Source organism: Xenopus laevis, chromosome 1L, assembly GCF_017654675.1.
Source record: "Xenopus laevis strain J_2021 chromosome 1L, Xenopus_laevis_v10.1, whole genome shotgun sequence".
NCBI classification, from domain to species: domain Eukaryota; kingdom Metazoa; phylum Chordata; class Amphibia; order Anura; family Pipidae; genus Xenopus; species Xenopus laevis.
The window spans coordinates 12,672,833-12,817,011 of record NC_054371.1 but is presented as its reverse complement, the minus strand read 5'-3'; the positions used below and the strand labels follow the sequence as shown (position 1 = coordinate 12,817,011).

Below are 144,179 nucleotides of genomic sequence, written 5' to 3'. Positions count from 1 at the left end.
AGGAGTTTTTTTTTTTGGCGACTTTTTTTGTCTTGAGGACTTTTTTGTCTAAATGCATTAAAGTCAACGGGAGTTTTTTCTTTTGGCGACAATTTTGTCCAAATGCATTAAGGTCAATGGGGATTTTTCCTTATGGTGACTTTTTTAGTTTCATCGACTTTCTTGTCGCAGCAAATTATTGGCACAGTTTTGCAAAAAAATTCACAGATGGCGAAATACGGAATTTTGCCGTGAAATCAAGGCTGGCGAAAGAATTTGCTCATCACTACTCCCAAACACAAGTGCTTTGTGAATAAACATTATGCACCCCTCAGTGCTCTAGCTCTTGCATCCAGGATCATGATACACAATTACCCATAATGCCTTGCAGACTGATGGGATATGGGGGTGAGGCTGGTATACGAGGAAAGGGGACCCTGGCATTTCAAGATACATGCTGGGAGTTGCAGTTTGACGACTGTCTGCAGCAGGGCCAGAAATAGGGGTAGGCAGAAGAGGTGTTAGGGCACAATGAAAGTGGGTGCCAAGCTCATACCTCATGTGTAGCCTACCCCTGTACCGGATAGGAATAACTGTCATGTCTGTGCAAATGAATCATTTCCCTGTGTTTCTGTCTGTTGCTATCGGTGAGGGATACTGATGTATCTAACAACATGAGAGCTGATCTTTCCTCCCATATGGTTACCTTTGCTTTAGAAACTTTTTATATTTTATTGAATAAAAATAAAGATAATATTAGGGCTCTGTTCTCCGTCTCATTTCTATGCAACTCTTGAATAATTTGTTCTTTTTCAGCAAAACAGTGATTAAATCTAAATGCCACCAGGGCACGCCCAAATATTGTGACTAAGCACAGTGTGAGAAAATCTGCTCCTTCACAGGCTACTGGCTTCTAATATATATATTAGTGATGTGCAGGTCCAGCTTCGACCCGCACACAACTCTAACCTGCCCCCAGAGCCGGGCCAACCCAGCCAGGCGCCCTAGGCAACCTGGCCGGGTACGGCGCCGGCTGAGTGCGCATGCGTGAAACTGTGCTCTGGTGCGCAATGCGCAATTCCAAAAATATATGTGTGCCAGTCGGGGAGAGACGGGACCGGACAATGGGGTAGGCGTCAGAGCAGGTACGTGCCAGGCGCCCCCCTAGCTTTGCGCCCTAGGCACATGCCTACTTTGCCTACCCCTAGTTCCGGCCCTGCCTGCCCCCCCTTCCGACCCGACAAGGCCCCCTCTATTTATAGACCTGCGCCTGCCCTGTGGTGACATCACGAAAGAGGTGGGGCAGGTGTGAGTTTATAAATTCAGGGGCCGGAAGTCGGCAGTGTGAGGTCACGGGAAGGGAAAGCAGGAGATTTTTTGCGGTTCGGGCCGGAACTGTGGGTCCTGTGTAGGGTTGCCTTCTTTGCCGGTGGCTAAACACGAACAAAGGGGGTGGGGCAGATAGCATTGGGGGTGGAGCAGTGATGTTCGGGTGGGCATGATGACATCAGAGATGATGTCATGGAGTTATGATGCTGGGTCAGGGTTATTGCATCACTTTTATGCAACTGGCTGGATTTCTGTCCAGTTTTCACAATGTTTTAAATGGGGCAGAAAGTTTTGAACAGACAGCCCTTTGCCAAACTGAGATGTCCAGTTGAAACCCTACATCTTTCTATTCTGCCTGATGAGTAAGACCAATCCTTTAACTACAGGTATGGGATCTATTATACAGAAATCAGTTATCCAGAAAGCTTTGAAATACAGCAATGCTCATTTAGAAAAAAACTATTTCTTATATTTGATTGATTTGCTTATTTCTGTTTCTGAAATAACAAGAAATGAACTGCACCCGATAATAACTAAGCCATGTCAAGGTGAGTATCTTTGTATTTAATTGGTTTTCATAGATTGGCCAGATTATTGTTCGGGTCTCACAAGGCTGAAAGCCGAACAGAAAGTTGAGACCCGAACAGGCCTTAGAAAAACGGGTTTCGGGCCAGCCCACACATCACTATTATATATATATCTTAATATATATATATATATATATATATATATATATATATATATATATATATATATATATATATATATATATATATATATATATATACACATATATATATATATACATACATATATATATATATATATATATATATATATATATATATATATATATATATATATATATATATATATATATATATTGTGCTGCAGATTATAAGATACTGATATGTGGAAAGGAATAATTATACAAAAGAAACAACCATAATTGTTATAAACGTGTTTAAATGACTCAGCTGTCAATCATATATTGCTTTAGGCATATATGCGGAGGAGGAGATTACTTTTACTTTCTATTCTGCACTCTCCTAGATTTCACTGCGCTCCCCACTTTGCCCCTCCCTCCTAAACATCTATATTGTGTAGCTGGTGCCCCATTCTGGAGCATAAACAAGATGTTGGCTTGCCTTAATGACAGGGTTACCATATTGTCCTAATGACATTGTAGTTCTTCTGTAGCCTTGATGTGACTTGTGTCACACTTTTGCTCTAATGCCACTGTTTTGTCCTACTGTGCCCATCTTGTCATATTCTCTTCATCTTTTCCTACCTCTCCACCTTCTCATACTGTCACCCTTTTGTTCTTCTGTAATCTTGCCACATTTTCACTGTATTGTCCTATTGTCATGATGTTGTATTGTCATAGTGTTGTCACGTTTTCTTATTTTCATTATTACAAAGTTGAACTTCTGTAGCCATCTTGTCTTCATCTGTCTGTCTCCATCATACTCTACTGGTTCCATCTTGCTCTACTGTTTTCCCCTATCTTGCTGTGACCAACTCAATCTACAGTCACCATTCTGCCCTAATGCCACTCTTTTGTCCAGCTGTCTCCGTGTTCTCCTGGTGCCTCCATGTTATCTTTCTTGTCACCATTTTGTTCTTCTTCAGGCATCTTTCCATACTTTCATCATATTTTCCTACTGTCATAACCTTGTTGTTTTGTAATCATCATCTTTTACAGTCATCGACTTTCTCTACTGGTTCCATCTTGTCCTACTGTCTTTCTCATGCCCTTTTGTGACCAACTCTACAGTCACCATTTTGTCCTGTTACCATCATCTTGTCCTTATGTGCCCATCCTGACCTGCTTCAGTTTTCCCTCCATCTTACCATAATTTATATAATTTCCCATTCTTTCTACTTACAGCTTCAACTCTGTGGTGTGGAAGCTCTAGGGTACACCCCTTAGTGAAAGCCTCAACAGATGGCTCTAACCTGCAGCCACTGGGGCTGGCACAGAACTTAACAACTATGGAATTAAAGTTCATAGTTATTAAGTTTTTCGCATTTGCTGTTAGAAATATACTTGGCTTTAGATGGCCAGTTCAATATAACACATTCTATTCTCACCCCAAGCGCACACAATGTAGATCTATAAATCTGTCGCTCTGAGATTTGGCTGGTGGATAACGCCAAGGACTCTTTGTATAAGGGCATCTCCATGGGGATAGTACCCAGCGTTCCACATAAGTACAGGGTGATATCAGTAATCACATAACCCATTGTTCCCTCAGCACCAGACATAAGACAGGCCAAAGTTCTCCTGGAGTTGCAACACTTACTGTATACTGTGCCCGATGATCCATAACTAGTGTCCTGGAATGCTTGGGAAGAGCAAACTCAAAAATGCTTTATAACCCAAAAATGAAAGTCATTTTGTGGCCATTTCTTATTACTGTATACAGGAAGATGCTTAACACTACATTTTACAAGTAATTTTTGGGATTACATCACAAAGTAATGTTTGAAAGGTTATTGCACTGGCACAGGGCGGTGTAAATTAATTTTATATATTGAATGTTTGGTACATTCTACATTTCTGCTGAGAAATGATTTTCTGATGGAAGTATATAACAATAAGAGGAGTAAATAATTACAGCAGTGTCTCCAAGTGATGAACTAAACGTTTTCGATCCCCATTACTCAGTTCCTGCCTGGAGAAACAAAAGTGCAGCCCTTTGTGACTTCACATCAGGGGGTTCAGATAATCAGCCAATGAGCCAATAATCAGTTGGACTGGATGGAACAATGAAGCGGAGGAGAAACAGAATAGAGAAATCCATATAATAAAAACTAATCTAATGCCCACTGCAGAGAAGTGACTTCCACCTACAAGACGGCACTAAATGTTAAATTTAATATAAAGCCAAAAACTAAGATCCTGCCTAATTAGTAAAATGCCATTCTAAGCAACTTCCCTAATGACAGCAGCATGTGCCTGCCCCTCGACTGTATATTCTCTTTCCTGCTGGTTCTGACTTGCGGAGGGTTATTTACTAAAATCTCATTATCATTATTTCATTTTACCTTGTTTACTACTAAAAAATCTTGATTTAATTGGTACGGGTAAAAACAAGGGGTAAGCAGAAGAGGCAGCAGCCTAGGGTGGTGCTGGGCAGTTACCTCTAAAATTATCTTGAGCCAGCCCATAGTCCGTGTTTGCACCACTCAGTCTTACTCCCCTTGCTTCCCTCTGTCACCCACCCCTCCATCATTCTCCCCTACCTCCTGTCACCCTCCCCTCCATCGCACTCCCCTACCACCCTCCTCTCACTTCCGTAGCTCAACCCTCCATCCGTCGCTCTCCCCTCTGTTGTTCTCTCCCCTCTCTCCTCCATCACCCTCCCCTCCCTCCAGGTCCGGACTGAGAATTAAAATAGACCCTGGCATTTCAGGTACACAGAGGCCCAATCAGCCCACATAGAGGCCCAAACAGCCCCCACCAGCCCACTAAATACTGACTTTATATGGCACCTTATAGCAGCCCATCTGGCATTTGCCAGAACCCACAGATTGCCAGTCCGGGCCTACCTCCCTCCCATCCATTGCTCTCTCCCTTCCCTCCCCTCCCCTGCCTACCCTCCATCACTCTCCCCTCCCTCCCATCCATTGCTCTCTCCCCTCTGTTGATCTCCCCTCCATCCCCTCCGTCGCTATTCTCCCCTCCCTCCCTTCTGTTGCTCTCCCCTCTGTCGGTCACCCCTCTTTCCCCTCCATTGCTCTTTCCTTCCACCCTCCCCTCAGTCATTATCCCGTGTCGTGCACGGGGGGTGGCCAGCCAGGTTGCCTAGGGCGCCCAGCCAGCATGGCACAGCCCTGGGATGCTCAGGTAGTTTTTTCCCGCTGTGGCTGCATTCTAGTTGCCAGCAGGGCCTTGTGTCCAGGAGGCTAGGTGACCAATGGGTCAATAATCAGGGCCCCGCATGGGGAGGACCCTCCTATCTTAGTAGTACCATATTAGTATTGGCCCATATGATCCCTAATTGTGGACCTGCTTCTGCTACAAAAAGCTATTTGGGTGGACCCTGGCTAAATGGGGGCCATTACATTCATTGTATATCAGTTGGGAGGATGGATTGCAGAAGAATTAGCCCCAAGTGTCTGCCGGGGGCTGGGGAGAATGTATTTTATCAAGCGTTCATCTGCTGAAATCCATTGCCCTAGGCACAGACCCTCGGATGACCATACAGAATTATGACCCGGGATTGCACCCACTTTGCACCCTGTCCTGTACTTATTAAATGACCCCCAGTGTCTACAACAGACTAAAAGTTACTTTAGTAATACAGAGAAAAATACAAAATCGCAGCAATGATAAGGGATACAATTAAACATTGATTCTGGCTCAGTAGCACCGCTATCATTAGAGAATGTCCCCTCCGCCCCCCGACCTTATTCTCTGTGTATTGCTTTATTTTCAGCTTGTTTTTGTTATATTGTGTGCTTAGTATCTCCCGCTCCCCTATTAATTACTCCCTTGCCTTCCTCTCCTCCAAGGCTGTCTCTGAGCATCTGCCCCAAGGTCGCCATGAGACGCTCATTGTCTGTCTCTCTCTCCTTGTCTGATATTGTTTGGACCTTGCCTTCCCTGGTGCCAACTCCAAATCTTATTCTTTGTATTTTTTTCTCAATGAAGGAAATTAGGAAGGGACTGGCGATTTATGTGAATTCGATCGTTTGCTTTCTTTCATTGTGTGCCCCTATAAAGGTTGCCATGGAATGATAATGATCAAAGTTGCAAGCATTAGGTATTCTTAAATGATTTTCAAAGGGTTCTCATTCTTTTTTATTTTCAATGGTTTTTGCCTTGTTCTCTGTGCCTCCGTGTGTAAGTGAAGGAGGAATTGGAGGTGAGTTCTAATACTGTCACCAGTGTGTCTTCAAATATCTCTCTGGGTCTCTGGATTCATTGAAACATCACAGCTAAACTAGAAATATCATATCAACTAGTTCCTTTATTTTAACCAACTCCAACCCCAAGAAAAGGGGTGTGTTGTCTGTGCAGATCATGGCATGGCCAAAAGCATCTCAGCTAATACTGCTGTATTTAATATATAAAACTATACCAGCTTAGGTAATCACCTATATAAAGCACAATTCAGCAGGAACAGCTCCATAAGTTTGCTCATAGTTTGTACAGAGAGATCCCATAAAACTATGGCAGCATAGGTATTCCCTGTACTAAGCACAATTCAGCAGGAACAGCTCCATAAGTTTGTTCATAGTTTGTACAGAGAGATCCCATAAAACTATGGCAGCATAGGTATTCCCTGTACTAAGCACAATTCAGCAGGAACAGTCCCCTAAGTTTGCTCATAGTCTGTACAGAGAGATCCCATAAAACTATGGCAACATAGGTATTCCTCTGTACTAAGCACAATTCAGCAGGAACAGCCCTAATGTTTGCTCATAGTCTGTACAGAGAGATGCCATAAAACTATGGCAGCATAGGTATTCCTCTGTACTAAGCACAATTCATCAGGAACAGCCCCTAAGTTTGCTTATAGTCTGTACAGAGAGATACCATAAAACTATGGCAGCATAGGTATTCCCTGTACTAAGCACAATTCAGCAGGAACAGTCCCCTAAGTTTGCTCATAGTCTGTACAGAGAGATCCCATAAAACTATGGCAACATAGGTATTCCTCTGTACTAAGCACAATTCAGCAGGAACAGTCCCCTAAGTTTGCTCATAGCCTGTATAGAGAAATACCATAAAACTATGGCAGATTAGGTATTCCCTGTACTAAGTGCAATTCAGCAGGAACAGTCCCCTAAATTTGCTCATAGTCTGTACAGAGAGATCCCATAAAACTATGGCAACATAGGTATTCCCCTGTACTAAGCACAATTCAGCAGGAACAGTCCCCTAAGTTTGCTCATAGCCTGTATAGAGAAATACCATAAAACTATGGCAGATTAGGTATTCCCCTGTACTAAGTGCAATTTAGCAGGAACAGTCCTAAGTTTGCTGTAGAAGGCTGTACAATGAGAAACTATAAACTTATGCCAACATATGTGTTCCCTGTGTATATAACCAACAAATACATAATGTAAGTGTTAATGCTGTGAAATCAGGCAGAAATCCCTGTTAGAGCCATTCAGAAACCCATAAATTGCAATGAATCCATTCTCATGTCAGGAGGGAAGATTACTGTGTATTGTTGCCTAGATAAGGACTGGTTTTAATGTAGTACAACCAACCCTACATCATTTTCCTGGCAGGTTTAATACTCAACAAAACATTTTATAAAGTGAGTACGTTAAAGAGTCATTTAATGCACCGATATTCCATTACTCCGATGATTGCTTCTCATAATAGATTGTATTTCCCAGGAACATTGATGACAGAAGGATAAAGGAAAGGAAGGAACTGCGGCAACTCAAAATTTTTAATTGGATTTAAACATCGATAGGATAAAATTCTAGGAAAGATGTGTGCGTTGCAGCTTGCATGCAATTTATTATTTATTCATAAAATCTCCATTAGTAAATCCTGGCCATTTTCTGTTTTTGATAAGTGCACATCAAGTGTAATTCATCAAGTCAAGTCAGTTACATGTGGATGTTAAATAACTCCCCAATGTGGGTAACGGCATCTACCATAGGAAAATTGTTTCACACCAGAGGTGTCTCTAATATAACCCATGCTCTGAGTGGTGGAAACAATACCATTTTGCCCAAAAAATGCTCCTGTAAGGGAAAAATAGTCTCTTAGAAGGGAGTGTGGCTGTGGGATAGCAGGTATAGTAGGGAGAGATGATGCCTATAGTAACAGTGGATAATAGTCTCTGGGAAGGGAGTGTGACTGTGGGATAGCAGGTATAGTAGGCAGAGATGGTGCCTATAGTAACAGTGGATAATAGTCTCTGGGAAGGGAGTGTGACTGTGGGATAGCAGGTATAGTAGGGAGAGATGGTGCCTATAGTAACAGTGGGATAATAGTCTCTGGGAAGGGAGTGTGACTGTGGGATAGCAGGTATAGTAGGGAGAGATGGTGTCTATAGTAACAGTGGGATAATAGTCTCTGGGAAGGGAGTGTGACTGTGGGATAGCAGGTATAGTAGGGAGAGATGGTGTCTATAGTAACAGTGGGATAATAGTCTCTGGGAAGGGAGTGTGACTGTGGGATAGTAGGTATAGTAGGGAGAGATGGTGCCTATAGTAACAGTGGATAATAGTCTCTGGGAAGGGAGTGTGACTGTGGGATAGCAGGTATAGTAGGGAGAGATGGTGTCTATAGTAACAGTGGGATAATAGTCTCTGGGAAGGGAGTGTGACTGTGGGATAGCAGGTATAGTAGGGAGAGATGGTGCCTATAGTAACAGTGGATAATAGTCTCTGGGAAGGGAGTGTGACTGTGGGATAGCAGGTATAGTAGGGAGAGATGGTGTCTATAGTAACAGTGGATAATAGTCTCTGGGAAGGGAGTGTGACTGTGGGATAGCAGGTATAGTAGGGAGAGATGGTGTCTACAGTAACAGTGGGATAATAGTTTCTGGGAAGGGAGTGTGACTGTGGGATAGCAGGTATAGTAGGGAGAGATGGTGTCTATAGTAACAGTGGGATAATAGTCTCTGGGAAGGGAGTGTGACTGTGGGATAGCAGGTATAGTAGGGAGAGATGGTGCCTATAGTAACAGTGGATAATAGTCTCTGGGAAGGGAGTGTGACTGTGGGATAGCAGGTATAGTAGGGAGAGATGGTGCCTATAGTAACAGTGGATAATAGTCTCTGGGAAGGGAGTGTGACTGTGGGATAGCAGGTATAGTAGGGAGAGATGGTGTCTATAGTAACAGTGGATAATAGTCTCTGGGAAGGGAGTGTGACTGTGGGATAGCAGGTATAGTAGGAGAGATGGTGTCTATAGTAACAGTGGATAATAGTCTCTGGGAAGGGAGTGTGACTGTGGGATAGCAGGTATAGTAGGGAGAGATGGTGTCTATAGTAACAGTGGGATAATAGTCTCTGGGAAGGGAGTGTGACTGTGGGATAGCAGGTATAGTAGGGAGAGATGGTGATAGTTAAATTGATTTAGTTTGTTTTTTTAAATAAAACTCCTTGTATAAAAACAGTCATACACAGGCCAGTGCAACCAATGAGGAGGATGTGACCCAGGCATTACATTAGCAGTATTATAGGGAAGCAGATTTTTGGACACTCATTTATTATTTAGGTCCCAATACATCAGGATTACTCTTGTTTCAGTATGTGTAACTGGGTTGGATACTGTAATTTTGTTTCTTTAGTGGGATAGAACCTTCCAGCAATCACTGGATGTTTTGTTGCCTTTAAACATTATATTACAAGCGACTGTGTTAACGTTTGTGTTTTTTAAAATGTGTTAATGTGCAAAAAGCATTTAATGGTTTGGCCCAGTGTGACTTCAGATAAAAGCCTGGACAAGCCTTTCACATATGCTTAGAAGGAAGAAGAGAGATTCCTTTGTATGATAAGACCCCCAATCTCTGACTGTGACATGATGCGTGATTGCCAAGAATAAGCATTGGTGCAAGTTATCCGGCTAAATCCTATTTAATGCATTTGGGAAAGCTTTATAGCAACCTCTCCACAATGGAATCTATGGGGGTAGGGGAGGGATGACAATCCTTTTCTGATAAACCAATCAAAGCCCAACCACATCCTTTTAAAGTGGTTTGTTCACCTATGAATTAACTGTTCGTATGATGCAGAGAGTGATAATCTGAGACAATTTGCAATTGGTTTTCATTTTTTATTATTTGTGGTTTAGGAATCATTTAGCTTTTTATTCAGCAGCTCTCCAGTTTGCAATTTCAGTCATGTTGTTGCTAGGGTCCAAATTCCCCTAGCAACCATGCATTGATTTGAATAAGAGACTGGAATGTGAATAGGAGAGGCCTGAATAGAAAGATGAGTACTAAAAAGTAGCAATAAAAATAAAGTTGTAGCCTTACAGAGCGTTTTTTCTTTAGATGGGGTCAGTGGGCCCCATTTGAAACCTGGAAAGAGTCAGTAGAAGATAATAAAATCAAAATGCTCAAATAAGTCAAAAACTATATAAAAAAATAAAAATAATGAAGACCAATTGAAAAGTTGCTTCGAATTGGACATTCTATAACATATTAAAAGTTAATTTAAAGGTGAACCACCCCTTTAAAGGGATTCTGTCATGATTTTTATGATATGGTTTTTATTTCTAAATTACATTATTTACAATGCAAACAATTCACTCTATAATATCAACTTTAATTCCTAACCCAACAAGTGTATTTTTTTTAGTTGTAATATTGGTATGTTGGTGCATCTCAGGTCATTTCGCCTGGTCATGTGCTTTCAGAAAGAGCCAGCACTTTAGGATGGAACTGCTTTCTGGCAGGCTGTTGTTTCTCCTACTCAATGTAACTGAATGTGTCTCAGTGGGACCTGGATTTTACTATTGAGTGCTGTTCTTAGATCTACCAGGGAGCTGTTATCTTGTATTAGGGAGCTGCTATCTGGTTACCTTCCCATTGTTCTACTGATGGGCTGCTGGGGGTGATATCACTCCAACTCGCAGTGTAGCAGTAAAGAGTGACTGAAGTTCACAAGTCACATGACTGGAGACACATTGGAAACTGACAATATGTCTAACCCCATGTCAGATATCAAAATTAAATATAAAAAATCTGCTTGCTCTTTTGATTTCAGTGCAGAAGTTTACTGGGACAGCACTATTAACTAATGCATTTTGGAAAAAAATATGTTTTCCCATGACAGTATCTTTTTAAATAGTAAGATGCCTTAGCAACAACTCTAATATATATATATATATATATACATACTATTTTAATGCCATCATAGAGTATCTTAATTTAATACAGTGGAGATCAAACCTTGCTGCAACTGGACTCCCCCTGAAATACATGAGAAGGGTTCAGGGCCACCCTAAAAAAGTGACTGTTAAGTTCAACCCCCCCTTGGAGGTCCAACCTTTGGTCAGATTCCCTTCAGCTCATTGCAAGGTTAGCTATTTGGAAAACAGTGGTACATCAATCATTCACCCATTATATTTAGTGCAGAAAATATTCCCCACAAGTCACCCCAATTGACCTTGATTGGCCATTATGTGTATCTAGGATGTCGAATAAGTGGTCTCCCCCAAAGTTACTACGGTATATACCCGGGACCCTGCTACATGCAGTTTGCACTTGAGTATCAAGGCTTACGGCACAGGGTGTATTTCTCCAAGACAGGCTGCAAGTTTTACATTCCTACCTTACTATTTTCCATGTTGGAGGCTTCTTGGATATTTTGGAACAGTGTAAAAGTCCATGAAGGTGCCGACATAATAAATCATTGTTAATGCATGTACGTCACAAATTGTGCAAGTAGGTGACTTTGTATGGGGACATGAAATAATACACTGAAGGACAAGATAAAGGTCACACCCAGTCCATTATTACTATATGATACACAAGATTCATGAATTTCCTTTAAATTATATCCTTTATAATACACAAAAGCCATGAATATCTTGTCAAATATGGCCTTATAAACGGTGACTAGTGATGTCCTCAGTTATAAACGCTGAGTAGTGATGTCATTTTTGTCACATGACTCACTAAAACTTGTGTATTATAATAACGTATCCCCTGTTGCAAAAGATGAGGATAGAAGTCACATAGGAGTTCCATGACCTGTATAATAAAACTCTGCCTTCAGCCTCGTACTTTTATATGGTCATGGAACTCCTCTGTGACGTATAGGGGGCTATCAGGGGTTGAGTTTGTGAGGTTTTTTTTCTACCTCGAAATATTTGCTTATTTATGAAAAAACGTATAAAACTCAAATGGATGCAATGGGAGGAAAAACTTGAATACTCAAATTGAGTTTTCGAAAGCAAACCATTGAAAAAACCCATGAAGGGTCAAAACATCTTCAAATGGTCAAGGGACCTCTGCCATTGACTTCTACACAACCTCCACAGGTTTTAGATGGTGTATTTTCGGATTCGAGTTTTTTGCACCTTGAAACTACCCTCGAAAGCTCGAATTTTTCGAGAAAAACACAACTAGACCTTTGATAAATAACCTCCATAATATCCTTATATTTTACAATAGGGGGGACTTTATTCACTGTATAAAAGCCCAGTTATTCCTTTCAGTGTTTATCGGAATAACACTGTCTTCGCTGTCACCATAGAGAAAGCGCATATGAATGTTGGAAGCATTTCTCCTAATGAATTAGTCAATGGGTGTTTTTTCTTATGGTGACTTTTTTTTGTCCTAATGCATTAAAGTCAATGGGCGGTTTTTGTTATGGGCATTTTTTCTCTGGGAATTTTCCCGCAGCGAATTTTCGCCACAGTTTTGCAAAACATTTCTCACATGGCGAAATTCGGAATTTTGCCGCCAATCTATGGCTGGCGAATAAATTTACTCATCACTACTTGATTGGAAATCCAGCAATAGGTACAGATTGCAGCACCAATGGGCGCAACGGAGACCTGTACTTTGTCTTCCAGGGGGTGAGTTCTACATCTAGAGCTGGATTAGAAATCTACTCCTTGGTGCAGATCACACGTAATCTGAATGACGCACAAGTTAGAGGGAGCAAAGGGGCAGAGCAGAAAGCAAATAACACTGTATTCATGGGGCACACAGACAAACACACACACGGGTCTCTGCACCCAGTTTTAAGCACAAAGACCTGTGGCCATTTAGGAAAAACATGGCAATTTACTCCTGTTTTTGCACTTTGCATCGCTTCTATGGTTTAATTTTGAGTGTGAACCAAAGCATTTTTCCTTTTAGAAGAAGAACAACTGTAGGCACATACTGGAGGTGGGTTTAGTTTTCTGTGCACAACAGCTGACCAAATCCATCACTCTTAATTCCCGGATCAGCTGTTAGTTCCAGAGAAATGGCAAAGCCCTGGCTGCATTTCTAACTCATAAGCTTGCCCCTGCTTAGCTCATTACTCCAGTGACACCAATTACAGCAGGAGGGCCCATACTTTACGAATGCGAGATCTACTTTTAGTGATTTTGTCCCATTATGATCAGCATCCATAAAAGTATTGTTAGTATTCTGTTCCATGGAAAATATTACATAAATATTATATTGATTTATGAGAGAATTTATATTGCTATATTTAACAAACAACCATTTCTTATGTAACTTTAACAGAATATATATCTGAATGAAAAGTATGAAACAGGAGGGTGATATAGACAAGTTGTTTGTTGACAATGTCTAGAGATCTACTGATCACCAGCTAAAGGTCTACTGGTAGATCCCGATTTACCTTTTTGGGCACCCCTGAATTACAGGATGGCTACTAACAACAGAAAATAGATTATAAATGGACAATAAGCAGAGATGGGGAAGCAAACATTCCAAAACATTCCTGATTTTGATGAGATAATTCTAATATCTATGACATTTAACTGTAAAACTGCAAACCAAATGTACTTAGCTTAGCTTTTAACTATAAAAACCATACATTTGAACCTGTCAAAATGCCCCCTAAATCCACCGTGCCCCTGGTACATGCACGAAACCTGTGGCAGCAATCACACAGTCAATTGATTGATTGGGGAACCCAACAGGCTGTCCAAAAATGCACCTAGACTAGTAATAGAGCCTTTACTGATAAAAATGCCAGTAATCACATACTCAGTAAAATTGGGCCCCAGTGAAAATACCCTCCACACATGTGGTCTTGGCCCTGATTAACCATTGGCATGCATCATTGTGCCAAAACCCCACCCAGCCCTGCATGCCCCAGACCAATGTAAAAAGATGACTAATCACATTAAAGTTATATTAACATAGATTAATTAATTTAGTTGCTTTTTTATATTTTATTTTGTTTTCTGTAAATCTAGCACTTCGCCATGCAGAGTGTTCTTTCTGTTCTATTGAGTGATGGGGGTGGGACTTGCCTTTCCATCACTGCTCACAGCCAATGAAAGCAGGTCCCTCCTGCTCCAACATAACACACGGAGAAGCGCCCACTCTGTCCACGCTAGTGATATTTGTATGTCAGAAATCAATAGTGCAATTAGTATGAAAATGTCAGCATCACTTTAACCTAGTGTGAGGCTTTAATGCAGATTATGCAACATGTTTACTAACGCTTGGCACAAATGTCTTTATTCAGTGTCTCACAGTGTCGAACATGTGCAATACTGTACATGAGTGTTTCACAATCTTTGGCCCGTGGACCTCTGCCAGTCCCTAGGGGGTTTGATTGCTCCCTGGGCCAATAGGCTGGGACCTTGGGAGGGGTACCCGTCAAACTTCAGAGAATCCCTGCTGTACAGCATTCAGCCTAAAGGAAAACAGACCCTGGCAAATATGAGTGCCTCCAAAATAACAGCAGAACAGTTTAATCATTTCAGTCTGTCAACACTCGGCTTGGAACTGGTATTTGTGCTGACATAACGTTCATAAGTGAAGTGTATACATGACTCAGTTAGCCAGTCATCAGTTAGCTCTCTTATCCACTCGTGTGTTGTTGTACAAAATATTATATGTAGATCATATGGGAAATAAACAGGTGCCTGGTATCTTCAACTGACTTCTCACACTTGAGATTCTGCATTGGAGGAATATGATGTCTAGATAGAGCAATATAATGTTCATAGGCCTTCGCCAAACTGTAGGCATTTAGAACATCAGAATATTAATTGGATGGATAAACCTGTGCCAGAGCACTAGAATATGAATAGGTCTGGCCCAGTCTGTAGCCAATCAGAACAACAAATAGGTTCACAGAAAAGACAAATATTTAGCTAGAGAAGTTTAATATTTCTAGGTCTGGACCATACCATCAGAAAGATCATAGAGAAACCAATCTGAAGCTAGAGCATTAGAACATTTATTAATCCAGACTATCTGTAGTCAATCAGAAAATCTGAAGGTTCAAAGGGAAGACCCATGGCATTAGAACATATGTCTGGATCACCTGTAGCCAATCAAACATTAGAAGGTTCATAGAGAAGCCCAATCTGTAGCTGGGACATGAAAATATAATTCTTAATCAACCTGTAGTCACCCAGAACATCAGAATATTCATTGAGAAGTCCAACCTCTAGCAAGAGCATTAGAACATTTATAGGCCTGGACCAAACTGTTGGGGAAGACCAACCTCCATCAAAAGCTTAAAAATGTTTACAGCGACGGTACAGTATTGGTAGTTAGTTTAGGTATGGGTATATATAATTTATGTAAAAGTATGAAGAGGTGTGTGTAAGGATGTTGGGTTTTCATTTGTTGGGGTTGAACTTGATGAACTTTGTCTTTTTTCAACTCGATTTAACTATGTAACTAAGGACCAACCTTTAACCAATTAGAACATCAGAAAGTGAACAGGGAAGACCAACATGTAAATAGAGCATGATAATGTTTTTAGGGATAGACCATTCTCTATCCAATGAGAACAAAAGACCGTTAATGGGAAAAACCAACCTGTAACAAGAGCATTCGAATGTTTATAATGGTAGACCATGCTCTCGACCAATGTTCCCTAACCAGTGGCTTGTAAGCAACCACCTCACCAAGTCCTTGGATGTTGCTCCCAATGGCCACAAAGCTTTTTGGTTGCATAATAACCAGGTTTACTGCCAAACAGAGCCTCCTGTAACTGCCAGTCAACATAGAAGCTACCAAATAGCCAATGACAGCCCATTTTTTTGGCTGTATTTATAAAAGGAATGCCCCAGCACTTGCACCACTTGCAACCCCCCCCCCACTCCCTGCAATAAGGGCCAACATGGGATTGAGGATCAGGATGTCAGAGCAAGACGCAGAGTTGGGAGACCTCAGTGAGGACAGAACACATTTAGATGTGACAGGAGGCTTGCGATGTGGCAAGTGGATGGCATGCTTCCCCCAGCTGTTTGCTGCCCTAGGCCCGGGCCTTTGTGGCCGGCCCACAATTTGGACCTACCCATTTTTGGCACCCCCAGGAACCATTTTCATGCTTGTGTTGCTACCCAACTCTTTTTACATTTCAATGTGGCTCACTGGTAAAAAAAAGTTAGGGACCCCTGCTGTAGCCAATCAGAACAGAAATAGGGAAACTGTTGGAGAAGACCAACCTCCAGCAAATGCATAAAAATGTTTACAGCTATGGACCAATCTTTAACCAATAAGAACATCAGAAAGTGAACAGGGAAGACCAACATGTAAATAGAGCATGATAATGTTTTTAGGAATAGACCATTCTCTAGCCAATGAGAACAAAAGACAGTTAATGGGGAAAACCAACATGTAACTAGAGCATTATAATGTTTGTAGTCATGGACCAAACTGTAGCCAATGAGAACATAAGAATAGTTTTCACCACACTTCATTAAGTATCCCCATATTTACTGCAGAGCCAGGGCTCTCCTTGGGGGGCACTCACATTTCTATCTGTGATGTTAAAAACATGGAACATGTCGCTTTTAGCAGCTTTTTTAAAAGAGGGAAATGAATATTTGCTCCAATTTTAATAACTTGGCCTGATTTAAACGACAAGACCTGGAACCATTTGTACTTCTTTTTTTCTGTTCTGGCCCATTAACGAAGGTGGCCCTTGTGCTTTCGTTGGTGGGAGCATCTAGCCTGCAGGTGCTGTGGTGAATTTAATTAATCATTAGTAGCTAACGGGTTAGTCATTTACACTTGGCTCAGGGCTGTGGAATTTGCTTCATTCAATCATCATCATCATCATCATCATCATCATTTATTTATATAGCGCTGTCAAGATACGCAGTGCTTTACTGCAGTTATAGCAAACAGGGAATAAATGGTGGATAACAGACAAGGATTACAGAGTACAATAGGGTTTACAAACTAAAAGGTTAGGGTACAATTGAGACATTAGGATTGTATAAACACTTTGTCATTTTTGATACAGCAATGATTAGTTAAGGTACATCGAATAGGCCTCTTTAAACAGATGGGTCTTTAAGGAGCGCTTGAAAGTTTGGAAAGAAGGAGAAAGTCTGACAGCTTGTGGCAGAGAGTTCCAGAGAAAAGCAGAAGCCTGAGAGAAGTCTTGTAGATGAGAATGGGCAGAAGTGACCAGAGGAGAAGTAAGGCGAAGATCAGAAGCAGAGCGTAGGTTTCGTGAAGGAGAGTATTTGGAGATTAGAGATGAAATATAGGGAGGGGTTTCATTATTAAGGGCCTTGAATGTGAGTGTAAGTAATTTGAATTTGATTCTAGAAGAGATTGGGAGCCAGTGAAGGGACATACATATGGGAGCAGCTGATGTTGAGCGGCGAGCTAGATGAATTAGTCTAGCGGCCACGTTTAGAACAGATTGGAGTTGTGAAAGGTGACTTGTTGGAATACCTGTGAGGAGTAAGTTGCAGTAATCAAGGCGGGAGATGATGAGAGACTGAATCAGCGTTTTAGTTGATTCTGAACTGAGATAGGGTCGTATTCGAGCAATGTTGCGCAGTTGAATACGGCAAGATTTTGCAAGTGTTTGAATGTGTGGTGAAAAAGACAGATGAGAGTCTAAGATGACTCCTAGGCAGCCTGTGTGGTGGAATGAAAGGTGGTGTTGTTTACGGTGAGTGATATCTGAGGGACAGGGGAAGATCTTGGAGGAAATATGATGAGTTCTGTTTTAGAAAGATTCAGTTTCAGGTGGCGCTGTGACATCCAGGAGGAGACAGCAGAGAGACAGTCTGTGACTTGGGAAAGGACAGAATTAGAAAGATCAGGAGTAGACAAGTAGAGTTGGGTGTCATCAGCATAAAGGTGATACTGAAGTCCAAATGACTGAATGAGTTTTCCTAGTGAAGTTGTATAGAGCGAGAACAGCAGGGGGCCAAGAACAGAGCCTTGAGGAACTCCAACAGAGAGTGGGAAAGTAGTAGAAGTAGAGTTAGAGAAGGAAACTTTAAAGGAACGGTCAGACAGATAAGATGTAAACCATGAAAGAGCAGTGTCCCGAATGCCAGATGAGTGTAGAATGTCAAGGAGGAGTGTGTGGTCAACTGTGTCAAAGGCTGCAGAGAGATCTAGAAGGATTAGAATGGAATAATGACCTTTAGACTTTGCCAATAGAAGATCATTGGTTACTTTGGTGAGTGCAGTTTCAGTCGAGTGTGATGGGCGGAAGCCAGATTGCAAGGGGTCGAGGAGGGAGTTGTGAGTGAGATGCTGGATCAGGCGTTTGTAAACAAGCCTTTCTAGTAATTTGGATGCGAATGGAAGAAGGGAGACCGGTCGATAGTTAGTGGGAGAGCTGGGATCAAGGGAAGGTTTTTTGAGGATAGGAGTGATTAGTGCTTGTTTGTATAATGATGGAAAGGTACCAGTAGAGAGTGAAAGATTGAATAGGTGGGTAAGTGCAGGAGAGAGTGTATCAGAGATTGGGTGGAGAAGGCGAGAGGGTATGGGGTCAAGGGAACAGGTGGTGGGTTTTGAGCTGGCTAGAAGTTTGCTAACTTCATCTAGAGTTGCAGGGGTGAAGGAGTGCAAAGTAGATGTGAGTGGACTGCACGTTGGTCTGAGATTGTTGTCGGACGGTATGCTCAGCCTAATGAGATCGATTTTTTCATTAAAGAAATGAGCAAGGTCTTGGGCGGTAACATTAATAGGTGGAGGAGGTGGAGGGGGGCATAGGAGTGAGTTTAATGTGGCAAACAGCCACGCTTTAAGTTCTACAAGCGTTTATTGGTTTCTGGTTGTACATATCACAATGCATTCCAAGAGTTGCGTCGGCGCATTTCAGCAGCGGTTACACATGTCACATTCTTGCAACACAAAGTTTCACATAAATCTGCATCATTTCATTTCACAGGAAAAGTGACTCTCCTTGTGCAAAACCCTAACCTTAACCCTACCCCCCCCCCCAGTCTTACCAGACAATAGTGTTTCTAGACACTCATGTGCTACAGAGCTAGCGCTTAGATCGGCCTCTCTAAAATAAAAAAACGCTCATTATGACAAGTGAGTGAAGCGACAGGCTGAAGGGACGATACAGATGTTGGCAATTGAGAGTAAAAGAGTCAAATCACAAGAGAGCGACACAAGCGAGATACGGGCGGAACCTCCCATTACTGGAGGCCGTTCAGCACTGAGGGGAGAGCAGATTCGGTTTTTACCCATTTAGTGAATGAGCGCACACACACGCAGTGCAATGGAAGCGCAATATACAGCATGCGCAGACTCCTCTGGATTAAACACACCAGGAACAGGGAAAGAGTCTCAAACCCAAACACAGCAGCTCACAATACTCCCAATGAAACACGTGCCAATAAAACGCTTGCATTTATTCTCCCATAAACACTGCGCCGCTGCTTTAAAAAAAACAAAACAAAAACAAAAAAAAATCAGTGACGTCAAGGTGTCCCCCCAACCCCGGCAGCGTTATCCCAATGCTCCAATGCTGAGGCTCCTATTTATACGGTCAATGGCTTCTATTCAGCTTTGCGTTTCAGCCCGGGAACATTCAATCGAACAGGTTGAACCAAATAGATGTTTCACATGCACTAATTTGTGTCCCCTCGTTACCCAGCAAGTTGTGAGTGGCTCTTATACAACAGTTAGTGAGTTATTACACAATGGGTGCCATATCAGTCTCCCCTGCCCTGGACTGGCTTCTGCTGAGAGATCTCTCATTAAAACCTTTGTATGGAGCCAGCTAAGAAAACTCTATTTTTAGTTAAAATGAGTAATTTCCTGCTGCTTCGTTTCTCAGATCACATGCTAAGCACGTGCTTCTCCACATTATTTTGGGGATCAGCTATGCTATGCATACATATTTATAAAGAGAATGAGTTATTTGTGGTTCAGCCCAGAGGATAATGTTTCCTTAAACCTCCTCTTTTTCATTTGTCATACATCTTTTTCAATACAAATGGCTGCCCCCCAGCAATAAGATATATCTTTAGTATATCACTTTTGCCTCTCATGCATGAGAGCGAATTATTGAGACCAACTGTACACAATTAAAAAAATGCTTTTGCCAGGTACAGGTATGGGACCTGTAATCCAGAATGCTCAGGACCTTGGGTTTTGCTTCCAATAAGGATTAATTATATCTTAGTTTGGATCATGTACATGGTATTGTTTTATTATTACAGAGAAAAAGGAAATCATTACTAAAAATTTGGATTATTTGGATAAAATGGAGTCTAAGGGAGACAGACTTTCTGTAATTTGGAGCTTTCTGGAAAACAGATCCCATAACTGTATTATGTATCATAACCCAGGGCCCTCTATAATAATATGAGTGCAAGCAGGACAGTTCTATGATTGGTCAAACTGCCCACCATTGATCACAGCTAATTGGGGATTGGTTGCTACAGGTTACAATGTGATGCAAGGATGCATCTATGTGCATGGAAGCAATGTCCAGTCTACACAATAAGCTTTGTCCTCAAGCTCTAAGTTAGTTCCAGGGTAATTCCACAATATTGCAGCACACACCCATAAGTATAAACACAAATATACAAATAAGGAATGTTCTGGGCACACAATAAGCTATACCGTCACACTGTACTGTCTAAAGAAAACAATATGGCACCTTCCCTTCCAAATTTATAAATGCAGTACAAATATAAAGAGAAGGAATGTTCTGGGCACACAATCAGCTATACCCTCATACTGTACTGTCTAAGGGAATCAATATGGCACCTCCTCCCATATGTATAAATACAAATATACAGAGAAGGAATGTTCTGGGCACACAATAAGCTATACCCTCATACTGTACTGTCTAAGGGAATCAATATGGCACCTCCTCCCATATGTATAAATACAAATATACAGAGAAGGAATGTTCTGGGCACACAATAAGCTATACCCTCATACTGTACTGTCTAAGGGAATCAATATGGCACCTCCTCCTCCCATATGTATAAATACAAATATACAGAGAAGGAATGTTCTGGGCACACAATAAGCTATACCCTCATACTGTACTGTCTAAGGGAATCAATATGGCACCCCCTCCCATATGTATAAATACAAATATACAGAGAAGGAATGTTCTGGGCACACAATAAGCTATACCCTCATACTGTACTGTCTAAGGGAATCAATATGGCAACTCCCATATGAACAGAGAAGGAATGTTCTGGGCACACAATAAGCTATACCCTCATACTGTACTGTCTAAGGGAATCAATATGGTGCCTTCCCTCCCACATTTATAAATGCAAATACACACAGTGAAGGAATGTTCTGGGCACACATTAAGCCATACCCTCATGTTGCACTGTTTAATCGGATCAACATTGCCACCCCATGTGTATAAATATAAAGTGAGGGAATATTTTGGGCACATAAAATACCTTTATACTGTACTTGTAGGGGAAACAATACTATACCTCCCACCCATATATATGTATGAATAAAAATATACAAAAGGAAGGAATGCTGTGGGCACATACTAAGCTATACCCTCATACTGTACTAAGGAAAACTAATTTTGATGATACATAATAATAATTGTAAATATGGCATATTTTCTCTTTGCCTTCTTGCTGCCTTGAGACACAGCCATTGCAAAAGGACACGCCACGCAATAACAAAGGAACATCTTTACTAAATTAATATGGATTTTATTGCCTTCGCGCAAGAGTCAATGAAAGGTTCATTTATGCACTTCAGCTCCCATCACATGCCATAAATAAAAAGGATAATGTCAGTGGAGCTGCCGAGCGTGAGGAATTACACCGGCGGAGTACTGTAGGTGATGTAATGAAGAGAGGAGAATGTGCTGAGTTACAGGAATCAATGAGCCAAGAAACAGAAAATAATTTTTAACTTTTCCCCTGTGATGAGTCAGAGAAATACTCACGTTAACCCTACTCATGCCCTCGGAGAGAGCAGCAGTATTTCTGAAGGTGGGAGCAAAGGAATCGGATTGGAAATCCTGTTAAATGTTACAAGATTCATCAGATTACACCCCTCTTTTTTTTTTTAAACTGGGATGAAAAATAGACGAGGAGTTTTTGTGTTTCATAAATACAATAGCAAAGAACAGGGGCACAACTACAGAGGAAGCAGATCCTGTGGCTGCAGGGTGGGGGCAGAATGTATAGGGGCCCCATAAGGCCCTAATTCATATGCAGTTTCATTAAATATTGGTAAAACAGGTCAACCTCTAGACATTTTGGGGACCTGAAAAATAATTTGTGGGGTCCAGTAATAACTATTTATGCCACTGGCAAAGCATTGTGGGTTATTGTGCAGCCATGTGCAGTCACTGTACATACATACAGTACATATTACACAAAGCTGATGTGACTCTAGTTATGTACAAAGAGAATGGCATACAGGAATTTTCATTCATTGGTTATTGCTTTTCATAGCCTTAGCTAAAGGCACAGTGAAGGTGCACCGGGCCAGAACTTAGAGGCACAGACCCCTGCCTAGGGTGCAATTTCAAATAACATTGCTGTTAATAGTCCAAATTACATTAATTAACAATAATATTGCCACACACCTTTAGTAATTGTCATGTACGATAATCCACAGCCTTAAAACAGCTCTCCTGGTCGCAAATGCACTTGCACCCCACGGATTCGCATTTACCTGGACACCCCACTCTCAAGTTCCTGCCGGCTGAAAAGAGTGCCATGATATCCCAATGACACGTGATGTTGGAAACACCATTTATCTTGGCTCATCGTTAGACTTAAATATTATTAAAATATTATTATAAATTTCCTGTATCTCAAAAACTCTTTAAAAATTAGAAAACGTATTTGAAAGTTAACTTTTAGTATGTTATAGAAAGGTCAATTCTAGGCAACTTTTCAATTGTTCTTCATTATTATTATTTTTTTTTAATAGTTGTTTAAACTATTTGACTTTTTCTACTGATTCTTGCCAGCTTTCAAGTGGGGGGGTCACTGACCCCATCTAAAAACAAATGCTCTGTAAGGCTACAAATGCATTGTTATTGCTACTCCACTTTATTCAGGTCCTTTCCTATTCATATTTAAGTCTTGTATTCAAAAAAACGGTTGCTGGTGTAATTTGGACCCTAGCAACCAGACAGCTGATATTGCAAACTGCAGAGCCGCTGAATAAAAAGCTAAATAACTCAAACAATAAAAACCAATTGCAAATTTTCTCTGAATATAACCGTCTCTAAATTTATTAAAAAGTGAGTTTAGATAGCGTTTAATAAATAAAAATGCACCCACATTCTATTCATTCCTATGGGCTTTTTAGAATCGTATTTATGAAATGGTGAGTTCTAACTTTCATCCATTGATAACTACACTTCTAAAAAAGCCACAGGAATGAAAAGAACATTTGTGCAGGTTTTTATTTATTAAGCTATAAACTCACATTTTGATAAATCTGCCCCTTAGTGTATTTATTTGGTACAGAACCCAGTTAAAGATATGTAGCAATAATCCACAACCAGTGGCTCGTGAGTAATATGTTGCTCACCAACCCCAGTGGCCTCAAAACAGGTGCTTATTTTTGAATTCTAGGCTTGGAGGCAATTTTTGGTTGCATAAAAACCAGGTGTCCTGCCAAACGGAGTCTCCTGTAGGCTGTCAGTCTACATAGGGGCTACCAAATAGCCAATCACAGTCTTTATTTGTCACACCCAGGAACTTCATACTTGTGTTGGTCCCAAACTTGTTTTACATTTCATTGTGGCTCATGGGTAAAAGAAGGTTGGGGACTCCTGATATATAGGATACTTAACAAATTTAATGGTTGATATATAGTCTTCCAATTGTTCACATGTAATAAGGGGAGGGGCTTATTGCTTTTGAAATATCTGTTGGCATCATGGTGCCTCACTGCCTATGAATACATATGAAAGGCATAAAGTGGAGTACCCTGGGGTCTGTATGTATGCGTATGTGGATATTTGAATAGATCTTCCTATTTTATAAAGAATCTTTGAGTTACAAGATATTTAAAATATTTGAGTTCAGGTTTGCCCTTGGTTCTGAGGGCTGTATGCTCTTTACTTTGGCTTTTTAACTAGCCTCAATTACTCCCCGCTAAACAGCAAAGATGTTTGGCTCATCATTAGACCCAAGGAGGGGGTTATGGCATAGAGTGCCACGTTTACCTTTGGTGCCAAAGCTCATTGGTAGGAAGCCAAAGTTTAAAACATGTGGTCTTTCCAAGAAGCAGCTCCTAAATTTGCCAACAGTGCAAAGATGGCCCCACAATATAAGCCTTATGTGCTCTCATTGGTACTGGCCAAGCCACTAGCAGTGACTTGAATTATAAGATTGCTGGATCAAGGACACTGTGATAAAAAAAAAGGCCTGTGCCCCGGGCAATTGGATGTTGAAAAAGAGCTGATTAGATAGTAATCTCTGCCAATATATTTAACTTTACGAGGGTGTGCAGTGGCTTGTGGGAAATTTCACACCACTGTAAAGAGTCTGCCAGGGGAGAAAGTCCTGATCACAGGGGCATGCCAAAGCTGTCAGCCAAAAGGTCAAACAGGGACGGAGCTCTCATGTGCCCAGGAACCTCAGTATGTGCTGGCAAACCCAACTTCACACTGCTGACTCTAAGTCATTTTATGGGTCACGCACAGCAGCAACACAGGAGCCCACCAGGACATTTTCCAATGTAGGTGGGGCAAGAGCGAGATTTCTGCTGCCCATTTCCCTGCCCATTGTTCTGTTTATGTTGGTCACATGGTTTCAATAAATTAGAGAGGGTAAAACCAGTAATGTAACTAGATGTTACTGGGCCCCACAGCAGATTCATTGTAGGGCCCCCAACATATCCAGAGGTTGTTCTACTGTATATTACCAGTATATACAGTATTCATAATGCTCAGTAATTAGGGACCCCTATACCTTCTGGGCCCTCCTGCAGCCGCAGGGTCTGCGTCCTCTGTAGTTATGCCCCTGGGTAAAACACATATGTAAAACTTCTTGTTACAGGCCCCGCCCACATACCCATCAATTTGTCACATGGTATAAAAGAATCGGCGACGGTGAAGGAGCTCCCCATATAAAAGGAGCTCCCCATATAAACAGCCAGTATGTGATAAGAGAAATTCAGCCAACTGCTCAGCTTTTCCCAACAATGAGTGATAGCTGCTTCCCAAGAGGCTCTGCAGCAGCTGGCGTATCACTGTGCAGAGGGATGACTAAAGCTATTAATTTATTGTTCTGCTGTACAGTGCCTTGCCCTCAAGGATCGCTATACAAATAAAAATATACATGCATAAATACAGCGATCCAAAAAGCCTCTGGCAAGCAGCCTGTAGGAACAAGATCCGCGCATTATTATGGTGTGTTTACTAAACACTTGGCCTGACTGCTTTCCCTGCTAGCAAAGCCTTTATCTAAAGCGTCACACATTAATGCTGCTCAATTGACTCCGTCGCGTGCAGAGCAGCAGCCACACACTGACTCTAAAGCCAACACCGTCCCTTTCTCTATTAGGGGCCTGGCACATGAACTTTTGCCAAACCATATATACTTCTCCTGCCATCACTATCCCCTACCTGCATCATATCCCAGTGCAGCCTCAAAAGTACAGGTATGGGACCTGTTATGCAGAATGCTCAGGACATGGGGTTTTCGGAATAACAGATCTTTCCATAATTTTGATCTTCATACCTTAAAGGGCACCTGTTGGGTAAATCCCCAGACAAAGGTGAGGGCTAATAGAGTCTGCATTTCTGTTGGGGATAGCAGTAGTTTTTTTTAAGAAGAATGCCCCCCGCCGGTGCTACGCTACCCGCACCGTGATGGAGCTCCTGGTGTGAGCAGCCATGTCCGGTCACTCGCATGTGTATAATGAAAATCAAAGCTACTATTTTATTATTACACAGAAAAAGGGAATTGTTTTTTAAAATTTGGATTATCTGGATAAAATGGAGTCTATGGGAGAAGGCCATTCCGTAATTCAGAGTTTTTGGATAACGGGTTTTCGGATAACAGATCCTATACCTGTATAGACCGGCCTCTCCCTCCCTCTGCCCATTGTCCTGTGAGGGAAATACAGTATTTACAAAAGGATTTACAAACGGAACAACTGGACTTGTCCTTCATGGACATCTGAGAAGGGGGAACTTCATATTGTCTCCCGTTCTTGAATTTTTCGGTGACTTTCCTCAATTTCAGATAATTTTGGGGCAAAAATCTACTGGCCACCAAAATGTCTAAAGGTTGCCCTGTTTTACCAATATTTACTGAAATTGTATATGAATTAGGGCCTTATGGGGCCCCTATACCTCCAGGGTCCCGTCTGTAGTTACTTCCCTGGTGACGGGCGAATCTCTCCCATTTTGCTTAATGGAAACATGAAAAAGGCGCGTTTTCATATATATTCTTTATTTTTTAGACTTTTTTTCACTGCACATATTGTGCTATTTTTGGGCTGTTTTTCAAGTGCCTCTTGGCTAGTATTGTAGCTGACTTTGGCTGGGTTTGAAAACTTGCCCTTATAGCTCCATAAATGTCCCCTCACACTGCATATGGGGGAGGGGTGGACAGAACAGGGGCCCATCACAATATTCCCTTTAGGTGACTATGAAGTACATTAATCCCTCTCTCACAGTAGGGAGTCTATAGGAGAATATTCCCTATGGTCAGTGGAGGGAGGCAACAGTCCTTAGCAACAGCCCTACGGAGAGCAGCAGGGACCACGTCACAGTTATTTGCGCTTTGGGCCCCTCACAAACACTTGTTCCATTGCACACTATCGATCCACAAGTATTTCTGGCAGCGTGGCCCATAAAGAGACAGGACTGGACCTGATGTCAGCACCCTGCCCTGTCACTAGAGAAGTAGTTTCCCGGCAGGAGATACAAGGTGGGGCCACAGTTGGAGGAGCAGAGGTTTGTGTATTGCGGCCCCTCACACAACAAGAGGGTGAAGTTATTGAACAGAGTCGAGTCCTCAGGCCCCGCCCTTGTTTCCTGAGGCAGAAGGGGGCGGAGCCGCAGCGGGCCCCTCCCCCCACCACTCGGCTCTTACTCTCCCGATCCTCCCGCAGCACAAACTTGTAGTCCGGCAGGGACATGGGCTGAGTCCGGTACAGCCCGAGTAGCGATGGCAGCGAGACGCGTCTTCCACCTCCAACCATGCGGTGAGTTGTACAATAGAGCGGGGCCGGAGCGCGGGGGGTCGGAGCTGGGATCTCACACCCCTTTCCTTTCCAGCGAGCCCTCTCCTTGCACTTCCCCCAGTCACTTCCACCAGTCACACACGTCTCGTTATACAGCGGGACACATGGGCCCAGACTCACTACAACTCCTATACAGGACACTGAATGTCTATAATATATATACTGATCGATACTGATCTATACTGTGTGCAGCACCAGCAGTGTCCAGCCACAAGCCCTCCTGCTCTCATTCACTTCTTATATCACTTCCACTGTGTGACTTGTGCGACTTGTAGTTCAGTAGAAGTGACCAGTCCTGCAGGTGGGATGTGTCTGTTTCATTTCACTAGAGAGATCCTCTGGGCTGCACCCTGGAGCTTCTGACTGTTGCATCATACTTACACTCCAGTACAACTACATCTCTCTGCATTGTCCACAGGCTCTCACAGCATGCTGGGAGTTGTAGTGTAACAGCTGCTTAAAAAGCACAGTTGGGGCATCTGTTTGTGAAGGGTCATTCCAGGGAGACAAACATTGTATGTATGTGTCATGTATGTATGTATTGTATGTAGAGGTATGGACAACTGCGAGGCCTCCAGTGAAACTGTAGCAGCTGCTTTAGACTTTTTCTTACTGGGAATTGTAGTTCATGGCTTGTTCAATAATCAGATATAAGATGTTTGTGTCTATGCAATACATTGGGAATTTGGGGAAGGTGTCATTCATTGTAAATACAACCTGTAGTTTAGTGCAACACCGAGGAATTCCCAGCTATCTGCGCAGGTAGTTCTGGGTCAGGCTGTATATAGAGGGTTCCCCGTTTGGAGGTATATGAGGGATGTTCTGGGTCAGACTGTATATAGAGGGTTCTCAGTATGGGGGTATATGAGGGATGTTCTGGGTGAGACTGTATATAGAGGCTTCCCAGTTTGGGGGTATAGTAGGGATGTTTTGGGTCAGGCTGTATATAGAGGGTTTCCAGTATGGGGGTATATGAGGGAAGTTCTGGGTCAGGCTGTATATAGAGGCTTCCCAGTTTGGGGGTATAGTAGGGATGTTTTGGGTCAGGCTGTATATAGAGGGTTTCCAGTATGGGGGTATATGAGGGAAGTTCTGGGTCAGGCTGTATATAGAGGGTTCCCAGTTTGGGGGTATAGTAGGGATGTTTTGGGTCAGGCTGTATATAGAGGGTTTCCAGTATGGGGGTATATGAGGGAAGTTCTGGGTCAGGCTGTATATAGAGGGTTCCCAGTTTGGGGGTATATGAGGGAAGTTCTGGGTCAGGCTGTATATAGAGGGTTCTCAGTATGGGGGTATATGAGGGAAGTTCTGGGTCAGGCTGTATATAGAGGGTTCCCAGTTTGGGGGTATATGAGGGAAGTTCTGGGTCAGGCTGTATATAGAGGGTTCTCAGTATGGGGGTATATGAGGGAAGTTCTGGGTCAGGCTGTATATAGAGGCTTCCCAGTTTGGGGGTATATGAGGGAAGTTCTGGGTCAGGCTGTATATAGAGGGTTCCCAGTATGGGGGTATATGAGGGAAGTTCTGGGTCAGGCTGTATATAGAGGGTTCCCAGTATGGGGGTATATGAGGGAAGTTCTGGGTCAGGCTGTATATAGAGGTTTCCCTTATTGGGTGTATAGTGGGATTTTCTGGGTCAGGCTGTATGTAGAGGGTTCCCAGTTTGGGGGTATATGAGGGATGTTTTGGGTCAGACTGTATAAAGAGGGTTCCCAGTATGGGGGTATATGAGGGATGTTCTGGGTCAGGCTGTATATAGAGGGTTCCCTGTATGGGGGTATATGAAGGAAATTCTGGGTCAGGCTGTATATAGAGGGTTCCTGTTGGGAGTATAGTAGGGATTTTCTGGGTCAGGCTGTATAAAGAGGGTCTCCATTCTGGTTTTATAGGGGGGAGGAGAAGCTTGATCAGGCTTTAAATAAAAGGTGTATAGTCTGTGTATAGGAGGGATGTGCTGGGTAGGTGATTATATACTGTAAATGTTGCATGCTGTGCATTGTAGTGCTATACTAGCTGGAGTACTTAGGGCTTCTGACACACCTCCTTCCTAGTACAGGTATGGGTCCATTATACGGAAACCGATATCCAGAATGCTCCAAATTACGGAAAGGCTTTCTTCCGTAGACTCCATTATAGTAAAAATGATTTCCCCTTTCTCTATAATAATAAAACAGTAGCTTGTACTTGATCCCAACTAAGATATAATTAATCCTTATTGGAAGCAAAACCAGCCTATTGGGTTTATTTAATGTTTACATGATTTTCTAGTAGACTTAAGTTATGAAGATCCTAATTACGGGAAGATCCGTTATCTGGGAAAACCCCAGATCTGGAGCATTCTGGATAACCAGTCCCATGCCTGTAATGCACTTTATCTTTTATAGCCTGAAATTACCTTAGGGCAGAGATACGCGGGCAGATTCATTTTCCGAAATCGCCCGAAGTTTCCTTGTGAGGCGACTTCAGAAAACGAAGCACTCTGAGTGCCATCCCGCCAGTGATTTTCATTCTAGACTGTGGGAAGGCAGTTCGGGGAGATTATTCGGCATGAAGAAGAGGAGAAATCTCCCCCCAAATCTGCCCGTGTATCTCTGCCCTAATTGTGTGTATTTGTTGCTGTTTGTGCAAATTAGGAAGTGCAGATTTGGTGCCTTTGGCTGGGCCCCAAGGAGAGCCCAATATCCTGTTACAGATGCTGACTTCTGAAAAATCCTTCAGCGCAAGCAGAACGTAAACATGTTTGTCGTGTGCGAGGCTGTTAGAGGGCCAGCGGTGCAGGCTGCAGCAGGAGGAGGTGCGAAGTGCCCAGTGGCAGTTGCCTGTGGGTTGAATGAAAGACGTCTGTCACATAGGTACAAATCCCACAGGGACTCTCTGATTGGCCAAGCATCAGACATGTTATTATTCTCAGTTTAGATTGGGCTAAACTCTGGTATCCTGTTGGACTACATCTCCCAGCATTCACAGCACACTCTCTCCTAGGTCATTATGTGGTTACTGGGAACTTGATAAATATCTGGAGATGTCGGCAGTCACCCCATCAATAATGGGACCCCCTACGGACTGTTTCCACTGGCTCATTCTTTCTGCAGGCTCCATAAAGCTGTGGGTTGCATCACTTCTTGCATCTTTGTGGTTAGCGACTTCCGGCGGTGCATCTGTAGGGTGGCACCCGCAGCATCAGGAGCACAGAGGCCTCTCCTACGCCACCATGAATTTCTAACATAACCCTTTCATTTAGCAGCGCAATATACTGCGAGTACATCTTATACCTCCTATTCATATAGCATAGCAATTAAAGAGGAGCTCCACCCAAAAAACTGACTTTTTTTTCCTTCTTTTTATTGCATAAAAAACATTTTACTGGTGTAAACGTAATTGCTTTTGAAAGCGGAATCGGCCTACAATGCTGGTTCTGACTTCTGCAACAATGTAGCAATTACACTTACATGTAACTTTATCACTATGTTGGTAAGTTGCTAAGAAAGCTATTTTCGTTCACGCTGCGAGAAGCTCTTGGGCGTAGTTCTCCTTTAACTTTTATGTTCCTTCCTGGTAAGTACAGTGCCGTATGCAGGCACAGCTGGTTGTGGACATGGAGCATCCCTTCTTTGTAAATTTGTGTTTATACAGAGAGATGTTGTGTATACAATAGAAGTACAATATAGTAGGAAATTATAGCTTATTGTGTGTCCGGAGAATTCCTTCCCGTGTATTTTTGTAACATATGAAATGCACTTCCCCGACACTTATCTTCTGTGTTTCTTGCAGAATAGCATCAAGGTTCTTATATTCCCTCCACTGGTGGATCTGACTCCTGAAGCAATGTATCAGAAGCCAGCTACTTAACAAGACATTGAAGAGAAGTGACTTCTTCTACATTGTTTTGCTAGTTGACCGCCTTGGCCCGCTAGTCGGCGGCCTTGTGTCCCCAAAAGCCGGCGGCCTTGTGTCCCCAAAAGCCGGCGGCCTTGTCTCCCCAAAAGCCGGCGGCCTTGTCTCCCCAAAAGCCGGCGGCCTTGTCTCCCCAAAAGCCGGCGGCCTTGTCTCCCCAAAAGCCGGCGGCCTTGTCTCCCCAAAAGCCGGCGGCCTTGTCTCCCCAAAAGCCGGCGGCCTTGTCTCCCCAAAAGCCGGCGGCCTTGTCTCCCCAAAAGCCGGCGGCCTTGTCTCCCCAAAAGCCGGCGGCCTTGTCTCCCCAAATGCCGGCGGCCTTGTCTCCCCAAATGCCGGCGGCCTTGTCTCCCCAAAAGCCGGCGGCCTTGTCTCCCCAAAAGCCGGCGGCCTTGTCTCCCCAAAAGCCGGCGGCCTTGTCTCCCCAAAAGCCGGCGGCCTTGTCTCCCCAAAAGCCGGCGGCCTTGTCTCCCCAAATGCCGGCGGCCTTGTCTCCCCAAATGCCGGCGGCCTTGTCTCCCCAAAAGCCGGCCGCCCCGTTTGCCAGGCCAGAAGTGAAGCACCACATGTGTGGGATGTCGTGCTTATTATACACCTCCCCTAGGGTCGCTCATTCCCCAGTGGCTGTCTGTCCTAAAGAATAGGCGCACTCCCATTTATATCAAATCCCTATCGACTTTAGCAACTGCACGGTTGTCTCACCAGATCACCATGGAAACCGTCCCCCTGTGCAGTTGGCAGCAGCGGAGAGATGGCAATTACTTTGCCTGGAGCCTAGTGAAGTGTAGCCTGGCACACAGAATATTTCCTCTATTCTGTATATATATATATAGGTATACGTAGTAGCTGGCATGTAGTAAGTTATCTTTCAGTACAGTATAAGGATATAACTTGTTCCGTACCCAGAACATTCCTCGTATGTGTGTGTGTGTGTATATATATATATATGTGTGTGTGTGTGTGTGTGTGTTGAGATAATTCAGGGACTGGTCTGTTTCATTTGTTTCTACTTTTGACTGAAACTCTGGCCTCGCCTGAAATGGGGAAGTGGGGTGTCTGGGTGTTGAGCTCACGTCAGCTTTGATCTTTTTGCATTCGCACTCGACACTGACCGTAGCGGTCTCTCTGTCAGACACGTGTATTCTCACATCTATATATAAACAAAAGGAACACCACAAGAGCCCCAATAGTGTAATATGTATTGGTAAGGGATAATGAAATAAGAGTAGATAACATATACTCACAAACCAGGGTTACCAATAGGCAACCACTGTAAAGGCAGGTGGGGAGATTGTCCTGACCCCACTCAGGATTAAGAAGTCGCTCTCTGTAGATAGAAAAAGGGTATCAACCCTCCACCCAGGGTGGACTTAGTATTAAGAACAGAGGCGCCAAAAGAATAAAAGGATATAAACGAGTTTAAAAACCAAAACTTGGTAATCAGAGGAGGCAGTAGTGGACTTACCTCCTCCAAGCAGACACAAAACGACTGTAATTAAGCAGTCAAAATTTATTAACGGACTCCAATCAGTGCAATGCGTTTCACGGGCTCAGACCCGCTTCTTCAGGCAATAAACATAGGAGTTACAGCTGTGAATTTCAGAGACCAAAGTGACAAATAGTATGCTGTATGCTTATCCGTCAAAACAAAACCTTTTTTAGTATTACAAAAATATGTATGGTAGTCATTATTCTATGATAAAGGTATGGTGCAGGGATTGGTTAGCTATTAAAAAAATGGGGGGGGGGGGGGTTTGGGATATACCAAAGTAAAGGTTGATAGGTATTAGAGGATACAACAATTATACAGGTGAAGTGCAGTAAATAGGGTAAAAAGGAAGTGCAGTGAGCAAAAACGTAGTGGGCCTGCAAAGTTAATATAAAGTCATAGCTAACAAAACAGATAAGGCATAGAGTGGTGTGTGGTAATAAATAACAAGACTCACCATCTGGCAGTATATATGTCATATTCTCTACCTCCTCTTTGTAGAGCAATGGTTCAGACTCTCGGCCTTGGCCATAAATCATGTTTATTTGTTGCTTAGAAACAATGTAACAAAAAGTGTGCGCTGTAGTGTGGCAGTTTGCTGCTCTGCCTTCCCATTGGCTGCTTTCAAGCAGTCTATACAGGTTATGTGTCGTAATTGGTTGTGTCCGATCCCTTCTCTGTTTCGCTGAACAAATATGGCTGCCACCTTGGCCAGAGTTGATCTTATACAGACTGCAGAATAAAGGGGAAAAGGCTGGTGTTTTGGGTCTGTGACCTGTGCAGCTGTATATTAAGGCAGGGCCCCAACTTATCCTTATATATATATATATATATATATATATATATATATATATATATATATATATATATATATATATATATATATATATATATATATATATATATATATATATATATATATATATATATATATATATATATATATTTTTTTATTTTAATATCTCATTGTAAATCCTATCAAGGGATGTGTTTGGATGTGCAGAAATGAATGGCAGGTGGAGTTATTAGGAAAGGAAAAGTCAAACCTAAAATCCAGATTCAAAGCTGTGAATTCTCAATGTTGAAGCCGAGTCACAATTTCTATCACTTTTATCCCGCTGAGCATGCTGGGTACTGTGGCTGAGCGACATCTGTAGAACCACAACTTGTCCCTGATCACAGAGCACCTATTCATAAGGGCCGACCTCTTAATAAAGCTGTCTGTCTCTTCCCCCAAATGCAAAACCTCTGCGACTGTTGCTATGATGAATCGGCCATTGAGCAGTGCCCGACCCCTGCAAAACCCACATTCCATGTCTGTCTGGGCACCAATAAACTGGCAGAGGCCAGAGTCAACATGTGCACCCTGAGCTGCAGCATCTTCCTATTTGATTCAAATGAAAGTGTAGTGCCCTATATAACTGCACACTATGGATGGGAGCTGCCATGTTGCTTTATACTGTATACAGGTATTATCCATCCTGCTGCCAAACAGATGTATATTGTGAGATGGATGGTCAGTATGGAGAGTTCGGGTGAAGGCGCTGACTGTGTGCTGAGAAAATTCCTTCTGTGTGTTTGTATTTAGGTGGCACCCAACTGTAACTTCCAAACAGCTCCTTTAAAGCGGTGGTTCACCTTTTATGTTAACTTTTAGTATGTTATAGAATGGCTAATTGCAAATTTTAAATTGGTCTTCTTTTATTTATTATAGTTTTTGAATCATTTGCATCTTTCTTCTGACTCTGTCCAGCTTTCAAATGGGGGTCACTGACCCCATCTAAATACAAGTGTTCTGCAAGGCTACTTTTTTATTAGTCATTTGTTTATTCAGGCCCTCTCCTATTCATATTTCAGTCTCTTATTTAAATTGGCGCATGGTTGCTGGGGTAATTTGGACCCTAGCAACCAGATGAGCTGCTGAATGAAAAGTGAAATAACTCAAAAATCACAAATAATAAAAAAATGAAAACCAATTGCAAATTGTCTCAGAATATGACTCTACATCATACTAAAAGTGAACTGAAAGGTGAACAACCCATCTATCCCCTTAATAGAATCTGCTGATGAAGCGAGGACTGTATAAATAGCCCCGTGCTAGATGGTGGCATGAACGCTCTGGGCGCATTGCGGTGAGCTGTTGGTGGTGGGGTGACTCTGAGCACGAGAGAAGGAAACACCTGTACTGCTCTATATACCGTTTAGAAAGAGAAGATTTTCAGATGATACTGGGACATTCTTTGACTCCTATTCTATTCCACCCTGGTACTGTTTGCCCCTTGCAAAGTTAGACTGGCCCGCTGCCCACGACCTACCTGCTGGCTGTAAGGTGCCCTATTTTTTCAGGGTAAAATGATGGGATAGAATATGTTTTTGCGGAGCCCTTTGAATACAATTTATTATCTGAATAGACTTGGTATTTTCAATATTTACCCCCTAGAAATAAGAATGGGGAAAAAATCCCAGTGTGATTAGGGTTGCTGCCTGGCACAAATGTGTATTGCCCCCTACCCCCAGGTACGGCTGCACCTCTTGGGGCCCCTCCATGACACTGAGACACGTGCATGTGACCGATGAGTGGGGTTGGTAGTTAAAAAGAAAAAAAATGGGTTAGTTTCCCTTTAAATGTAATTAGTGTATGGGGTTATTATATGGGTACTATATCCGTACAAAGTTGTAGTTCAGTTTATTGTTGACCTGTAGCATCTGGGGACACAGGAATAAGAAATACTAGGTGCAGTGACCCCCAGCCCGTCCATCACAGAAGCACATCTTTTATTTAAAATATAAGGTTTACTTTCCCTTTAAGATTGTCAAAGCTCGGCTGTTACACCTCCGGCATTCATTAGGTACAGCTATGCCAGTGCTCATAGAGGGCCATTGTGCTTTGTTACTGTGCCAGGGGATATGGACAGTTTATTACATGCACCAAAATACGGTGGCACTTGAGGGCATTTAATGTGAGTATCGCTGTAATTAGTGGCAGTTTTGAGCAATGACGCATTTTAAAACAAGGTGAGCAACATGCCCATAGTCCCTAAAGAGTCACTGAGACTTGTTTATAAAAACTGGGCAAATTTGCACCTCGGCAGTAACCCATAGCAACCTATCGGTGATTAACTTTTTCCAGCCAGCTGCAGTGTTAACCAGTATAAGCAATGATCTGGTTGGTTTCCATGGGTTACTGCCCAGGTACAAATTTGCCAAGTGATTATAAATGACCCCACTGATGTAAAAGAAAAGGTTAATTTGCGTTCACATAAGAGAATGACAGGGATTTGCCTACACAAATAAGGCTGAGGAGGCTACAACACTCCCAATCATTCTAGACAACAACTCCCAGCTGAGGAGGCTACAACACTCCCTATCATACTAGACAACAACTCCCAGCTGAGCAGGCTACAACACTCCCAATCATTCTAGACAACAACTCCCAGCTGAGGAGGCTACAACACTCCCTATCATACTAGACAACAACTCCCAGCTGAGGAGGCTACAACACTCCCTATCATACTAGACAACAACTCCCAGCTGAGGAGGCTACAACACTCCCGATCATGCTAAACTCCCAGCTGGGAGGACGTCTGGCTTCCGATTGCTGCCGTACAGGAAAAAGGAAGTACTGGCGTTTTGTTCTTTCACCTGCCCATTGGCTTATGGTAAGCTGGTGTTTGGTGGACAGAGCATGCTGGGAACTGTAGTTAGTCTGAGCTGTAAAGCCTTAATTCTAGTTCATCAAATCAAATGCTGGGCTTGGATGATCTGTTTCTCCCATAATAACAAGGCGGCTCTTGGCTGGTGCTGGCAGTCGTCCCATTTTTTGTAAATTGAGCATAAACTAAAGTTTATCTTTAAATGTGTGAAGTAGCAACACTTATATGTCTGCTTGTAAAAATAGGACAATAGGGAATACCTTGCCAACTTCTTAAAGGGACACAGACTTTCTTAAAATATACATAAAACCCTTGTAATAAGAAAGCCGGGCCCCTAGTTACACCTGAATTTTCCACCATGTGCAGGAAAGGTCTCCCCAAATAGGCGGCTCTGATATAGTGCAGTTGTTTGTGCTAAAGGCATACGATCAAGTCACAATAGGAGCCTAAGCTCTCCTTGCCCAACAGGGTTTTCCAGCCATCATATTTCAATATTTCATATTTAAAGAAGCCTTAATCAGTTAGGTCCTGAGTGGCCAAGTTGAGAGCAACACAGCAACAGTTGCACCATGCTTCTACCTTAAATCTTATTTCAAGCTGCAAGGGGTAGCTTTCATTGTGTTTGCAGCAGTGCCACATTCTAAGGAATTTAGCAGAACCTTTTATTTAACAGTATGCGCCACCTACTGTTAGAATGCAGAATCTTTTATTTATAAATTATTGCTTTAGATCAGTGATCCCCAACCAGTAGCTCGTGAGCAACATGTTGCTCTCCAACCCCTTGGATGTTGCTCCCAGTGGCCTCAAAGCAGGAGCTTATTTTTGAATTTCAGGCTTGGAGGCAAGTTTTGGTTGTATAAAAACCAGATGTACTGCCAAACAGACCCTCCTAGAGGCTGCAAGTCCACATAGGGGCTACCAATAGTCAATCACAACCCTTATTTGGCACCACCCAGGAACATTTTCCGTGCTTGTGTTGCTCCCCAACTCTTTTTAAATCTGAATGTTGCTCACGGGTGAAAAAGGTTGGGGACCCCTGCTTTAGATACTAGGGCTCATTTATAAACACTCGACACATTTGCATTGGGCAGTAACCCATCGCAACCAATGAGTGATTGGCTTTTTTTTTTTTCCAGCCAGCTGCAGGTTGAACAGTGAAAGTAAAAATGTGATTGGTTACTGCTTAGAGGCAGTGTTGCCCAGTGTTTATAAATGAGCCCCAGAGTCCCTTTAACCCTTCAACTCTTCAACTGCTCTATATCCACACCATGTTTTTTTTCCCCACAGGGGTTCAATGTCAGCTTGGCTTGAAACTAGACATAGGTGACCCTGACACCCCTTTTATTTGTATAGACAAATACAAGAGGTCCTCTGCACTCAACCCATTATCGAAATATTTGATTTATTTCCATTGCCTCTCATTGATATTGATCTTATTCATCCTATGATCACTATTTTTCTCTGACTGAAGGTCATGAACTGGAATATTTATTGTTACATTTAACTAATTGATTTGAAAACTGTCACATTCTCTCGGAGTCGCAATCACAAGAAGTGTTTTGTGCTGCAGGGTGCACCGTGCTATTGTTTTGTATACAAGCGCTCGGCTCTGGAATTTCTGGCTGCAGGGTGATCCAACTTTGTCTAGTGCAACAGGTCAGAACACACACATGCGAACAGATGAGATTTTAATGTTCAAAACACTTTGGAATTAAAAGGATTTCCCGCAAACTTAGAGGTGATATTGACAGGGTGCCCCCTGTGTATAGGAGTAAGACTTCTTTCATGGATCTCTTGTGTGTTGCAGTTGTGCAATATTATAATGCTCCATTGATGTTGTAAGAGTTTGGCATTTTATTCTATGGCCCATGTTGCATGTTTTTGCATGTTTTTTGGGACCGACCCAAAGATTTTCCTTAGTTTTCCTTCTCTGAACTGTGTAGAAAATGTTGGCTGTACTGAGCTGCTGTCAGATATGGAAGGGCATGTCCTACGGGCAGGATTTTGGCTTTTTGCTAATTTGAGATCATGAGTCTTAAACTCTTAATAGTCGTTATCCAGAAAGCTCGGAATTATGGGAAGGCCATCTCTCATAGAATACATTTTATTTATCCACATAATCCAAATGTTTAAACATTATTTCCTTTTTCTCTAATAATAAAACAGTATTAGATCCCAACTAAGATGTAATTAAAGGGGTTTGTACTCCTTTCAAACGTCTTTCAGTTCAATTGTTTTCAGATTGTTCACCAGAAATAAAGACTTTTTTCCAATTACTTTCCATCTTTCATTTTTTACCGTATTTCCAGAATCTTAAAGGGGAACTATCCCGAAAATGACAATTTAAACTTCATCATGAAGTAAGAAACTTTCTAAATACAATCAATTAAAAATTCTGCATTGTTTCTGAAATAATCAAGTTTATATTCACTATCCCTCTCTCAGCAACTGTTTCTCCTCATTCTGTCTTCATTCAGGAGTTAGGTGTCAGACATTCATTGACAGTTAGATCCAATATATATTATAGGGGAGGCTCCCTTTCCTAGCAGATGTATTAGAGATCACACAAATAACTGGTTCCAGTACAAACAAAATCTTAAAAATAACTGCCTTTTGCACAAATTCTGCATGTAGAGAGACATGATGTCTGGTGATTTTAATAGAGTGAACTAATACATCTTCTAGGCAAACGGCAACCCTTATAAGATCTATAGTATCATTCATCTGACACCCAACTGCTGCATGAAGAAACAATGAAGAGAAACAGATGCTGAGAGAGGAATAGTGAATATAAACTTGATTATTTCAGAAACAATACAGAATTTTTAATTAATTGATTTAAGTTTTTTATTTCAGTATGATGAATCAACTAAATTTTTCATTTTCGCGATAGTTCCCCTTTAAGTTTAAAGTTTAAGTGTCTCTAGTTTTTCATGCTGGCAGCTCAGTAATTCAGGTGCAGATTCTAAACTGTTAAAATTTTACAACATGTAGTTGATCTATTTCTCAGCAGCATCTCTGGAGTATTAGCAACTATTGTATCAAGTCTAACAGCCTCCTTTAATGAAACCCAGAGATTCTGCTCTGCAGGGACAAAGTTAAGAAATATTTCAACTAAATGTATCCATTTAGAACAGTTTACAGGGTCGGCGACCCCCCCTCCCAGTGCTGCTTCAGAAGGTGAAAAAAAGACACTTTACACTTCAATATTAGAAAAACGGTCACACATAGAAAATAGAAAGTCATTGCAAAAAGTCATTATTTCTGGTGATCTATCTGAAAACAACTGCATTGAAAAAATTGTTGGAAGGTGAACAACCCCTTAAATCCTTATTGGAAGCAAAACCAGCCCATTGGGTCTATTTAATGTTTAAATGATTTTCTAGGAGACTTAAAGGAATTGTTCAGTATAAAAATAAAAACTTGGTAAAAAATGCAAAATAAAAAATGTTTCTAATATAGTTAGTTAGGCAATAATGTAATATATAAAGTAGGGATGCACCGAATCCACTTTTTTGGATTCGGCCGAACCCCCCGAATCCTTTGCAAAAGATTCGGCCGAATACAAACCCTAATTTGCATATGCAAATTAGGGGTGGGAAGGTGAAAACCTTTTTTACTTCCTTGTTTTGTTACAAAAAGTCACATGATTTTCCTCCTGCCCCTAATTTACATATGCAAATTAGGATTTGTATTCGGCCGAATCTTTTGCAAAGGATTCGGGGGGTTCGGCCGAATCCAAAAAAGGGAAACAACACATGCGTAAAAAATTTTCTTGGGGTGCCGAAAAAGTGCTGTGATTGGCTATTTGGTAGCCCCTATGTGGATTGTCAACCTACATTGAGAATCTGTTTGGCAGTACTCCTGTTTGTTTTTTTTGTTTTTTTATACAACTAAAACTTGCCTGGAATTCAAAAATAAACACCTGCTTTGAGGCCACTGGGAGCAACATCCAAGGGGGTTGGAGAGCAACATGTTACTCATGAGTTACTGGTTGGGGATCACTGATGTAGAGAGTGATATTCTGAGACAATTTGTGATTGGTTTTTATTTTGTATTATTTTATACCCTTATATTACCCTAGCAACCATGCATTGCTTTGAATATGAGAATGGAATATGAATAGGAGAGGGCCTCCTAGATGAGTAATGGTGACCCACCCTTTTAAGGTATGGAGATCCAACTGACGGGAAGATCTGTTATCTGTAAACCCCACAGGTCCCGAGCATTCTGTATAACAAGTCCCATACCTGTATGCGTAACCTTCCAGTCTGACGCCACACAACGTCCTATTAAAATTAACATTAATGTATTTTGATGAGAGATTCTCTATTATGTAGTCGACTCAATGGCACTCCTAGTGGCCAACATGGATCTGCTCAGTTGGTGTCAGTGCAATATGTGTCCCCTGAGAAAGTTATATGGTAGCTCCCACCCATGTATATGCAGGGAGTGGGAATGTTCTGTCCAAACAGTAAGCTATATTCTTATACTGTAATCACTAAGTGACACAATATGGCAGCTCCTACCTTGTGTGTCAATACAAATCTACAGAGAAGGAATGTCCTGTGCAATAAGGAATGTATACCCTCACACTGCAGTACGCCGGCCATATACTCCTCTAACCTCTATCCCTGCTGCCTGTCATTGGCTGTAATTGGAATGCTCAAATGATCCATTTTGAGGTTGGGGAAAAAAACAGGTTTTGATGAAAACCAATAACAGGTGGATTTGGGCATTTCTACTCTTGGCAGAATAGGAATCCTGCTCCAGCAGCCTTTAGGGGAATAAATGTCAGATAATAACGCTGATATATTTATCTTTAATATTTGCACTAAGAAAAAGCAAATATTAAAGTAGAACTTGACCCAAAAACTGCAACTTTCCAATATGAAATCATTGCACCTTTTCAGTGCTTGTGCATTTAATTTCTATTCAAAGCAGCCTTTCCCTCTTTGTTGCTTCAAATTAGGTTCTCTCTCATTATGCAAATAAATCAGTTTTTAGGTTGTTTCCCTTTAAGGCCAATTGAGAGTAAAGGGTGGCATTAATGGGGCACACTGCTGAGGGTAGATATGGGCCAGGCTCTATTTACAGGAATGTAGTCGTTTATCCTCCATTAGCTCTTTGTAGGCACAGCTCGTGCTAATGGCAGACTCTAATAATGTGTATAAATAGCATCTTCATCTAATTACACAGGGGCTGGCTCCTCTCCTCTCTCTATTTTCCCTGGCGTGCAAGGGTTAACGCCGCTGTTAAGGGGACTGTGATTTCATTAAGAGACGTCTATTGAGTGCAATGTCTTGTGTCTCCCGTCACATGGAGCTTTCCACTCCGACATCCCAGTGGTGGTTGGATCTGTATCGGCTCCGGCCCGGGTTATGGGCTTAAAGGAACAGTAACACCAAAAAAGAGTGTTTTAAAGTAATGAAAATATCATGTACTATTGCCCTGCACTATGAAAACTGATCTGTTTGCTTCAGAAACACTACTTTAGTTCATATAAACAAGCTGCTGTGTAGCAACGGGGGGAAATTGAAAAAAGACTATATGGTACAGTTTATATCGTAGATAACAGATACATCCATTGTGTTCTACAGAGCTTATCTGTTATCTACTGTGTATCCTGTGCTTGAATGGCTGCCCCCATGGCTACACAGCAGCTTGTTTATATAAACTATAGTAGTACTTATCTGTTATCTGCTTTGTATCCTGTGCATGAATGGCTGCCCCCATGGCTACACAGCAGCTTGTTTATATAAACTATAGTAGTACTTATCTGTTCTCTGCTTTGTATCCTGTGCATGAATGGCTGCCCCCATGGCTACACAGCAGCTTGTTTATATAAACTATAGTAGTACTTATCTTTTCTCTACTGTGTATCCTGTGCTTGAATGGCTACCCAGCAGCTTGTTTATATAAACTATAGTAGTATTTATCTGTTATCTACTGTGTATCCTGTGCTTGAATGGCTGCCCCCATGGCTACCCAGCAGCTTGTTTATATAAACTATAGTAGTAGTTATCTGTTATCTACTGTGTATCCTGTGCTTGAATGGCTGCCCCCATGGCTACACAGCAGCTTGTTTATATCAATTTTAGTATACAGTTTTAGGTTGCTAAGGGGCTGGGAGATAATTGGCTGAAATAGTGCTTTGGATCCCCCTATCTGGGCTTTGCAAGTCTGTTTGTGGTTGCTTGAAAATCAAGGATTGGGTGAGCGCCCTCAAGTGGTCACTTTTATATGCCCCTCTGTCAAACCAAAGCCCCCAGGCTGCATTCAATGGAAACCCCCTTGTAAAATTTGAAGAATTCCTCCATTTTTCATAACTGTTTGGCAGTCAGAGGGCACTTTTTGCAATATGGTGAATCTGGCAAGACACAGTATGGCAGCACCTATTCAAAGATGAGTTAAAGTGATAATTAAAGCCCCTTTGGCAGAATAACCCTAAATATGGTTCCCTAAATAATCATTGGAAACTGCTTGTACATGGAGTATACAGTTTTTGTACCCCCAGAACACCATCTCTCTCTTCCCTGAAGTTGCTCTGTGTGATACAATACCCAAGTGCAAATGAGACAGCAACAGTCCTATTTAAAGGGCAAGTAGCATTTATTTTCTCTCTGCATAGAATATTATTTTCTCTAGTTGTGTATGTATGTGTATTATACATACATACACCAGGAAAGTTATGTAAAATATGGGAAAATGAGTTAACTTTTAGTATGATGTAGAGAATAATATTCTGAGACCCTTTACAATTGGATTTCATTTTTTATTATTTGTGGTTTTTGAGTTATTCAGCAGCTCTCTAGTTTGCAGTGTCAGCAATTTGGTTTCTAGGGTACAAATGACCCTAGCAACTATGCATTGATTTGAACGAGAGACTGGAATATGAACAGGAGAGGGACTGAATAGAAAGATGAGTAATAAAAAGTAGCAATAACCATAAATTTGTAGCCTTACAGAGCATTTGTTTTTAGATGGGGTCAGTGACCCCTGTTTGAAAGCTGTAAAGAAACAGAAGAAAATGGCAAATCATTTAAAAACTATGAAAAATAAATAATGAAGACCAATGGAAAAGTTTCTTAGAATTTACCATTTTACAATAAACTAAAAGTTAACTTTAAGGTTAACCACCCCTTTAAGGAGTCCGCTTTATTTTGAGATATAATAGTGTGTTAATAACAACATTGCAGAGTTAATGCTACACTATACATACACACATACGCAGAGTTAATGCTACACTATACACACACACACACACACACACACACGGGCCAGACTCGTCATTATAATTGACCATTTACAGGCAGAACCAGGGCAACATATACATCTGCTTAGTATTATAAACCTCTTTATCTCACAAATAATAACATTCATAGAGGGGGAAAAACAGTTTTTGGGAACATCAGGACAAAATTTTGCTTTAAAATCAGGGAAATGCACCTATTGAAATGCATTAAAAATTGGTGGGACCACAAATAAAAAATGTAAAATGCGGGAAAACTTAAAATCAGGGGACTTAAAATCCAGGTTTCACTGTATAAGCTTTGGAGGGAGTTATCCTATTGTTGTAAACTGTACATGTGCATATTTTCCAAGTTCACCCTCTTTTTATTTAGAGAAATGCAGTGGGTCTGCTAGTGCAACAGCATGTGATTTATGTTCTTATGTTTGTACTTGATCCCTCCAGCTGGGGAATACAGTGGGTGCTGCCATGCTGCAGAAATAACTGGACAGACATTATCGCTTGGTTGAGCTGTGTAGAAATAAAGTATATGATTATTTGGAAACCCGGAAGCGCTGTTCTATTATTTCTGTGTGTTGGGATATCCCATAGAATACTGTGAGTGATACAAATGGATATAAATACCTGATATAGAAACATTGTTCCAAAGAGCGTGTGTATATCCCAGGGCTCCTCGTCTCCTCTGTTTGCTTCTTTGTATCCATACAATCCGCACTGTGCCCAGTCACTTCCATTACTCAGCTGATATACTGCTTTTTCCCTTTTCCTATTAACCCACGGTCGGCAGTTGCAGCAGCTGTTGGAATGTGGCCTTCCCTGAATTCTTGGCTCGTAGCATCTCCATTGCTAGTCCCCCCCCCCCCCTCGGCTCATTGTCTATTTACTGTCCTGGTCATTCTGGTCTGGCCGGGAGCCACCGTCCCTTTTACAGTATGACACAGTGTGACTCCACCTCTCTGCACTGCACACCAATAGCACGGCACTATAAGATCGTCAGCCTTTGCTACAGCATGACTTCTGCACATTAGGGTCCAGCCACAGCCACCTCTGTGGCCCCAAAATATCCAGGGCACCCGAATTCATGTGAGGAGCACAGGCAACCTCCCATTTCTGCCTCTATATACTTTTTATCCTTTTTTGTGCATTTATGTTTTTGGCTTTCCCCCGACTGCTGGGTGAGTAATTCTATTTATTTGCCTTATTCTTCATATTCTGTGCCGCATTGCAAATAAAATATTTAAAAAAAGAATGGAAAAAAAACTCTTAATTGGAAAAGACTTCATCAAGGGCGGAGGGGGAAATGAAGCGAGTTCTTGCTTGGATTTTGGATTATTTTGATAGTTAAAGGGATATTTGCACTTGTTGTTAAGTGTCTCACACTGTATCTTAATGAATGTGCTGAGGATTTCCTTGCTGGGCTGCAGTTGAGTGCATGGATGGATGCACAGCAGTGTGTGTGATGTCTCGGCAGTCATAAAATATTAATGCCCTGTACTGTATGTATGCATTGAGAAACCAGCTTTTATCTATGGAAACTGTAGATAGATAGATATAGATATATGAATTACGCAATGGCTGTCTCCCATAGACTCCATTTTATCCAAATAATCCAAATTTTTAAAAATTGATTTCATTTTTCTCTGTAGTAATAATAAAACAGTAGCTTGTACTTGATCCCAACTAAGATATAATTAATCCTTATTGGAAGCAAAACCAGCCTATTGGGTTTATTTAATGTTTAAATGAATTTCTAGTAGACTTAAGGCATGAAGACCCAAATTACGGAAAGATCCATTATACGGAAAACCCCAGGTCCCGAACATTCTGGATAACAGGTCCCATACCTGTGTGTGTGTGTGTGTATATATATATATGTGTATATAATATAATATGAGAAAGGTCCCTGAGTGGACCGAAACGTCATGTCGGCTTTACATGTATTTTTAATACACTTTGGAATTTTTCACCAAAGGACTTGGTGTTGCTGGTCATTTCTTTTTTCTCTCTCTCTCTCTCTCTCTCTCTCTCTCTCTCTCTCTCTCTCTCTCTCTCTCTCTCTCTCTCTCTCTCTCTCTCTCTCTCTCTCTCTCTCTCTCTCTCTCTCTCTCTCTCTCTCTCTCTCTCTCTCTCTCTCTCTCTCATCATATCAAAACAGGGGGGTTGTGGGAGCACTCTAAAGGCTTTAAAGTATATATATATATATATATATATACTATAATAAATGCTATTGCATATGTACCCAAAACAGGTGTTTTTAGTTACAAAGTTATGATCATAAAATTGATAAGCCACCATACCACGTCAAGGTAAACCCCGAATGGCGGTCCCTAACTTGTTTTATTTATTTTTTATGTGCATTCTAGCATTACCTGTAATCAATGTCCATTGAACGCTGTCAATATATATATATATATATACACATATACACACATACACAGGTATGGGACCTGTTATCCAGAATGTATATATATTCATATATTCTTGCTGGGTGCAGCCTGCTTGGATCTTTAATACGTGCTGTGCCACTGAGCCGCTTATAAATGTCATAGAAATAATAATTTTGTTGGGTTCCTGAAAGATGCTGATATAGAGAAGAGTGTGGTTTTTTGGCTGTGGATCCTTAGGATAAATGTATTTGATGTTTAGTACAATCACATCGTACCCTTTGAGCGTGGGGTTACAAAGCTGGTTAGAGTGAGAACGGGGTGTGTGAATGCAGAGTGACACATTATTAGGTGGCTGAATTATATACATTGACTGTTGCAGGTGGGGTATCGGTGAGGGGTGCAGAACTCTTGTTCCAGAAATTCTGCTGCTATTCGTGCACTCGTGTTGAACTTCCCCTTTATTCATTATGGAAGGTACATGCTGCAAATCCTAGTGCAGCAGAGAGTCCCTGGGACTCTGGCATTCGCATTGACTATCGTAACTGTGGCTCACTCTCCATCTGTCTCTGCGATGTAACACTTGAGGGAGACATTGTCTGTGGAAATTGGCCAAGTGCAGGAGCGCTGGCTCCATTAAATGGCTCTGCAAGGCTTTTTTTCATTACAGGCAGCAGCAGGAGTAACTTTATACCAGGGTTCACCAACCTGCTGCTGTGTAACAGGTGTTAACCTCCTATGCTTAGAGTTATAGTTCAGCCACACCCTGTAAACTTATGATATTTGTAAATAGTAAAGGCAACATTAATAAATACATTTTATTTGGGGGGGGGGCTCTGTGTGTGTCTGCACACCCTGCTTTATGGCAGCTGAGATTCTAGCTATCTGTATAACAGAACATTCTGTCCCAGTGGCTGCACAGATCCTATCTGATCCCCATTGTAAGCAGCAGTCCTGTCCTGCTTTATGGCAGCTGAGATTCTAGCTATCTGTATAACAGAGCATTCTGTCCCAGTGACTGCACAGATCCTATCTGATCCCCATTGTAAGCAGCAGTCCTGCCCTGCTTTATGGCAGCTGAGATTCTAGCTATCTGTATAACAGAACATTCTGTCCCTGTGGCTGCACAGATCCTATCTGATCCCCATTGTAAGCAGCAGTCCTGCCCTGCTTTATGGCAGCTGAGATTCTAGCTATCTGTATAACAGAGCATTCTGTCCCAGTGGCTGCACAGATCCTATCTGATCCCCATTGTAAGCAGCAGTCCTGTCCTGCTTTATGGCAGCTGAGATTCTAGCTATCTGTATAACAGAGCATTCTGTCCCAGTGGCTGCACAGATCCTATCTGATCCCCATTGTAAGCAGCAGTCCTGTCCTGCTTTATGGCAGCTGAGATTCTAGCTATCTGTATAACAGAGCATTCTGTCCCTGTGGCTGCACAGATCCTATCTGATCCCCATTGTAAGCAGCAGTCCTGTCCTGCTTTATGGCAGCTGAGATTCTAGCTATCTGTATAACAGAGCATTCTGTCCCTGTGGCTGCACAGATCCTATCTGATCCCCATTGTAAGCAGAAGTCCTGTCCTGCTTTATGGCAGCTGAGATTCTAGCTATCTGTATAACAGAACATTCTGTCCCTGTGGCTGCACAGATCCCACATTGTAAGCAGCAGATCTGACCCTTTATTGTTAGGTAATGTGCATAAGCATCTGAAATATTATATAATTTGTGTTACAGTCATTATTATTTATTTAGAAGGAAATAAAGTGACATTTGATGCAGCATTCAGCCAAGATGCACATGTGGGGGTGGGATTGGTGTTTGGGTGACACATAAACTGATGCAAATTCTTAGTAATAAGGGAATATAGTGGTTAAGTTGTTACACTTTGTGCTCACTCCCTGGGGAAACTATGGCCACTTAAGGGCTCTAAAGACATTTGCAGCATATTTAGGCCAATATTTAAGCCCATTCCAAAGCCCTATTTCATATTTCAGACCAACTGAGTGTTTCTTACACGGTTTCTTTGCTGTAGTAAGATTAGTTCTTTAGCCAAGGGTCTGTCCTGCAGGAACATTGCATTGCTGGGCAGTCTCTGTGCACTGGTCCGGACTGAGAATTAAAATAGGCTCTGGCATTTCAGGTACACAGAGGCCCAATCAGCCCCACCAGCCCACTAAATACTGACAAAATACTAGCACCTTATAGCAGCCCATCTTGCATTTGCCAGAACCCACAGATTGCCAGTCTGGGTCTGTCTGTGCAGGAATAATGAGAGATAATTTATATTTTTCTTGTAATACTTTGTTTTGACTGTAGTCGCAGTGGAATGGAACATGCGACCGTAGACAAAATACCGCGCTCTATAATAAAAAAATACCATACATTATGGATGCAATGGATTTCTTTCTAATGAACCGAATGCCTAGTTTGCTCCTGTTAGGGATCAGAATATGGGATATGGAAACCTGTTATGCAGAAAGCTCTGAATTACAGAAAGTCCATCTTCCATAGACTCCTATTGTATACAAATAATTTGAATATTTTAAAAGTATTTCCTTTTTTCTCTGTAATAATAAAACAGTAGCTTGTACTTGATCCCAACTAAAATATAATTAATCCTTAAGCAAAACCAGCCTATTGGGTTTATTTAATGTTTTATTTAATGACATTATTTTCTAGTAGAAGATCCAAATTACGATAAGGTCCATTATCCGGAAACCCCTAGGTCCCGAGCATTCTGGTACAGGTCCCATACCTGTACCTACAGGATACACAAGCAGGTATGCCATTAGTGAGCTAGCACACAGGCAGATTCGGGGAGAACTGCCTTCCCCCTGCTATAATGAGAAAACGCCAGTGCCAATTCACTTGCGGTGCTTCGATTTCCGAAGTCCCCCGAAGTTGCCTTCATGAGTACATTGGCGCTGGTGTTTTCTCATTATAGCAGGGGGAAGGCAGTTCGGGGAGATTCTCGCCCCGCAGAAGAGGCAATTAGTCGCCAGGCAACTAAAGGTGGCCATACACGGGCCGATAAAAGCTGCCGACAGACCGTGTCCGCAGCTTATTGGCCCGTGTATGGGGCCCCCCGACGGGCTTCACCGATCAAGATCTGGCTGAAAGTCGGCCAGATTTCGATCGGATGGGACGAAAAATCGCATCTATTCGTTGATGCGGTCCCGTGATCTGACCGCCCATTGCTATTCGTTAGGATCCGATTGTTGGGCCCTAGGGATCAGCCCGATATTGCCCACCTCAAGGTGGGCATATCGGGGAGAGATCTGCTCGTTTGCTGACATCGCCAAACGAGCAGATCTCTGTGTATGGGGAGATTCTCGCCCCGCAGAAGAGGCAATTAGTCGCCAGGCGACTAATGGTGGCCATACATGGGCCGATAAAAGCTGCCGACAGACCGTGTCCGCAGCTTATTGGCCCGTGCATGGGGCCCCCCGATGGGCTTCTTCGGCCAGATCTCGATCGGATGGGACGAAAAATCGCATCTATTCGTAGATGCGGTTCCGTGATCTGACCGCCCATTACTATTCGATAGGATCGGATCGTTGGGCCCTAGGGCCCACGATCGGATCAGCCCGATATTGCCCACCTCAAGGTTTACAGATGGTCTGGTTTATCCTTGTCTTTATTCCTTCTCATCTCTAGACATATTTCAGATTTATTGATAAGGATGAGTCCTTGTACAAACAGAGGAGCAGAATCTAATTATATATCCTATTTCCTTTCGGCAATCGCTAAGAAGAACCAATATAAACCGCGGCACAATCTGGAATCCGGTCGCTTTCTCTTTACGAGGCTTGTTATTGTGGGACAGGCTGGGTAATAGGGCTATAAGTGGTGGCACAGGTAGCGATAGGAGATGTTTAATGGCATATTAACACAGTCTTATCTGCGCTTGTTGGTTTAGGAGCAGATAAGAGGTTGAGTAAATACAATAGCCGGCTTCCTACTATGGCCGATGATAAGGGAAAGTAGACACTTTTATGGCTGCAGTCGTGTCATTTATAAGCAAGATGCCGGTTGTATAGATGTTTCAGCACTTGGAGGTAGGTTTGTGGGTTTCATTGGCCGGTAGACTGGGCAATCTAATCTCTAGAGATGAACTGGTCACCCTGTGTGTGGACATTATAGCCCATTATCTCCCTCGGATAACTTTCAGCTCTTGCCAGTAGCCTGGGTGCATGCCCCAAAGTCTGCCTGGGTATTGACTAAACTTCAGAACCAAGGGAATCAAGATATCCTATCATAGCCTTCATAATGCTGTTTTATCCAGCTGGTTGTACAGCAGCCCATGAGAGTGCCACCAGGGACAACTAGAGATGTTTCTCTCTTTTTTTTAAAAATTTATTTATTTTAAAGCTGAAATGGTTGGCTTGTGTGTAGTAAGGCAACAATGCATCAATAACTCTTTATATCAGGGCTGTCTAACACATACCTCCCAACTGTCCCGTTTTTTGTGGGACAGTAACGATTTTGACAGCTCAGTCTTCAGTCCCGTATTGTTACTGAAATGTCCCCACTTTCTCTTTGATCTCCTGCACTAAACAGCCAGAAAAAGATACAAAGTTTCTAAAACTCAATTGGCTTTTGGCAAAGAACCCAGAATACGTGGCAGGTGCACTTGGATACATTTGTTACAATTTCAGGTAAGCAAAGAAACAATTGTAACAATTTAAGATAAGCTGGTCGTTTGGTGAAACCGTGACTCGCAGCTTAAAGGAGAATTCAACCCTTTAACAAAAAAACCCTACCACCCCCACCCCACGTAGACCACCCTCCCTCCTGCCCCCTGCCTAACTGCCTCCCCCCCCCCGGGGGAAATGCCCCTAACGTTTTACTTACTCCTCTGAAGATGGCTGTGGTGAACTCCAATGCCCGAATCTGCGGCAAGGGGTAAGTGAAAAGTTAGTGGCATTTCCCCGGGGGGCAGTTAGGCTGGGAGGGAGGGTGGGCCTATGTGGGGTGGGGGGTAGGATATTTTTTGCTAAAGGGTTGAATTCTTCTTTAAAGGACAATTCACCTTCATTAGCAAAACTGTAATAACACATTAAAACCACAGAAATGTTTTCAGACTTTCATAACCTGCCAAATTTTGGAAAATGAACTTGGTAATTAGGGGGTGTGGCCACAAAGTGGGCGTGGTCAAAAAATTTCACCGCTCAACGCGGCACATCTTTTTGTCCCTCTTTCTATTTCCAAAATGTTGGCAGGTATGCTAATGTGTAGCTTACTACTATAGCATATGTTCTCTGCACCCACTACTCTTAAAGGTGGCCATACACGGGCAGATAAAGCTGCCGATATCGGTCGTTTGGACCAATTTGACAGCTTATCTGCCCATGTATTGGGGCTTCCGACGGGTCTTCCCGATCGATATCTGGCCACGATATCGTCCGGGAAGGTTTGATCTTTAACCGACCCGTCTGAGCCACTTGGCATATCGTAATTCAATCGTTCGGCCGTACGGTCGAACGTTCGAATTACCCCTGATACAGCCATACCGTTAGTGGCATATCGGGGAAAGATCCGCTCACTTGGTGATGTCGCCAAACGAGCGAATCTTTGAGTCTATGGCCAGCTTTACATCAAATATTTGCTCCCTAGTCATAGTCCCAATGTTTTCCTTCTATCCCAACTCCTGCAGTCTCTGTCTTATGTGCCGGCTGATATCCTGGCTGGGCTCATTGCAGTTGGCTGTGGGCAGTTTGATTCAGCAGTTGCTGATGGGATATTCGGACTCTGCTGCAGTGCAGACTGGCACAGGAGTGACTCCTAACCGCAGCACTTACTTTTCAGTGGTTTGGCTCTTCAGGGTTTACATCGCATTCCTCTTCTGCATGGTTGCTTTAAAGAGATGGTTCACCTTAAAGTTAACTTTTAGTATGTTATAGAATGGCTACTTCTAAGCAACTTTATTTGCCTTATTTTCTTTCCAGCTTTGAAATGTGGGTCACTGACCCCATCAAAAAAAAAAAAAAAGTTCTGTAAGGCTATAAATCTATTGTTATTGCTACTTTTTATTACTTGTTTTTCTATCCGGGCCACTTCTATTCATATTCCAGTCTCTTATTCAAATCAATGAATGGTCGCTATAATTTGGACCGTAAAATTGCAAACTGGCGAGCTGCTGAATAAAAAGCTAAATAACTCAAAAACCATAAAAAATGAAAACCAATTGCAAATTGTCTCAGAATATTACTCTGTATATTATTCTAAAAGTTAATTTAAAGGTGAACCTTTAATAGAAATGGGCAAGAGCTACCATGCTGCTTCTTCCTGTTTATTATAAAGCCTAATAAATAAAGGACTATAAACCGGTACTGTCATCATCTTCATTTAATGGACTTTATTGCAGAACGTTCTTAAGCTAAAGGACAATTAAGCACTATAATATAAAAATAATATAAATTGAAGCCTAAATGTGGCTAAAGAGTGGCTAAAAATGCTATTTTATATGCTGAACTTATTGTACTAGTCCAGAGGTTCAGCAACCCTACAGTAGTAATGGTTTAGACCTTGGATTGGATCTTGTTAGTCCATCTTCGATGTGTCCGTGGCACTGCACATGCTCAGTGTGCTCTAGGCTGCTGTTGAGAATTGTAGTTTAGGGATTGTGTATATACAGTATGTATATTTTTGACTGAGTTTATATTGCCATGGAATTTTAATTGCCCATGAACTTACACTGCAGGCCCCCAGTGTAAGAATGGGCATTAAGTAAAATGTAGATGCACAGATTGTTGTAGTTCCTCTGGATAGAAGCTACTCAGGACTCTTACTAATTAAATGCCCCCGGCCCTTCACCTGTTTCCAGGTCTCGGGCATCTGGGGAATGTGTGATTTTTGTTATGGTTTTATGGGGCTGCCGGCTCTGATCCCTAATCCTGGAATAAAGGTCGGCTGTTGAGTTTATTGTAAGCCCCCAAGCATATGAATTTAATATCTCCCTGGTAGCACGTGGAATGTAAGAAATTCACATGGCAGATTTTGGCTTTGCGTGGGTCTAATCGCTGACACAACCGTGCGCCTGTATGGAACAGGACTGTGCAAGGCCAGACAGGTATTTGGAGAAAAGATATTTATTAGGAAATACTGACAAAAGCCTCCAGCCTTGATCTAAGGGGAAATAAATTGGTCATACCTAATCTAATAAGCCTTTAATTGGGAAACTTGCCCTTTGTAAAGCATGTGAATTTGTGTAGATATTTCCTGTAGCAGCTTCCCATATTAATAGTCCATCTTTTGTGTGTCCGTGGCACTGCACATGCTCAGTGTGCTCTGGGCTGAGGAGAAGCTAAGCTTTGTATTAGTTGGTCCTTGGCTCAGGTAAGTGACAGTAGCCCACGGTCTTTTCTGTTGTAAATTGGCCAACAGAAGATGGCATCTCTGAAGGCACAAATTTTCATTGCTAAAGGGCAGTGGTTGCTGTGGGCTGGTCCAGAAACTCAAAACATAGGCTGCTTAGGCTCCTTCTTTGTTCAGTTGTAGTTATCGTTTTATTAGGGATACACCAAATCCAGTATTCGGTTTGAGATTTGGCCTTTTTCAGCAGGATTCGGCCGAATCCATCTGCCCGGCCAAGCTTAATTTGAATCCTAATTTGCATATGCAAATTAGGGGCGGGAGGGAAATTGCGGGACTTATTGTCACAAAACACGGAAGTAAAAAAAGTTTTCCCCTTCCCACCCCTGATTTGCATATGCAATTTCAGATTTGGTTCGGTATCCAGCCGAATCTTTCGCGAAGGAATCGGTGTTCGACCGAATCCAAAATAGTGGATTCTGTGAATCCCTACATTTTACAGTCTTGGTGCACTATCCCCAGACCCTCGGCAATGGGAACAAGCAAAAGTTTAGATGGACCTTGAGATCCACACAGGTCACCAAAAAGCAAGAATCTGTTTGACAATATTCCAACAGCCTTACGCGTTTCATGCTCCAAAGGCTAAAGTGGGTGAAGAACAGACCAGCAGAAAAGTAAAAGATAAAACACCTTTAGAGCATTTCCTAAAGAGGCCGTACATTACATATTTTTACAGATATGGGACCTGTTAACCAGAATGCTCAGGACTTCAGGTTTTCTTGGTAAGGGATCTCTCCTTAAACTTCATACCTTAAGTCCACTAGTAAATCACAAACAATAAACCCGATAGGCTGGTTTTGCCTCTAATAAGGATTAATTGTATCTTCGTTGGGATCAAGTACAAGCGACTGTTTTATTATTACTGAGCAAAGGGAAATCATATTTAAATATATGAATTATTTGGATAAATATGGGAGATGGCCTTCCCCTAATTTGGAGTTTTTCAGATAACGGGTTTTCCAGATAATGGTTCCATAAATGTATATAAACATAATGCGTAAGAAAAAATATCAAACATTACTGAAATAATCTGTCATAAATATCGCACTTAATCCAAGTGATGCTCTAGGATACATCACCCAAAGGAGACTCTATCAAAGTGAATGACAATAAATATCTAGAAACATTCGTCTCCTTTTGTTTTTTGTATCTTAACGTGTGAAACAAAAGTATCACCAACAACGAAGACTGTTTTTTCTCTGTTTTCTTATTGGTGGTTGTGTGAATGCCTGTCACCAATTTATCATTTGTGCTTCTGAAGCCTGAAACATGTACGGCTTTGGGGGTTTTGTCTTACATTAAGAATTCTACTTTTTATTTATTTTTTTTTACTGAGTGCCCATCTCATTTTCAGCACAAACAAGGCCACTTGCAGATACAGAAATGTAGAAATTGTGTTGAGGTTCATACCGCACGTGTGTCTGTGTGTAGATTCGCCAGGATTTGAACCCAGATCCTGTTGCTGACGCAGTTCATTTTCACATCAAACTGAAGTCGCTTACTTTGGCCCCAGATCAAATGGTCCATTATATAAAATTGCCTGTCTGTCCCTTCTGAAACCGCCCTATCAGGCAGTCTAGATATCCGTTACATTTGTCTGCAAACTCAAATATCATTCCATTATTTACTCAGCGCCCAGAATCTGATTCATCCTATTGTACTGGCACAGAGTCCATTCAATCCCATTGGCCAATCCTCATCAATATTAATAACACATTTAATTATGCAGCTCTGAATTATGTATAATAGAGCTGCACAGCTTTCTAATCGCCATTGTAAGCAGCAGCCCTGCCCTGCTTTATGGCAGCTGAGATTCTAGCTATCTGTATAACAGAGCATTCTGTCCCAGTGGCTGCACAGATCCTATCTGATCCCCATTGTAAGCAGCAGTCCTGTCCTGCTTTATGGCAGCTGAGATTCTAGCTATCTGTATAACAGAACATTCTGTCCCAGTGGCTGCACAGGTTCTATCTGATCCCCATTGTAAGCAGCAGTCCTGACCTGCTTTATGGCAGCTGAGATTCTAGCTATCTGTATAACAGAGCATTCTGTCCCAGTAGCTGCACAGATCCTATCTGATCCCCATTGTAAGCAGCAGTCCTGTCCTGCTTTATGGCAGCTGAGATTCTAGCTATCTGTATAATAGAACATTCTGTCCCAGTGGCTGCACAGATCCTATCTGATCCCCATTGTAAGCAGCAGTCCTGTCCTGCTTTATGGCAGCTGAGATTCTAGCTATCTGTATAACAGAACATTCTGTCCCAGTGGCTGCACAGATCCCATCTGATCCCCATTGTAAGCAGCAGTCCTGTCCTGCTTTATGGCAGCTGAGATTCTAGCTATCTGTATAACAGAGCATTCTGTCCCAGTGGCTGCACAGATCCTATCTGATCCCCATTGTAAGCAGCAGTCCTGCCCTGCTTTATGGCAGCTGAGATTCTAGCTATCTGTATAACAGAACATTCTGTCCCAGTGGCTGCACAGATCCTATCTGATCCCCATTGTAAGCAGCAGTCCTGTCCTGCTTTATGGCAGCTGAGATTCTAGCTACTGTATCTGAATAACAGAACATTCTGTCCCAGTGGCTGCACAGATCCTATCTGATCCCCATTGTAAGCAGCAGTCCTGTCCTGCTTTATGGCAGCTGAGATTCTAGCTATCTGTATAACAGAACATTCTGTCCCAGTGGCTGCACAGATCCTATCTGATCCCCATTGTAAGCAGCAGTCCTGTCCTGCTTTATGGCAGCTGAGATTCTAGTTATCTGTATAACAGAGCATTCTGTCCCAGTGGCTGCACAGATCCTATTTGATCCCCATTGTAAGCAGCAGTCCTGTCCTGCTTTATGGCAGCTGAGATTCTAGCTATCTGTATAACAGAACATTCTGTCCCAGTGGCTGCACAGATCCTATCTGATCCCCATTGTAAGCAGCAGTCCTGTCCTGCTTTATGGCAGCTGAGATTCTAGCTACTGTATCTGAATAACAGAACATTCTGTCCCAGTGACTGCACAGATCCTATCTGATCCCCATTGTAAGCAGCAGTCCTGTCCTGCTTTATGGCAGCTGAGATTCTAGCTATCTGTATAACAGAACATTCTGTCCCAGTGGCTGCACAGATCCTATCTGATCCCCATTGTAAGCAGCAGTCCTGTCCTGCTTTATGGCAGCTGAGATTCTAGTTATCTGTATAACAGAGCATTCTGTCCCAGTGGCTGCACAGATCCTATTTGATCCCCATTGTAAGCAGCAGTCCTGTCCTGCTTTATGGCTGGGATTCTGAGGGCCACTAGAGTATATGCAGTGGTATTCTGTGTTCAGGGACCAGACTTTTGGATTTTGTTATCTAATAAATAGTGTGTGTTTGGTAAGTACCATATTTGTTGCTGTAGCTGCTTAGTTGCTATAGTTACTCCGTTAATTACAAATATAAAAGAAAATGAATGCTCTGTACATACAATAAGCTGTACCCTCCTGCTGTATTGTCTAGTGGGCAAATCATATGACCGCTCCCACCTATAAATAAAAAGCTTCATTGGATTGAGAATTAACCATTTTCTTTGCTTTCCCAACAGAGAGTCCCCCGCCAGCGATGTCCAGGAATGGATTCTTCTTTCAGGAAGAAGCTGGTGAGTACACGGCAAATGCTGTTCCTGCACTGCTGTGTGTGGTTATGTACTAACTTTATTCTAAAGGCTTTTACCTTGGGGCACATTGTATATTGGGTGGATACCTGGGATCCACACTGTCTGTACATTACTGGAACCACTGTTAAACCAGAACAGAACATTTGTAGCTGTTTTGATGCTATCCATTGGGTTGCTGTTGAACTATATCTCCCAACTTCCTCAGCCACTTTGTAGCTAGAGTCTTGCCTGCTGCTCCAAGAACCTAACAATTACGATCTTTCCTGGAAATGATGTTTCCAGGAAAGATCGTTCATTTCAATACACACATGTACAGCTGAATCGTCAGATAGAAACAATAGAATTCTACCTGTATCTGACCATTCAGCAGTAACAATGGCCGGTGTTCGGATGCCTTCAAAGGCACCTGATCAAAATTTTCCAGATGATCGACGAGCCGACCGATATCCAAGTCTTCTGCCGATATTGGTTGGCTCGTTTTGTCTCCCACCATACACGCACTGAATTTTGTACGAAAATCAGTTTCCTACGATATTATCTGTGCGTCTATGGTCACCTTAAAGGAGAACTAAAGCCTAACTAAAGAAGTAGGTAGAAATGTTGTACATGATGTTTTGTGCTTCTGCACCAGCCCAAGGCAACCACAGCCCTTTAGCAGTAAAGATCTGTGTCTCCAAAGATGCCCCAGTAGCTCCCCATCTTCTTTTCTGCTGATTCACTGCACATGCTCTGTGCTGCTGTCACTTACTGAGCTTAGGGACCCACTCACAATATACAGTACACATAGAATAGAAATGTCACAATATAAGGCTGATTAGTAATTAATACACATAATTACTACATGGCAGCACAGAAACCAGTGCAATTAGCATCAGAATTTAATAATCAGCAAACCTGTAGCATCAGCTTATAGTACAGCCAGGGAAGCTCATTTTCTGCTGGATAATTAGTGACGAGCCCTAAGCTTAGCTTCTCAACAGCCAATCAGAGCCCACTGAGCATGTGAGTGTCACAGACACTTTCCAAGATGGTGACCCCCTGTGACCAGTTTGAAGTCCTGGATCATTGCTGCTATTGACAAGCTCAAACTTTAGCCTCGTGCCATAAGTTCAGTATATGAAATATTAAATTTTTAGCCACTTTCATTTTTATGGGTTAGTTCTCCTTTAAGGCTCAAAAAGGTTTTTACTTAGTACATGTATGGGACCTGTTATCCAGAATGCTCGGGACTTTGGGTTTTCCGGATAACAGATCTTTCTGTAATTTGGATCTTCATACCACCAGTCTACCGGGTTTCCGGATAATGTCGTTCCTGTGTCGTTCGATTCAAAGGTCGAAGTAGCCCATTCGATGGTCGAAGTAGCCAAAAAAAAACATTCGAAATTCGAACTATTTTTCCTCTATTCCTTCACTCGAGCTAAGTAAATGGGCCCCTTAAAGTAACTTGAAGTATGTTATAGAATGGCCAATTCTAAGCAACTTTTCAATTGGTTTTCACTGTGTGTTTTTTAAAGTTTTATAATTATTTGTCTTTTTTCTTCTGACTCTTGGCAGTTTTCAAATGGGCTCTCACCCCTTCTAAAAAACAAACGCTCTGTAAGGCTACAAATGTATTGTTATTGCTAATTTTTATTACTCGTCTTTATATTCCGGCCTCTCCTATTCATATCCCAGATTGCTTAACATGCATATTAAAGAGCTGCAGACTAAAACGTAAATAACTCAAAAACCTTTACTATTTAAAAATGAAAACCAATTGCAAATTGTCTCAGATTATCACTCTCTACATCATACTAACCGTTATCTCAAATGTGAACAACCCCTTTAAGCTAACTTTAAAGGGATACTGTCATGGGAAATTTTGAAATATGACATGGGGCTAGACATTTTGTAAATTTCCCAGCTGCCCCAATTCATGTGCCCATAATGCTTTGGTGCAGGAAACAGCCATAGATGGTGCAGGAAACAGCCACTGATAAACTTCAATCACTCTTTACTGCTGTACTGCAAGTTGGAGTGATATCACCCCCTCCCTTTCCCTCCCAGCAGCCAAACAAAAGAACAATGGGAAGGTAACCAGATAACAGCTCCCTAACACAAGATAACAGCTGCCTGGTAGATCTAAGAACAACACTCAATAGTAAAAACCCATGTCCCACTGAGACACATTCAGTTACATTGAGAAGGAAAAACAGCAGCCTGCCAGAAAGCATTTCTCACCTAAAGTGCAGGTACAAGTCACATGACCAGGGGCAGCTGGGAAATTGACAAAATGTCTGTCCCCATGTCATATTTCAAAAGTGAATATAAAAAAATCTGTTTGCTCATTTGAGAAATGGATTTCAGTGCAGAATTCTGCTGGGGTAGCACTATTAACTGATGTGTTTTGAAAAAAAACATGTTTTCCGATGACAGGATCCCTTTAAGTATGTTATAGGATGGCCAATTCTGAGCAACTTTTCAATTGGTCTTCATTATTTTTTATAGTTTTTTCTAATTATTTGACTTTTCCTTTTGACTTTTCAGCTTTCAAATGGGAGTCGCTGAACCCATACAAAAAAATATGCTCCACAAGGCTACAAATTTATTATTGCTACTTTGTACTGCTCATTTTTTTTTTTTTTTTTTTTTTTTTATGAACCGGCCCTCTCCTATTCATATTCTAGTCTATCACATTATCAAATCATGGTTGCTATGGTAATTTAGACCCTAGCAACCTAAATAAAAACATAACTCAAAATCCACAAAAATAAAAAATTAAACCCAATTGTGAATTGTTTTGGCATATCATTTTCTACATCATATTAAACGTTCATTTAAAGGGGAACACCAGTTGGCTCTTACTTCCTTGGGGAAAAATTTCTTGGAGGGCATCTTAACGACTCTTAGTTTAAGATACTCCCTCAGAGGCCATTAATTTAGACATAAGGAAAATTTCACGTGTAATCCGTATTTGTGATGTTTACACTCAGGTGCATACAGCACCCTATGTCCCCCCCTTGGATTCTTAATATAAGTTGTGACTTTAACCAGATGTATCCAGAGATGAAAGGCAATATGACAGTCTCTGGGGAAGAGCATTTGGAATAACTAAATCTAATTGTGACACTGTTTACGTTGATTATGTTCTTACACGCAGTGATGTTTGAGCCCATTGTGACGTCACATATATGAAAACTTAATGCAGTCGCATCTTTCATGTTAAGTCGCAAATTGAATTACATGTGTATATATATATCTAGAAGGATAATCTAATGGGCATTCCTGCCTCCCCTTCAACGAGGACTAAAATAAACGCATAAGATCTATATGTAGTTTTATAACCCTTCACACTCTGTCTTTGGGCCTATCCGTGAATTGCATTTTACAGTGCCACTTTTATTATTATTATTTTTTTTTTTTTAATTCTTCTTTGTAACGAAATAAAGCCAATAATAATAACACTCGTAGACGCCTTGAATGGGAATTAAAGGAATTCTGTCACGGGAAAACGTGTTTGTTTTGTTAATCGTGCTGCTCCAGCAGAATTATGCAATGAAATCCATTTTTCAAAAGAGCAAACTCAATTTTTTTTTTTTTCCATTTAATTTTGAAATCTGACATGGGGCTAGACATATTGTCAGTTTCCCAGGTGCCCCCAGTCATGCTCTGATGAACTCTTTTCTGCTGCACTTCAAGTTGGAGTGATATCACCCCCTCCCTTCCCCATCAGCAGCCTAATAACAGAACAATGGTTAGGTAACAAGATAACGGCTCCCTGGTAGATCTAAGAACAGCACTCCATAGTAAAAATCCAGGTTCTGCTGCTACTCCTTCAGTTAGATTGAGCAGGAGAAACAACAGCCTGCCAGAAAGCTGTTCCATCCTAAAGTGCTGGCTCTTTCTGAAAGCACATGACCAGGCAAAATGACCTGATATGGCCTACACGCCTGTATTACAACTAAAAAAATATGCACTTGTTGATTCAGGAATAAAACTTTATATGGTATGCACAGTGAATTATGTGCAGTGTAAACCATGTCATTTTAAAACTACACCATAAAAATCATGACTGAATCCCTGCAATTAAAGGGCAGCATAATCTGTACAGAGAGATCCGATAAAACTATGGCAGCATAGGTATTCCCTGTACTAAGCACAATTCAGCAGGAACAGTCCCTAAATTTGCTCATAGTCTGTACAGAGAGATCCCATAAAACTATGGCAGCATAGGTATTCCCCTGTACTAAGCACAATTCAGCAGGAACAGTCCCCTAAGTTTGCCATAGTCTGTACAGAGATCCCATAAAACTATGGCAGCAAGGTATTCCCCTGTACTAGCACAATTCAGGGCAGGGAACCAGTCCCCTAAGTTTGCTCAGAGCCCTGGCTACAGAGACCCCATAAAACTATGGCAGGCATAGGTATTCCCCTGTACTGAAGGCACAATTCAGGCAGGAACAGGTCCCTAAGTTTGCCTCTTAGTCTCTACAGAGAGATCCCATAAAACTATGGCAGGCATATGGGTATTCCCCTGTACTAAGCACAACTTCAGCAGGAACAGTCCCTAAGTTTAGCCTCATAGTCTGTACAGAGGGACCCCAAAAAACATATGGCAGCATAGGGTATCCCTGCTACTAAGCCATAATTCAGGCAGGAACATGCCCCCTAAGTATTGCTCATAGCCTGTACAGAGAGATCCCATAAACTATTGGCCAGCATAAGGTATATCCCCCTGTACTAAGCACAATTCAGCAGGAACAGTCCCCTAAGTTTGCTCATAATCTGTACAGAGACCCATAAAACTATGGCAGCATAGGTATTCCCCTGTACTAAGCACAATTCAGCCAGGAACAGTCCCCTAAGTTTGCTCATAGTCTGTACAGAGAGATCCCATAAAACTATGGCAGTATAAGTATTCCCCTGTACTAAGCACAATTCAGCAGGAACAGTCCCCTAAGTTTGCTCATAATCTGTACAGAGACCCCATAAAACTATGGCAGCATAGGTATTCCCCTGTACTAAGCACAATTCAGCAGGAACAGTCCCTAAGTTTGCTCTTAGTCTCTACAGAGAGATCCCATAAAACTATGGCAGCATAGGTATTCCCCTGTACTAAGCACAATTCAGCAGGAACAGTCCCTAAGTTTGCTCATAGTCTGTACAGAGAGACCCCATAAAACTATGGCAGCATAGGTATTCCCTGTACTAAGCATAATTCAGCAGGAACAGCCCCCTAAATTTGCTCATAGTCTGTACAGAGAGATCCCATAAAACTATGGCAGCATAGGTATTCCCCTGTACTAAGCACAATTCAGCAGGAACAGTCCCCTAAATTTGCTCATAATCTGTACAGAGACCCCATAAAACTATGGCAGCATAGGTATTCCCCTGTACTAAGCACAATTCAGCAGGAACAGTCCCCTAAGTTTGCTCATAGTCTGTACAGAGAGATCCCATAAAACTATGGCAGTATAGGTATTCCCCTGTACTAAGCACAATTCAGCAGGAACAGTCCCCAAGTTTGCTCAAAGTCTGTACAGAGAGATCCCATAAAACTATGGCAGCATAGGTATTCCCCTGTACTAAGCACAATTCAGCAGGAACAGTCCCCAAGTTTGCTCAAAGTCTGTACAGAGAGATCCCATAAAACTATGGCAGCATACGTATTACCCTGTACTAAGCACAATTCAGCAGGAACAGCCCCTAAGTTTGCTCATAGTCTGTACAGAGAGATCCCATAAAACTATGGCAGCATAGGTATTCCCCTGTACTAAGCACAATTCAGCAGGAACAGTCCCTAAGTTTGCTCATAGTCCATCAAACTATGGCAGCATAGATATTACCTGGTACTAAGCACAGTTTGTTATTCACTTAAAATGCAAAGGAAATAAATATATTTTTTATGAAAATAAAAAAAATCATTATTTTTAACGAACACTCAAATTTTCTTTAACCATATGTATCAACGATATACTGAGAATAGAATGTTTTATCCCATTTTATACGCTCGCAATACTGTCCTGTGCCTCTGCTAGATTTTCCCCTCAGCGCCTGCTCCATATCTTGGGTTGTGCTTCTTCCTCTTTTTGTTATACAAAGGATCTACATTGTCCCCTGAACAATACAGGGAGTTGTTGTTGCACCCTTGAGCGCACAGTCCGCGTTGGCACAGAGTCAGCACATAGTTGTGTTACCCAACACATTGCTTAATACACCCGGGACTTCATGTCCGAACTTGTATTTGCTCATGTAAAGGGGAACCTTCATCCCCTCATTCTCCATTGTTACATAATTATAGTTGACCAATAATGTCAGCCAGTGTTTGCTTTCATTATGCCCCATTATCAGAATAATTACGGGTTTAAGGTACTGTGGCGGTTTCTGCTTGGCATTGGGTAATTATTTATTCATTTTTTATCCTCTGACGGAACTTGGACAATACATCTAGGTTATTTATTTATTTGTACAAGTCCTACAGAGAACAGAATAAAGGCAATATTGTCCTGAAATTGTGGTCACAGTCCTGGGACCCCAACTGGAGTGATAATTATCTCAGAGAGGGGCGGAATGCTGAATTTTTATTTTGTGTTGACAAGTAAAGGGTAGTGGACAGGCCTGCGGGGAGTTGAAGGCACAGGAAGCATCATTTTGGGCAAGGTATTGTGGTGGGTTACACTTTCTGGGATTTATTTGGGTATAACAACAGTGGCACTTGGCATGTGTCCTAATATACAGGCGCTGACATCCCTAATAGCTTCCTGTTTGTTTCAGCGCGTGCTCCTAATAAACCTCCGATTCAATTTAGCTTTCCTGAACTCGCCCTACTCCTTGAGCCCTGTTACATTTTGGGCTTATTTGCTGCAGAACAAGGATTGCTGGTAAACTGGCACTCTTGATGAAGGGAGGTTGAAACCCCCCGAAACGTTGATCATTGTGGAGGGCACGTCCCCGACTGCAGATAAATAGAGTGTGTGTGCGGATCGGTGAATCTTCTACTGTTGCTAAGGGACCTTGCCGGGTCGATGGAGAGCCAACACCACCAGTGCAGGAAAGTGAAGAGGCGGGAGAGCGGTAGATATAACATTTAACTGGTAAACTGGCGCTCCCAGAATCCTCAGCCAGGAACAAGAAAGTTTTTATGATGAAACTATAATATCCTTCTTATATTTAACTGAGAAGCAAAGCAATTAATGAGCTCATTATAGAGGCATGGTATACTCTCATGAGATGCATTGAACTGTATAAGGGAACAGATCTACTGAAACATTTTTGTCATTTGTTTATTTTGAGCTTTAGTTTCCCTTTAAAAAGGGGACCTAATTCATTCTGACCATAACTCCAATGTTATTTCTGAGCAGGGTTTGGGGAGGAGTAATGTATTTTCAGACCCAAAAATCATGTTGTTCAGTTTAGGGGAAAACATGTTATTTTATCTAATAAATGAACAGTTGTATTTCACCGTTTTTTAAAGCCACATGTTTGTGTGCTTGGGTAGTACAGGAGAATGGGGCTTTCTGTTCTAGAAACTGGTGGCGCCAGGAAAACATATACCCCCTCCCTTACATTCTAAAGCAAAAAGTGCTTTGCATTAGATCATATGCTGTGTATATATAGCATGTGTGATACTATGGCACCGCCTAAGCACTTAGATACCGACATGGCGTTAAAATTTAGTGTAAACAGTAGTTGCAGCCGGACTGGTTTTTTTTCCCTTTTCGTTATTGGAAATCTTTTCAACTTTTGTTAAGCCATTGTCCAGTTTTTTTATTTAAATTGTCATCTTCTTGTTAGGGTTCAATGTACCATTACTGATTAAGGAAGGTGCAAAAATAAAGCATTCAGTCTTGGGGTGGCTTAAGTTAAAGGGGTGGTTCACCTTTAAGTTAACTTTCAGTATGTTCTAGAATGCTTAATTCTGGCCTTTATTATTTTGTTTTTTATAGTTTTTGAATTATTTGACTTCTTCTACGGACTTCTCTAGCTTTCAAATTGGAGTTACTGACCCCCATCTAAAACAAATATATTGTTAAAGCTACACATTTATTATTATAGCTTCTTTATATTACTCTCCTATTCATATTTCAATCTCTTATTTAAATCAATACATGGTTGCTAGGGTAATTGGGACCCTACCAACCAGATTGGCGAAAATGCAAACTGGAGAGCTGCTGAATTAAAATCTAAAGTCAAAAACCACACATAATAAAAAAAAATGAAAACAAATTGTAAATTGTCTCAGAATATCACTCTCTAGATTGTACTAAAAGTTAATTTAAAGGTGAACAACCCTTTTAAGCGGAGGGGAAAACACTCCAAGTGTTCATGCTGGGGGCTGCATGTTGCGCTTTCCTACTTTAGCCTTACGAGGCCGTTCCTTAATCACTCTCAGCTGTGGCTCTGTATTGGGGAAGAGGAAGGGAATTGGCAGAATGCATTTTGCAGCTAAACACAAGCCAGTCATTTTCTGGTAGACGTACTGTTAGCAGCTTATTGCAGCATGCAGCGAGGGGCTCGTCCTATGTAAAGTGAGATGCTCGCTACCTGCATCTCTGACGAGCGTCCCACCATTTATTACATAAGAGATCCGATCAGTCAATATTTATGCTTCATAAATCATTGTCAGGGCTGTCCTCGTGGTGGTATGAAATCCAGAAAGCAGAGTTTGGCCGTGGCCATTTAAAATCCTTTATACAAGTATGGGATCTGTTATTCGAAACCGTTAACCAGAAAGCTCTGGATTATGTCATGGCCATCTCCCATAGGCTCCATTTTAACCAAATCATTCAGATTTTTAAAAATGATTTCCTTTTTCTGTGTAATAATAAAACAGTAGCTTGTACTTGATCCCAGCTAAGATATAATTAATCCTTATTGGAAGCAAAATAATCCTATTGGGTTTAATTAATGACCCTTTATCCGGAAAAACCCAGATCCCAAGCATTCTGGATAACCAGTCCCATACCTGTACTACACAGTGTGGGTCGGGTTTTTCCCGACCCGCACCTGCCCAATAACCGCCCTCCTTCGACCTGCGCCCAACTTCCAGGTTCCTTTTATAGACCCGCGCCGCCTCGTCGATGACGTCACAAAAGGGGTTGGGCGCGCAGGCGTGTCTGAACCCGGAACTCGAAAGCCGGCATTGTAAGGCCAGCAACCCAGAAAGGGGGGTTTGAGGTCAGCCTGAACCCGGCTGGCCCGCACATCACTACTACACAACTGCCTAAATATCTTTGTCTGATCAAGCAAGGATGGGAAAGCTCGCCTAAGAAAGAGCAACCAAAACCATCAAGTTGTTGCCGTTCATAAATATGAACGGCCTCATCTGTGACTTATCATGTGCATGAAATGGCATCATGAAATTGGTGCAATGTATAGGGGCTAACAGATTACCTTCCTAAAATTCTTGGCAATGGTTGGGCCCTAAATATGCTGTGGTGCACATGGCAGTGTGTTGCAAACTTGTCGCATGTGTAAATACCTGCCCAACCACTAGTGCACGGCTGCTGGAAGAGACCAGACTTGGCCTGAGAGAACAGGTTGCTGGCAGTTCATAATTAATTTCCATTCTTAACTAATGGTCCTTTAAATCATCCCTTGTTGTGCTACTTGTCCCTTTGACGGCTACAATGGCCGTGTAACACAATTAGGGCTTGTAGGAAATAAACTACATCACCCTCTGACACACATAGTCCCCCAGTGGGTCAGGTAGCCATCTAAAGTCTTTCCTGGGGATAAAAGGCAAGCTGTATTGTGTATGTATCTTAATTGTAAGGTGCAGAATATACACCACTTTGTACCAAGGACAGTGTATTCCAGTTGGAGCCCTGTAGGCAGCTTTTGGGTGTTCAAGAGCTGGTTATGGCTCTCAGCCTGGCTCATGAGAACTATAGACATTGCATGATGCCATCAATTTATTATAGTTTGCTCACAAACATCGGGTGCATTAGGTAATGCAGCTCTGTGCCTACACACATGCTAGGTTATATCGCCCAATGAACGGACAGAATAATGTGTTGGATTCGCAAATTCCTTCCTCTTACGGTAAGATCCCGCCTTATTTCCTGTCATGTGATCTGACCACCTAGAACATCCCAACATGGTGGCTCAGTGCAGTAGATGTAAAAGAGCATTATTTACAGACAATAGGAAGCGATTCTGATACAGCATTGGTATACGTTATCGGTTACATACCGATCTCCTCGGGCAGTCTGACTGGTTTTGATTAAATAAAAGACAAATTATGATGGCAGCTGATGAGTGAAGCAACAGTGTGTGCTACAAGAGCAGACGGATTCTTTTATTAGTAGCGGTGGCTAAAAGTCACATGGTTACCAGGAATTACAGTTACTTGATAGAAAACACACAAATTACCACATAAATTGTATTTTACAATTTTCTCCAATGATATCTGATCCAGCACAGATTTATCATTGTGAGCGGCTCCTACAGGGACATTTAGCAATGGCAGCCTGTGTATCTTTAATCAGATTAACCTCCCTGTTCATCTACATGTAATTAGCCGGAGTGCAAAGGCAGTACAGAATGGACAATGGATCATGGCAGGCGCAAGGTAACTGGTACACCAAGGGCCCCCTTGGCCCAGGCAAGTTAGGGGGCTTTCCTAAAAGGGATACTGTCATGGGAAAAAAATTTTTTTCCAAAATGAACCAGTTAATAGTGCTACTCCAGCAGAATTCTGCACTGAAATCCATTTCTCAAAAGAGCAAACAGATTTTTTTATATTTAATTTTGAAATCTGACATGGGGCTAGACATTTTGTCAATTTCCCAGCTGCCCCTGGTCATGTGACTTGTGCCTGCACTTTAGGAGAGAAATGCTTTCTGGCAGGCTGCTGTTTTCCCATCTCAATGTAACTGAATGTGTCTCAGTGAGACATGGGTTTTTACTATTGAGTGTTGTTCTTAGATCTACCAGGCAGCTGTTATCTTGTGTTAGGGAGCTGTTATCTGGTTACCTTCCCATTGTTCTTTTGTTTGGCTGCAGGGGGGGAAAAGGGAGGGGGTGATATCACTCCAACTTGCAGTACAGCAGTAAAGAGTGATTGAAGTTTATCAGAGCACAAGTCACATGACTTGGGGCAGCTGGGAAATTGGCAATATGTCTAGCCCCATGTCAGATTTCAAAATTGAATATAAAAAAATCTGTTTGCTCTTTTGAGAAATGGATTTCAGTGCAGAAAAAGGTTTTTTCCCATGACAGTATCCCTTTAAGCAGCACACCTACAGCTTTGCTGAATATAATCAGAACTTTCTCACACATTTCAAACCCAATCTGATTTGTACAAAATGGAGCAAAGCTGGTTATCCCCAACACCTCACATCTGTTGTATCAGAACATGTATTTTGATGTTTGTGTTTATATACTGAGCCGCCTGTGCAAAATACCTCCTTCTGTCGGTAAATGCTTCCATTAAGGGCAGAGACGCACGCTGCTATTTCGAGAGACAAAAACTCTTCTTCGGGCGAATGATCTCCGAAACATAAGCGATTTGTTGTAGGGCTACTAATCTCCCGAAATAGCAGCGCGTGTCTCTGTCCTAATCATTTGTTTTTGCATACTTGTTAATTAAAGGTACATCTGTTATTATAGGGGCCCTCTTTGGTAGTAGTTCTCTGATTAGTTCTGATTCGTGATGTCCCAAACGCATTTATGAGCCTCTGATTAAAAGTTACTTGAAGTCTCTCGAAACTTCCGTCCGTTGTGCAAAGGTTTTCATGTGCAGCAGGGAAACCGCCTACGCTGCGACTTTTGCATTCTAAGCTAATCTGAGAGATCTTTAATTATAAAACAATTTCTGCCCATATTTCTCCTGCTTGCTGTTCAGTTGCCTGGATCATTTATAACCGGTGCATATCGGCCCTTTTGATCATTCTGCAATTTGGTCTGCTTAACATAAAATGTTCTCATTATTTCGAATAGTGCCCGGTTAAAATGATTGCAAGACATATAGCACTGTGTGTTTGATTTCAAGGGCCCGTAAAATAAATACTCCAGTTATACTCTATATAGCGCTACATACGGGAGACGCAGTGCAGAGCTGTTCTGGAATCTCTGCACCCCACATTAGGTGTATCCTTTCCAACATTCCTCTTTATATAGGGACTTGCAGGAAATGTATTCTGCAATGCTGGGCTGATTATCTCTGCACCCCTCATTAGCTGTATCCCTCCCAGCATTCCTCCATATAGGGATGTATAGATATGTACTCTACAAATGGAAACTCAAGTGCCATTTTTGTCTGTGAGATGCATATGAGGACTTGGTTCTGACTTTTGTTTTTTTTTTTTTTGCTTGTGTTCAGGCTACCTTAAGTGTGACACAGATGATGGCTGTGACCCCAAAGAAGAAGAAGGAGGCGGAGGAGAAGAGCTATTCGACACTGTTCACTCATCGATTGTATCGGGGGAGAGCATCAGGTTCTTTGTCAATGTCAATTTGGAAGTGCCACAGAGTACAACAGGTGAGTCTCTTGCTTCCACTCCTACAAACACAGCCTACAATGGCTTTACTATAGTGTTTAGTGAGCCAAACAAGCTGCTGTATAACGGCTGTTCTCTCGGCAGATCAGTGGCAGCAATTCTTAGTCTGTGGAGGGGGGCCCCATGCTGTTTGGTGTGAGTCTCCGTGGATCACCTTCATACAGTCCTAAAACACACATTGTAGAGGCCCAATATTTATGAGGAGTAATGAGTGGTCTGTTGGCAGTGCTTTAATGTTTACAGATCCAAACAAACTGAATGCCCAACGTTGTGAGCTGATCATTGGGCCCTAGGGCCCACAATTGGATCAGCCTGATGTCGCCCACTTCAAGGTGGGCAACTCGGGGAGAGATCCGCTCATTTGTTGAGGTCACCAAACAAGCGGATCTCTACATGTATGGCCATGGCGCAAACAATCGATCTAAACAGAAGCTAACATGCAGCCCTCTTGGGACTATATTCACCCAGTTGAAGCCAGATTCTGTACTTAAAGTTGTTAAAAAATGTTTTGGTATTTAAGTTTTTGAATGCCAGAGCAAGAAATGCTAGTTTCCCTGGCTTTTCCTACTCTAAAGTATAGCCTAAGGCCACCGGGATAGTTTGCTCCTTATCTCTAGTAATGGATCACTTGTCTGGCCAATCTGTGACTTTCGCTCTCTGCTGGAAAGAGACATAACAAACAACTTGGATACAATAGCAGCCAGGAGACCAAGGCAGATAGTGAGCGTCCGCTGTTAGAAGACCTGACATCCTACACCACGGAGCTAAATTTGTCAGCCGTATCTCTGCAGGGTCATATTATTGGACGCTTTCCACATATTGTTGAATTTGGGATATGATTTTTTTTGTTGTCGCTGCAGAAAGCAGTTATTGCACGCAAGGGGGGTCATATAACCTGGACAGCTTCAGCGGGTCCCTCTGCCCATAAAAAGATATTTATTTTAAATAACATTAAAATGTCAGTTTCTGCTTGGGCACCTGATAATGGTACCCTGCCCCCATATCTGCCCTGTGACTATAGGAAAGGAGCTGGAAGGTGGGTATTGCTCTATGAGAGGCATACTATCTAGCATAGGGCTGTATTCACCCCTGATTCAGTGCATTTAGTACATATTTCTTTGGATGTTTTCCCTTTCTGATAAACGGTAATTACTCTTCTACTCTGTATGGTATTTAGAGTTGCAAGCTGCAAGTATATGTGTAATTAGGATTACATTTTGGCCTTTATAATAAAGAATACCTGTTATGGCTTATTATTGATCAGTAACTATAGCCTTCATATTCACTATAATAAGCAGAATTTTGTATATCTCGCTAGACTCGTGTTTTCTTTCCAGAATGCCTGGTGGAACCTCACAATCCCATAGAGACCACTTTCTAGCGGCAACAGGTCTGGGGCTGAATGAGGCATTATGTACACCCAAGGGAGCAGCATTAATATGAGGAAGCCCGGGCCCTATTGTTATTGAGCACAATACTCCGAGTTGCTTCAACTCTATTAACTTCTCTTTCTAACCCTTTGATGTTTCAGCGAGGGGCTGCCAATGTCAAGTCCCTGTGCAACGAGGAATTTTGTTACAGGGACAATAGATTTTAAAAGCAACATCATTTTAGATGACTGTTATTTGTACTACCACTTTATACATGTTGCCTGTCGCAGGTTCAGTTACCCTATACATAAGCAGCTATATTTTATGTACAGTTGTAACTTGGAATACACCGAATCTAGGATTTGCTTCGGCCTTTTTCAGCAGGATTCAGATTCAGCCCAATCCTTGTGCCTGGCTGAACCAAATACTAATTTCCTTAATCACATGACTTTTTGTCACAAAACAAGGAAGTAAAAAAAAATGGTTTCCTTTCCCTCCCCTAATTTGCATATGCAAATTAGGATTCACTTCGGTATTCGGCCAAATCTTTCACAAAGGATTCGGGGATTTAGCCAAATCCCAAATAGTGGATTCGGCTCATCCCTAGTTGTAACACTGCAGTCTTTGGGAAAAATTTACTAACCTCCGAAAATTCGCCAGCGACGGCTTCACTCACAGCTGAACACTTTGCCAGGCGTAAGTTCGCCACGACAATGCTAATTCACTAAAATCCGAAGTTGCGTCCAGGGCTTCGAACGCTGGCCAAGTTGCACTGGTATTACCGTGCCAAGTGAAGCCAAGTTGCGCTACTGTTGCCTAGTTTGAATACGGCAGGAAGTTAAAGTTGAATGGACGTATATGTTGCAGCAAATACATTACACTACACAAACCCGGGGAACTTTAATAAAATAAAATAGAGTTGTTATATTGCCCTACACATGAGCCCACTGTATAATTTATGTGCCATATGTTAGGAAATGTAGGGGGGAAGCAATTTGCCCCAAAAAAAATTTACTCTTTGATCAGCCTATCACCCTGAAAAAAGGAAAAGACGCTAGCGTTTTTTGGGACTTTTTTTTTAGGAACTCCTATCTACTCTATTGCACTTCGCCTGGTCTGAGGTGGAGAAGGCAAGTCTGGCGCAAGAGGTAACGTTCAGTAAAATCCAAATCTTAGTGAATTTGCGTAGTTACGTCCATTGCGAGAGCGCAAACTCGACCGGGCGTTAGGGAGCGAAGTAGCGCTAGAGTCTATCAGGGTATCAACCTGCGGCTCCGGAGCCTCATGCGGCTCTTCGTCCTGCTTGCTGCGGCTCAGTCTTGCGGCTTTGCCTGTCATGTCGTCTATACAGCCACGGCTTGTTGAGTGTGCAACCGCAGTGGCAAACTCAGGAAGTGGCCAGCAGGTGCGAAGGGCTGTATAGACGTCCCAGGAGTGACAGGCAAGACCGAGCCGCTGCAAGATGATTCATCGTGGTCCTAACCGCGGTCACACACTCGACTAGAGAGGGAAGATCAGCATGGAGCTTCAGAAACAGATGAGAACACTAACATTTAATAAGGCTATTCAGTGTTTAATTTATTTCAAAGTAGGCCTACACATGCACACTGTACTATTACTGTTATTGTAACAGTTAAAATTAAAAAAAGGTTAAAACTTTTAAAAGTTTATAAGCTGTTATGTTTTGCAGCTCCAGACTATTTTTCATTAGTGGCAGAGATGGTAAAATGGCTCTTTTGATAGACCAGGGGTCAGCAACCTTTACTATCTCCTTCACTAGTGAAGTTACGCCGGCTACATTTAGTAAATCGGCAAAGTACGGAAATGACGTCACGCTGGCGAATTTTCGCCTGCGTTAGTCACTTCGCCCTTTAGTAAATTTGCCCCCTAGTCTGTTTTTAGCTATAATTGTGGTATAAGGCACAAGATAGCTTCGCAGTTCAAAGAAAACCACTGAGCTTTTGAGAGTGCATCAACAAAATCTATTCAAGTTTTTCTAGACTGGATATTGTAGCATTCCCTTCGCCTCAGGCATTGCACTTGCTTTAGAGAAGATGCTTCAGATAAGTGGAAGAGCAGAACTCTCTTGGAGAAACATCGTCAGCCCTATTGCTACTCTGGCACATGTTCTGATTGGCCGCTTCAGGGTACAGATTGCTGGAATTCTGACAGGTTCATTCTGAGAGATACTGGTTTCAGAGTCTCCTGGGGTGGAATGTTGAAAAACGGGTCAAGGAGGCTCTCTACTATGCCGTATTGCTGACTTCCTTAGATGAAGATGTGCTCTGTGCTGTAATTGATGGAATTTTGTAGGCTCCAATGGCAGAGCATAAATCACCTGGCTACCTACTGAAGGAGATAAGTAGAGAATTACGGGTGGAATGGTCTCCCCACAGGACCTGCTGCAATGTCATTTTCAAGGGGAACCTAACCTCAACTTGAATAAAGCAAGAGCCAGGGGCATGTGCAATTGTTGGATGTCTTCAAGTACTGTCACTGCTACATAAGCACTCGTTCCTCTTTCAGTTAACTTTTAGTATACAGTACAACCCCCATTTTACATTTTTCAGGGGTCCAGGAAAAAAAATGGCGTAAAATCCAGGAAAATGTAAAATTAGGGTTAGTAAGTATTATGCATAATAAATAGGTGGGACCACAAATCAACAATGAAAAATGAGGGAAAACTTAAAATCAGGGGATGTAAAATTGAGGTTTCACTGTATTATAGAATGGCCATTTCTAAGCAACACTTCAATCACCCTTCATTATTTATTTATTTTTTTATCGTTTTTTTTTTTAATTACTTGCCACCTTCTTCTCATTCCAGTTTTTTTCAAATGGGGGTAACTAACCCCCTCTAAATATAAATGCTCTGTAAAGCTACAAATGTATTGTTATTGCTACTTTTCATTACTCCTCTTTCTGTCCAAGCCTCTCCTATTCATAGTCCTGTCTCTTATTTAAATCAATGCATGGTTGCTAGGGTAATTTGGACCCTACCAACCGGATTGCTGAAAGTGCAAACTATAGAGCTGCTGAATAAAAAGCTAAATAACTCCAAAACAACTAACACAAAATTGCAAATTGTCTCAGAATATCACTCTCTACATCATAATAAAAGTTAACTCAAAGGTGATCTGCAGTCTGATTTATTTATTTTAAAGGGGAAGTTCATCTTAGAATCCTATTATCTACATCAGGGCTGTCCAACTGGGGGGCTGCAGGTTCCAAAGCTTCGTTGACCTCTTTCGATGTCCTCATTATTTTATTCTAATTTGGCCCCAAACATTATTGGTAATAAACTGACCCACTTTATTGAAATAGTTGAACTCTGCTGATTTATGAAATGCTTTCTTTTAAGCTGTCAGTAGATTGCTGTGATTGCTACACATGGTGTCCTGTTGCACTCCTGCTGTTTTGGTGGCAACGGTGACCTTTTTCCAAAAGCTCCAGGGGTAAACTAATTGCCAGCCTTTTAACATATGGCTATGGTAAAATGGATGTGCCTAGAAAAACAAGAAGAACAAGGTGGGGGGACCCGAAAACATTAAAGGGATACTGTCATGGGAAAACATGTTTTTTTTTCTTTCAAAACACATCAGTTAATAGTGCTGTTTCAGCAGAATTCTGCACTGAAATCCATTTCTCAAAAGAGCAAACATTTTTTTTTATATTTAATTTTGAAATCTGACATGGGGCTAGACACATTGTCCGTTTCCCAGCTGCCCCCAGTCATGTGACTTGTGCTCTAATAAACTTTAGTCACTCTTTACTGCTGTACTGCAAGTTGGAGTGATATCACCCCCCCCCCCGCCGGCTAACAACAGAACAATGGGAAGGTAACCAGATAGCAGCTCCCTAACACAAGATAACAGCTGGCTGGTAGATCTAAGAACAACACTCAGTAGTAAAATCCAGGTCCCACTGAGACACATTCAGTTACATTGAGTAAGAGAAACAACAGCTGCCAGAAAGCAGTTCCATCCTAAAGTGCTGGCTCTTTATGAAAGCACATGACCAGGCAAAATGACCTCAGATGCCCCTACACACCAATATTACAACTAAAAAAAATACACTTGTTGAGTTAGAAATTACATTTTATATGAAAATCATGGCAGAATCCCTTTAACGTTACACCTTATCTTTGCTTTCAGGCAGCAGATGAAATGATTGGCTCTGAATTCATTGTGATATAGGCTCAAGGGAAATTCAGGCAGATTTGTGTGGTTTTGAGTGGGTCCTGCAGCACTGAATGGAGAATCCCACCTGCTGTGCAAACTACATTTCCCATCATTCTTACTTAGCCTGCTGGCCATCTGGATTCAGCCTTTGACGTTGCCGTAGGCCCAATTCACAAGTAACTAATTTATAATTGAAATGGCCGAGGGATCTCTCATGCACGGGGTCCTTTGTGCAGGAAATGAAAAATGGAACAGAACAAATCATTGAGAGGTTGTGACTTCCTGCAATTGGCTGCACCCACGCACTAGTGTTGTGCATAAATGTAACCGCATGATTAAATGGTGCACCTCTCGGTTTCGGCACAAAAAAAATATATATATATACATACACACACACACAAACACTTCTTATCCTGATGACGATCCCCGGAGGATCGAAACGCGTTGTTACAATTATGAACGAATAAAGTTCTTCTTTAATATATTGCCTGAAATTTGCTAATTTGCAGTGAGTGCTCTTTCTGATATATATATATAGACAAATACAAGAGTCCTCTGCACTCAACCCATTATCAATATATTTGAGACATTTTGTGCTACTGCTACTGAAAAATGCCTTACCCTTTAAACAAAACAGGGATTGTTTGTCCAAATATTGCAATATATTTAAGCTGGCCAACTACGTTATATATATAGTAGTTGGCCAGCTATATATATATATATTGCAATATATGGATAAACAATCCCTGTGTTGTTTAAAGGGTAAGGCATTTTTTAGTAGCAGTAGCACAAAATGTCTCTGTCTTAAATATATTGATAATGGGTTGAGTGCAGAGGACTCTTGTATTTGTCTATATGTATTTTGTGGTCACAGCCTCATTGCACCCCCGCCTAATGATTTTAAAAACTAGTGGTGAGCACAACTTTCCCTTGTGATATATATATATATATATATATATATATATATATATATATATATATATATATATATATATATATATATATATATATATATATATATATATATATATATATATTCTATCACATTTTTTTATTTAAATATGTAATTACAAACTGGTAATTGTTTAATAAAACATTAATTGCCCCCTTCTGTCCCTTCCCTACTGTCCCTTCTCTAAGCATCTTGGCTTAATGAAAACAATAAAAGAGAACATTACGGGGTAAGAGCAATATCCACGCCAATTAAATGTAATTGTTGAACAGCGAGTAAAGCCGTAATGGGGAGTGGGTAATGGAACATAATACTGGCGGTTAGAGATTATAAAGGCTATAGAAGTTGGGAAGGGCTGTTTCAGGCCTAGATATGCATAGAGCTGGTGTACAATTGGGACTGTGCAGCAGATTTGTAATAGAAGAATAATGTTAGGCTGAAATTAAAGTATATCGTTGATGGCATTTAAAACTGTTTACTAGTACTTTTGCAAGAAATTAATTAAAATTTTAAAAAGGATTTTTGGACTAATGGGATACTAAATGGATTGCTGCATGTCTAGTAACCCATAGCAACTGCTCAGCAGCTAGCATTAACTGGGCAGCTGTTTGAAAACCAACATCTGATGGGTTTGCCTGCATCTAGTAACCCATAGCAACCAAAGACTTTGTTTTAAATTACCCTTTAAGGAGGTTATGTAATAAAAGGCACTAAGTTTGCTCAGGAGCAGGGATGGACGAATTTGACCCGTTTTGTCAAGAATTTGCCACCGGCGAAATGTCGCCGATGCCCATTAAAGTTTATGGGCGGCTTTTTTTTTTTTTTTTTGACGCACGACGCTATACAGGTCTATGGGCGTCATTTTTCCAGCAAAACAAGGCAAAAAATTCGCCCATCCCTACCCAGGAGCAGTAACCCATAGCAACCAATCAGCAGGTAGCATTTACTGGTCACCAGCAAGAATCTTATAGGTATATGTTACTGCTCCTGGGTAATGATGGTTGAATTTCTCACCGGTGACGTTTCGGCTGCGTCAAAACTGACACTGGCGACATTGGAAGCCCAGTAAAATCAATGGGCGTCCGTTAATCATCGGCAGGGTCTAATAGTCGCTGGCACTGGAACGATCGGCGTCCAAAAAAGATGTTGTTTTCGCAGCAAATTCGCAAATTTATTTGCTGGCGGCCGAAACGTGGAAATTCGCAGCGAATTTGTGCCTGGTGCATAAATTCGCCCATCACTACTCCTGGGCAAACTTAGTGGTATTTATTACATATGGGGATAAATGTTTAATTTTACTTTTGGAAGTTCTTGCTGTGCTTTATATCAGGGAGGGTATTTCCTGACGCTCATGTGACTGTCTCAACTTTCTTTATGACATTCCAGCAGCCTCATCTTTACGGCAGGGATTCTCTCTATACACATTACGTATTGAGCCCGTGTTCTGCAAATTGTTTAGGGCCACAAAAATGCCAATTCAAGAAAGGATCGCTTTTTAAAATGTTATTTATTTTTTAAAAGCAATTTGTAAGGCTTGCACAGAGCTAGCACTTTAAGAGTTAAAAATGGTTTACCGTTGACATCATGATTGTGACATCAGTGATGTCATTGCATTGAACGTGTCCCGAAGACGCAGCATGTTTTATTAAACTTTAAAGGGGGTGGTTCACTTTTAAGTTAACATTAATATGTTCTAGTATGGACATTTATTAGCAAATTATCAATTGGTCTTCATTTTTTCTTTGTTTATAGTTTTTGAATATTTTGTCTTCTGATTCTTTCCAGCTTTCAAGTGGGGAGGTCACTGACCCCCATCTAACAACAAATACTCTGTAAGGGTAGGGACACACTGGGCGATTTTGGGAGATTTAGTCGCCTGGCGACTAATCGCCGCGACTTTCCACGACCAATCTTCCCCGAATGCCTCCCCCGCTCTGCACCTGGCTAAAATGAAAAATCGCCTGCGCTAATCACACGCGGCAATTCGTTTTCCGAAGTCGCCCGAAGTTGCCTCACGAGGAAACTTCGGGCGACTTCGGAAAACAAATCGCCGCGTGTGATTAGCGCAGGCGATTTTTCATTTTATCCAGGCGCAGAGTGAGGGGAGGCATTCGGGGAAGATTGGTCGTGGAAAGTCGCGGCGATTAGTCGCCAGGCGACTAAATCTCCCCAAATCGCCCAGTGTGTCCCTACCCTAAGGCTACAAATTTGCTATTGCTACTCTTTATTACTCCTCTTTCTATTCAGGTCTCTCCTATACATATTGCAGTTTCTTACTCAAATCAATGCATGGTTACTAGGGGAATTTGTATCCTGACAAAAGGTTGTTGAAATTGCAAACTGGGGAGCTGCTGAATAAAAAACTAAATAACTCAAAAACCACAAATAATAAAAAATAAAAACCAATTGTAAATTGTTTTAGAATATCACACTCTATATCATACTAAACGTTCATTTAAAGGTGAAATACCTCTTTAAGTGGACTTTAAGTATATTATATAATATCCTGTTCCTTGGAATGTTGCAATTGGTCTTCGTTATTTTATTTATAGTTATAGCTGACTTGAGCAAAACCTGTTGCTTTGTGAGGATACAATTTTAATGTTATTGTGATCTTATTTTTCCAATTAATATCCTCTTCTATTCAGTCAAACCACTGCAGGGTTGCTAGGGTAAATAAGACTCTAGCAACCAGATAGTGCTGCTGGAGAGCTGCTTAACAAAAAGCTAAATAACTACAGAAACATAAAAAATGAAGTCCAATTGAAGTCTGGGCTAGCTGCATGGGACAGATTTACAGTAGCCATAAACTGATTCAAGGGCCTACAGAGTAATGGTCACGCAGCAACGGGGCACCAATGTGGGAGCACTTTTATAGCCCATTCTACAGGACTGCGTGGGAAAGCACATGTGTTATATAAAGGGCATCTGTCAGGGTAGCAGTTCATGGGCAGGACTGTGATAATATATGGCAAAGGAATTTTGCTAGATTCCGTGGTCCTGCCTAAACCCCTTGTAACCCGTAGCAACCATTCAGCAGTTAGACTGGTCAGTTGCAGTGACCGTACCTTGTCTGTGTTACTGCAAAGCCCCCAATATAGGCTTAAAGGGTTGAGCTTTATTATAATTAACTGTACCCATCTTTATTGTGATAACTTCTAATTCCAAGGCCAACTGCCCCTTTAATATTCCTCTTTCAGTTTAGCCAAGATCGGAATGTGTTTTTTGTGCTGCCGTGACCTTGCTTTGCTGCTCTATGGACTCGTCCTGCCAGTGGCTACCCAATAGCAAATTCTCTATAAACAGATGGAGCTTTTTGTGTCCTGTATGCTGTAATAATGCTCATTATTCTCTATTGCAGCAGAAAACGAGAGTTCCGGATGTGTATTGCTGCATACGTCAAGAAAAGTAAGTAACGTCATCTTTCTGTGCGTGTTAGTCGCGTGTCAAGTACATAAAATAAACGTGTGTATGTGCAATACTTTTTGAGTATATGACACTAGTAGGAGCTGCCATACATTATACACAATCGCCTCCATTCCCCCAGATTGGTTCCATGAATCCAGCCAATCGAAGGTTTGTATCTTAAATCCTAGTTCTGCATCTTAATTCCCAGTATCTGGCTGCTGTGATTGGCTGCAGGTGTTCTCCCCGCTGCTGCCTACCCCTCTGAATGTTAGATTAACTAGAGCAGGTTAGGAATTGAGAAACATTAAATAGTAAACACCTGTCCTTTCAACTGAGACATATTTTCTAACCTGCCCGATATTTCAGCCATTTATTGTTCAGGAAGGCCCCATAACAGGCCAGCAGCTGCCAAATCTGTCTGGTGGAGCCGAGTCAGCAACTGTTCTTGGTCGCCAAGGGGTGGTTCACCCTCGAGTTAACTTTTAGTATGTTATAGAATGACCATTTCTAATATACTTTTCAATTGGCCTTCATTTTTTATTTCTTAAACTTCTGATTTCGTTGCCACCTTCTTCTAACTCTTTCCAGCTTTCAAATGGGGGTCACTGACACCCATTTAGATCCAATGATCTATAAGGGCTCTAACTCACGCAAATTTTTACCTGCGCTCCCCTGCATTCCGTTTTTCGGCGTTCAGCCGCAGGGGAGCGCAGGAATAGACGCATTTCATTATTTCAAATGGGGCTGTACTCACACAGGTGCATGTAGGCGCCGAACGCAGGTTGAGACGCGACATGCTGCATTTTTCCTGCGTTCGGCGCCTGTGTGAGTACAACCCCGTTTGAAATAATGAAATGCGTCTATTCCTGCGCTCCCCTGCGGCTGAACGCCGAAAAACGGAACGCAGGGGAGCGCAGGTAAAAACGCGCGTGAGTAAGAGCCCTAAGGCTACAAATGGTTTGTTATTGCTATGTTTTATTAATCCTTGTTCTATTCAGGCCTCATCTATTTACATCCCAGTCTTATTCAAATCAAATAATGGTTGCTAGGGTAATTTGGACCAACCTGAAATTACAAACTGCAGAGCAGCTGAATAAAAACCGAAATAACTCAAAAACCACAAATAATGAAAAATGAAAACCCAATCTTAATTGTCTCAGAATATCACTCTTTATATCCTACTAACAGTTAATTTAAAGGTAAACAACCCCTTTAATTGATATAAGCATGAGGTATGCAAGACTGAGCAACTGTCAACTTTTCTAAAACGACAACCAAGTGCAGACGGACACAGATTATCAATATTATCCTTGAATCTTGGTTTATGGTTAAAAAAAAAATGGCTAAATTAAGGGCTGGGTAGTCTTTGTATTATGGCTGGAGGTTATATTGTATTACTAGCACAGGTACCCGTATCAGGCAGAATTGTGCAGCTTGCATGGCATCCGTGGGAATTAAAGGGTAACTTGTTGTGTAGCTGTCGGGCAGCTCAACAGGGGAGGAACACTGTAATTGGATTTAGTCACTTGTAAATTTCTGTCGTATTCTGTGTTACCATTGTCTGCCCTGGAGATGATGGGCAAATGGAGCAGCATAGCAGAATTCAATAGAACACTTCGTTGTCATGCTGTATAGCAATGTGGACCAAAAAAAAGGCAATTGAGGGTATTTTATGGAACAGCTGACACTGTAAGCAAATACACACACTTGTAAAGTAGGAGGAATGTCCTGCCCCCGGGGCACGTTTGTGAGAGGGTTCAGCGCATCGGGCCAGGCAAGTGAAAAGCTGATAATGACCCAGTAAATCACTTGTATAGGGGTGTAATTGTCTCCGACTTCAAACACACCCTTCTGGAATGTTCTGTCGCCAGGGACTCCATCTCGTCTTAAGTGTTTGTTTTGTTCTGTTCCGCAAAGTGGTTTGTGCAACGAGCACTTTAATCACCAATTCCCGGCTGGTTCCACTTATACGGTTACTCTCTATGATTTATCCGTTTTCTCCCCACTGTTGTCTGTGCTCTTGTTCTCACCTTGCTCTCAGAGCTCCCTATGGATTGATGATGATGATGATGATGATGATGATGGTCTGGACTGGGCTGACCCTGCCATGTGCCGGAACTCTTTCACCTGACTTTAAAGTAACAGCTGAGATCAATAGTAGTTATTAAAGGGGTTGTTCACCTTTAAATTAACTTTTAGTATGATGTAGAGTAATGTTCTGAGACAATTTGTAATTGGTTTTCATTTTTTATTATTTGTGCTTTTTGAGTTATTTAGCTTTTTCTTCAGCAGCTCTGCAGTTTTCAGTTTCAGCAGTCTGGTTGCTAGATTCTACATTACCCTAGCAACCATGCACTGATTTGAAAAAGAGACTGGAATATGAATAGGAGAGGCCTGAATAGATGAGTAATAAAAAAAAAAGTAGCAATAACAATACAAATTTTAGCCTTACAGAGCATGTGTTTTTTAGATGGGGTCAGTGACCCCCATTTGAAAGCTGGAAAGAATCCGAAGAAGAAGGTGAATAATTCAAAGCCTATAAAAAATACATAATGAATTGGCCATTCTATAACACACTAAAAGTTACGTTAAAGGTGAACCACCCCTTTAAAGGAGATCTCACCCCCACCCTACGTAGTCCCCCTCTGTGCACCCCCCCCCCCCGCTTAGGTAATAACACCTATAAGTGCCCCATGTCCTTTACTCGCCAATAGGTGCAGAGTAAGCGCATTGGAGCTCACAGACGCCATCTTCCGGCTCTTCAGATTTCTTCGGGTCCTCTTCCCTTCAGATTCCGTCACTTTTGGCGCATGCGTAGTTGCTACAAACCGGGAGACTGATCCAACTGTGCATGTGCCAATATTGTGCTCACTTCCCAAAGAAATCCGAAGAGCCTCGAGATGGCACCCATGAGCTCTGATGCACTTACTCTGCACCTATAGGTGAGTAAAGATTAGGGGCAGGGAGGGGGACTATGTAGGGTACTGGGTAGGGGTTGTTATTAGTGGGGTCGTTCAGTTCTCCTTTAAGCTGGCCATACTTGTAAAGATTTCCACATTCGGCCAAGTCCCCGGATGAGTGGATCTTGATTTAGACCCCGACCCAAATCCATGTTGACAATTTTTTTTAGAAGAAGGTACCCCCATCAACTTGAATGGCTAGCTTTCTACCCAGGACAGGGGTTCCTCCCCTTTAAAAAATAAAATGCTTCTGGCCAGGGAAATTGCACGTGGGGTGGACTTCTGCCATTTTGCTAAATGCTCCAAAAGGGATGGCTGCCCCGTAGAGTGCTGCCCCGTAGAGTGCTGCCCCGTAGAGTGCTGCCCCGTAGAGTGCTGCCCCGTAGAGTGCTGCCCCGTAGAGTGCTGCCCCGTAGAGTGCTGCCCAGCTCATAAACTGCCTATGGACAGTGGGAGCAGACCACAAGATGCCAAAGACCTCTACACTACTCGCAAGGACCCCAGGGTGGTGTTTTTTTTTTGTTTTTTTTTTAAAGGAACACTGGTGTGGGGTCGGAGTATAGGGATTTTTGGTTTAGTTCTAATTTTTTTTTTTTTTTTAAGTAGTTTTAAAGAAGCGACAAAGTTCCAGAAAACTACAGGCCTCCAGCTTTCCATATCCTACACCTGGGCAATGCTTTAATCTTTAAGTTAAATTGGCCCATCTGTAGCATACTATAAGTTAACATATAGGTGATCCACCCCTATAATTGTGCATGGTCTGCACTGGATTTTATTTATTTATTTTATTTTATTTTTTTTCCCTGCTGACTCTCTCCTTATATTCCTTATAGTCCCACAGCAACTTGCTAGGCTTAGAGAGGTATTTGGATCTATCTATAACGAATTCATCTATAAATCTCCTATTCATGTCGTTGCTACTAGACCTGCTTTGTCCATCCCAATCTTTATTGGTGGGGTCACAGGGGAGCCGGGGTCTTTTCCTGGTTTAATTGAATACAACCGTTTAAAGCTGCTGCCAATTCAGTAACTGCTGGGGGGGGGGCACCTACTTCAAAGGAGGGCACCCAGAGACCTGTTTAGATTGGCCCCTGTTGCAAAAGCAGTTGTATTACAAAGGGCATCAAATTGATTTATTACTTTGGGGATTAAATTGATGGAACTTCCACTGCTCTGTGTATCCGTTTTGCATCTGAGGAAGTGAAAGGGTTTCCTCCATAAAGGTCACTGGCCATAAATCGCTGAAGGTAGCAGTTCTCTAAAGGCATTAAGGAAATGCCCTGGTTTAAAAACAGAGCTTTTAGCTTCCCCTTTTATACATTTGCTTAAATGGATTTTAAATTATGGACTTTTGCCTGGTGATAAACATCTGAAGTGAGGCGTTCGAAGCTACAGAGTATTTGTGTGATCATGTAAAGCCATGAGACTGCAAGCTGAATTATACAGGTCAGGGATAATGGCGATTAACATGTATGTATGCTATTGTACCCCCTACTGTAAATGATAAGGATATTAGAAGTCACTGAGGGGTTGTTCTGTGACCATATAAAGGCACAAGGCTGCAGGCTGAGTTATACAGGGAACTCTGAGTATCACTCATGTATTATAAGGGATAATGTACCCCCTACTGTAAATGATAAGTATATTAGAAGTCACTGAGGGGTTGTTCTGTGACCATATAAAGGCACAAGGCTGCAGGCTGAGTTATACAGGGAACTCCGAGTATCACTCATGTATTATAAGGGATAATGTACCCCCTACTGTAAATGATTAGGATATTAGAAGTCAATGATGATTTTTGTGAGCATATAGATGCACAAGGCTGCTTGCTGGGTCTTTGGGCACATAATCCATCCCCTTTATATCCCTTGTGCAGTATCTAAAGTTAAAGAACTTTGAGGAGGAGGTAAGGGCACACCGGGATCTGGACGGCTTCCTTGCCAAAGCCAGCATTATCCTAGACGAGACGGCCACCTCTCTGGATATCGTCCTGCGGGAGATGCTAAAGCACTTTGTGGAGGATCCAGAAAACGCTGAGCCCATCTGTAACTTTAACAAAATCATGAGCACTTTATTCACTGATTCCGGGGCACCCAGGGAAGGGAATGGTAAGTACTACTCATTGGTATCACTGATACTCTAAGCCAATGTAGAGCAACTCAGCACCCACGATACTTAATTTTTTTTCCCTTTTTATAGATAATGCTTTATATTGCAGACAGGTATAAAAATTAATGCTCAAGGCTGCCTTTCACTGCTGTGTCTTCTATAATTATGATTTGCAATAAATACGAAGCGTTTAAGCTGTACAGCCTGGAGCTTAGAAGCGGCAAGGAACTAAACTAAATTCCTGTATCAAAGAGGCTGCAAACACCTTTGCATAATTCTTCTCACATCAACTGCCATTCACATTTCTTCAAAATGCACTATTTTATTTAATGGCCTTGTGTACGTTCATTCGCCCTCCCCTGAATTTGCTTTAGGGAAAGTGAGAACATTTAGCAGGAGCAGCCTCCTTAATTTGCTCATAGTCTGTACAGAGAGATCCCATAAAACTATGGCAGCATAGGTATTTCCATGTTCTAAGCACAATTCAGCAGGAACAGTCCCTAAGTTTGCTCATAGTCTGTACAGAGATCCCATAAAACTATGGCAGCATAGGTATTCCTCTGTACTAAGCACAATTCAGCAGGAACAGTCCCCTAAGTTTGCTCATAGTCTGTACAGAGAGATCCCATAAAACTATGGCAGCATAGGTATTCCCTGTACTAAGCACAATTCAGCAGGAACAGTCCCTAAGTTTGCTCATAGTCTGTACAGAGATCCCATAAAACTATGGCAGCATAGGTATTCCCTGTACTAAGCACAATTCAGCAGGAACAGTCCCTAAGTTTGCTCATAGTCTGTACAGAGAGATCCCATAAAACTATGGCAGCATAGGTATTCCTCTGTACTAAGCACAATTCAGCAGGAACAGTCCCTAAGTTTGCTCATAGTCTGTACAGAGAGACCCCATAAAACTATGGCAGCATAGGTATTCCCCTGTACTAAGCACAATTCAGCAGGAACAGTCCCCTAAATTTGCTCATAATCTGTACAGAGACCCCATAAAACTATGGCAGCATAGGTATTCCCCTGTACTAAGCACAATTCACTAAAATTCGCTAAAGTAAGTGATTCATCCCAAAAATATTCACGAAGGAACAAAACAAGCTGCTAATTGGCATTGTACACTCGCTGGCAGCGCGGTGTTGGCTGCGCCGTAGAAAGGAAGCGAGCAAACTATACATATTTATTGCTGCGGCACAAATCTTTCTTCACATCTCCCAAAACAAGCTGCAACAGATAAACGGAACGGCTCCAAGCGTAACAGGACTTGAAAAATAGATTGGGGGAATGATAACTAAATAAAACATTGTGCAGCATCTCATTAGAGAATGGCGCAGTCACTGTGATCCCTCCCATGTGCATGTGGGCAAGGGAAATATACCGACTTCTACAGGGAATGGTGCAGTGCGGGTTAGTTGTGCAGGAACCATGTATCCAAACCTGGGGTCAATCTAGTGCTGCCTTTAAAGTAATGTAGCAACTCTTTAGTTGGATTTAGAAAAAGACTGGACTTGCAAAAGTACCCTGGAATCTCTCTGTACTGACTATATGCAAACTTAGGGGGTTGTTCCTGCTGAACCGTGCTTAGTACAGGCAATACCTATGCAGCCATAGTTTTATGGGATATCTCTGTTCAGACTATGAGCAAAGTTAGGGGTCTGTTCCTGCTGAATTGTGCTTAGTACAGGGGAATACCTATGCTGCCATAGTTTTATGGGATCTCTCTGTACAGACTATGAGCAAACTTAGGGACTGTTCCTACTGAATTGTGCTTAGTACAGGGAATACCTATGCTGCCATAGTTTTATAGGATCTCTCTGTACAGACTATGAGCAAACTTAGGGGACTGTTCCTGCTGAATTGTGCTTAGTACAGGGAATACCTATGCTGCCATAGTTTTTGGGATCTATCTGTACAGACTATGAGCAAATTTAGAGGCTGTTCCTGCTGAATTGTGCTTAGTACAGGGGAATACCTATACTGCCATAGTTTTATGGGATCTCTCAGTACAGACTATGAGCAAACTTAGGGTCTGTTCCTGCTGAATAGTGCTTAGTACAGGGAATACCTATGCTGCCATAGTTTTATGGGATCTCTCTGTACAGACTATGAGCAAACTTAGGGGACTGTTCCTGCTGAATTGTGCTTAGTACAGGGAATACCTATGCTGCCATAGTTTTATGGGATCTCTCTGTACAGACTATGAGCAAACTTAGGGGACTGTTCCTGCTGAATTGTGCTTAGTACAGGGAATACCTATGCTGCCATAGTTTTATGGGATCTCTCTGTACAGACTATGAGCAAACTTAGGGACTGTTCCTGCTGAATTGTGCTTAGTACAGCGAATACCTATGCTGCCATAGTTTTATGGGATCTCTCTGTACAGACTATGAGCAAACTTAGGGGACTGTTCCGGTGCCAGATGTAGTGCCATTTAACAAAACTATTTAGTGAAGTACAGAGGCTACTGTATCAGACCATAGAGTGTTAGCTCTATGGTCTTATTCCAGAATACCTGGAATAAGGGCAATACAATGTTCAACAAGCCTTATATAAGAATGTGACTTTATTAAATAAAGTTGTTTTCTTTTTTAAATCTTCTGATATTGCACAGAAATTGTGTCCCTCCTGCTGAATTAGAGTCCCCCTTTCTGTTCAGTTTCTGATCTGTTTGTTGCTATTTCTGCTCAGAGCCGCAGCAGAGCAGCCACCGCTTACTATTTGTGGTCTCAACTAGTAAGATCCAAACAGCAATCACATAGCGAAATTGTATAAAACACGGCCCTGTTTTCCTTGCCACTATACAGCATCCGTGCCCAGACGGTGGTTTGTGTTTTTGGCCAGAGAGATACCAGCACTTTTAAAGGGGAAAGAAACTTCACTATGTGAAGTAAAACCAGAGCGAGTGTGTGTGACTTCATAATACTGAATAGTTTACAGTCATGCTTTTTGTCTTTCAGTTCATCTCCTCTCGGATACAATTCAGGGGGTAACTGCTACAGCCATTGGGGTACAGTACCAACAGTCGTGGCTGTGTATTATGTGAGTATTTTTAAATGGTAGGATGTCCTCTTTATTGACTGTTTCATAAGGGATAATGTACCCCCTACTGTAAACGATAAGGATATTAGAAGTCACTGAGGGATTGTTCTGTGACCATATAAAGGCACAAGGCTGCAGGCTGAGTTATACAGGGAACTCTGAGTATCACTCATGTATTATAAGGGATAATGTACCCCCTACTGTAAATGATAAGGATATTAGAAGTCACTGAGGGGTTGTTCTGTGACCATATAAAGGCACAAGGCTGCAGGCTGAGTTATACAGGGAACTCTGAGTATCACTCATGTATTATAAGGGATAATGTACCCCCTACTGTAAATGATAAGGATATTAGAAGTCACTGAGGGGTTGTTCTGTGACCATATAAAGGCACAAGGCTGCAGGCTGAGTTATACAGGGAACTCTGAGTATCCCTCGTGTATTATAAGGGATAATGTACCCCCTACTGTAAATGATAAGGATATTAGAAGTCACTGAGGGGTTGTTCTGTGACCATATAAAGGCACAAGGCTGCAGGCTGAGTTATACAGTGAACTCTGAGTATCACTCATGTATTATAAGGGATGATGTACCCCCTACTGTAAATGATAAGGATATTAGAAGTCACTGAGGGGTTGTTCTGTGACCATATAAAGGCACAAGGCTGCAGGCTGATGAACTCTGAGTATCACTCATGTATTATAAGGGATAATGTACCCCCTACTGTAAATGATAAGGAAATTAGAAGTCGCTGAGGGGTTGTTCTGTGACCATATAAAGGCACAAGGCTGCAGGCTGAGTTATACAGGGAACTCTGAGTATCACTCATGTATTATAAGGAATAATGTATACTATATAATAATCCTAATACCGGTAATTATATAGTGAATAAAACACCCCTCTTGTAAAATATAAGGATTTTATAAGTTACAGCTGAGTTCCACCACCATATAAAAACATGAGGCAGAAGGCAGTCATTTTTTACAGCTCATGGAACTCTGAGGTGACTTCTAATATCCTCATATTTTGCAACAGGGGGTACTTAATTTATTATAATACACACTAATCACTGTTTATAAGGATATAATTTACAGGATATTCATGGATCTCGTGTATTATAAGGATATACAGTACGAAGTCATTGATGAGTTCTCTGATTTGTAATGGATTAGAATTCTCTGCTTCATTTTAACAGCCATAGATCATTTTAAACTTCCCAAATTCAGAATATAATGGGGAAAAACCCCCACAAAAATAAAAAAAGAACATTTGCAGCTAGCAATACAGATGTCTCCATTATACCAAAAAATATTTAAAAATAATTGCCCCCTAAATTTAGACAATCCTTTTCCCTTTCTTGCCAGAGTTACCAGGCTTTTACATATACATCAGAAACGCACCTACATTCTAATCATTGAGCCTTACAGACAGCAGGAAGCAATGTATTTTTTTTTTGTTTTGGATTCTTGGTTATTTCCTTTGGCAACTATTTAGTTCTGGGAGATTTCCCCCACGTTTAGCAGGACCTCAGCCAATGTCAGCTGTGATCCTGCATTTACCAACAAGTTTGTATCCCTTCCCCGGCCCCATACTTTCCTACTCTAACACCATAATGCTTTGAGTATGGGGAGAGGAGAAGCCGTGCCTCTTTAGCTGTTATAGAGCGGGGCCCTCCAGCTGTTATTCAATGCAATTCACAACAGATAGGCAGGGATTAGCAGCAGGTGCCCTTTAGTTTTTTTAATTGAGAATTAAAGCCTAACTAAAGAAGTAGCTAGAAATGTTGTACATGATGTTTTGTGCTTCTGTACCAGCCCAAGGCAACCACAGCCCTTTAGCAGTAAAGATATGTCTCCAAAGATGCCCCAGTAGCTCCCCATCTTCTTTTCTGCTGATTCACTGCACATGCTCTGTGCTGCTGTCACTTACTGAGCTTAGGGAGCCACTCACAATATACAGTACACATAGAATAGAAATGTCACAATATAAGGCTGATTAGTAATTAATACACATAATTACTACATGGCAGCACAGAAACCAGTGCAATTAGCATCAGAATTGAATAATCAGCAAACCTGTAGCATCAGCTTATATTACAGCCAGGGAAGCTCATTTTCTGCTGGATAATTAGTGACGAGCCCTAAGCTTAGCTTCTCAACAGCCAATCAGAGCCCACTGAGCATGTGAGTGTCACAGACACTTTCCAAGATGGTGACCCCCTGTGACAAGTTTGAAGTCCTGGATCATTGCTGCTATTGACAAGCTCAAACTTTAGCCTCGTGCAATAAGTTCAGTATGTAATATAAGGCATTTTTAGCCACATTCATTTTTAGGATTTGCTTTAAACTTCACTGGCAGGCACTTGATCTGCCTGTTTGTCTATATCCCCTGCTGTCCCCTAGCTGACACTTATAGGGTTAGGTCAGTAGTTCTGTTCAGGTACTTGGTGTTAATCATCCGTATGAAGGTTGGTTGCATGTAGTAAAAGTGCAGTCTGTCATGGACACATTTCATTCTGGAGTTGCCTCCCTCCTGCCCTTCATAATGAGTATTTGTTGGCTGTTCCCAAAAACCCAGCCACTTTTCATGCGGAGCCAAAAACCTTTATTCGAGATGATCCATTCACAGCCGTAAAGGAAATTTAATTTAATTCCTCTTTAATCCTTGGACAGACCAAATAAACTTTGCGTGTCTTGAGGGCAAATATGTCTTCAGTAATCCTGGGCACTGTCTGCTCCAAGACAATGGGACGCTTACAGTAGAAACAAAGCGAATCTAAAGTGAAAAAATATGTGCCAGGCCTCACCGTCCCAAAGTGTTTTTTAGATACTGGAAAAGGAAACTTGTTGCGTCAGTTGCATGGTCTTTAGTTCGACTGCCAGATTGTCCCGTTGCACCGAGTTGGCAATTGAACTATCGCCGTGTCCATCAGAAATCCTTTCGCTAGTAAAATCCCCCATATGCAGGCACTTAGGATTTAATTGTTTAGGTCTGTACAGAACAATGAATTCTTTGAAAGTCTCCTGTGTCTTCCCACAACCTCTCTTGGACAATATTGGCTCACACTCGGGAACACGCGTGCACCCAGATGCAGTGCTTCTCTGTCATAAGGGTGCCTCTTGTTAACTCAAAATTAACTAAAAAATTAACACTGGGTATAGTGTAGATAATTGTATTCTAATAAAATTAACAGGAATCTACTATTTATGGTCCCTTTGGGCCAAACAGAACAAAAATTTAGAGGTAGAAGAGTAACCAAAAACAGATATGGTACGGCAAACAGCGGCAGCTGTAGGGCAAGAAAGCAACACTGACCCGATGCTAAGGTAATCCCTTGTTTTCTTCACCAGTTGCACTATAAAGTCCCTTCAGAAAAGGCATGTTTGCATCAGTCGGCTGGAGAGACCCCAGAACTGGGGGGAGAACTCTTGTGAGGTCAGGTTTGTCATCCTCGTCCTGGCGCCACCTAAAATGGTGAGTAACATTTTTGATAAATGCAGGTTTTGATTTTAATGCATGCAATACAATATACTGTACTGTGTACATACAGCACTATGGCAGCTTCCATTTTTAGATGGATGGATGGCTAGGTGGATGATGGCTGGGTGGATGGATGGCTTGGTGAAGGGTGGATGATGGATGGATGGATGGGTGGATGGATGGGTTGGATGGATGGGTGATGGCTAGGTGGATGATGAATGGCTAGGTGGATGATGGATGGATGGATGGATGGATGGATGGATAGGTGGGTGGATGATGGATGGATGGATGGATAGGTGGGTGGATGATGGATGGATAGGTGGGTGGATGATGGATGAATAGATAATGGATGGAAAGATAATGGATAGATGTATAGATAAGAGAGAAATGGACAGAGAGAGAAATCGACAAGTAGATAATAGGTAGATAATAGATAAAAGGATGGATGGATGGATGGAAGAACCAGAGAAATGGTAGAAAATGTAAAATCAGGGAAATTAATATATATTTGTGGAACCTCCAGAAAACTATGTAAAATGAGGGGAAACTTAAAATCAGGGAATTTAAAATTGAGGTTTCACATACATTTGCCAGCATAGGCCTGAGGGACTGCTGCTCTAGGCTTGTTCATGTTCCAAGAAAGAATATGAAATCAGGTAATCCGATGGCCCAGAATAGCCTATTTTTTTTATCTGGTTTCCATGACTACTAAAACTTCAAACTTCAGTTTCTAGCCTGCGCTGGGACATAACGAGTTTTAAGATGTCCAAAATCCATACTCTAATCTATGCTGGTAACTGAGTTTGCCAGTGCCCTCCGTTTCTATGAGAGAAATTGAAATGCCCAGCAATCACAACAGTGGGTGGAGTTCTAGAGCTGGAGCAATATATTGATGTTTTTTTGTTTGTACCATTAACTTATCTCTATCTGTGCTCACTGTAAAAGGAATTTAAAGGACAACTAAACCATAAAAATGTGGCTAAAAATGGCATATTTTATATAGTGAACTTATTGCACGAGGCTAAAGTTTGAGCTTGTCAATAGCAGCAATGATCCAGGACTTCAAACTTGTCACAGGGGGTCACCATCTTGGAAAGTGTCTGTGACACTCACATGCTCAGTGGGCTCTGATTGGCTGTTGAGAAGCTAAGCTTAGGGCTCGTCACTAATTATCCAGCAGAAAATGAGCTTCCCTGGCTGTAATATAAGCTGATGCTACAGGTTTGCTGATTATTACATTCTGATGCTAATTGCACTGGTTTCTGTGGTGCCATGTAATAATTATCTGTATTAATTACTAATCAGCCTTATATTGTGACAATATTTAATGCCCCTTCATTTCTGTATTCATTGTTTCAGAAAAGCACCAAAACAGCGACAGAAGTCGGTAGGACGTTCGCCACAATGTTTTCCGACATAAACTTCCGGCAAAAGCTTTTAGAAACCAAAACAGAAGAGGAGTTTAAAGAGGCCTTAGTGCACCAGAGGCACCTGTTGACCCTCGTTAACAAGCATTCGTCACTAAACGATGGCCATAAAGTGCAGAGCCACAAGCCGTTAAAGGTAAGAAAATCATCCCCCGCCACCACTGTCTCCAAAATAAGTGAATCTTAAAAATAAGTGAATGTAAAATTGATGAGGGGGCTATTCTAAGTACTTTTGCAATGTACATTCATAATTTTTTATTTATTTTTTGAATTCCAAGATATTAAATGATACATGTGATGTTAATATGAATGAATTTTATTACAACAGCGCCACCTACTGGTCATTTTCCCACCAGTCTGACCACCAAGTAGTCAAGGAAGTTGTCAGGAGAAAGAAAGAGGCTGCTCTGATGGTCTCCTGACAACTTCCTAAACTACTTTATGACTTCTTATCCTTTAAAGAAGTCAGTTTAGCCATATCATCAATTACATGAGATTATTATGGTGTGTTTGCATGTTAATTTGTACTATTTTTTTTCTATCATTTTTCTATTTATTGCCTCTGGAGGATCTGCTCCTGGTACCTACAGCTGGGCACCCCAGACAGGTCTGCCACCAATCTTTTAGTGTCTGCTGGTCTGTGTCTAATGGCAGTAATGAGCTTCTTGCCATGGCGCTGCCCAGGGGCTCGCTGGCTTCTTCCAATCGCATGGCCCAGATCACTGTGCCAGTTTCTAATTCTTATTGGTAACCAGGGACCTTGGGCTGAGGCTCCTCCAGACCCATGTAGTTTCTTGGAAGAACACCAAATCCTTTTCATTTTTCCATCCAATGATCACCTGTGCCAAATGAAGGTGTGGGTGTATGCAGTACAGAAATCAATGAAGAAGGTGACCGTGCTCTGGGATTCCCTATCTGACAAGTTGAACCATAGGACACCGGATAACTGGCCATAAATTGGATCATTTAATGCTATTGTCACAATCCTTCACGTCAACATCCCAAATACTCCTCTCTGGCAGGGAGTAGAAGAACTCTTGATCATTTCTTCCTTTTTGCTGGTGAGCCATGCACCATGAGCAGATGACATTTTATCAGTTTGGACAGATGGTTAAAACTGACCCTGGGAACCGACAAACATGATGATTGGACAGCCAAACTGCCTTGACAAATGCTCCGTGCACAAACCAGCCAGCCCCTGGCACTGCAATGTGTTTTACAAGTGTTTCTGCATAAGCTTCAGTTCCATCTGTCTTGTATTGGCCCGACATACAGATAACTGTGCTATAACTGTGCACCCATAACTGGGCCCCTGCTGAGTTATTGGGGTTGGTAAATGCCCAAAACACAATGGCCATGCCATAATTCGAATACAAACATGGCATAAAACATATTTGGATTCTTATGTGCCCATCGGGCTGGTGCAGTTGCTCTTGGCAATGCCAGTTCTGTCCTTTCAGTGAAGTTCAGAATTGCAAAACAGATATTTATACTGGCACCAGCCACTCAGGTTAAGTGCCTTTCTGTCCCTGGGTTGGGGCGACATATTTAGCCCACTCTTCAGCTGCGCTGGACTCCTAACGTATGATACAGTGTGGCACATTGCTGTGTAATTACCTTTACTTCCATTGGGCTCTATTTTAAAGGGTGTTTTACCTTCAACTTAACTTTTATAGTTATAGAATAGTCGATTATAAGCAATTTTTTAAATGGTCTTCATTATTTATTTTTTTATATTTAATAGTGTAATTATTTGCCATCTTCTTCTGACTCTTTCCAGTTCTCAAATAGGGGTCACTGACCTCCAGACCTCTCCTATTGATATGCCTGTCTCCTATTTAAATCAATACATGGTTGCTAGGGTAATTTGGAACCTAGCAACCAGATTGCTGATAGGGATTGAATCCAAACCCTAATTTGCATATACAAATCAGGATGGAGGGAGGAAAAGAGCTTACATTTTTTTCACCTTGTTTTGTGATTTTAAAGGTCAGGGAACCCGGGCAGATTCAGTCGCCCAGCAACAAATCTCCTCTTCTTCGGGGCGACTAATCTCCCCAAACTGCCTCCCTGGGGGCTAAAATGCAAATTGATGATGGGATGGCACTTTGCGCGATTTGTTTTCCAAAGTTGCCCGAAGTTTCCTCATGAGGCATACCACCGGCGATCCGCATTTTAGCCTGCGGGGAGGCAGTTTGGGGGGATTAATCGCCGGGCGTCTAATCTCCCTAAATCTGCCTGTGTGTCCTGACCCTTAGGATTTGTATTTGGTTCGGCCGAATCCTGCTGTAAAAGTGAAGCTCCTGGCTGAATCACAAACTGAATCCTAGATTGAGTGCATCCCTAATTGCTGCAACTGCAAATTGGAGAGCTGCTGAATATAAAAAGCTAATTATTAAAAAACCACAAATAATAAAAATTGAAACCGATTGCAAATGTAGCAGCACTCTAAGACTGCAGGACCTATTCACTATCAATGTGATGGCACTATTCATGGAATGCCTCAAGTAAAGCTTGGCCATAGATGCCCAGATTTGGGTGGCCAGTTTGACCACTTTTAGGCAAGTAATGTTTCAGCACTCGCTCATACTTGCAGACCATGTTTGTTATATGGACTTTCTGCGTTAAAACGAAAGTTTCATTATAATTTTTAGTTTTTCCTTCAGTATACAAATTGGAATCCCCAGGGCTAGTGAGCTATGGTCCGTGGCCGATGTGTGGGACAGGTTCCAATCCTGATGGATTAGTGGGTTGCAAGCCTTGCATTAACTAGCCTTATGCTTACAACATGAATATACTAGGAAGCACAGGGGGTGTACATTGGAGAATCCTTTCTGAGCTTTATCCTGTTCCTTATTGGTGCTTGCAGCGTCAAATAGAAAACCTAGCTCATCCCTTAAATCTCAGTAAGTAGATGTTGGGCTGTGCATTTGCCTAATTAAAGCTAGACCTTAATTCTATTGAAAATCTTCCAGCACTTCCCTGAAATCTTTTGATCTACATTTTTTAGTTTGGTTTGAATAACTGGCAAAGCTAGACAGGTTACTGGATTGGGTAGGGGGCATGTCTTTGTGTTTCCCTCAAAATAAAAACAAGCTTTTTAACAGACCTGTCAAGGAAAAGTGTGGCTAGAAGAGCTTGGCTGGAGGAGAGCTGACTAATGATAATGTTGCATGTAGTCAGGAGCAGCAGTGCAGGGCTAGCCGATACTGCTTCAATAGCATTTATTTTCTCAAATAACTTTAAAACCAGTCTGCTGGGCCCCACTAATTGGGCATCTCTCCTTCAAGGTTATTAACGCAAGACTCTCCTCCAGCGGGAGCTTATAGCAGTGATACATAGTGTATTAACTACATGCTGCTAAAATGTGATGCTGCTCTGTGCAACTGTCTGCGCCCTTTCTGTGAGTGCAGTCTCTGTGGCAGCTCCCGCTGTAAAACACAATTCATCTCCTTGTGTAATTCCCTTTGCTTGTGTATCTCACCTGTCCGTTTATTTCTTTCCAGCTGAATGATTTTTTCAATGTGGGAAAGGGAATTTTCGATGACATTGCACGCAGATTGCCGGTATACCCGTTGGATTTTACAGACGGTAAGGAACGACCCCGTTTCTATAAAAAGGGCTTGGGCTATTTGCAGAACTACAGCTCCCAGCATCCCATGGGGCAGTTGTTGGGAGAAGCTCCAACAAGCGTTGTCTTCATGTGGATGGAGTCTAAACCAGCCTTTCAGAATCTTCCCCAAAATACTTGTTTACAAGCTGCTAATAAGGCGTTGGTCTGTAGTCTACGGGTATAGGGTATAAGCGCTGCTTATTATTACAGTGATTTAAGCAGCACATTCCATGTTTGGTCTGCAAGCAGAATGCTCGTGTAATTGGTTCAGTACATCTCATTATAAATGCTTTAATTAGGTTTGGGATGAAGGAAATGAAAACCTGAAATCGCTGTGATTCTCTGCCTCTGCTATGGGAGTGAATCAGGTCCTTGGCTGTATCCTAACCAGGCGCATTTCTCTTCTGGCAGGTATAATCGGAAATAACAAGGCCATAGGAAAGTACATTACAACTATGATTTTCTTGTACTTTGCCTGCCTCCTGCCCTCTATAGCCTTTGGCTCTTTGAATGACGAAAGCACCGCAGGGGTGATTGGTAAGATTTTCTTTGAAGATCATTTGTTTTGCAACTATCAACTTGGAAGAGCATGAACAGGTGGGTAGTAGTTGTGGTTTTAAGCAGCAATGCCACTTCACTTGCAAACTGAGGATATAAGTGGCCGAGTAGAAAGGCGCTCAGGGGGGAACCTCGGCCGAGGAGCTCGTTCCTTGCAAGGGTTTTGAGAAGCAGGTTTAATACAAAAGACTTCTACTACTTGAATATAATACCTGTTATGGTGATGCACCTTGGTTACACAGGGAGACTGTTGCTTTGTCGACACTTGTATTGACCTTCTTACAATGGCTCTACCTTATCCCATGTCCAATGGAGAGCTTTGCTTTTATTTTGGCTTTGAAAAGACCGCTAAACTCAAAACCAATGCAAGTTCCAGAGTTGCCAAATCACCCAAGTCCAGAATGCTTTGTGCTCTGCCACCTATTCTGCAGTTTGTGAGCAAGTTTCATTACTGCTTCATCCCATACAAAAGCAGGGCCCCTTCAGCTGTTACTTGCTTCAAATTCACATTGCTGAAGGGGTACTGACTGTAGACTTTTTATGGTGTTTCTTTTGGGTGGGGGGAGTTATATATCCTTATGTGTATAAGTAACAGCACTCAAGCTCCAATGTCTCTATGTGTGGTGCAAGTCCAATCACAAGGTTTCCGATATTCCCTCAATATTTAGTAAGAACAAGCGGACAGCACTCACTTCTTAATGCAAAAGACGATTGTATTAAGCGTATACATCACCATAGATGTGCACATTTTAAAGGCGATGTTTCGGGCCAGATGTGGCCCGAAACGTCGCCTTTAAAATGTGCACATCTATGGTTATGTATACTCTACAGTATTATTTGTTTTATGCTCTACAGTATTATTTGTTTTAATTCGGGGAATATTGTACATAATAGTGATATGCGGGCCAACCTGAATCCTGCAGGATTTATGGGTTTACTTGTGGGTCTGTCGGGTTTGGGTTGACTTCCATATAAAGTCTGCGAGCCACGGGTGCGTGTGACTTCTTAGTGCCCCACTTCAACTGGTTTACGCTCGTTTTTATATACTAGTGCACCGGCGTGTCCCGCCCCCTTCTGTGACATCACTGCAGAGCAGGCGCAGGTATATAAATAGGAGCCGCTATAGTTCCAGGGGTACCCAGGGCACAAATCACTCGCCCCAAATCTCCCCCTAACTGACCTTCAGGCTGGTCCCCCTTAGCTCATAACAAGGTTACAGATATATAGAGACATGGGGTAACAGTGACCCTGTTATAGTTCTAGGGGTACCCAGGGTACAGATAAGCACTCACCCCAAATCTCCCCCTAACTGACCTTCAGACTGGGCCCCCTTAGCTCATAACAAGGTTACAGATATATAGAAACATTGGGGTGTCACCCTGCTATAGTTCCAGGGGTACCCAGGGTACAAATAAGCACTCACCCCAAATCTCCCCCTAACTGGCCTTCAGACTGGGCCCCCTTAGCTCATAACAAGGTTACAGATATATAGAAACATTGGGGTAACAGTCACCCTGCTATAGTTCCAGGGGTACCCAGGGCACAAATAAACACTCACCCCAAATCTCCCCCTAACTGGCCTTCAGACTGGGGAGCAGAGATGCCTGGGATTTGATCACAAATAAATGCAGAGTGCTGTCTCCTGGTACCATTTAGTTCTGTTTAATGTGAGAGTCCCTAAATTATTTATCTGCTGATAAAACCTTTTAAATTCAATTGAAAGCAAAGAAAAACCTCAATTTACAGCATTTTAGGATGCGGGTAATTGCATTTCAGATATAATTGCAGTCTAATGTGTTTGCACTTTGATATCTCTCCTTTTACAAGAGAGAGAATATTTATAAGGGTAAAGTGGCAGGAAGAGAGGATAATACTTGTGCTCCCGAGATGTGGTTTAGTAAATATACCTGCATCCGCAAACACAACAAATATCCAACATGTTCTGCTGGGAATAAGGGAATTTTTATTACTGGCAAGTTGCTGTGACTCCCACACCTTATCAGATTCAATAAAGGGAACATTTAGCCGATTTGTCATTATTATACTATAGCCAAGGGGTGGTCTTGCATTGTGCTTCTTTGGCATATACAGAGAAGGAATGCTCTGGGCAAACAATGAGCTATACCCTCATACTGTACTGTATAACGGAAACAATATGGCAACTCCTTCCCATATATATATAAATGTACAGAGAAGGAATGCTCTGGGCACACAAGCTGAACCCTCAAACTGATCTGTCTAAGGGAATCAATATGGCACCTCCCTCCTCCCATATGTATAAATACAAATATACAGAGAAGGAATGTTCTGGGCACACATTAAGCTACACCCTCATACTGTACGGTCTAAGGGAATCAATATGGCACCTCCTCCCATATGTATAAATACAAATATACAGAGAAGGAATGTTCTGGGCACACAATAAGCTACACCCTCATGCTGTAATGTCTAAGGGAATCAATATGGCACCTCCTCCCATATGTATAAATACAAATATACAGAGAAGGAATGTTCTGGGCACACAATAAGCTATACCCTCATACTGTACGGTCTAAGGGAATCAATATGGCACCTCCTCCCATATGTATAAATACAAATATACAGAGAAGGAATGTTCTGGGCACACAATAAGCTATACCCTCATACTGTACTGTCTAAGGGAATCAATATGGCATCTCCTCCTCCCATATGTATAAATACAAATATACAGAGAAGGAATGTTCTGGGCACACAATAAGCTATACCCTCATACTGTACTGTCTAGGAGAATCAATATGGCACCTCCTCCTCCCATATGTATAAATACAAATATACAGAGAAGGAATGTTCTGGGCACACAATAAGCTATACCCTCATACTGTACTGTCTAAGGGAATCAATATGGCACCTCCTCCTCCCATATGTATAAATACAAATATACAGAGAAGGAATGTTCTGGGCACACAATAAGCTATACCCTCATACTGTACTGTCTAAGGGAATCAATATGGCACCTCCTCCCATATGTATAAATACAAATATACAGAGAAGGAATGTTCTGGGCACACAATAAACTATACCCTCATACTGTACTGTCTAAGGGAATCAATATGGCACCTCCTCCCATATGTATAAATACAAATATACAGAGAAGGAATGTTCTGGGCACACAATAAGCTATACCCTCATACTGTACTGTCTAAGGGAAATAACATGACATTTTCATAACCACATGTCTGAGAACACATATATACGGATAAGTAATGTTTAACACCCTCTTGCAGTATTGTCTTAGAGAAACAATATGGCGGCCATACAGAATGTATAGACACAGGCTGTGAATGGTTCTTCTATAGATTAATCTGCTGCATCACTATCTGTCTGAAGGAAAAAAGGGGGCAAATAACCATAAAATGGGGCATAGTTTATGGTTATATAGGGGCAACTATTTGCTGAATGTGAATGCTGGTAATCTCGTGGGAACATTTTCAGTGGCTACAAAAAAAAAATGAAATGGCTTCAATTGTATGTGACCGTATTTGTATAGCAGATTTGGGTGCCCATGTGTGGCCCCCAGCTCCTCAATAGGACCAAATCTGGGACCTGCACATCATGACTCAACTCCATGACTCCATAAACAGGCCAACAAGCTGGTGACTGAAGAGAGGCCAGTGTATGACCATTCTGTAGAGATCTGTATAAACAAACACAGGCCACTTGACATTTAGAGCTTCCTAGAAACATTCGTAGAGGTGGGGCTGGGCAACCTGCTGGATTTATCCTTGAAAAAAAAATGGAAACCGGCTGAGGTGGGGGGTGAGGAGCAGCATCTGGAAAAGCCCCCAAAACAAGTTTCTATTTAACTGCTGCATAATTGAGCTTCTCTGTCAAATGGGAAATTGTGCCAGGCCGGTTAATGGAAAAAAATATTGTAAATGCAAATGAAGCCCTTTCATTTTCTGGTTTATATTTCATATTGTTGCCTTGATATGTAGAGCCTGTATCTGTTGCATGCAGTCTTCTCTATTGGCTGTCCATAGAAAGAGTCACTCAGTGGATATTCTGTGCTTTTTCTCTCGTTCCAGACGTTCAGAAGACAATCGTTGGCCAATGCATTGGGGGAGTTATTTACTCTCTGTTTTCTGGGCAACCGTTGGTTGTTTTGTTAACCACCGCTCCTTTGGCTTTATACATAAACGGTAAGATCATTGCATAAGGGTTTCACAATGTCATCTGATAGGGGTGCTTGACAGCCAAGTATTTGACTTCTAGAGGCGGACGGTTAATTTTAAATCTAAGGATATTTTAATTTGCCACATTAGTGTGAACCGCATGGAAGCAAAGCCTTTTCATTTGCTCCTGATATCACTACTGCTTCTTCTTCATTCTTATTTCACTAATAAAGGGAATCGCCCATGGTTTTGCTGGTTTTACTATTGAGTGCTGTTCTTAGATCTACCACGCAACTGCTATCTTGTGTTAGGGAGCTGTTATCTGGTTACCTTCCCATTGTTCTGTTGTTAGGCTGCTGGGGGGGAGGGGGTGATATCACTCCAACTTGCAGTACAGCAGTAATGAGTGACTGAAGTTTATCAGAGCACAAGTCACATGACTGAGGGCACCTGAGAAACTGACAATATGTCAAGGCTTGTGTCAGATTTCAAAATTTACAATTATAATTTATAAAATATGTTTGCTCTTTTGAGAAACAGATTTCAGTGCAGAATTCTGCTGGAGCAGCACTATTAACTGATTCATTTTGAAAAAATGTTTTCCCATGACAGTATCCCTTTAACTTTTAGTATGACATAGAGAGTGATATTCTGAGACAATTTGCAATTGGTTTTCCTTTTTTATTATTTGTGGGTTTTGAGTCATTTAGCTTTTTATTCAGCAGCTCTCCAGTTTGCAATTTCAGCTATCTGGTTGCTAGGGTCCAAAATACCATAGCAACCATGCATTGGTTTGAATAAGAGGCTGGAATACAATTGAGAGGGACAGAATAGAAAGATGAGTAAGAAAAAGTAGCAATATGGTTAATGTGTAGCCTTACAGTGCATTTGTCTTAAAAAATAGGGTTGGCGACCTCCATCTGAAAGCTTGAAATAGTCAGAAGAAGGCAAATAATTCAGAAACTATACATAATAAAAATTAATAAGAATTGAAAAGTTGACTTAAAGGTAAAACACCCCTTTAAGGGGGAACTGACATAGTTTTGCCAAGCTGTACAAAAGTTATATGACAATACAGGTATGGGATCCGTTATCCGGAAACGGTTAGCCAGAAAGCTCTGAATTGCAGAAAGGCTGTCCCATGGACTCCACTTTATCCAAATAGTCCAAATTTTTAAAAATAATTTCCATTTTTGCAGTAGCTTGTACTTGACCCAAACTGAGATATAATTCATCCTTATTGGAAGCAAAACCAGCCTATTGGGTTTATTTAATGTTTATATGATTTTCTAATAGAATTAAGATATGCAGATCCAAATTACGGAAATATCGGTTATCCAGAAAGCCCCAGGTCCCAAGCATTCTTTATATCTATATTCTTTATAACAGGTCCTATCCCTGTAGTTCTTCCCATCCATTAAAAAGTGGGGAATCTTATCATGATGAACGTTGTACCCACATGCTTCCAGATCGTCTCTTGGGTTGAGGAGAAGCATATTGGACAGTGGACTGGTTCCATGGCCCGACATTCCTGAAGAAATTCCATTCATTATGAGAATATATGAGCGATTACTTTGGCCTTTTTTGCTAATCCATTTTACAGAAGCGACAATAGAAAACATAATTCTGCCTTTGCCTCCCATCTGGCACAAAGCTCTCCTGCTAATTGAAGAAGCAATTGTTTTTAGACAAGTCTAGTTTGTCCTCTGCTCTCTGAATACCCCGGGGGTCACAGATGTAGAATCTCTGCAAGCCCTGAGCCAGCGTGGGTTCACCTGATTGTGTTCTGCCTGGAGAAGTGACTGTACACACACAGACTGAACACGATTGCTGCCCCTGCTATTCCATCCCAATATCATTTTATGTTTTTTTTATTCCTGTGACCCTCAATAACTGAACTGCGTTTAACCTTCGCTCTCTCTGTCTTTCCGCAGTAATCCGAGGGATCTGTGATGACTACAACCTGGACTTTAAGGCGTTCTATGCCTGGACTGGGCTGTGGAACAGCTGCTTTCTTATTCTGTACTCTCTCTTCAACTGTAGCCTGTTGATGAAACTATTCAAGAGGTGATTTGTCATGTCTCACTCATTACTGTGTGTCATGCCCAATGGACTTCCCTGTACTTGAAATTGTCAAGTCAAAATATGTTGTCACCTGGGTCACCTCTAAAATAATGGCTCACCCAAATCACCCCTAACTGACCTTCAGGCTGGGCCCCCTTAGCTCATAACAAGGTTACCGATATATTGAAACATTGGGGTAACAGTCACCCTGTTATAGTTCCAGGGGTACCCAGGGAACAAATAAGCACTCGCCCCAAATCTCCCCCTAACTGGCCTTCAGGCTGGGCCCCATTAGCTCATAACAAGGTTACAGATATATAGAAACATTAGGGTAACAGTCACCCTGCTATAGTTCCAGGGGTACCCAGGGAACAAATAAGCACTCGCCCCAAATCTCCCCCTAACTGACCTTCAGACTGGGCCCCCTTAGCTCATAACAAGGTTACAGATATATAGAAACATTGGGGTGTCACCCTGCTAAAGTTCCAGGGGTACCCAAGGCACAAATAATCACTCACCCCAAATCTCCCCCTAACTGACCTTCAGACTGGGCCCCCTTAGATCATAACAAGGTTACAGATATATAGAAACATTGGGGTGTCACCCTGCTATAGTTCCAGGGGTACCCAGGGCACAAATAAACACTCACCCCAAATCTCCCCCTAACTGACCTTCAGACTGGGCCCCCTTAGCTCATAACAAGGTTACAGATATATAGAAACATTGGGGTAACAGTCACCCTGCTATAGTTCCAGGGGTACCCAGGGTACAGATAAGCACTCACCCCAAATCTCCACATAACTGGACTTCGGGTTGCTTTTCCTGTCTATTAATTTGGGCCCTTCCAAGAGGGGGTTAACACCAGAAACCGGAGTCCTGTGAACTAGAAGCTCAGTAGATATTTAAAACAAAATATATGTCTCTATTCTTTTCTCTTGTTCTGAATTTTTCTTGTGTCTTTGATCATCTCCAGACTCAGTTTTTAATAGAATTTCTCTCTTTTTAGGTCGACAGAAGAAATCATAGCACTTTTTATATCCATAACGTTTGTGCTGGATGCACTTAAAGGGATTATCAAAAGTAAGTCCATTGACTTTAGAGCACAGTGCAGAATTCAGTCTATACTCCCAGAGTGGCCCACTTGCCCTGTTCTTTGCCTTGATCTAAATTTATCCTTAAACCACTTATCCTATAACCACTTCCTATTTTTTGCCCTCCTAAAATTAGATCTCAGAATTAAATTGGGCTTGCCATATTTGACTTTAAAGAAGAACTAAACCATAAAAATGAATATGGCTAAAAATGCCTTTTATAACATACTGAACTTATTGCACGAGGCTAAAGTTTGAGCTTGTCAATAGCAGCAATGATCCAGGACTTCAAACTTGTCACAGGGGGTCACCATCTTGGAAAGTGTCTGTGACACTCACATGCTCAGTGGGCTCTGATTGGCTGTTGAGAAGCTAAGCTTAGGGCTCGTCACTAATTATCCAGCAGAAAATGAGCTTCCCTGGCTGTAATATAAGCTGATGCTACAGGTTTGCTGATTATTCAATTCTGATGCTAATTGCACTGGTTTCTGTGCTGCCATGTAGTAATTATGTGTATTAATTACTAATCAGCCTTATATTGTGACATTTCTATTCTATGTGTACTGTATATTGTGAGTGGGTCCCTAAGCTCAGTAAGTGACAGCAGCACAGAGCATGTGCAGTGAATCAGCAGAAAAGAAGATGGGGAGCTACTGGGGCATCTTTGGAGACACAGATCTTCACTGCTAAAGGGCTGTGGTTGCCTTGGGCTGGTACAGAAGCACAAAACATCATGTGCAACATTTCTACCTACTTCTTTAGTTAGGCTTTAGTTCTCCTTTAAATATTCAAAGCAGACGAGCTTGTTGGTGATGTTGGATTTTCCTCTTGCCGAACTCATAGCCCCTATATGTGGTTTCTGGACAGTTTCCCTTTGATCAGTATATTTTGGGTTGCGCAGGAAGAAGAGTTATGCCGTTAGAATAGCCGGGGTTGTAGAGTTCAGCAAACATTAAAGCAAGTCTGCTGCTAAACCAGGAGCCCCCTCCACCCGTTCTGCTCCCACCAACATTTCCGCCAGTGCATCTGTCTCTGCTGTTGTTTGTTGATATTGTTTCCATAAACCTTTCCATGGTTTTACCCAAAAACATCCTTCTCGCCATAACTCTTTGTAGTATCTACAAGCCTACTTGGGGCTGTTCCTGCTGAACTGTGCTTAGTGCTGGGGAATACCTAAGCCAGCCAACAGTATCAGGCTAATGTAGGAAAGAAAGTACAGTAAGGGAAGGAACATCTTCATAAAATCTATGTTTGTCATATTGAGAAAAATATCATTACTGTCCTGGCCAAAGAAAATGGATCTCTTGTTTTCTCCATCCCTTTAACATCTTTTATTTTCTTTATTGCAGTTTTCAAAAAGTATTATTTGGAAATCCCAAGTTCCCACGTGTACTTTGACCAAGAATATAATAAACACTTGCCAAATCTGAACATTACGTCCGATGTCCTGCTAAATTCAACGTTCAATGGCTCCGTGCTTGCGCAGAACGCGAGTATTGACCACGAGGAAATCCATTATGGCCGGGAGTCGGCGGTGCTCAGTCTCATGCTGATGTTTGGCACCTTGTGGCTGGGGCACACGCTCTATCAGTTCAAGAAAAGGTAAGAATATTCAATATGTATTTATTATTATAGCTGGTCATAAGTAGCAACCGTGAGGATAATAGTCTCTGGGAAGGGAGTGTGACTGTGAGATAGCAGGTATAGTAGGGAGAGATGGTGCCTATAGTAACAGTGGATAATAGTCTCTGGGAAGGGAGTGTGTCTGTGGGATAGCAGGTATAGTAGGGAGCGATGGTGTCTATAGTAACAGTGGATAATAGTCTCTGGGAAGGGAGTGTGACTGTGGGATAGCAGGTATAGTAGGGAGAGATGGTGTCTATAGTAACAGTGGATAATAGTCTCTGGGAAGGGAGTGTGACTGTGGGATAGCAGGTATAGTAGGGAGAGATGGTGTCTATAGTAACAGTGGGATAATAGTCTCTGGGAAGGGAGTGTGACTGTGGGATAGCAGGTATAGTAGGGAGAGATGGTGCCTATAGTAACAGTGGGATAATAGTCTCTGGGAAGGGAGTGTGACTGTGAGATAGCAGGTATAGTAGGGAGAGATGGTGTCTATAGTAACAGTGGATAATAGTCTCTGGGAAGGGAGTGTGACTGTGGGATAGCAGGTATAGTAGGGAGAGATGGTGTCTATAGTAACAGTGGATAATAGTCTCTGAGAAGGGAGTGTGACTGTGGGATAGCAGGTATAGTAGGGAGAGATGGTGCCTATAGTAACAGTGGGATAATAGTCTCTGGGAAGGGAGTGTGACCATGGGATAGCAGGTATAGTAGGGAGAGATGGTGTCTATAGTAACAGTGGATAATAGTCTCTGGGAAGGGCGTGTGACTGTGGGATAGCAGGTATAGTAGGGAAAGATGGTGTCTATAGTAACAGTGGATAATAGTCTCTGGGAAGGGAGTGTGACTGTGGGATAGCAGGTATAGTAGGGAAAGATGGTGTCTATAGTAACAGTGGGATAATAGTCTCTGGGAAGGGAGTGTGACTGTGGGATAGCAGGTATAGTAGGTAGAGATGGTGCCTATAGTAACAGTGGATAATAGTCTCTGGGAAGGGAGTGTGACTGTGGGATAGCAGGTATAGTAGGGAGAGATGGTGTCTATAGTAACAGTAGGATAATAGTCTCTGGGAAGGGAGTGTGACTGTGGGATAGCAGGTATAGTAGGGAGAGATGGTGTCTATAGTAACAGTGGATAATAGTCTCTGGAAGGGAGTGTGACTGTGGGATAGCAGGTATAGTAGGGAGAGATGGTGCCTATAGTAACAGTGGATAATAGTCTCTGGGAAGGGAGTGTGACTGTGGGATAGCAGGTATAGTAGGGAGAGATGCTGCCTATAGTAACAGTGGATAATAGTCTCTGGGAAGGGAGTGTGACTGTGGGATAGCAGGTATAGTAGGGAGAGATGGTGTCTATAGTAACAGTGGATAATAGTCTCTAGGAAGGGAGTGTGACTGTGGGATAGCAGGTATAGTAGGGAGAGATGGTGTCTTATAGTAACAGTGGATAATAGTCTATGGGAAGGGAGTGTGACTGTGGGATAGCAGTATAGTAGGGAGAGATGGTGTCTATAGTAACAGTGGATAATAGTCCTGGGAAGGGAGTGTGACTGTGGATAGCAGGTATAGTAGGGAGAGATGGTGCCTATAGTAACAGTGGATAATAGTCTCTGGGAAGGGAGTGTGTCTGTGGATAGCAGGTATAGTAGGGAGGCGATGGTGTCTATAGTAACAGTGGATAATAGTCTCTGGGAAGGGAGTGTGACTGTGGGATAGCAGGTATAGTAGGGAGAGATGGTGTCTATAGTAACAGTGGATAATAGTCTCTGGGAAGGGAGTGTGACTGTGGGATAGCAGGTATAGTAGGGAGAGATGGTGTCTATAGTAACAGTGGGATAATAGTCTCTGGGAAGGGATGTGTGACTGTGGGATAGCAGGTATAGTAGGGAGAGATGTGCCTATAGTAACAGTGGGATAATAGTCTCTGGGAAGGGAGTGTGACTGTGCAGATAGCAAGGTATAGTAGGGAGAGATGGTGTCTATAGTACACAGTGGATATAGTCTCTGGAAGGGAGTGTGACCTGTGGGGATCAGCAGGTTAGTAGGGAGAGATGGTGTCCTATCATGTAACCAGTGGATAATAGTCTCTGAGAAGGGAGTGTTGGACCTTGGTGGGATAGCAGGTATCAGTAGGGAGAGATGGTGGCCTATAGTAACAGTGGGATAATACGTCTCTGGAAGGGAGGTGTGACCATGGATAGGCAGGTATAGTAAGGGAGACGATGGTGTCTATAGTAACAGTGGATAATAGTCTCTGGGAAGGGCGTGGTGACTGTGGGATAGCAGGTATAGTAGGGAAGAATGGTGTCTATAGTAAACAGTTGGATAAATAGTCTCTGGGAAGGAGTGTGGACTGTGGATAGCAGGTATAGTTAGGTAGAGATGGTGGCCTATAGTAACAGTGGATAATAGTCTCTGGGAAGGGAGTGTGACTGTGGGATAGCAGGTATAGTAGGGAGAGATGGTGTCTATAGTAACAGTAGGGATTAATAGTCTCTGGGAAGGGAGTGTGACTGTGGGATAGCAGGTATAGTAGGGAGAGATGGTGTCTATAGTAACAGTGGATAATAGTCTCTGGGAAGGGAGTGTGGACTGTGGGATAGCAGGTATAGTAGGGAGAGATGGTGCCTATAGTAACAGTGGATAATATCTCTGGGAAGGGAGTGTGACTGTGGGATAGCAGGTATAGTAGGGAGAGATGGTGCCTATAGTAACAGTGGATAATAGTCCTCTGGGAGGGAGTGTGACTGTGGGATAGCAGGTATAGTAGGGAGAGATTGGTGTCTATAGTAACAGTGGATAATAGTCTCTAGGAAGGGAGTGTGACTGTGGGATAGCAGGTATAGTAGGGAGAGATGGTGTCTATAGTAACAGTGGATAATAGTCTATGGGAAGGAGTGTGACTGTGGGATAGCAGGTATAGTAGGAGAGATGGTGTCTATAAGTAACAGTGGATAATAGTCTCTGGAAGGGAGTGTGAACTGTGGGATAGCAGGTATAGTAGGGAGAGATGGTGCCCTATAGTAACAGTGGATAATAGTCTCTGGGAAGGGAGTGTGACTGTGGGATAGCAGGTATGTAGGGGAGAGATGGTGTCTATAGTAACAGTGGATAATAGTCTAATGGGAAGGGAGTGTGACTGTGGGATAGCAGGTATAGTAGGGAGAGATGGTGTCTATAGTAACAGTGGCTAATAGTCTCTGGGAAGGGAGTGTGACTGTGGGATAGCAGGTTATAGTAGGGAGAGATGGTGCCTATAGTAACAGTGGATAATAGTCTCTGGGAAGGGATGTGGACTGTGGGATAGCAGGTATAGTAGGGAGAGATGGTGTCTATAGTAACAGTGGATATAGTCCTCTGGGAAGGGAGTGTGACTGTGGGATAGCAGGTATAGTAGGGAGAGATGGTGCCTATAGTAACAGTGGATAATAGTCTCTGGGAAGGGAGTGTGACTGTGGGGATAGCAGGTATAGTAGGGAGAGATGTGCCTATAGTAACAGTGGATAATAGTCTCTGGGAAGGGAGTGTGACTGTGGGATAGCAGGTATAGTAGGGAGAGATGGTGCCTATAGTAACAGTGAATTTGTGTTGAACATGTGATTAGGGAAGCAAAGATCTGTCATTGTAGCAGTGAACTAACCCTATTGTTGGGCTGTGAATCCAATCTCTAGTAAAAATCTGCACAATAGTTACATTTTAAAAAATGAATAATATTCTTCCTTTGTGAAAACAGACAGAAAAACATTTTTGTAGACGTGGGCTGAATATAGTCTCTTGTTTAGCTTTCAGCACATTGATCATGTTTTCTGATAAATAACAGACGCTGTCTTAAAGGGGAACTGTCCACTAAATAATATGGTTCTAGCGATTAGCGATCAGAAACTGTCAGATGGGGTTTGATGTGAATGACTGAAAGGTTTAAGTGATTTCCTTTCATGCACATCCAGTAAACACTAATACACACACACACACACACACATATATATATATATATAACCATGTCCATTGCAATTTGCAGCCCGTACCTCCACTCGCGAGTGCGTGAGATGCTGTCGGACTGCGCTCTGCCGATATCTGTTCTGACCTTCTCAGTGGTGGGATCCTACTTCTTCAAAGAGATTCACAGTAAGTTTCTGCTCCTCCCGCATGTCCATAACTTTGCCTCTAGTCTGGGGGTTCAGCTCTGGGGAGCGGCTGCATATTAGGGAAAATCTTTGGGAAAAGGCAGAAATGACACTATGATACTGCTGGGCCCCTGATGATGTGTAAATATGACGGTAACTGTGAGAAATTACAGCTTCATTATATTATGGGGACCTTTAGTACTTCAGCTGTGGCTCAACTGCACCTCCTACACCCCACAAATGCCTGTGTCAAATCTCCCCTATATTATTTACTGACCAGCCCTGTGTTACTGATGTATATTCGCTCGTGTTGGTGGCCGCCCCCTGAGGGCGTTAGTGGCCGCCCTCTGTGGGAGTTAGTGGCCACCCTGAGGGGTGTGTGGCCGCCCCCTGAAGGGTGTTAGTGGCCACCCCTGTTAGTGGCCGGCCCCCGAGGGGTGTTAGTGGCCAGCCCCCCAGACGGGTGTTGGTGGGCCCCCCCCCCAGACGGGTGTTGGTGGGCCCCCCCCCAGATGGGTGTTGGTGGGCCCCCCCCCAGACAGGTGTTGGTGGCCCCCCCCAGACGGGTGTTGGTGGGCCTCCCCCAGACGGGGGTTGGTGGCCGCCCCCCCCAGACGGGTGTTGGTGCCCCCCCCAGACGGGTGTTGGTGCCCCCCCAGACGGATGTTGGTGCCCCCCCCCAGACGGATGTTAGTGGCCGCCCCCCGACAGCAGGTGTTAGTCAGTACCTCAGTTTCATATGCATTCTCATTTATTTGTACCTGCTGTTGAGCTGCTGCTAATTTCCCCTCTCCCATCCGCTACTCACCCCTCGTGCTGCTGAAAGATGCCCCCAGCTGTCCTCACTCTGCAGCATCAAAATATGAAATGTTGCCCAGTAATATGAGCAGAATAATATCCGTGCGCGTCACTGTATGATCCGGATTATAATGGAAAACCACATGCACTGAGCACTGCTCCACTTACCCACGTTATTGTTCCACTGCTGAATAACAGGAAGCTACTTTGTCTGTGCAGTCGCAGGTGTGTGAGCAGCAGTGCAGGGCTTTGAGGGTCACTCTCCACAAGCCATGTCTTTGTACATTCAGGGGGGTCTCTGAGCTCACAAAGGGGGGGTCACTTGGCAGAAGGGACAGTCTCTTCCCCCTCAGGAAAAGGACACGGGGCAGCCGGGAGTTTCTCCCTATCCCTGGAAATAGTTACATATGTTTATTGTATCCCTCCCTAGCCTGTTAAATTCTCATTAGTAGGTTTAGATTCTCTATAAACCGCAATAATCTTAATGTCTGGAAGGAAGTAGAAGGAATTACTCTATATACAGTTTTTTTGGATGCTGGTGCCCCTTTAAATTATTCAGAAACAAATAATTAACTCACAATAAATGTTAATTTTATGGTTAACTTCCCCTTTAGAATCTTGGCTGGTTGCTGAGGTCACTGGGCCTGGATAGCAAAATGCAGATTAATTGTGGGGTTAAATATTTGTTGCCCTTCTCCTCATTGGTCACCATTGTATTTCAGTCTCCTTATTCCTCCTTATTCTTCCATGCAGACTGCTCGCTTGTTGCTAGGGTCAGAAAACCTAGCAACCAGACTGCATTGTTTTTGCAGCCAAGTTTTATAGTTGCTGTGCTGTACTTGGGTGATTCTTCCCATGCTGTACCTTCTTTATATAAAGCGTATTATTAACGTCACACCTTTTTCCCTTGCAGTTGCCAAGTTCAACTACATAAAGACGGAGAGTATGTTTGTGCTGTCTCCTATTGGCTCTCTCTCCATGGGACCAATAACTAGCGCCATGGGACTGGGATTCCTCCTCTCTATGCTCTTCTTTATAGAACAGAACATTGTCGCTTCACTGACCAACGCTCCAGAGAACAGGTAACATCAGAGAGATCCCATAAAACTATATCAGCATAGGTATCCCCTGTACTAAGCACAATTCAGCAGGAACAGTCCCTAAGTTTGCTCATAGTCTGTACAGAGAGATCCCATAAAACTATGGCAGCATAGGTATCCCCTGTACTAAGCACAATTCAGCAGGAACAGTCCCCTAAGTTTGCTCATAGTCTGTACAGAGAGATCCCATAAAACTATGGCAGCATAGGTATTCCCCTGTACTAAGCACAATTCAGCAGGAACAGTCCCTAAGTTTGCTCATAGTCTGTACAGAGAGATCCCATAAAACTATGGCATCATAGGTATCCCCTGTACTAAGCACAATTCAGCAGGAACAGTCCCTAAATTTGCTCATAGTCTGTACAGAGAGATCCCATAAAACTATGGCAGCATAGGTATTCCCTGTACTAAGCACAATTCAGCAGGAACAGTCCCTAAGTTTGCTCATAGTCTGTACAGAGAGATCCCATAAAACTATGGCAGCATAGGTATTCCCCTGTACTAAGCACAATTCAGCAGGAACAGTCCCTAAGTTTGCTCATAGTCTGTACAGAGAGATCCCATAAAACTATGGCATCATAGGTATCCCCTGTACTAAGCACAATTCAGCAGGAACAGTGCCCTAAGTTTGCTCATAGTCTGTACAGAGAGATCCCATAAAACTATGGCAGCATAGGTATTCCCTGTACTAAGCCCAATTCAGCAGATTATTTTCCATGACATTAATATTATGCATTTTATTATCTCCTGGTTCAGGTTAGTTAAAGGTACAGCGTACCACTGGGACCTCCTGCTTGTGGCGCTTATAAACACAGGACTGTCCGTATTTGGGATGCCCTGGATTCACGCCGCATTTCCTCACTCCCCGATGCATGTGCGGGCACTGGCCAACGTGGAGGAGAGAGTGGAGCACGGCCACATCTATGAGACGTAAGTAGTGAAGCAGAACAGTGTTAGTTTTGTGTCTCTGTTATACTCAGTTGTTACATGTATTGTGTGCCCAGACTGTTCCTTCTTTATGGGGGGTCTTTTACCAAAACAGAACATCAAAACACTCTGATTGAAGTTTACAGGGGGTGGGGTAAGCCAAGCAGTGGGTGTGGCTAGAACACTGATGGAAGCTTATAGGGGGTGGGGTAAGACAAGCAGTGGGTGTGGCTAGAACACTGATGGAAGCTTACAGGGGGTGGGCTCACCAAGCAGTGGGTGTAGCTAGAACACTGATGGAAGCTTACAGGGGGTAGGCTCACCAAGCAGTGGGTGTGGCTAGAACACTGATGGAAGCTTACAGGGGGTGGGCTCACCAAGCAGTGGGTGTGGCTAGAACACTGATGGAAGCTTACAGGGGTGGGCTCACCAAGCAGTGGGTGTGGCTAGAACACTGATGGAAGCTTACAGGGGGTGGGGTAAGCCAAGCAGTGGGTGTGGCTGGAACACTGATGGAAGCTTACAGGGGGTGGGGTAAGCCAAGCAGTGGGTGTGGCTAGAACACTGATGGAAGCTTACAGTAGAAGGGAGGCTGTATCTCGTGTCAGTTATTCCCTGTGGTGAAACATATATTTCATTCATATATCCTTTTTTTTTTTTTTCAATCAAGTCGCCATAATATATCTGTGATTATTACTGGCGCATGGCTTTTTGTAGAAAACCCTAATGAAGGGCCAATGAGACAAGCTGCTCCTTTGTGGCTATTAAAGGGGTTGGAATAGCGGAAGGCAAGAATGAAGTCAACACCTTTTTGTGAGACAGTTGGCTCTCAGTCTGTTTACATGGCTTCTCTTTTGCTGGTAACTATGGCACGAGCTTGGGCACGCAACTGCCAGCTCAGGATATTTATTGCCCAACACACCCAGCTAGTTAAAGGGACAGATAGGAATTTATGGATTTCTCTCTCTTCATTAGATAGAGCCCAGCCATGTCCATTGGCCGTACAGTTATTAAATACTACAGGTTTAGATGGAAGCTGGGGCTGAGGAAAGAATTCAAGAGCTTGCGCTCACATCAGGGAGTCCGACATGTTATGGTGGAACTAAACTGAATAGTTTTGGTAATTGTACTTTTTTCCCCTCTATAGGATCGTGAGTGTGAGAGAAACCCGTCTGACTTCACTGGTGGCCAACATTCTTGTTGGTCTGTCCCTCTTCCTCCTCCCTTACCCGCTGCAGTGGATTCCCAAACCCGTCCTGTACGGCCTCTTCCTGTACATTGCCCTCACCTCTATCGATGGCAACCAGCTCTTTGAGAGAGTGGCCCTCCTGCTGAAAGAGCAGGTAATATGTGTGCCATGAGCTCAGCATATGTAATAGTTTGCTCTTCCCTTATTGCACCATCGAGCGCTCATTACCCCTTTTGTTTCCCCATACAGACGGCGTACCCACCAACCCATTATATTCGGAGGGTCCCACAGAGGAAAATTCACTATTTCACGGGCCTGCAGGTTCTCCAGCTGGTTATCCTGTGTGGCTTTGGAATGTCGCCTCTCCCCTACATGAAGATGATCTTTCCTCTCATCATGATCGGCATGATCCCAATCAGGTAACATACTTTTATGGGATCTCTCTGTACAGACTATGAGCAAACTTAGGGGCTGTTCCTGCTGAATTGTGCTTAGAACAGGGGAATACCTATGCTGCCATAGTTTTATGGTATCTCTCTGTACAGACTATGAGCAAACTTAGGGGACTGTTCCTGCTGAATTGTGCTTCGCACAGGGGAATACCTATGCTGCCATAGTTTTATGGGATCTCTCTGTACAGACTATGAGCAAATTTATGGGACTGTTCCTGCTGAATTGTGCTTAGTACAGGGGAATACCTATGCTGCCATAGTTTTATGGGATCTCTCTGTACAGACTATGAGCAAACTTAGGGGACTGTTCCTGCTGAATTGTGCTTAGTACAGGGGAATACCTATGCTGCCATAGTTTTATGGGATCTCTCTGTACAGACAATGAGCAAATTTAGGGGACTGTTCCTGCTGAATTGTGCTTAGTACAGGGGAATACCTATGCTGATATAGTTTTATGGGATCTCTCTGTACAGACTATGAGCAAACTTAGGGGACTGTTCCTGCTGAATTGTGCTTAGTACAGGGGAATACCTATGCTGCCATAGTTTTATGGGATTTCTCTGTACAGACTATGAGCAAACTTAGGGGACTGTTCCTGCTGAATTGTGCTTAGTACAGGGAATACCTATGCTGCCATAGTTTTATGGGATCTCTCTGTACAGACTATGAGCAAACTTAGGGACTGTTCCTGCTGAATTGTGCTTAGTACAGAGGAATACCTATGCTGCCATAGTTTTATGGGATTTCTCTGTACAGACTATGAGCAAACTTAGGGACAGTTCCTGCTGAATTGTGCTTAGTACAGAGAATTAGCTATGATCATGTTTGTTTGTATCTCTTAAGCCTTTAAACAAACTTAAGAGACCATTAAAGAAACAGTGGGGTTTTTGAAAGAGGTTAGGAGAAGCTGTAACTAGGCAGCCGTGGAACAAAGGAGACTGAGGCAAGACTGAAACTGCAAGCTAAGCCAGGCGCAGCTATAGAAGCTAGAGAAAAGAAAGGGAATTAATGACACCATCTCATATCTCCATTAGACAAAGGGGGAATTAACAGTAAATAGTTTCACCCAAAGGTGCTGATTTAGCATAGGGTTTGTGTGTGTGTCCGACGGTGAGGATTGGTCACTAACTTGTTAAGTTCCTGGTGATGTAACAAAGCACCTTGGCTTTTGTACATTTAAAAGAACAGTAACATAAAAAATGAGTGTTTTTCATATAAAGTGTTGCCCTGCACTGGTAAAACTGCTGTGTTTCCTTCTCAAACACTACTATAGTTTATATGAACAAGCTGCTTTCTCCCATGGCTACACAACAGCTGGTTTATATAAACTATAGTAGTACTTATTCTATCTACTGTGTATCCTGTGCTTGAATGGCTGCCCCCATGGCTACACAGCAGCTTATTTATGTAAACTATAGTAGTACTTATCTGTTATCTACTGTGTATCCTGTGCTTGAATGACTGCCCCCATGGCTACAAAGCAGCTTGTTTATATAAACTATAGTAGTACTTATCTGTTATCTACTGTGTATCCTGTGCTTGAATGGCTGCCCCCATGGCTACACAGCAGCTTGTTTATATAAACTATAGGAGAGTTTCTGAAACAAACGCACCGGTTTTACCAGTACAACACAACAGTACATTATATTTTCATTACTTTAAAACACTTTCATTTTTTGGTGTTACTGTTCCTTTAATCCGTGCACAAACAGCAGCACCTTCCTCTGGGGCCGGTCCCATTTATCTCACTAATCTCTTATCTGCATGTTAACGGCCATTAAACATCGTTCCTAATTATCCAGTACTGGAGTCCAACAGGTGCAGGTGCCCCTCTCATGAGCCAATCCGCACGGAGCATTTATTCGTGCCCTGTGTACAAGCAAAAGTGACTGGTTGCCATGGGTTACTAGACTTTGGTTGTATACAATAATTATCTTGATGTCTCATCTCCCAGACTCTCTGATGCCATTTGTTCTCTCTCTCATCTCCAGATACAACCTACTACCAAAAATAATCGAATCCAAATACCTGGACGCCATGGACGCAGAACATTAGGATCAGGCGGGTTTTTTTTGGAGAGGTAGGGAGGATGGATTTTTCCATTTTACCTTTGCACCCCGGAGACTCTCATCTTATCTCCATACGAGGGAAGGACGACCAACCAAAGCGCAGCGATTTGCTTCCTCATTTCCCGGCTCTGCTTCCCGCCAACTGGAAACCCAAAGATCTTGCTTGTTCTTTTTCTACTGGAGCCTCGGGAATTCAGTGGATCCTTTTTTATGTGTCTTGGAAGTGAAAATAAAATGTGACTTGTGACAAACCAGGATTTATACGATGAGGGGCCAAAAAAAAAATATCATTTTTTTTCTCTCCGGAGAACCTTGCAATATTTTTAGAGAGGCCTCTGGAATATTCCGGCTCTACGTTGTATATCTATAAATCTATATACGGACGGACGTTGGACTTGCACCCGGCAAACTGAAGGAGACTCAATATTTTGTATTGTACGTGTGATTTCTAACTCAAACGGTCAGGGGGGGTCGGATCAGTTCCCGTGTGTGAGAGATGAATGTATATTACCCAGCAGCCCCCGCTACAGCAGCGCATGAGTTAAAGGATAAGTAAACCTTAAAAATAATTGAATGTAAAATTGATGAGGGGGTTATTCTAAGCACTTTTGTAATGTATATTCATTATTTATTGTTTTTTAATTCCAAGATATTAAGGGATACATGTACTGTTAATATGAATGAATTTTGTTACAACAGCGCCACCTGCTGGTCAGTTTCCCACCAGTCTGACCACCAAGTAGTCAAGGAAGTTGTCAGGAGAAAGAAAGAGGCTGATGTTCTTCTGCTTAGGAAAGATGTGAGAAAGGTTTCTAATTTTATTCCTAAGCAGAAGAACATCAGAGCAGCCTCTTTCTTTCTCCTGACAACTTCCTTGACTACTTGGTGGTCAGACTGGTGGGAAACTGACCAGCAGGTGGAGCTGTTGTAACAAAATTCATTCATATTAACAGTACATGTTTATCCCTTAATATCTTGGAATTAAAAAACAATAAATAATGAATGTACATTGCAAAAGTGGTGCACAATGCCTGTAATTGTACCATTATTAATCCAAAAAGAAGTGTCCAAAACAAATAATAAAAGGGGAAAAAATACTCACAGTTCACCCAAGTCCACGGGTGCAAAAAATCTGAAATAGCAAAAAGTTGTGAGTTTTCTCTAAAAGTAAAGACCAAAAATTATTAAAACTTCAAATAATTTATAAGGACATATTAGGCTGAGCCTATGAGTTAGTGCCCCAGTAGGCATGAAACGTGTTAGGCGGTCACCTGTATGTCCTAATAAATTATTTGAATTTTTAATAATTTTTGCTCTTTACTGTTGGAGAAAACTCACAACTTTTTGCTCAGAATAGCACCCTCATCAATTTTACATTCACTTATTTTAAAGGTTTATTTATCCTTTAAAGGACTAATAACGTTTAAAAAAATTAATACATCGGAAAAAACCCACTAAGACAAAAATTTCAAATTGCAAAGTCTTTATTAAGAAATAACTTGACGAAACTCCGATTGCGCTCCTCTTCAGAAAGCGATTGGGCTATCCATCGTGCGGCACTCGATTTCTCCTCCCTGCCTTCCTTATAGGAGATAGCCAGGGAGGAGAAATCGAACGCCGCACGATAGATCGTCGCCGTGTCCCCTTTTCTGAAGAGGAGCGCAAGCGGAGTTTCGCTAAGTTATTTCTCAATAAAGACTTTGCGATTTGAAAGATTAATTTGTCTTGGTGGGGGTATAATTCGATGTATTCTAGCAAATTTTTGGATTTTTTTTTTCTTTTGATATTGCTGGTCCTTTAAGCTCGCCGACGCTCCTTTGCATATCTTTTTTTTTTTTCTTAAAAATTTGTAAAAAATGTGGATTTGTGATTTTTGCACAGCAGCAGCTTGGCGTGATGTACCAATTGTCTGGGGTACCAGCACCTTCTCTTCTTTCCAAGCCCCGTGTGCTCCCGCGTGCGCCGACGCTGATTTATGTATAATGTTTATACATCACTAGTACAAGGTGGGTCACACTAACTAGGGATATATATCTATATATGACCTCTTTCTGGAAGGCCACACTACTAGCAATGCCTCTACCAACTAATGTGTCAGTTGAACTACACTTCCCAGCATGCCCCACCAGGCAAAGGAGCAGTTGCTGCACTCTGGGAGTTGTGCTTCAGCCTTAGCTGGAGAACTACAATTTGGCTACGTCTGCTAAATAAAAAATAGTTTATTGTGCACTGTTCAAGGGAAAAAAACATTTTGCTTCTCCTAAAATTTATAGTAATTATTAGTGCAATGCACTTGGGTAAGGGCGCTCCTGTATACAGCATGGGAAAAGCAAAATGTTGTCTACTCTACGGAGGATTCTGTAGAACGAGGGGGTGGGGCCTAGAAATACAGGGTGGAGCCTATTCTGCCATTCTGTTCAACAAGAGGGCAGGGTTTGTCATCGTATAGAATGAAAGGGTGGAGCCTATCCATCTCTAGAGCTAGAGGGAGGAGCCTGTAATACTTTCCTTTCATAGCATTCGAGGGCGGGGCCTAGTTATGCAAGGGGTGGAGTTTATCCATCTTAATGCTTTCCCTAAAAGCTATTTCTGTATTCAGAAGTTTCATTATAGTGTTTTTTTGTGATACGGTTATCCCTGCTGCTAAACTTGGCCCCTCCCAGAATTCACCTTTTTTTTTTTTAAAGGGAAAGTTCATGCTTACAGTTAACTTTTCATATTTTGCATTCTGCCGTCAATCTCTATTGGTTCTTAAATATTTAACCTTCCTTCTGAGCTCCCCAGAGAATATCCCTACGGAGGAAACCTTCCGGTTGCTGGGGCCACAGTGCCTTTTATTTGCCTTTTTTTTTTTTTTTTTTTTTTAAGTTTCACACGACTCGGCAGCAGCAATAGAAATGAATAGAAATCGGTCAAAATGCAACGTGATTCTTTTCAACATCATCAGGCTTTACTTTCCCTTTAGCGTAACGCGTGGATATCTGATGTGAATTTCGCATGATGTATCCGTGTAGGGCTGAACTCATACTTTTGTTTTTGTTTTCCAAGAAAAAAAACAGTGTAAATATTTGTGTGTTGGTGTTAGGTCAGTTATATCCGACATAGAGACAAACAGCGGAACCTTTGTCTATTATATATATATTTTTCTTTCTTTTTTCTAAGTGTTTGCTGTGCCTTTATAATTTGCATTGTATGTATGAAACCTTGTTTCTCTGCACCAGTTTGGGTTTGTTTTAGTTTTTTTTGTTGCCTTTCCTTATTGACCTTGAGCGTGCGGCAGTCTGTATGGATACTAAGTATCACTAGAAATGTCTGACTTCCCTGAATCTTTTGGGGTAAAAGTAGGACCGAGGGTTCGGTGATGAAAGATGGTTAAACTATAACCGCCATGGTGACCATAGACTCAACTAGTATGATGGGAGTTGTAGTTTAACGTCATCAGAAGGAGCTGTAGGAGCCAGGGGAAGTCAGATGTCTGTAGAGAAGCTGTGCATGCTCGGTCTTGCTCTATGCTGCTTCATTTTGCTACCAATTGGGTCTGTTCTGTAAATATTCGAGATGTTTCAAATCAAAGGGAAGAGAGAACCACAGAAAATTCTATTAATAAAGAACGGTTTGGAAAAAAATCTTTTTTTTTTATTTGGCTGCCTTTTGTGTATGTAAAAATATAGATTCATATAATGAATGTAAAGCAACAGCGCCACCTGCTGGGCAGCTCAGCCGAATGTCTACAGTTAGCTGAAAATTAATGTAGTGAGAAGAGGAAAGTCTGATGTTCTGTTTGGGGAGAGAAAAAGTTTGTGAACCAGGAAGGAATCACCTGACATTTCTCTGCTCCGTTCTTGGCAGAAACCGGACTTCACTCCAAAAGTTAATGCAGTTAAAATGATTTCATTTAGCCTAAGTGCCCATAAGGCATGAAACGCATCAGGCTATATTCTGAGATGTTTTTCTGTTAAATAAATGAATTTTAACTAGGGATGCACCCAATCCAGGATTCATTTAGGGATTCTGCCTATTTCAGCAGAATTTGGATGTGGCCGCACCTTTCTGCCCAGCCGAATCTGAATCCTAATTTGCATATGAAAATTAGGGACAGGGAGGGAAATCATGTGACTTTTTGTCACAAAACAAGGAAGTAAATTTTTTTTTACCCCCTTCCCATCCCTAATTTGCATATGCAAATTAGGATTCTGTAATGGCCGAATCTTTCACAAAGGATTCAGGGGGTTGGCCAAATCCAAACTAGTGGATTCAGGTGCATCCCTAATTTTAACCACATCAACTTTTGTAGTGAAGTCGGGTTTGTGCCTAAAATCAAATATCTTTGTGTCATACCTCCCAACTGTCCCTTTTTCGGAGGGACAGTCCCTCTTTTGACAGCTCAACCCGCAGTCCCTCATTTGTACTGGAAAGTCCCTCTTTTCTCTGCACTGAACAGCCAGAAAAAGAAACAAAGTTTCTCACTTAATTGGCTTTTGGCAGAGAGCCCAGAACAGCTAACAGGTGCAAATAAGATACTTTGTAACAATTTTGAGACACAAAAACACAGTTTAGATAAGGAGAAATATTTTCAAACTTTCATAACCTGCCAAATTTTGTAAAACGAACATGGTAATTAGGGGGTGTGGCCACAGAAAGGGGTGTGGTCAAAAATTGCTGCGCTACGTGCGGGAAAAAAAATTGTCCCTCTTTTTACTTCCAAAATGTTGGGAGGTATGCTGTGTGTTAATCGCCTCCCTAAGCTGAAGGTCTGGAGCTTGTACACCCGGACCCCCCAAGTTCACCCTGCTTTCGACTATGATCAACATTCGGTCTCCCTTAAAACTTATTTACAATTCTATGCAGAGCAACATCGCAAGACGTTCCTTTTCTCCCGAAATGAACAGCAGGTGGCACGGTTTCAAATTATGAAAATTAAAAACTGGTAATATCTTGAAAACTAGGAAAAAATATAAATTGCTCAGACAAGCACTTGTGCCTTAATTTTTTTTGAGTTTTTTTCCTTTAATTGTCTCCATAGACCTTGTTCTGTTTTATGGGAACAGTGACCCCTAGTGGTGGAGTCTGAGAATGGTTAAACAAAGTGCTTTGCCGTAAATCAGATGAACATTGGCTCATGGGCACATTCAGTCAATGAGCATCGGTTCTTCTGTTGTGCACTAATCCTGCGCCTGCCGTTAATCTTGGTGTTGCAACATAATCACTAATTATACAAATCACATCAATTAGTACTATACAAGATATAAGGAGGGGTAAAGGTGGCCTCTTGGGGTTTTTGCCATTAGTATTTGCTTTCAGGATTGAGATGTGTTCATATCTATGTGGCTTCTGGAACGGCCTATGAACACACATTCTGAACTCATACACAGATGTTACAGAGACTTCTCAGGGTGTTAAAGGGCATGTAAAGGCAAAAAATTAAAACACAATTTTAACTTTCTTTAACGAAAAAGAAACCTGACTGTATGCAGTGAAATTCTCCCTTCATTTACTGCTGTGGATAGGAATTGTCAGACGGTCCCTAACTGCTCTGCAGGGAAACAATCATACTTATGAACAGCAGGGGGAGCCCCCGCCTTACTTCCCAGCCATGCAGAACTCAAGCAGCTTTGTTTGTTTCCCTGTAGAGCAGTCGGCGACTGTGTAGAGATTTGCATTGAATTTTATTTTTGCCTTTACGTCCCCTTTACTGTTTCCAACTCCAGCTGCAGGGACACAGATCATGGAGTCAGATTTAAACAGATAAATTGGGATTCTATTTGGAGGATTATTTTGCTGCAGCCACTGGTTCTGCAGAGTTGGAGTAAGTTTGTATTAAACAATACAAAAACTATAAAATCCACATTAGATTACATGACAACACAGAACCCAGTGCAGTCTGTATATTCTGATTATTAATCAGTCTTGTTGTATCAGCTTCTGGCAGATATTATTTGACTTGTGCTGTTTTGATCCCTAAGCAGCCCAGACCACACTGAGCATGTGCACAGTCTTGGTCTTGCAAAGATGTATAACAAAGTTACAAGATGGTGATCCCCTGTGGCCAACTTTGAAAGCATAAATCATTTGTTTGATTAGGCTTGTGGTGCAGTAAGTTTATGTTTAGTATATAAAAAAACAGTATTTATAGCCCTATTCTATTTTAGACTTTACTTCCACTTTAAGTCTGTCACCATAGGGACTTCATTCTACTCCTCCAGATTTGTCTGCTTACACAGAACCCCTCCATGAGACCAAAAAGCAAGGCACGAGGTGAGAGCCAAAACAGAAAGGGGAATGGAGAAAGGCCACAGCCTGTGAAATCCACCAGAAGGGAGGACAAGATAAATGGGGGGGGGGAGATATTTTCTTCTTACATTCTTAGGACAATAGGGCACGGCATGTGGTCCCTGGTGCACCTAGTCATCACAGATAAGGCCTCGTAGCTCTAATACGGAGTGTTGATCAAGTATCCCTGCCATAAAGTAATGCAATACTGCCGTTTTCTCCCCAGATGAAAATAGGGACCGTTATGTGAGTAGCAGCTAATTTGCACCCCCCCATGAAAGCACCAGAAGTAATGGCTATGGTTTCTGAGAGTACATTCATTCCAAAGCTACACTGCTTGACCCAATTGCTTTTAGATTTGGTGCAATCGGTCCTGTTCTAAGACCATGTTGACTTGAGTGTTGACTTTTAATTATTTACATGAAGGTCCAATAAGAAGATGCCTAGGGCCTTCAAAAGGAAGGTAATGGGAAAAATTTCCTCTTGGACATGTTTTTTACCAGGATGCACAATTCATCGGCAGATGTTGTGGCCAAGCGGCAATTGTACAAGCTCAGCCCCGGTGGGATCCCCCAGATCAGGTGCACGGAAGGCTTAAACCAAAAGGGTAGGACCTTGTTTGTGTCCATGTTGCCTTTCCATCAGCCCACTCTTTCCTTTCCCAGGATCTTTGTTTGGCCCCCACAGCTGGGCTCTTGCTGTCAGTTGGACTTTTTGGATGGTGGTGAGGTTGGAACGTACTTTACATCCGAGGTCTCACTCATCAGAAATGGTTCTGGCCAGTTTGGGTATTAGACCTGGTTCCTTTACTAGTTTATTGGCTTGGGCTTGTTCCTGAGCTGGGCAAGGACATATAGAACTATTCCCCAGGGTGCAGGGCCTGAGCCAAAAGCAGAGTCACCAATTTCTGGATGCCAAACAACATTTCTTTCACTCTGTTTCGTAACTTGCATTGAACATAGTTATTTATTTTATTGGCACGCAGCAGAAGCTAGGGCTGAGGATTGTGGGAGGTGTAGTTCCCTGCATAAAGAATAGATTACACCAACTAGCAAAGGCTGGATTTACTTGGGCAAAAAGTTTTAATTTTATGCTCCTCTATATGTTGCAACCTTAACTACTACGTCATTAGAACTTCATTTGCAGTAACTGCAAACATTGGAACATTTTGGGCTAGAAAAATGATTTTTTATATATATATATATATATATATATATATATATATATATATATATATATATATATATATATATATATATATATATATATATATATATATTTCAGCACAACCTAAACTTGCCCAAAACCAGCTGATTTGGAAAGTCATGTCTTGTTTTAGGGAGATTTGGGGATAACTCGTATAGATCAAAAACCTCCCAGCAGCACAGCTCCACAAATCTGTATTCCTATATATTAAAGCCAAAAATGCCCCTAACAGTAACTTTACCCGAGAAAACCATATATTTTTGGAAAGCACACCTTCGGATGATTTTAAAATGGGTAAAATATGTCTCTGTTCCAAAATACTCCTAGGCTAATCCAAATTAGGTAACAAAACTACATAAACAAATGTGTTTCTTATATTATGGGGTCCTATCCGTATTTTTGTATTATTTAATTTAAGAGATGTCAAACATTCACCATGAGAGCCTTTTGCCTTTGTTCCCAAGATCCAGTGGGAGAAACAATGATTAAAATCACCCATTGAGAGTGGGAGGCACCTCCCTGAGGTTGTGTCTAATACAGTGAACCCCAACCAGTAGCTCATGAGTAACATGTCGCTCACCAACCCCTTGGCTGTTGCTCCCAGTGGCCTCAAAGCAGGAGCTTATTTTTGAATTCCAGGCTTGGAGGCAAGTTTTGGTTGTATAAAAACCAGATGTACTGCCAAACAGAGCCTCAATATAGGTTGTCAATCCACATAGGGGCTACCAAATGGCCAATCACAGCACTTTTTGGCACCCCAAGAAACTTTTTCATGCTTGTATTGCTCCCCAACACCTTTTACTTCTGAATGTTGCTCACAGGTTCAAAAGGTTGGGGATCTCTGGTCTAGTAGTACTCAGTAGCTGTGCCATGACTTTTATTGCACCAAATAGGAGGAATTACAAGTTGGTCATAGTAAAGCCGACTGTCAGATCTGATAACTGCCCATGAGGAGTGCACTGGATTAAGCCTTTCCCATTTGTCCAACCCAACACACTAGGAAAGAGAACTGCAAAGCTTTGTGAAATGTCAAGGTTTTTTCCCCCACTATCCCCCCACTAGCTCTTGGGTACTCAGGCACAGTCTTCTAATCTTCTCCTAAGCAAATAGATACCCCCACTACTAGGCTTCCCCAGTTAACTAATATAAATATATACAAAGACAAGAGATCCCATGCACTCAACCCATGATCAATATATTAAGGACGCTGACACATTTTGTGCATTAAGCTACTTAAAAATGTCTTCCCTTTTAAACAAAACAATGTTGTTTCTTCCACTGGCTCTTGGGGACAAAGACCCTTATGATGAATGACCGACCTCTCCTTATTTAAATAATTCCACCAAATGTTAGGGTGCTAAAAATGGCACTTTTACCTACGCCGAAATATAAAAACATGCAACAATTTTTATTGCAAGACTAAACCCATTGTGTGTGTAATAACAAGCCTGTGACAGTTAGTTAACCCCGCAAACCCATATGTGTTGGCAGAGTACAGGGGTAAATATGTCTTTATTGTCCAAACTAACAAACTACAAATCTAAATTAAATTTTGTGTTTGCTATAAAATATTGTAGTCTGGGCACAGTCTGTTGTGACTCATAGAGAAGAGCCAGTTGTAAGTGTCCTTAACCTCCCTTAACTCCCCTTTACTTCAGCTCGTGCTTACAGTTTATTGTTGCTTGTCAATCCATGGAATAAATGGAGATATTTCATTAATGCACTTTAACAAAATGAATGATGATAAAATACGGCAGGGAAAATGAGGATTGAACACGTCAACGTACATATATTTCTAATGCGGGTATTGACATGAACTTTACACCAGATGTCGATTGCAACCCAAGTAATTCACACATGCAAAGAAATCATAACAAACAAGTCAATAAATTAGGTTCTGTGCAGGCCAGGATTTTTGGTGAGGCCACAAAGTCCCAGGAGTAGGGCGGCAAGATTTCAGGGGCGTCATGAGGCTCAGCTCGCACACGAAGTGGGGAGGGGGTGGGGTGTATGAGAAGCAGGCAGGTGCTAGGACCATGTGGCCTAGGGTTGCCGCATTGGGAAATCCATTTGTGATAAAGTGCAATGACAAAGGGAATAAGTATTGAACACATGAAGAAAAGACACAGAAAGCCAAGAAACCTGCTGAAATCTGTCAGTATTTAGAAATCAATCCTGCCCCCTATCAGTGCAAATGAATATCAGCTGGTTTAGTCCTAATTGATGGCCTATAAAAAGGTTTCTCATTATAAACGTATCACACAAGAAGCATCTCTTGGTGGGTAAAAGCTAAGAGCTCTCTCAAGACCTTCATAACCTTAAAGTTGCAAAACATACTGATGCCATTGGTTACAGACTATTTCTAAGCTTCTGAATGTTCCAGGGAGCAATGTTGTGGCCATAATCCAGAGGTGGATGGGACATCATTTCACCCTAAATCGGCCAAGACCAGGTGCTCCCCACAAGAGGAGACAAAAGAATAATCAGAAGAGTTGTCCAAGAGCCAAGGAATACTCGTGGAGAGCTTCAGAAGGACATTGAATCAGCACGGACAGTTGTTTCAAAGAAAACAGTAAGTAATGTCCTCAGCCGACATGGTCACACGCTCACCCCCCAAGACTCCACTGCTGAAGAAAAAGGACGTTGACGCTCGTTTAACATTTACTACACAACATTTGCACAAGCCAATGAGATTCTGGGAGAATATAGTCTGGTCAGATGAGAGCAACATTGAACTCTTTGGCAAACTCAATAAAAAGAATTTGAAAAGAAAGAAAGAACTCTTTGAATGTCATTGCACCATGTTTGGAGGAGAAATGGCACTGCCAATCACCCCAACATCACCACCAAAGCAACAGTGACATTTAGAGGTGGGAACATCACGGTGTGGGGCTGTTTTTCAGCATATGGTACTGGCAGACTTTATATAAATGAAGGAATAGAGAAATGTACCAAGAGGCTGAAGATGAAACGAGGGTGGGCAATTCAGAAAGACAATAATCCCAAACACGCAGCCAAGGAAACTCTCCAGAGAAAGAAAATAAAGCTGCTAGAATGGCCCAGTCAATCACCCAGACTTGAATCCAATTGAAAATCTATGGAAAGAACTGAAGATCAGAGCTCATAGATGAAGAGGTCCAGGAACCTTCAAGATTTGAAGACCACCTAAGCAATGTTTCTCCAATTGTCATTAACAACAAAGGCTTTTCTATTGAATATTAAATACATTTCAGTAAGTGTGTTCATTACTTATTCCCTGTGTCATTCCACGTTATTCCACACAACTTCATTTATGGATTATTCCTTATGATTTCTTTGTATGTGGGAACTACTTGGGTTGGTACCGACATCTGGTTATATACATTTTTATGTTCAAGACTTATTTTCCCTGCTTTATGTAACCCCGAAAGCCCTCCAAACGCCTAAACATTCACCCCTTGTTTGTTCCGATCTACTACTGGATACCAGACTCCTTGGTGCAGGTTAATTGTCTCACAAAATTGTATTTAGCCCTGGCATGGGGGCCAATGTGGCCAGAATTCAAGTAGAAGAAGTGCCAGGTTTCCTCTGTATCACAAACCCCATTGTGAGTGTCGTTCCTTTGTGCACCCAGACGGCTCCAGTTCCCAGCACCTGAATGATTAATACCGACTGCAGTAATTACTTGTTCACTGATCAGCAGGGTATTATTTAATGTTGTACAATAGGAAAACGATTCCACTCGCCCCTTGAGCTTTTTGCCTTGTGCTGCCATCTTGCTCCTTCTAAGCAACTCGTCTCCGTTTTCTGGTTCTGACTCTTGAATCCATGTAGCTGAAGTCCATTCTTCTCCCATTCTCTACTATTAGCCGGCTTCTGCTACATTGCTCTAGGAGTCAAAACCAGCAGTGCAGAGAATAGAAAAAGCCAGGCAGACTTGCAATAACAATAACATTACAGTTTTAACATGAACAGTTTTAATCAGGGATGCACCAAATCCAGGATTTAGTTCAGGATTTGGATCTGGTTCGGTATTCGCCTGAATCTTTTACTAAGGATTCATGAGTTCGGCCAAATCCAAAATAGTGGATTCGGTGCATCTCTAGTTTTAATAAATGTATATTAAAGAATTCTGCCTAAAGCCGAGACGTGTTCAGCACAGGGCAGGTTATTGTTGTGACAATTCGGCTGAATACCGAACCGCATCTGAACCCTAATTTGCATATGCAAATTAGGGGTTGGAAGGTTAAAAATTTTTACTTCCTTGTTTTGTGACAAAAAGTCACGTGATTTCCCTCCCCACCCCTAATTGCATATTCGGATTCGGTTCGGCCGGGAAGAAGGATTCGGTGCATCCCTTACAGAGAGTACTTGGCTTTATTGCATTATTACAGTTAGACTGAGCATTAGACTGAGCATTAGATTGAGCATTAGACTGAGCATTAGACTGAGCATTAGACTGAGCATTAGACTGAGCATTAGACTGAGCATTAGACTGAGCATTAGACTGAGCATTAGATTGAGCATTAGACTGAGCATTAGACTGAGCATTAGACTGAGCATTAGATTGAGCATTAGACTGAGCATTAGACTGAGCATTAGACTGAGCATTTCAAGTCTCTGGGTTAACTGGGAGTAACTTATAACATCCCTCAGTTCAACCAGCAGAGCAATAGGACCCAGGAGGGAAGAGGATCACATCATCAACAGAGGAAGGGTTTCTTACTACTAAGGCACCCGGGTTATGGAATCCCTACCAAGACATGGAATGAGGGATTAACTGATGGGGAGGAAAGGAGATTTCACCATCAGCACAAGAAGTGTTTCTTTACTGTAAGGCAGCAAACGCATAAACCCAGAGGCTCCATAGCAGAAATTAACTCTCCGTACAGGTATGGGATCCTTTATCCAGAAGCCTGTTATACAAAAAGCTCCTTATTACAGAAAGTCCATCTCCCATAGACTCCATCCATTTCATCCAAATTTTTAAAAATGATTTCCTTTTTCTCTGTAATAATAAAACAGTAGCTCGTTCTTGATCCCAACTGAGCTATAATGAATCCTTATTGGAAGCAAAACCAGTGTATTGGGTTTATTTAATGTTTATGAGAGGTACATATTCTGTCTTCAGGTGCCACCTACAGGTTGGATTCAATTTTACCGTTTGTTATTTTATATAAACTGCACCAGAGCAATAATTCTAATTTTTAGCCAAACAGGCATCTTGCTGACAAAACACATTTATACCCAGCACTTTGTATGGATTATTACTGTGGGTGCTTTGTGTGGACATTGGGGGGTGCAGAGTTAACACTGAAATGCCCAGGTGATATTTCCATTCTGGAATCCAAAAGACCAAGACGGTGACCCCAGATCATTATGCCAACGGGTCAACACTCTTTTTGCCTATTTCTCAGCTATGCCCTCTTGGCATTCTCTCTGTAGTCATCAGTGGTGTAACTAGGGGACCACAAGACTGGCTGCCCCCCCAAAGACAATGGTGCCTCTAGTGGCAGGGGAGATTATTGCATCAAAGGTCAAATTAAATTGAACCAGCGGAGCCAGTGGATGAATGTGGGTCAAGTGCAAGAAGATATCGGCACCGATTCAGCAAGGAAGGCTTTTGGCTCTTCTAATGAAACGGAAGGTCAACCCAAAGCAGAATCCTCAGCAGAATCCCAATTATATCCCCCACTTCTCTCATACCCACCCCAAAACTTCAGCCACTGGAGTCAATTAGGGCTTCTGGCAAATCTGTGTCGAAAGCCCATTGATTTCCCTTTTGGGAGATAGACTTGAGACAACACAATACTATGGACTTTGTAAATACCAGCAATACAATATAAGGTGGAAAACTCATGAAGTTATTTATATTTTGTGCTTTTTTTTTCCCTTATTTAATTAGTGTGTTAATATGATAATCTTGGAATTTAATTTAATCCTACATGTTGGAAGTGGTTATATAATGCCCGTTTGAGATAAAATCCTTATATCCTTTGTGCACTTTTAAAATCTTTAAAAACCCTTTTAAAAAATGTTTTTTATTGCATTTCTTATATTTGATAATGTAGCGCTATATATCTATATATCTAGATTTATATATATCTATATATGTGTGTGTGTGTAAATTCCTTCTGTTTCCTTTTTCCTGGATAAAATTTCGCTTGAAAGACAGATGTACTAAAATACTCATTGTTAATGTATTATATAGTGAATAAAGTAGCCCCTCTTTTAAAATATAAGGATATTATACAGTAAGTTACCGAGGAGTTTCATGACCATATAAAAACACGAGGCCGAAGGCCTTATACAGGTCTTAGAACTCCGAGGTAACTTCTAATATCCTCATATTTTGCAACTGGGGGTACTTTATTTATTATAATACACAAGTTTCAGTGAGTCATGTGACAGAAATGACATCAGAACTCACCGTTTATAACTGATGACATCAGAACTCACCGTTTATAAGGATATAATTTACAAGATATTCATGGCTTTTGCGTATTATATGTTAATGTATTCCGATGAATGTTTAATCTGATGAGAGATGGAAGTTTATATTATCTCTGTGTTAAGCAGCACCCATTGTGATACAAGTAATTTGAGTGAGTTCACCCTCACGTCATATCCTCTCTTAAGGTTTAAATTTGTGTAACAGTTTGTTTGATTTTGTGCCTATGATTACATATCTCTAGATACGAAACACGTTAGGACTTTTGTTTTTAATTCATGGAATAAAGATGAATGATTTACAGTTGGACAAGGTCCTGCTTTCATTAGCCTGTAATACCTCAGACTGGCCACTGGGTGGTGACTGTGCCTTTATCTTATCGTGTTACACCACAATAGACTGTAATAGACAGATATAAATGACATTATTCATGGCAGAACTTTACAGGTAAGACAATGACAAAACAGTGACCTATATGTCCATGCAGCTCCTGAGCCCGTAAGGCTAGCAATCTATTACGGACAAGCCCAACTAACTGCACACATTTAGAGTACTTATAAGTTTGAGAGTCTGCTGGAACATTACGACTAGATAACAATTTTACGGGTAGTTACATGCTGTGTGGGGATGCTGGGATTTGTAGTTCTGCAGCAGTGGAGGATTGTGTTTGTTCTTGCATTAGAGGGATTAGATAAAGAACCTTTAACTTTGTCTTTATTTGGCTGCAAACATTCCCAGCCCCTCCACACTGTACTTGCTCAGCTTCAGAAAGCTCCACTCGCAGCCCTGGGAAATGCACCGAGTGTCTGAGCTGTTCCAGGACTGATGTAGCAGAAAGGGAAACCCATGGGTGAAAGTCTGTGTAGTTAAATATGCACGAGTGCTGCAACATTTATAAGGCCTGATGAGGACACGCTGTCCCATAAGAAGCAATACCTGCCGACTCCCCTTATTCTTTTCGCTACTCTGATCTTATAGCTGGAGGCACTGGGCTCCTCACCTGATTCACTGGCCACTGCCTCTGCCTCTCTTATCCTGGGGAACAGACATCTCCCTCCCAGGAAATCATTAGCTTGAACTTGATGGAAGAATGTCTTTTTTCAGCAGCAGCTCCTACCATCTCTGTCTTGTCCTACTGTCTCCTCCTTGTCCTACTAGGCCTGTCTTGTCCTACTGTCTCCATCTTGCCCTACTGTCTCTGTCTTGTCCTACTGTCTCCATATTTTCCTACTGTCTCTGCCTTGTCCTACTATGCCTGTCTTGTCGTACTGTCTCCATCTTGTCCTACTGTCTCCATCTTGTCCTACTGTCTCCATCTTGCCCTACTATGTCTCTCTTGTCCTACTGTCTCCATATTTTCCTACTGTCTCTGCCTTGTCCTACTATGCCTGTCTTGTCCTACTGTCTCCATTTTGTCCTACTGTCGCCATCTTGTCCTACTGTCTCCGTATGTTCCTACTGTCTCTGTCTTGTCCTACTGTCTCCGTCTTGTCCTACTGTCTCCTCCTTGTCCTACTATGTCTGTCTTGTCCTACTGTCTCCATCTTGCCCTACTATGTCTCTCTTGCCCTACTGTCTCCATCTTTTCCTACTGTCTTCTACTTGTCCTACTATGTCCATCTTGTCCTACTGTCTTCTACTTGTCCTACTATGTCCATCTTGTCCTACTGTCTCTGTCTTGTCCTACTATGCCTGTTTTGTCCTACTGTCTCCATCTTGTCCTGCTGTCTCCATCTTGTCCTACTGTCTCCATCTTTTCCTTCTGTCTTCTCCTTATCCTACTATGTCCGTCTTGTCCTACTGTCTCAGTCTTGTCCTACTATGCCTGTTTTGTCGTACTGTCTCCATCTTGTCCTATTGTTTCCATCTTGTCCTACTGTCTCAGTCTTGTCCTACTATGCCTGTTTTGTCGTACTGTCTCCGTCTTGTCCTACTGTCTCTGCCTTGTCCTACTGTCTCCATCTTTTCTTACTGTCTTCTCCTTGTCCTACTATGTCCCTCTTGTCCTACTTTCTCCGTCTTGTCCTATTATGTCTACTACCTACTAGAAATGGCTCAAACTTTGTAACTTTTAATACATTAACTCATTAGAGTGCTACATCATTTGGGATGTAACCCACTGAGCTCAGTGAAATATTTACAATCACAAAAACACACATTCTACAGAAATCAAACATTTTAGAAGCAAAGCTCAAAGTCAACAGAAGAAAAGATGCTGTGGCTCTTTGAAAATGCTCAGATAGACAAATATATGAGAATAAGTCCCCAGCAGATCAGACATACATAGCTTTAATGTCGGCCCACTTACTCACAGCACAAGCACAAAGTGCAGGTAGAACCGTCATAGCCTTCAAATCTAAATATAATTCCCTTTTAAATTGGCTGTTCCTGCTGGAACTGATATGATATCCACTATATGTGTTACATGAGAAGGGATATGTAGAATGATTATATGATCTATATAATTCTATAGAGGGATTGAGAGGCTTCACAAGCAGAAGTGACAGACCGGAATAGACTGACCCAAAACAAAACATGTGCTGCCCAAACATCTGTGCGCTGGTCCTGCCAAAGTGACTCAGATCCAAGTGTTTAATCACAAGAGAAGAACAAATCTGAATTATTAACAGACACAGTGATGGCAGATGGGCAGTGGGGGGCAGCGGGGGGCGCAGAGTTATAAGTCAGGCTGAAACATTGTCACGACACAGGGTGTGTGATGTCACATGAGGTGAATGGGAGCAGATTGGGGGTTCTTATATAGAGTAGGGCATCAGGGCACACAACCAATAGGGGGGTTGGAATAAAAGGTGATGCTTGGGTTGCAAATGAACAGTGCTTGGGGGCACCCTAGTAATGACACCTGGGAATGTAGGTTATGCTATGGACTATGAGTTTCTGTAGAATATGCCCCTGTTTGATCTGCAAACCAGGCACAGACTTATCAACCCAATTATACCATGTCAATGGGGTCCCCTAAATTGGGGTTTGCTGGCTGGACAAATGGTCCCCCTCTCTCCGGCTGTATCACTGCCTGTTCCTCTCTTCTTTATTACATTTGCCTCCAATGTAGTAATGGCACAGTCTGGCACCCAAACATTTCACAGCACAGACTGGCACCCAAACATTTAATGGCACAGTCTGGCACCCAAACATTTAATGGCACAGTCTGGCACCCAAACATTTAATGGTACAGTCTGGCACCCAAACATTTAATGGTACAGTCTGGCACCCACACATTTCACAGCACAGACTGGCACCCAAACATTTAATGGCACAGTCTGGCACCCAAACATTTAATGGCACAGTCTGGCACCCAAACATTTAATGGCACAGTCTGGCACCCAAACATTTAATGGCACAGTCTGGCACCCAAACATTTAATGGCACAGTCTGACACCCACACATTTAATGGCACAGTCTGACACCCACACATTTAATGGCACAGTCTGGCACCCAAACATTTAATGGCACAGTCTGGCACCCAAACATTTAATGGCACAGTCTGGCACCCCAGCATTTAATGGCACAGTCTGGCACCCCAGCATTTAATGGCACAGTCTGGCACCCCAGCATTTAATGGCACAGTCTGAAACCCACACATTTAATGGCACAGTCTGGCACCCCAGCATTTAATGGCACAGTCTGGCACCCAAACATTTAATGGCACAGTCTGGCACCCCAGCATTTAATGGCACAGTCTGACACCCACACATTTAATGGCACAGTCTGACACCCACACATTTAATGGCACAGTCTGGCACCCCAGCATTTAATGGCACAGTCTGGCACCCACGCATTTCACGGCACAGACTGGCACCTAAACATTTAATGGCACAGTCTGACACCCACACATTTAATGGCACAGTCTGACACCCACACATTTAATGGCACAGTCTGGCACCCCAGCATTTAATGGCACAGTCTGGCACCCAAACATTTAATGGCACAGTCTGGCACCCCAGCATTTAATGGCACAGTCTGACACCCACACATTTAATGGCACAGTCTGACACCCACACATTTAATGGCACAGTCTGGCACCCCAGCATTTAATGGCACAGTCTGGCACCCACGCATTTCACGGCACAGACTGGCACCTAAACATTTAATGGCACAGTCTGGCGCCCAAACATTTACTAAGACAGTCTGGCACCTAAGCATTTCATTGCACAGTCTGGCACCTGAATTTTTCACAATGTAATTATCCTACCGCACACCTGTAGTTCACCAATCCTGCAAGCAGGTGGTGCGTTCCTTCCGTTGACCCGGCCGGGTCCCTTAGCAACCAATGTGTAAAAGAAACGGATCCGCACACACACACCGATTAGTGCAGTTGGGGATTATCCCCTTTTATTCAGCCACCAAACATCAACGTTTCGGGGGGGAAACACCCACCCTTCATCAGGATACAATTATTTGTGCAGTCACCCATTTAAACCCAACTTCCCACGCCTTCTTTTCCCATCATGCAATTTGCCATAAAAATTAACCCTTATGTGGGATACAGGAAATTCGACCTATATGTTACATACAATAAAGCAATCAATTTGGTACGACAGTCCACAAAATGATCTTTTTCTTTCTCAAAGTGCCCATGTGCAATAATTATTATAAAATATGGTATCAAAACATTATTTTAAACAACTTTTTCTAAAAAACCACATACATTAAACACCATATTGCAAAAATCCATGTGTTATATTATAATACCTTACTGCCCTTGGGATTTTCTAATAACCCTTAATATTATATGTGATCATTCAGCAGTTCTTATCTGTAAGAAATGAATAAAAACATGCAAGAAGGTTAAAAACAGTTTTTCTTTCATAAGAAACACGTATAACTAAAATTCTCGTTAAGGCCCTTTGGTGTGAGTGTTTTTAGCTGCCAAATCCAAAAGGCCTCCCGTCTCAACAATGACCTCTTATCTATTTCACCTTTCTCCCTGTGTATAACCTCTAATATTTGCCATCTGAGTTGAGAAATGTTATGTTTTGCTTCGAAAAAATGTTTCGCCAGGAGGAGAATTTTAGTTTTAGTTATATGAAAAAAAAACTGTTTTTAACCTTCTTGCATGTTTTTATTCATTTCTTACAGATAAGAACTGCTGAATGATCACATATAATATTAAGGGTTATTAGAAAATCCCAAGGGCAGTAAGGTATTATAATATAACACATGGATTTTTGCAATATGGTGTTTAATGTATGTGGTTTTTTAGAAAAAGTTGTTTAAAATAATGTTTTGATACCATATTTTATAATAATTATTGCACATGGGCACTTTGAGAAAGAAAAAGATCATTTTGTGGACTGTCGTACCAAATTGATTGCTTTATTGTATGTAACATATAGGTCGAATTTCCTGTATCCCACATAAGGGTTAATTTTTATGGCAAATTGCATGATGGGAAAAGAAGGCGTGGGAAGTTGGGTTTAAATGGGTGACTGCACAAATAATTGTATCCTGATGAAGGGTGGGGTGTTTCCCCCCCCGAAACGTTGATGTTTGGTGGCTGAATAAAAGGGGATAATCCCCAACTGCACTAATCGGTGTGTGTGCGGATCCTTTTCTTTTACACACCTGAATTTTTCACAGCACAGTTTGGCACCCAAGAATTTAATGGCATGGTTTGGCACCCAAGCATTTCACAGCACAGTGTAGTGGCATTTAGGAGCACCCATGGGTGCAGGTCCCTATTGAACCAGTTTGATTGTCCTAAAGCCGACTCTTCAGGTAACGAGATTGCCTGGGATTTAATTTGCAAACTCCTCTGTTTGCTTTGTAGGTTGCACACTTAGCAGCCATTGCACTTGAGCGGAAGTCATTTTAAAAGCTAGACGGCAGTTTCATAGTCCAGAAATCAACTCTCTACTGTCATCTTTGTATTGTATGGGGCCACACTGCAACAAACTGGTGGGAAGAGAAATCAAGTGAAATAGTTACGTTACCTGGGAAACTGACTCCTGAGAGATGGAGCAGAAGGTAGATGGGTGGAATACATTGGTGTCAATATGGCAGTGACAAACACATGTGCTGTGGCTCCAATATCTCTGTCTGTACAGAATTCTCTATCCCAGCCCACACACGCCAGCGCCCGGATCATCATCTCACAGTCAGGAAACATTCAAATGCTTTTAATATAAAAGACACCAATCCCTATTTCTGTAGGGAAATGAGAGAGAGCAGACAGTAACCCTTCCAACACTTTCCTCTTGTCTCTGTCTCTATATATTAGGTACCTATCTAGTGTTACCAATCCCTATTTCTGTAGGGAAATGAGAGAGAGCAGACAGTAACCCTTCCAACACTTTCCTCTTGTCTCTATATATTAGGTACCTATCTAGTGTTACCAATCCCTATTTCTGTAGGGAAATGAGAGAGCAGACAGTAACCCTTCCAACACTTTCCTCTTGTCTCTATATATTAGGTACCTATCTAGTGCTACCAATCCCTATTTCTGTAGGGAAATGAGAGAGAGCAGACAGTAACCCTTCCAACACTTTCCTCTTGTCTCTATATATTAGGTACCTATCTAGTGCTACCAATCCCTATTTCTGTAGGGAAATGAGAGAGAGCAGACAGTAACCCTTCCAACACTTTCCTCTTGTCCCTGTCCCTATATATTAGGTACCTATCTAGTACTACCAATCCCTATTTCTGTAGGGAAATGAGAGAGAGCAGACAGTAACCCTTCCAACACTTTCCTCTTGTCTCTATATATTAGGTACCTATCTAGTGTTTACCAATCCCTATTTCTGTAGGGAATGAGAGAGAGCAGACAGTAACCCTTCCAACACTTTCCTCTTGTCTCTATATATTAGGTACCTATCTAGTTGCTACCAATCCCTATTTCTGTAGGGAAATGAGAGAGAGCAGACAGTAACCCTTCCAACACTTTCCTCTTGTCATCTGTCTCTATATATTAGGTACCTATCTAGTGCTACAATCCCTATTTCTGTAGGGAAATGAGAGAGAGCAGACAGTAACCCTTCCAACACTTTCCTCTTGTCTCTATATATTAGGTACCTATCTAGTGTTACCAATCCCTATTTCTGTAGGGAAATGAGAGAGAGCAGACAGTAACCCTTCCAACACTTTCCTCTTGTCTCTATATATTAGGTACCTATCTAGTGTTACCAATCCCTATTTCTGTAGGGAAATGAGAGAGAGCAGACAGTAACCCTTCCAAGACCAAAAAAAGGTAAGGATTGCACACTCAGTCTTGAATAAAGATACATAAAAAATGTTATTGTTAAACACTTACATTATAGCAGGTCGCCCTATGCGTTTCGATCACCGAGGTGGTCTTCATCAGGGGCCAAATATTGTACAAATACAAAAAAGGGTAAAAAGGCCTTTTTATCCTTTTTTGTTTTTGTATTTGTACAATATTTGGCCCCTGATGTAGACCACCTCGGGTAGGGCGAAACGGTAGGGCGACCTGTTATTATGTAAGTGTAAGCTCCTCTCACAGCCCTTATAGAGTTATACACAGAGAGTTCACGGACTTTGCCCTTCTGTTCATCTGTTCTGTTTGGATTGAATTTGTTAGTCAACATGTATAATCCCGGGGGATTAAGGGATATCAGCAACCACAAGCCTATTAGTTGTCAATACATAATCGTTAACTTCAGAGGCTGAGTCGGAAGAAAAGAATTAATCCATGTAATAAGATTATTCATTAAGACTTCTCTACGTGCCCACCTGGGAGTAAAGTGCAATGAACTGTAGGAAATATGAAAGTGAGACAGAGTTCCAGATAGATTGAGAGTAAGAGGCAGCTGGATGATAGATATGGATAGATCATAGGCCACAGTTAAACTCTAGTATGTTCTAGATAGACTTAGGGGACATGTAACTCTCAAAGTTCAAGTTCCTACTTAGTTTTAATAGTTAAAAAGCCCCTCACTAAACCTGAAGGTCAGGGACCAATGTTGGGTAATGTGAAGTCTGTCCCAATGTTCTCCAGCTCAATGCTACTTGAGGGCCATATACATTTCTGGGGGCCTTTAAACAGTTCTCCTCAGGATTACTGCCCCAAAGTATATTATGAATTATTGCCCTGTGGTTCTGGAAGCCTACAGAATGTGTTGGGTTGGCTGGTTCCCTCACTGCCCAATCCCTGGTTTTCTCTGGTAGATGATCCACCTCCTATTGAGGCCTCCCAGGCTTCTGAGGACAAGGTGATACATTTTAAGGGTGACTACCAGTCCAAACCAATTGAGCTACATAGACATATGAAAATAAGCTAAAACCCAATCAACAATCATGGTAAAACAGAGTAGTGAATTGGCTGCTCCTCAAACCCGGAGGTGCAAAGGCCTTTTAAGGAATGTCTTGGCTGCTATAGTTGATCTCCTTGGGTTCCTTGGATCTTTTCTGGCCCATCACACATTTTCATTGTACACTGGGCTCACTGTGGGTACTCACTGGGTCACTGGCAGTTAATAGAATCACCAATTGGCTGATGATGTTACAATGGAGGAGTGAGACTGGCTATTAATTGTAATGGCGGCCACACGTGGACACAATGTGCTCTAAAGTAGCCATAAGACTAAAATATATAATTGTTGAGACAGTAGGACATGATGGAGACAGTAGGACAAGATGAAGAAAGTAGGGCAAGATGGAAACAGTAGGATAAGATGGAGGCAGTAGGGCAAGACGAAATAGTAGGGCAAGATTGTGACAGTAGGACAAGATGGAGACAGTAGGATAAAATGGAGGCAGTAGGGCACAATTGAGATAGTAGGGCAAGATAGGTTTGGCCACAGGTGAGTTTCTTATAGGTTGGAGCCTATGTGCTGTGTAACCTGGTGACTACATATATTTAACCTGACGATAGGCTGGGAATATGTTATGAAGAAAAAGGTGATTTATTCTGGATGAAAACAAGGTAATAGCACAGCAGATATAGTTCACAGTGGAAAAAGATGCTCAAGTCCTTATAACGGGCAAATGGTCAGAGGCTGGTGGCTAACAAGGATAGTCCCGTAAACAGGCAGAGGTCAGGGACAGACTGAAGACAGAGGGAAGTCCAAAAAACAGGCCAAAGTCAGTACCAGGAGATCAACAATACTCTGGATAGGATCAGGAACAGGGCACAGGAACAAGGCAATGACTAGATGCTCAGGAACAGGAATGAAGGCAGGAACAAAAAGGAACAAAATAGGATACCAGGTAGGAGTTTAGTAGGAACAACAAGGAATCAGATGGCCTTTAAAGTTTAAGTGATCAAGGACCTGTGGTTGCAAGAAGCAGAATTATACAGCTCCTTAATTAGTTGGGAACACTGGAAGTCAATAAAGTTGGCAGAGTTGAGTGCTACAGAGAGAGAGGCAACAAAATGATGATTAACCCACTAACTCAACTCACTAAGACCCAAGCGTCTAAACTGATTAATGCAGGTCTGGTTCAAGATAAAGTCCAGAGTTTGATTCCAGACTATACCTGACAGTAGGTCAGAATGGAGACAGTAAGAAAGATGGAGACAGTAGCACAATATGTCAGATTCCTGTAGGAAGCAAGCGCCAAAGTGAAACACTTTTTTTATTTAGAAAAAAATAATCCGTGAAGGTTAATGTCACCAGAAACCTTGGTTACAGAGTTTGATTATGAGAATGAACAAATACTTCCGTCACAGTAAATTAATCTAATACCCAACTAATTGACCTCTAATCCTGTGTCTGGGAGGGAAGAGTAGGAAGTGATGCTGCCTACAGTATAGTAACATTGGGGATAATAGTCTCTGGGAAGGGAGTGTGACTGTGGGATAGCAGGTATAGTAGGGAGAGATGGTGTCTATAGTAACAGTGGATAATAGTCTCTGGGAAGGGAGTGTGACTGTGGGATAGCAGGTATAGTAGGGAGAGATGGTGTCTATAGTAACAGTGGGATAATAGTCTCTGGGAAGGGAGTGTGACTGTGGGATAGCAGGTATAGTAGGGAGAGATGGTGTCTATAGTAACAGTGGATAATAGTCTCTGGGAAGGGAGTGTGACTGTGGGATAGCAGGTATAGTAGGGAGAGATGGTGTCTATAGTAACAGTGGATAATAGTCTCTGGGAAGGGAGTGTGACTGTGGGATAGCAGGTATAGTAGGGAGAGATGGTGCCTATAGTAACAGTGGGATAATAGTCTCTGGGAAGGGAGTGTGACTGTGGGATAGCAGGTATAGTAGGGAGAGATGGTGTCTATAGTAACAGTGGGATAATAGTCTCTGGGAAGGGAGTGTGACTGTGGGATAGCAGGTATAGCAGGGAGAGATGGTGTCTATAGTAACAGAGGGATAATAGTCTCTGGGAAGGGAGTGTGACTGTGGGATAGCAGGTATAGTAGGGAGAGATGGTGTCTATAGTAACAGAGGGATAATAGTCTCTGGGAAGGGAGTGTGACTGTGGGATAGCAGGTATAGTAGGGAGAGATGGTGTCTATAGTAACAGAGGGACAATAGTCTCTGGGAAGGGAGTGTGACTGTGGGATAGCAGGTATAGTAGGGAGAGATGGTGTCTATAGTAACAGAGGGATAATAGTCTCTGGGAAGGGAGTGTGACTGTGGGATAGCAGGTATAGTAGGGAGAGATGGTGTCTATAGTAACAGAGGGATAATAGTCTCTGGGAAGGGAGTGTGACTGTGGGATAGCAGGTATAGTAGGGAGAGATGGTGTCTATAGTAACAGAGGACAATAGTCTCTGGGAAGGGAGTGTGACTGTGGGATAGCAGGTATAGTAGGGACAGATGGTGTCTATAGTAACAGAGGGATAATAGTCTCTGGGAAGGGAGTGTGACTGTGGGATAGCAGGTATAGTAGGGAGAGATGGTGTCTATAGTAACAGTGGATAATAGTCTCTGGGAAGGGAGTGTGACTGTGGGATAGCAGGTATAGTAGGGAGAGATGGTGTCTATAGTAACAGTGGGATAATAGTCTCTGGGAAGGGAGTGTGACTGTGGGATAGCAGGTATAGTAGGGAGAGATGGTGTCTATAGTAACAGTGGATAATAGTCTCTGGGAAGGGAGTGTGACTGTGGGATAGCAGGTATAGTAGGGAGAGATGGTGTCTATAGTAACAGTGGATAATAGTCTCTGGGAAGGGAGTGTGACTGTGGGATAACAGGTATAGTAGGGAGAGATGGTGTCTATAGTAACAGTGGATAATAGTCTCTGGGAAGGGAGTGTGACTGTGGGATAGCAGGTATAGTAGGGAGAGATGATGCCTATAGTAACAGTGGGATAATAGTCTCTGGGAAGGGAGTGTGACTGTGGGATAGCAGGTATAGTAGGGAGAGATGATGCCTATAGTAACAGTGGGATAATAGTCTCTGGGAAGGGAGTGTGACTGTGGGATAGCAGGTATAGTAGGGAGAGATGATGCCTATAGTAACAGTGGGATAATAGTCTCTGGGAAGGGAGTGTGACTGTGGGATAGCAGGTATAGTAGGGAGAGATGGTGCCTATAGTAACAGTGGATAATAGTCTCTGGGAAGGGAGTGTGACTGTGGGATAGCAGGTATAGTAGGGAGAGATGGTGTCTATAGTAACAGTGGATAATAGTCTCTGGGAAAGGAGAGTGACTGTGGGATAGCAGGTATAGTAGGGAGAGATGGTGCCTATAGTAACAGGTATAGTAAGGAGAGAAAGAGATAATAGGAAAAGAGGTGCAGAGACAGAGGTACAATTTGGCCCAGCACAAGGAATTCTGGGAGAATTCCTTGTATTGATTTATGGTTAATAATCCCTTACACACAGATTTATAAAAAAATAATTTTATTAAATGATAAATATTGTGCCCAATCTTTCAGATTCTCTGTCTGGTTTATCAGTTATACGTGGGGCTAATTGGACTTGGAATTATTAGGAGTAATCACAGCTCAGATGATGGTTTGTGGCGTGTGGAAACGAGGCGCTTTGTAATCAGATTTAAATATCATCCATTAAGGTTGGGACACAGAGCTCATTACTAACAGTGTCTGAAAAGCAGGGGATGGAAAATTGTCTTTTTAATTACAATGTGAAAAGTAAGAATTTCTCTTTGTCATAAGCACAGTCGGGGGAGAGGTAACGAGAAGCAATGAGCCCTGTGTAAAGGCTTCGGTGTTGCACTTAGTTTCAATTACACATCTCCAATGATTAATACAGCAGATTTGTGTTGGTTTTTATATTTGTTATTGTATAATTCATTTTCCTGCAGTCAAATTCCAGCAAAAGTGCCTTCTGTCACCCAAAGCCGCAATTCATCCAATACTGAGAAGAGACAACAACATAGATACAATCGGGTGGTCACAGACCTGCACCCATGGCCGTCCCCTTCACTTAAAGGGCATGTAAAGGCAAAAAAATGAAATCACATTTTTACTTTAATGAAAAAGAAACCTATCTCCAATATACTTTAAAAAAATATGTACAGTTTTTATAAGAAACCTGACTGTATGCAGTGAAATTCACCCTTCATTTACTGCTGTGGATAGGAATTGTCAGACGGTCCCTAACTGCTCTGCAGGGAAACAATCATACTTATGAACAGCAGGGGGAGCCCCCGCCTTACTTCCCAGCCATGCAGAACTCAAGCACCTTTGTTTGTTTCCCTGTAGAGCAGTCAGCGACTGTATAGAGATTTGTATTGGATTTTATTTTTGCCTTTACGTCCCCTTTACTGTTTCCAACTCCAGCTGCAGGGACAAAGATCATGGAGCCAGATTTAAACAGATAAACTGGGATTCTATTTTGGAGGATTATTTTGCTGCAGCCACTGGTTCTGCAGAGTTGGAGAAAGTTTCTATAAATCAATACAAAAACTATAAAATCCACATTAGATTAGGTGACAACACAGGACCCAGTGCAGTCTGTATATTCTGATTATTAATCAGTCTTGCTGTATCGGCTTCTGGCAGATATTATTTGACTTGTGCTGTTTTGATCATTTATGACGATCCCTAAGCAGCCCAGACCACACTGAGCATGTGCACAGTCTTGGTCTTGCAAAGATGTATAACAAAGTTACAAGACGGTGACCCCCTGTGGCCAACTTTGAAAGCATAAATCATTTGTTTGATTAGGCTTGTGGTGCAGTAAGTTCATGTTTATGTTTAGTATACAAAATACAGCATTTAACCATAATTTACAGCCCCAAGCAGCGTGCAAAGTGCAATTTCAGATGCAATTCACCATGTTTTTTACCCACAATGCAGCTTTTTCCTCCCACAATGCCATGGTAATTGCTGCTGCAAGGGGGAGTTGCACTTAATGCAGTTGATGCAGATGCAGGGTTCCATTATTTTTATTGCTCAGAGTCAAAATGTAATTCATTGTAGATATTGATGCTGTGAGAACTAGTGATGTGCAGGCCAACCAAATACCGGCTTGAGTTCTTCCTCATGCTCTCCCTGGAGGTGACCTTATTGTGTCAGCTTCCACCTCCACTGAGCGGTTTTTTAGAGAATGTCATTACAGGGCGGGTCGGGCACGGGTCTATACATTTGGAAGCACGGGTGCGGGTGGTGGAGGGGCGGGTTAGGATTAAGTTTGCTCATAGTCTGTACAGAGAGATCCCATAAAACTATAGCAGCATAGGTATTCCCCTGTACTAAGCACAATTCAGCAGGAACAGTCCCTAAGTTTGCTCATAGTCTGTACAGAGAGATCCCATAAAACTATGGCAGCATAGGTATTCCCTGTACTAAGCACAATTCAGCAGGAACAGTCCCTAAGTTTGCTCATAGTCTGTACAGAGAGATCCCATAAAACTATGGCAGCATAGGTATTCCCTGTACTAAGCACAATTCAGCAGGAACAGTCCCTAAGTTTGCTCATAGTCTGTACAGAGAGATCCCATAAAACTATGGCAGCATAGGTATCCCCTGTACTAAGCACAATTCAGCAGGAACAGTCCCCTAAGTTTGCTTATAGTCTGTACAGAGAGATCCCATAAAACTATGGCAGCATAGGTATCCCCTGTACTAAGCACAATTCAGCAGGAACAGTCCCCTAAGTTTGCTTATAGTCTGTACAGAGAGGTCCCATA

The 144,179-nt window shown here is 42.1% G+C and overlaps 2 protein-coding genes across 4 annotated transcripts; both read left to right on the top strand.

The window, feature by feature from the left end:
- The first annotated feature begins 27,143 nt into the window (after positions 1-27,143).
- On the top strand, positions 27,144-119,874 carry slc4a11.L (solute carrier family 4 member 11 L homeolog). Of its 3 annotated transcripts, none has more exons than XM_041587107.1 (21): positions 27,144-27,349; positions 57,008-57,061; positions 69,384-69,542; positions 79,426-79,472; positions 84,309-84,540; positions 87,502-87,583; positions 90,934-91,057; positions 92,423-92,626; positions 93,059-93,097; positions 95,997-96,081; positions 96,515-96,640; positions 100,726-100,839; positions 102,747-102,879; positions 103,883-103,956; positions 105,317-105,569; positions 109,608-109,714; positions 111,425-111,593; positions 112,368-112,541; positions 113,686-113,881; positions 113,977-114,146; positions 116,171-116,913. In XM_041587107.1, the coding sequence occupies exons 1-21, from the start codon at positions 27,313-27,315 to the stop codon at positions 116,232-116,234; spliced, it is 2,643 nt and encodes an 880-aa protein (XP_041443041.1). In that variant the 5' UTR covers positions 27,144-27,312; the 3' UTR covers positions 116,235-116,913. The 3 variants fall into 3 exon arrangements, with proteins under 3 accessions (XP_041443041.1, XP_041443049.1, XP_041443045.1); XM_041587111.1 differs by lacking the exon at positions 27,144-27,349 and adding an exon at positions 44,654-44,848; XM_041587115.1 differs by lacking the exon at positions 93,059-93,097 and having other exon boundaries at positions 27,146-27,349; positions 116,171-119,874.
- Positions 27,356-29,539, top strand: LOC121401606. Its single transcript, XM_041587120.1, has 2 exons — positions 27,356-28,988; positions 29,096-29,539. The coding sequence occupies exons 1-2, from the start codon at positions 28,199-28,201 to the stop codon at positions 29,221-29,223; spliced, it is 918 nt and encodes a 305-aa protein (XP_041443054.1). The 5' UTR covers positions 27,356-28,198; the 3' UTR covers positions 29,224-29,539.
- Positions 119,875-144,179: the final 24,305 nt, after the last annotated feature.

Bases quoted from the DNA above. Each gene is read 5' to 3' on its own strand.
- slc4a11.L (XM_041587107.1), top strand. From the start codon at position 27,313: ATGGCAGCGAGACGCGTCTTCCACCTCCAACCATGCG. The intron at 87,584-90,933 runs GTGAGTATTTTT...TTTCTTCACCAG, and splicing joins CAGTCGTGGCTGTGTATTAT to TTGCACTATAAAGTCCCTTC. The intron at 105,570-109,607 runs GTAAGAATATTC...TGCAATTTGCAG, and splicing joins CTCTATCAGTTCAAGAAAAG to CCCGTACCTCCACTCGCGAG.
- LOC121401606 (XM_041587120.1), top strand. From the start codon at position 28,199: ATGAGGGATGTTCTGGGTCAGACTGTATATAGAGGGTTCTCAGTATGG. The intron at 28,989-29,095 runs GTTTCCCTTATT...CTGTATAAAGAG, and splicing joins GGGTCAGGCTGTATATAGAG to GGTTCCCAGTATGGGGGTAT.